General features: G+C 66.0%; 6 protein-coding genes and 1 long non-coding RNA gene across 13 annotated transcripts; 3 read left to right on the top strand and 4 right to left on the bottom strand.

The window, feature by feature from the left end:
• The first annotated feature begins 5,765 nt into the window (after positions 1–5,765).
• EGFL7 (EGF like domain multiple 7) lies at positions 5,766–14,417 on the top strand. 3 transcript variants are annotated; one of them, XM_080668202.1, is made up of 10 exons: positions 5,766–5,940; positions 7,261–7,351; positions 10,586–10,707; positions 10,815–10,931; positions 12,087–12,202; positions 12,354–12,449; positions 12,564–12,728; positions 13,263–13,327; positions 13,830–13,992; positions 14,145–14,417. In XM_080668202.1, exons 3-10 carry the CDS (start codon positions 10,628–10,630, stop codon positions 14,165–14,167), a joined length of 825 nt encoding a protein of 274 aa, XP_080524328.1. In that variant the 5' UTR covers positions 5,766–5,940; positions 7,261–7,351; positions 10,586–10,627; the 3' UTR covers positions 14,168–14,417. The 3 variants fall into 3 exon arrangements, with proteins under 3 accessions (XP_080524328.1, XP_080524329.1, XP_080524327.1); XM_080668203.1 differs by lacking the exons at positions 5,766–5,940; positions 7,261–7,351 and adding an exon at positions 8,243–8,306; XM_080668201.1 differs by lacking the exons at positions 5,766–5,940; positions 7,261–7,351 and adding an exon at positions 8,746–8,830.
• A 460-nt stretch (positions 14,418–14,877) lies between these two features.
• AGPAT2 (1-acylglycerol-3-phosphate O-acyltransferase 2) lies at positions 14,878–28,984 on the bottom strand. The gene is made up of 6 exons (XM_080669387.1): positions 28,567–28,984; positions 20,022–20,155; positions 18,195–18,370; positions 17,607–17,702; positions 16,364–16,436; positions 14,878–15,660 (listed from the first exon to the last, which is right to left on the bottom strand). The coding sequence occupies exons 1-6, from the start codon at positions 28,746–28,748 to the stop codon at positions 15,485–15,487; spliced, it is 837 nt and encodes a 278-aa protein (XP_080525513.1). The 5' UTR covers positions 28,749–28,984; the 3' UTR covers positions 14,878–15,484.
• A 17,491-nt stretch (positions 28,985–46,475) lies between these two features.
• DIPK1B (divergent protein kinase domain 1B) lies at positions 46,476–54,633 on the top strand. Of its 2 annotated transcripts, none has more exons than XM_080669475.1 (5): positions 46,476–46,733; positions 50,752–50,886; positions 52,453–52,560; positions 52,689–52,865; positions 53,426–54,633. In XM_080669475.1, the coding sequence occupies exons 1-5, from the start codon at positions 46,671–46,673 to the stop codon at positions 54,230–54,232; spliced, it is 1,290 nt and encodes a 429-aa protein (XP_080525601.1). In that variant the 5' UTR covers positions 46,476–46,670; the 3' UTR covers positions 54,233–54,633. The 2 variants fall into 2 exon arrangements, with proteins under 2 accessions (XP_080525601.1, XP_080525600.1); XM_080669474.1 differs by having other exon boundaries at positions 50,749–50,886.
• Positions 54,634–56,904: 2,271 nt separating this feature from the next.
• Positions 56,905–59,839, bottom strand: LOC308249203. Its single transcript, XR_013960692.1, has 4 exons — positions 59,665–59,839; positions 58,975–59,050; positions 57,796–57,870; positions 56,905–57,228 (listed from the first exon to the last, which is right to left on the bottom strand). It is a non-coding gene; the product is annotated as an uncharacterized lncRNA (long non-coding RNA).
• Positions 59,840–70,479: 10,640 nt separating this feature from the next.
• Positions 70,480–73,443, bottom strand: MRPS2 (mitochondrial ribosomal protein S2). Its single transcript, XM_080668226.1, has 4 exons — positions 73,354–73,443; positions 72,913–73,047; positions 72,386–72,515; positions 70,480–71,141 (listed from the first exon to the last, which is right to left on the bottom strand). Exons 1-4 carry the CDS (start codon positions 73,385–73,387, stop codon positions 70,508–70,510), a joined length of 933 nt encoding a protein of 310 aa, XP_080524352.1. The 5' UTR covers positions 73,388–73,443; the 3' UTR covers positions 70,480–70,507.
• A 628-nt stretch (positions 73,444–74,071) lies between these two features.
• Positions 74,072–76,518, top strand: PIERCE1 (piercer of microtubule wall 1). Its single transcript, XM_080668225.1, has 3 exons — positions 74,072–74,398; positions 75,398–75,479; positions 76,153–76,518. Exons 1-3 carry the CDS (start codon positions 74,193–74,195, stop codon positions 76,342–76,344), a joined length of 480 nt encoding a protein of 159 aa, XP_080524351.1. The 5' UTR covers positions 74,072–74,192; the 3' UTR covers positions 76,345–76,518.
• Positions 76,519–81,005: 4,487 nt separating this feature from the next.
• PPP1R26 (protein phosphatase 1 regulatory subunit 26) lies at positions 81,006–91,088 on the bottom strand. Of its 4 annotated transcripts, none has more exons than XM_080670125.1 (4): positions 90,670–91,088; positions 87,469–87,599; positions 85,004–85,144; positions 81,006–84,731 (listed from the first exon to the last, which is right to left on the bottom strand). In XM_080670125.1, the coding sequence occupies exon 4, from the start codon at positions 84,677–84,679 to the stop codon at positions 81,176–81,178; it is 3,504 nt and encodes a 1,167-aa protein (XP_080526251.1). In that variant the 5' UTR covers positions 84,680–84,731; positions 85,004–85,144; positions 87,469–87,599; positions 90,670–91,088; the 3' UTR covers positions 81,006–81,175. The 4 variants fall into 4 exon arrangements, with proteins under 4 accessions (XP_080526251.1, XP_080526250.1, XP_080526249.1 ...); XM_080670124.1 differs by lacking the exon at positions 90,670–91,088 and adding an exon at positions 90,213–90,431; XM_080670123.1 differs by lacking the exon at positions 90,670–91,088 and adding an exon at positions 90,224–90,431.
• Positions 91,089–103,093: the final 12,005 nt, after the last annotated feature.

Below are 103,093 nucleotides of genomic sequence, written 5' to 3'. Positions count from 1 at the left end.
TGATTTGGGATCAGGAAGAGAACCGAGACTAAATTCACGCGGGGCCAGAGCCGCCGGGAGGTCAGCCTCCCCCCTCCCCCCCTCCCGCCCTGACGCAGTTCCCCTTCCCCTCTGGGGGGCTCCTATTGTTCTCGCGCCCCCCCAACCTCCCCCCACACTCACTTCCTGTTTCCTGACCGAGAGGAAACAGAGATTTCTGTCCAGGCAGCGAATTCTTGTCCTTTCTCTGCGTTTTGAGGGTGTGAGGACATAAGGGCGATGACAGGAGCTTCGGCCCTGAGGACGGTGGGCGGGCAGGGCTGGAGGCACCGGGCCACCGCAGGGGCCGGGGCTGGGGCTCGCTCTGGACTTGAGGGGTCCCGCGCCCCTTGGAGAGTCGGGTGGGAGCTGCAGACCACGCCTCATCCCCCCCCGCCCCCCGCCACCGAAGGCCTGGGCACACACTTTCCACCAGGATGGAATTTAGGGACCCCCAGACCTTCCCCAGGGCTCCCCACACCTGCCACCCCCTGCCCTGCCACCTGGGGACACGGAGGCAGAGACCCAGGAGCTCACTGGGGCCCAGGGAGGGGCCCCCACACACCTCCTCGCAGCCCCCACTGACCGCCGGGGTGCTGGGGACAGGGGCCTGCCCGTCCCCCCCAGGCTGCCGCGCCCCTGCCCCCCTCCCCCCTCCGGCTGGGCGCTGCGGCTCTGGGCGGGCGATAACCCTCTCCGTGACCCTGGGAAGCCATTCCTCCTCCTAAATGGGTCAGACCGTGGGGTCACCCTCATGGGGCGGTGACAGGGGTCCACCAGCTTGCAGCCTCAGCCGGCCCGTCTGGTCATTCCCCCACCCCAAGGGCTCCCGAGGGCTTGGCCCCGCTCTCCCCTAGTGGGCAGGGAGGGGAGGGGACAGGATGGCCCAGCGGGGGCGGGAGCGGAGGGCTGCTGAGCCCTGGCCCCTCCGTGAGCCTCCCTCACCCCCATTCACGGGGACTTCCTTTTCTGTCCCGGGAGATAAAGTGTTTTTCCCACCTTAACGGCGGCCCCATCCGCCCAGCTTAGCAACTGCAGCTGGAGTGAGCGGGGCTTCCGTGCAGGGTGCCAGGGGGGAGGGCAGCCCCCTTCCTCAGCCCCCACACACGGGGGAGCTCCGGGGGGGGTCACAGCCTCTGTGGCCTGAGGGAGCCCGAGGGGGAGGGCCGGGCACTGGGGCGAGCCAGGGAGGGGTGGGGTGAGGGTGGGCTGGGGGACCCTCGAGGGTCCGGCCACAGCACCAGTGGGTCTCAGACTCAATTGTGGGGCTCTCCCTGCTGAGCAAGGCTCCTGCGGGAGTGGGCGGCCACCCGGATGCCCACCGCGTGGCCGCAGTCAGCACTTGGACCCCGGCCTGGCCAACAGCTTTGGGGACAGGCATTTCAGGGGGCCTGCTGGGAGTCGGGGACACGCTGGGCACCCCCAGCAGAAGTCACAGCCAGGACCCAGGCTCAGGTCTAGCAGGCGGCCTCTTTTCTCTGCACCCCCAGACGCGCTCGGGCCCTGGACCAGGGGTGGGGAACGTCCGGCCCGTGGGCCGTAGGAGGCCTGCGAAGCCATTCGGCCTGGCCCTGCCAAGGCGCTGGGGGAGTTACTGACGCGTGTGAGCGAATGCAGAGGCTAGTTCTTACGCTGGTCATCTGTGTGGCCCGAGATCGAGGGTGTAAACAGCCAAGTGGCCTTTGGCAGGAAAAAGGGGGCCGCCCCTGTCCGACCAGCTCAGTGCCCGCAGCTCACACTGCTCGGCTCAGCAAAGCCTGGGTCCGGCCCCGGCGGCTGCCCTGCTCCCCGAGGGCCCCAGCCCACCCTCACCCCCACCCGGTGCCTCCCATGAGCCTGTTCTCCCAGGAGGAAACCTGTGGTTCAAAAACTACAGAAGTGATAATGCGGCAGCCACTGCAGAATCATCAGAGTGGCTAACAGGATGAGACGGACAGTAGCAAGTGTTGGCGAGGGAGTGGGCGGTGGGCATGCCCACACGGCGGGGTGGGGGGGGCGACCTGGCGAGCTGCTGGGCGGCGCTAGCTCCACGCCTCTCCTGGGGCTCGCGTTCCTGCAGCGTCTTGTCTGCAGTGCCCGTTTGCAGCCCGCCTGGGTGGGGGCACCCGCCTGGGTGGGGACACCCATAGGGCTCCCACTGCCCCGTGTGCACCTGCAGGGGGTTGGCTTGGTCCCGCTGCAGGGCAGGCAGCAGCGAGCGAGACGAGCCCCTCTCCCCTCCGCGGAACCGGCGCTCGGGGCGCCAGGCGAGGGGTCAGACTTGGTCCCAGTGTGCTGGGGAGCCTCGGGGAAGCCATGGCAGGGGTGTCACCCTCCACAAGCTCCCTGACCCCTGGGCCGGCGGCCAGGGGCCCACCAAGCCACAGAGGACGCCATCCCGGCGGGGAGCGTGCCGGCCTGGACCAGGCTGTGCGGTGGCCAGAAGGACACGCTCTGGAGGCGGCCCCACGGGACCTGCTGGGAACCAGGGCGGCCAGAAGGCGCGTCCTGGGCCTCCCTGGGTGGCCCCGGGCAGGGAGGCCGGGGAGCGGAGGTGCAGGACTCCCGTGCCCGCTGACCACCTGGGCGTCCTCCCTGTGAGCCGTGGGTACGTGGGCGATTCTCAGCCCCAGGTCTCCGTGAGCGCTGAGGAGGGCGCCTGGCACGGGGCACTTCTAACGGAGGTGCCAGGCAGGCATGGGGGGCGGGCAGGAGAGGGGAGGGAAGGACCCCAGGCAGGCAGGACAGACCCCGTGCTCTCTACCAAACCTGTTCCCTTTGGGGCCTGGCCCCACTCAGGTGCAGGCAGCTCAGGGGGCCCCGGGGGCCGGTTCGGCGCACCTGGTGGGAAGCTGGGCCGGCCATCCTGTCCCTGCGCCCAGGCCCAGGCCCAGCGTGTGGGAGATCAACAGGAAGCTCATCTCCCGCTCCGCGCTCGCTCTTTCCTCCGCCGGCGGCTCACACACCGGCGTCCCGGGCCTCCCGCCGCCTGGAGGCCCACGCCGGCCTCTGCCGGGGGCTCGGTCCATCCTCTCCTGGGGCAGCAGAGGCCAGATGCTGGGCGGTGAGGGGGCCCAGGAGGGTCCCAGGAGGCCCCGAAGGCCCTGCTGACCCTGCCACACTCACCACGGGAGCAGCGCGCTGGGGGAAGGTAAGCAGCGCGACCCCCTCCAATCTCGGTGCCTCGACAGCCCGAGTGCTGAGCCCACCCGCCCCCCGGGTGCCCCTGAAGCTGGCGGGCTCCAGGCCAGCTCTCAGCCACCCAGTGTGGACAGCCTGGGCCCCCTGGAGGTCACTGACCCATCGCACCCGGTGGCCACCTCTTGCTGGGCCTGCGGGGCGGGCCAGGCTGTGCCCTGGGGACGTAGGCCTGGGATGGACTCCCTGCCGGCAGGCGGTGTGCTCCGTGCCATCAGAGTGGGGAGCGGGGGGGGGGGGGCCTGGCCTGCCCTGGACGAGCCCCTCCAGCCCAGAGCTCACGGTGAGCCCAGCATTCCAGTGCCGGGAGGCCCCACGGGTGCCAAGGGCCCTCCCTCGGCTCCAGGCCCCAGGGACTCTGCTGCATCTGAGGGTGCCAGACAGCGCCCACCTCTGCCCTCCCCGATCTCACCCCGCCCGGCACCCCTGCCCGTCCCCTGGACAGAGGCCCAGCCACCTCCTGCGCGTGCCCCTGAGGCTCGGGCCCTGAGAGTGGCCCCCAGGTGGGTTTTAGGCGACGGGGCAGGACGAGCTGGTGTGGGGGTGGTGGGGGGGAGAGGGGGGGCTGGGCCAAGGCCCTTCCTCGGATTGGTTCTGATCTCGGTCCTGGAGGGGCTGGGGTCAGGAGGGGCTCACGGAGCAGCGGGGACCCAGAACAAGGGGGCAGCAGGCGGGGCTGGCACCCAGGAGCCCGCACTGAGACTGACTCCACGGGACCCAGGACCCTGCCTCCTCCCCTCCCCGCGCCTGGCTTCACCCCGCAACCTGGGCGCCTTTCCAGAAAGTTCCCTAACGTGCCCCTGCTTTCGAGGGAGGGGCGACGCGTTACCCTGCCCACGTGTCTGGCGAGCTAGCTGCCCCGGGTCTCAGGCCGTCCCTGGCGGGGCCACGTCTGACGGGGGCACAGGAGGCCCTGGGGCGGCTGGGAAAGGCAGAGGGAAGGGCCGAGTCCTCCCCCTCTGGGCCTCAGTTTCCCCGTCTGTACACACAGGGGCTGGATCCAGCCAGGCCTGGTGTCTGCCGGTTCCTCTACCGGGGGGCTGGGGGCTGGGGGGTGTGGGCACCTCCTGGGAGGGGGGCAAAGCCCACTTGGCCCTGCTCTCTGGCGAGTACCGTCGGCAGGACACCCCAGCCTCTGGGCAAACGGGCCCTCGGGTGGCAGGGCACAGGGGCCCGGGCAAGCCAAAAGGGTGGCTGGAGTGTGGCCCCTGCGGGCGGGAGGGGAGAGAGGGGGGCGCCTGCAGCTCCAGCTCGGGGCGGGGGCACCTCAGCACGGAGGCCCCAGGCCCCTCACCCCTCAGACCAACAACACCCGAGTCCCAGGGGACCCGAGTCACACAGCCCTGGTGGCTGGTTCTCGCTCATCCCCTCGGACAGATGGGGAAACTGAGACCCACAGAGAAGCCCTGGGCCCCGCCGCCACGCACACCCTTCCGGCCTGAGGGGGCGGGAGCAGGTCCGTGCAGGCTGCGGAGACCCCTCCTGTCCTCGGCGTTCCGGTGGGGAATTTCCCGAACGGCTCCCGCCTCCCTCTTGGCCAGGACATCGGGGGTGGAGGGGCCGGAGGGGCCGGAGGGAGGTGCGGGCAAGCGGAGGGTTCAAGGCCAGGCTCAGCGCAGGGCCCCTGCCCAAGGCCCGCCATGCGCTGGCGTGGCCACATCTCCCAAGGCCCTTGGTCCACCGTGTGGCCAGGCAGGTCCCCAGCAGCTGCCCACTCCCTGGCCACCTGAGACCCAGCACTGCGGTCCCCGATGCTCGGCCTGCAGGCCCGGGGTCCCCTAATGAGGAGCCTGGGCCAGGCCTGGGGCTGGGCCCCCTCTGAGGAGGCCCCCTAAAGGCTCCTGCCTTCCTCCGCTCCCAGCCCTGCACCCCGCAGCCTGCTGGAGGCCGGGGCAGGGGAGCCAGGAGCCTGCTGGCACCCCCACAGGAGCAGGGGGCTGTCCACTCCAGGGGCACCCTCCCTGGGGGAGACAGCCCGATTCCTAGGGGAGGCCCTGCCTCCATGGCCACTCTGGGCTCCAGGGATCCCCAAACGGGCTGTTCTCAGACCACCAGCCTCCGGGCCCACCCCCGGGGCCTCTCCTGCCGGCTCCTCCCCCGGCTCCCACACACATGGGGGTGGTGGGGGGCTGCTACGTGCCCTGGGGGCGTCCAGAGTCACAGAGCCAAGGCGCCTTCTGTGGAGTCGCACTAATGTGGCTGGTGATCCCACAGCCTGGTGGACCCACGGCTCTGAGAAGGCCCCGCGCCAGCCACGTCCTCCCTCACAGGTGCGGCCAGCTGGGCCCAGGGTCACCGGCCACTGAGGTTGCCCAGGGCCCGCTCTCTGGCTGCTTCAGGGCTAGACCCGAGGCCCCGGGGGACCGGCCCGCCTCCCCTCCCTCCCGAAGCCCGAAGCGGGGCCAGGCCCCTCCCCCCGTGGCCCCCCACAGCCCCGGCCTCCTGTTTGTGCACCGACAGACCCTTATCAGCGGGGAACACACACAGGAAGTCCGGCCGGGAAGGGCCCATCCCAATCCCGACTGACTAGGGAGGGAGCATAAAAAGCCGCCCTTCCTCGCCCGGGAGGCGCCTCCGGCCCCAGCCGCTGTCCAGCATGCACGGCCCGGAGGGCGGCTGCGGCAGGCGGGCCCGCGGGCGGCCTCAGCAGGTGCCGCGGGGCGGCCGGCAAGGGCTGGGGTCCACCCCGGGCCCGCGGCGGCAGCGATGGTGGCCATGGCCCAGCGGGGGCCTGGGCAGCATCAGGTATGGCGGGAGAGGCCTTGAGGGGCAGGAAGCAGGCAGTTGGGGTGAGCACCCTGAGGCCCGCCGGGCCCCGCACCTGTGGCTGAGCTCGCTGCGCCCCGACTTTGCTCTCCGGTGCCATCTCGTTGTCCTCCCTGCTGTGCCGTCCCCACTGCACAGAGGACACTCGGGCCCCAGGCGAAGGGCGCCCACGGGTGGGTGGCGCTGAAGGAGCAGGTGGGGGCAGCCGGCTGCCCTCCTGGCCGCACCCTGCCTTCCAGAGAAGCCCCGCTTGCCTCACCCCTCCTCAGACCCCAAGGGTGGGCAAGCGCTCCCGGGGGAAGGACGGGAACCCCAAAGCCAAACCTGCAGCCGGGGTGAGGTGTGCAGGTTGGGGGCACGGAGCCCACTGGCCTGGCCTGGGGGTCCACAGGCAGAGGGACGGCCTGGTGCCGTGGGGTGTGGGCACTCTGTCTGCCCACCTTGGACCCTAGGGGAGGCCCTGGTTTCCCCCCCTCTGCCCCACCCAGAGCGGCCCAAGTCCCACCCAAAGCCCCGATCTGGGCCCTGGCCGCCGCAGCCTGGCGTCCCCACCAGCGGTCTGACTGGCCGAGGGCCGCCCTGTTCCAGATGGGGAAGCGGGGGGTGAGGCCGAGAGGACAGGCTGACCCAGGCAGGCCCTTCTGCTCAGGCAGGAGGTCAAAGGGTCAAGTGACCCACAGCTTCAGGGACAGGATGGGGGCAGGGGACAGGGCCGCCTAGGTCTAGCTCTTAACTCTTTCCTGCCTGTGGCTGGACGAGGGCCACCCTGATCGGATTTGGGGCGAGGAGACCTAAGGCCCAGAGTAGGGCTCCCAACAGCAGCTGTCCCTCCGGCCAGCTGCCAGGGGTGCTAGGCCCCCCTGCTCCAAGGCCGTAGCCCCTGAGGGGCAGGAAGGAGAGGCCTCTTTCTGGGGACTCCTGTCCAGCGATCTGGGTCCCCGCCTCCCGTCAGCTCCCAGGCACCAAAGGAGGCCCTAGCCAGGCGTCCCGCCGCTGCTGGCTCCACAGGACGACCCTCACCTCACCCGGGCTTTGCAGAGAAACGTTGGGCTGCCTGCACAGCCCGCTTCCATCCCGGGGACCTAGGGCAGGAGCCGACGGCCCATTCCACAGACGGGAAACCCCGCCGGCCTCCAGGGTCACTGTTTACGGGACTGACCGGCCGATCTGGGAGTCCCGTTCAGCTGGGGCCACCACGGGGTGGGGGGCGGAGGTCCCACAGTGGCTGCTGAGCTGACCCCTGTCCCCCTTCAGGGTGACCAAGGCTGTGCGCTCACCCACACTGTGTCTGCCCCGCAGACCCCAGTACAGGGGCGGCCTGGGCGGCCCCCGTCACGCGGGAGAGCAGCCGCCACCAGCGTCTGGGGCATGACGGAGCCCCCTTCGCCAGGTGAGTCCCGCAGCGAGCCCGGGGCTCTGGGCACGAGGGGGCGGGCTGAGCCTGGGGGTGTCCCTCAGCTGACCGGGGACAGGGCCGGCGGGCTCAAGTCCGAGGACAGAAATCGCGGAGGGGCAGGCCCGGGGCCTCGGCACAGGCATGACCAAAGCCATCCCAGTCCCCAGGGAGGCGCCCCCGCCTGGTGCCAGCTGTCCCTCCGTGGGCACGCCTGCTCCTGGCCACTCTGGCAAATGCGGAAATGCAGCCAAGGAGAGGGCCCCCGCCCTCCCCCCGCCCCCCGGAGTCCCCAGTGGTGGCATGGGGTTTGGGGGAGCTCCCGGGGCCTGAAGGGCACTCAGAGGTGGCCCGAGTGTCCTGAACAAAGGGGTGCTGACTCAGCACCCTGCAGGGGCTGAAGCTCGGTGTCACACGGGGACCCAGCCGTGACCTCGCGGGAATAAAGGGTCTCCGGGCCTTGGGGGTCATGTGAGCGCCCTCGGCTTAGCCTTAGCGAGGGACCTCGCCTCCGTGGTGCTGGCTGTCCCCTGCGGTGGGCGCTCAGCCTGGGGTGGGGGGGGGGGGGGAGGCGGGCCGGGGAGATGTCGCCGAGAGCCAGTGGCCAGTGTGGCCCCCACGCGGCCTCCAGGTGCCTGACCAGCGTCTCAGCCCCCGTGTCCCCGCAGCCACGCGCCCCGCGGCCGGGACTAGAGGGGCCGGGAGGGGCGGGGGCGCTCGGAGGCCGCTGTGCGTCAGGAGCCTCGGTTCCAGCTGACTCACTGCCCGGCGGGGGCACCGGCGCTGCGAGGCCTCAGTTTCCCCATCTGCACAATGGGGCTGGCGGGGGGCACGGAGCGCACCGCGGGGCGGGGCCGGGGCGGGCCAGGTGGGGCGGGGCCGGGGCGGGGCGGGGCCCCTCGGCGCAGTGGCGGCGGCGGCGGCGGCGGCGCGTGCGCGCCCGGATCGGGCGGTGAGTGCGGAGGGAGCGGGGCGCCGGGCCGGGGTGCGCGGGGGGGCCGCGGGGAGCGCCGAGGGCCGAGGGCGCTCGCCGCTTGGGCGGGGGTGGGGGAGGTCGGGGACATGGCTGCGTGCAACGCTGCGGGGCGAGGCGAGCGACGGCGGGGAGCCGAGAGGGGAGCGGGCGGGGGGCGCCGGGCGCTGACACCCGCCTGCAGCCGGCCCGGTCCGGCGGCTGGGTCTGCAGAATGGGCCCAGCGGCCGCGGGAACGGGCGCCCCCTGCTGGTGACGGGCGCCGGGCTGGGCCTCGCGGGGAGGGGTCGGGGGCGCCGCAGCCCTCAGCCCCCACCGGGGCCTCACAGGCCCCGCACCCCGAAGCCCAGGCGGTGGGTGTCACTCCACTGTCACCCCCACCCGCCGCGAAGCCGGCACAGGGAGGAGGCGGCGTGGGACGGCGGTGGAGACGCGCATCCCCAGTGGGTCCGTCTGGTCTCACTCCGCCTCCCTTGGACCCTGACATGCCGAGCGCCCCTCAGGTGCGAGGGGCGACCCAGGACCACCTCCCTGCGGGGAGCCAGGCCTCTTCCTCTGAGCCCCAGCCTCCCTTCCCGGTGGGGGCTCCGTGATGCGGGCCGGGCAGGCAGAAGGGCAGGCGGTGGGCAGGGCTCACGCTGACACTGGGGGGGACAGGACACTGTTGCTTAGGGACCCGGAGGCTTGGCCCCCCTGCCCTGCCTCCGGCCCAGCAGGGCTGCACCCCCAAAGGGGAATGAGGTTCTGCCAGCCCAGCACAGACTGGGAGCGCCTGCGCTTCCTCTGGCCCGGGGGCCGGATGACTTCAGAACCTGCCCGTTTCCTAAGCGCCCCTCGCTGGCCAGCCGGAGAAGCGGGGTAGCTGTCTGCTCCGAGGGCAGGACGTCTGGAGAGGAGCACAGGGTCTCTCGAACCCTGGCATGGCCCTGCCCTGCCCAGCCACTGTGCCTTCCCCGGCCTGCGCCCCAGTGCCACTGTCCCCACCAGCCTGCCCCCTCACAGCACTGCCCAGCCCCGCCCCGCAACTCCGAGAATCCCTGCTGCCCCCAGACTAAGTCCTGACACCCCCGCTGCCCCGCCCCTGGCCACAGAGAAGAGGGGGTACAGCAGGGACCCTCCCCCAGCTGCCTTTCCGCCCGCCCGGGTGGGCAAGAGTGAGGAGCGAGCACCCCCCCCGCCCCCCCCCCCCGCCCCCGTCACAGCCCGCTGGTGGGCGGGGCGGCCCGTAGCTGCTCACGTGGTCACCGTTTGCGGGACTGACCGCACAGCCAGGAGGGCCCAGACCCCGGGGGTGTCCTTGCCGAAGCAGCCGAGAAGGGTCCACCTGACTGACCACACACACACACACACACACACACACGCACGCACGCACACACGCGCACAGCAGCTGCTTTCTGGGCCTTTCCTGCTGGGGGCCTGCAGGGCCAGGGCAGCCGAGGGGCAGGGGGGACTCCGGCCCTTGGGGCCTTGGGTGGGCACCCGGAACACAGGAGCCAGGAGCTCCCCGGCTCCCAGGCCCTGGCTGCACAGATGCAGAGCCCCTCCCTGCCCCCAACTGTGCAGACCGCCCTCCAGGCCCCTGGCGAGTTGCAGACCATTAATTCCGGCGGCTTCTCACATTCCCAGGAGTCCACGCCGGGCCTCCTGGCTCCCGTCCCCAACAGGAGACCCAGGGCCTTAATCCACTGGCATGGGGGGGGTTGCTTCAGTCCCTGGCCCGGGTGCCCCGGGGCGCTGTCTGGGAGCCTGGAGGCTGTTTGCACAGTACTCCAGACTGGCATCCCCAGCATAGCAGTCCCCCTAAGTGCAGCCCCGCCCCCCTCTGAGGCCAGAGCATCTGCATGACCAGTGCCCACCCCGGGGTAGACTCCCACGCTGCCCGTGACGCTGAGGCCAGGAGGCCCAGGCCAGCTGGGCTGGGGTCCAGCTCTGCCCACTAACCCCCACCTGCGGGCTGAGATTGGGGTGCAGGTGCTCCCTGCCATGGCAAGGAAGCTGAGCCCTGCGGGGAGGGGCGCTGGCGTGCACCTGCCTCGGCGCCCTGTCCCGGAGCCTTGATCCTCCCTGCCCACCAGCCCGAGGCCTGCAGGGTCAGGTGCCTCGGGCCTCGAGCGAGGGCGCTGGCTTCCGGCTGCAGCGTCACCTGTGGGTCCGGGGGGCTGTGTGGCGGTGAGGGGCTTTGGGAAGGGATGGTCCCCACCAGGAGCCCGGGTGACGGGGAGTCTGCCCGGGACTCAGGGCGGTACCCTGTGCTGCAGGCCACCCCGAGGAGAAGGCCGTCCCGCCTGCAGGCGCGGGCCATGGGGGGCTGCCGGGAGCTGCTGCTGCTGTGGGCCCTGGTGCTGGCGGCGGGCGGCACGGAGCTGGTCTACAGGCCTGGGTGAGCACCCCCTCCCCGGGCAGCCCCCGCCCCAGGGTCTTGGGGTCCCAGAGCTGGGAGGGTCCCGGCTCTGAGAGCCCCCGGCTGACTCACGGCCCCCCTTCCAGCCGCCGGGTGTGTGCTGTTGGGGTTCCCCAGGGCCCCGTGACCGAGTCCTTCGTGCAGCGCGTGTACCAGCCCTTCCTCACCACCTGCGGCGGGCACCGAGTCTGCAGCACGTACCGGTGAGTGCCCGCCCGCCGGTGCGCCGGGACCAGGGAGGGCAGTTCACCCCGAGGGGGAAGCCGGGCCAGGGCAGCAGAAGGGCTCCCCGAGGCCACGCAGAGCCGGTGGCGGACTGATCTGCCTGACCGTGGGGCCTCGCTCACCTCTCCCCCCTCGTTTTTAGAGGGGTCCCCATCCTTTGTGCCTCCCTCCACGTTGGGGTGTTCATCCCACCCCCACCCTGGCACCACTGGCTTCAGGTTCTGTCCCTGGGGGGTGATGCCGCCTCCATTGCCCAGGTCCTGCCCTCAGGGTTCCTGTGGGCGCCCCTCTCTCCCTGACAGCCCCGTGGTCACCCCTGGAGGGCGTACCTGTCCCCACCAGGCCTCCCTGCGCTGTGGCCTGCGAGGGGCACGCATCCCCGTTCTCGGCGTTGGAGATGCGCCATAAAAACATCTCGTGTTCTGTCGGGGTCTCTGAGTCCCGGGGCCCTGAGCCCAGTGAGGGGCGTCCTGGCCCCTGGGCGCGGCTCGGTCCTCCCTCAGCTGCTGGCCGGGCCTGGGTGCCGAGGGCTCTGTACTTACAGCCCCGCTCCAGGCCTGGCTCAGAGGTTCCCGCACGGCGGTTTGGGCCGCACTGGGGCAGGGAGCACCCTCAGCAGATCGGGGAGACCAGCGGGTTCTGACCCGGCAACCCTCCGCTCGGGGCCTCATCCCCGCCCCTGCAATAGGGGGCGCCCCGCCCGGCGCCAGGCACAGCGGCTTCCTGCCGCCTGAGTCCCGCTCAGCCCCGCAGCACAGGGCGGGACATGGCTGTGTGGTGACCCTAACCCAGCCGTGGGCAAACTACGGCCCGCGGGCCGGATCCGGCCCGTTCGGCTGTTCTATCCGGCCCGCGGAGCCGAAAGAGCGGAGGGTTCTCTTGCTCTCCCCTCCGCTCCTTTACTTTGAATTTATATCAGTTCACACAAACACTCCATCCATGCTTTTGTTCCGGCCCTCCGGTCCAGGTTAAGAACCCGTGGTGGCCCTTGAGTCACAAAGTTTGCCCACCCCTGCCGCGGTCCCTGGGGAGAAGCAGCTCTGGGGACCCAGCGGTGGCCTTGTCCACTCGGGGAGACCATTGGTGTGGCTTCTGAGCTGCCTCCCTCCCCCCCCCCCCACCCCGTCCCCCAGAACCATCTACAAGACTGCCTACCGCCGCAGCCCCGGGCCGGCCCCCGCCAGGCCGCACTACGCCTGCTGTCCGGGCTGGAAGAGGACCCGCGGGCTCCCCGGGGCCTGTGGAGCAGGTGAGGCCGCCCACTGTCCCGGCCCCGCAGAGCACCTCCTCTGCTCTCAAACCCCGAGCCCCCCGCCTCTTTGCCCCCCGCCCCTTCCAGCTGCCACTCGCTCCGGGGCCCGGGGGACTCTCCTGAGTGACAGCCCCCCCCCCCCCCACAGCAATATGCCAGCCGCCGTGCCAAAACGGAGGGAGCTGTGTCCAGCCGGGACGCTGCCACTGCCCGGCTGGGTGGCAGGGAGGCAGCTGTCAGACAGGTGAGGCTGGTGCCCCCAGGGAGGGCCCTCGGGGTGGCCTCTGCCCGGCCTGTCTGGACCCCACCCCCCAGACCCCCAGGCTCAGGGCCCCTGCCTGACACCCCTTTCCCACAGACGTGGATGAGTGCAGCGCCGGAGGGGGCGGCTGTGCCCAGCGGTGTGTCAACACGGCGGGTAGCTACTGGTGCCAGTGTTGGGAGGGGCACAGCCCCTCTGCGGACAGGGCGCTCTGCCTGCCCAGGAGAGGGCCCCCCGGGGTGGCCCCAAACCCCACCCGAGGTAAATTCCCCACATGCCCCCCGCTTGCTGCTGCACTGGGGGGGGCCGGGCGGGAGGGGCCCAGCGGGCAGCCGGCCCTGGGCGGGAGGCCAGCTCCCTGGCCGGGGCAGAGGGGCTCGTGCTCAGGGGAAGGGCTGGCGGCGGGTGGTCTGGCCTCTGGGGGAGGGTTGCGGGGGGCATCTCAGCCAGAGAAGAGGAGGGCCCGCCGGCCCGTGTCCCTGCCGGCCGCCAGGAGACCGCACCTCGCTGGCGACGGGACATTATTACTTTTGGTACGCGCTGTGACACTTCAAACTCGTACCGTGAGTAATAATGCGCCGTCGGCAGCCCGGCACCAAGAGCGCGTCACGGACTCAGCGGGGACCCCTCAGCGCGGCGGGGACCTGCACCCAGGGGCTGGTGGGTGAGGCTGTGTCTGCCCAGGGCCACCCCCCAGACCTCCAGGCCGGCTCTGGGGGACAGTGGGAACCCCGATGAGGGGAGGGGCTCACCACACCTGGGCAGGGCCCCGCCTCAGCCCCCCCCTCTCCCCAGGAGTGCACAGGGAGGTGCAGGAGGAGGTGCAGAGGCTGCGGTCGCGGGTGGACGTGCTGGAGCAGGTGAGGCTGGCGGGGCTGGGGCTGGGGCTGGGGCTGGGGCAGCCCCCGTTGTCTGTCGGTTGTGTTCAGTGGGGAGGTTCCCCCAATACTGATAGCCCAGGGGGCCCCTGGGCCTGGGTTCCATGCCGGGCAGGGCAACGGGAGAGGACTGGGACCCCACAGGAGCGGCCGAGAGCTCGGCCCCATCCCTCAGGCCACAGAGAACCTGAACCCAGGTCCTGCTCACCCCGCCTTTGTCCCTGGGGGGCAGTGTCCTGTGGGCCTTCCCACACGGCCATCGGCCTGACCCCCCTGAGATGCTCCCGGCCTCAGGGACCTGGGCCCGGCTGTGCCCACGGGCCTCTGGCTCTCCTGGCGCAGTCGCTCCCCCTGGTGGACGCCCGGGGCCCTGCAGCTAGAGCTGCGGCTGGGCACAGCCGTTTCCCTAAGGCCTGTAGGCCAGAGCGGGTGAGGGGCTGGCCCTGGGCACCCGCCCTGACCCTGGCCTCCGCCCGCCCCGCAGAAGCTGCAGCTGGTGCTGGACCCCCTGCACAGCCTGGCCTCGCGGGCGCTGGACCACGGGCTCCGTGACCCCGGCAGCTTCCTGGCCCACTCCTTCCAGCAGCTGGACCGCATCGACTCCCTGAGCGAGCAGGTGTCCTTCCTGGAGGAGCAGCTGGGGTCCTGTGAGTGCCTGGGCCCCCCCTACTCCCCACAGCGCCCCCGGGAGCCTGAACTGCCCTGAGCGGGGCCGGTCCGTGCCCAGAGGCCAGAGGGTGGGGCAGGCAGGTGGTGGGAGCAGTGACCTCTGACCTCAGCCCCCACCCCTCCCCCACAGGTTCCTGCAAGAAGGAGCTGTGACAGGCCGACCTCCTCCCCAGCTCTGCACTGCACCCCTCTCCTGGGAGGACGCCCCACCTCTCCTCACGGGAGGAACGGGGCAGGGAGGGCCGAGGGGTCCTCCTGTGTGAATTCAGCCCCTGCACCCAGCAGGCCCGTGCCCAGGAGAGTGTGACGGAGCCTGGGGCCTTGGGGCCACTGACCCGGCAGCGTGTTAGCTGGGGAGCCCCCGCCCCCGACCTTTGTCAGAATAAAATGAGACTTGAAGAGCTGCCGTGTCTGTGGATGGATTGTGGGGGGCGGTCGCATGCTGGCCGGTGGGAGGGAAGGATGTGGCCACGGGGCATGGCCACGGGGCAGGGAGGGGCTTCAGCCCACTGGGCCCACCAAGGTGGGGTCTTGGTCCCCCTCTACAAGGGGCTGGAGCAGTGGCTTCTGGGAAAGTGACACAGGCCAGAGACGCTTCCTCCTGGTGACAAGGTGGCCCGCCCCTCGCCAGAGGCCAGAGAGCAATCTTCGGCCTCCTGCCCAGGGCCTGCCAGGCCTCGGGGCGCGCCGCTGTCCCCTTCACCCGTGGGCCCAGCCCTGGAAGGTCGGGGGGGTTGAAGGCGCCCGCCCCGGGCCCCGGGGAGGAGGCCTGCGGCCCGGGAGACCCCGTGCACCGCCGGCTGAGCCATCCTGTGGCCCTACGGCAGCCCTGCCCATCCTTGGAGTGACCACAGCGCACCAGGCACTTGCAAGAGTTCCATTTATAAAAACAACCCCGTGCGCCCCAGCTGGTGATTCGATGGTCAGCGTGCCGGCCCTCGGACGCAAGAGCCCCAGGTTCGGGTCCCAGTCCAGGGCAGGCACTTCCGTGACAGGCCGACTCGCAGCCCGGGTCGGGGCGTGTGGGGGTCAGGGGCGTGTGGGAGGCAACCAGTGGCCGTTTCTCTCTGTCACTCCCCCTCCCTTCCACTCTCTGAAAATCAATGGAAAGAAAATCCTGGGCGAGGATTAACCACAACAAAAAAGCCACGTGCAGTTCTGATTCAGTGTTCGCGCCCCGCGGCCGCCTCTCCCCCAGCCTGATGCAGGCGGGGGGGAGTCCGCGCAGGTCCTGTGTTGGGGCCCTGTCCTCAGAGTTGGGGCGGGGGGGGGGGGCCGGCGGACCCTGCAGGGACATCAGCAGCCTGGACCGGAGGCCAGGGACAGGAAGGGCCCCGGCTCCGGGGCCGAAGGAAAGCAGAGCCAGCCGCAGGACTGGGACGCGGGGGAGGCTGTTTGGCGGCCCAGGCGGGGCGGGACGGGGCCTCTGTCCGTTCTCCGCCCCCAGGCCCCGCCCGGCTGCCGGCGCGGTTACTGGGCTGGCTGGGCAGCCGGCTCCGAAGCGGCCCCGTTCTCCTGGCGGGTCTTGGACAGGCGCAGGAAGGCGGTGCGCATGGCGTGGTGGCAGGTGTCCATGAGCGCGGGGACGTCGTCGGCAGTGAGGCCGCTGGTGGGGATGGCGTCCAGGACCTCCACCTTGATGACGCCTGTGGGCGGGGCTGGCGTCAGCGGCCTGGGGGGCGGCCCATCGTCCCGGCGGCCCTGGCTCCCCGTGGCGGCCTCTCCTCGGCCCAGCGCCGGCTGAACCCTCCCCTGCAGCTCGGCCCTGCGACCCCCTCGTGGCTGGTTTGCAGCTACAGTAACTGACCCGGTCACCCTGGCTCCTGAGTGTACACCGGGGTGTGGGCAAGTGTGCCCCCCTCTCAGCACCACCCAGGCCCAGAGCTCCTCCCCCACAGAGGGTGCCCGTGCCCCCTCCCCCCCAGGCCGCCACCCACACTCCACTGCCATCCTCGGGGGCCACCCCCGCTGGCCTTCAAACCTTCCCACCGGGGGACCAGGTGCAGGGTCTGCAGGGAAGGGCAGAGGCCCCCAGCTCTGAGGCCCATGGCGTGGGGGTGCCTGGGAGGCTGCTGCCCTGGGGGTGGGGCCTGGCTCGGAAGCCCCCTCCGCCCGGAGCTGCCCACCCTGAGCCCAAACCACCTGCTGGGAGCCGCCCCCCCCCCCCCCCCCCGTTCCCTCACTGGGACATGGCCCACGACCACTCACCTCAGGCCCTACCAAGAAGACTCCGCCCTCCCTCCCCCTGTCCCTCCCCCACCTCCCCTGCCCCCAATGGTCACTGCGCGGTGGGTCTGGCCGACAGCCACCCGGCAGTGGGACCTGTACTCTGCAGGGCGCGGGCGCTACCTGAGGTGAAGAGCTTCTTCCTGGGGTTGTAGAAGGAGGAGAAGCTGGAGTACACCACGGGGACGACGGGCACCTGTGCGCAGGGAGACAAGCCTCCTGAGAAGGGCCAGATCCCCCCCTTTCCCCAGGGCGAGCTCCCGGGGGGCCTACCTTGCCACCTCGCCCGGGGGTTGCCCACAGCACCCATGGCTGGCAGGCACATACTCTGTCCCGCCTCAGCCCTGCCACACGCTGAACCCCGGGCCTGGGACACACTGTCTGGGCTGAGTGGCTCCGAGTGCCGTAAACTCATTCTGTACTCCTTCACCCACGTGTCGCCACCTCCAGGAAGCCTTCCTAGGTTGGCACATGTCCACCTGATTCAGATCTGTGTCCCCCACTGGGTCCTAAGATTTCCTAGCAGGGGCAGGGCCCTGACCACCCTCCCCAACTTCCCCCATCCCGGGAAGGTGGGGGGCAGCCCCAGCGGGGGAGGGGGCAGGGCCGGACGGTGCTCCTGGAAAGCGCCAGGATCGGTCCACTAGTGCCTGCAGCGGCGGAAGTGGCGCCTGGGCTAATCATTAACCCTGCGGTTGGAGAGCCCTAACCTTTCCCCGGGCACCGGCAGAGGTGGGGGAGGGGGAGGGCTGGGAACCCAGGGAGCCACAGTCTAGCAGGCCCCGGAGGGGAGGTGGAGGGCGACGACAGGAAATGATGCCCGTCCCCTGGCCGAGGCTGTGGCTGCCCCTGTCCCAGCACCACCACCCCCTTTCCCACAACCCCTCCCCCACGCCACCAGCTAAGGGAAGTGACATCAGGCCCAGGCACCTGGCCGGGTGCCCTCCACCTCCTGGCCAGGGGCCCACAGGCCCAGCGGGTGGGACAGCCTCGCTTGGACGGAGCTGGGATCACAGTCCAGGCTCGGCCCCCAGCCTGGGGCTCCGCCACCCCACCTGCCAGCGTCTGCACCCCCATGGCAGTAGCCGGCCGGAGGGGTGTTGGCAGGACAGGGGGTGGCTTTGCTCAGGGCCAGCACTAGGGGGCGCTAGAGGCCACCCATCACGGGTGGAAGATAGACAAACCGCCCCTCCCCGAAAAGGACCCTCCTCATCAGGGCAGGCCCAGGGGTGGAGGGTGGTAAGGCCCTGCCCCGGCCCAGGAGGAGGGTCCCCGAGCGCCAGAGGCTCCCGCCCAACCTGGCAGTCACCGCCAGGCCCAGCGCCGCACCCACCCCCGCTGCCCCGGGAGGGCGCCCCCTGCGCACCTGGGCCTGGACCGCCAGGTAGAAGGCACCTTTCTTAAAGGGCAGCAGGTCCCCGTTGTCGTTGCGCGTGCCCTCGGGGTAGATCCACACTTTGAGCTGCAGGAGAAAGGGGGCGGCTGTGGGAAGGGGGGGGCGGGGGAGAGGCCGTGCCCTCCCCTCCTGGGGAGCCCGCGGCTCGGTGGGGACCCCTAACAGCGCAGCCCTGCTCCCTGCCTTCCGGCGTGCAATTTGCAGACAGGCACCGATGCTGTGGGCTTTTGTTTGTGTATTTGCTTTTAATATATTTTCATCGATGTCAGAGAGGAAGGGAGAGGGAGAGAGAGAGAAACATCCATGATGATGAGAGAATCATGGAATCGGCTGCCTCCTGCACGGCCCCCCCACTGGGGATCGAGCCCGCCACCTGGGCCTGTGCCCTGAGCTCCTGGTTCACAGGTCAACCTGACGCTCAACCCCTGAGCCACGCCCGCCGGGGCTGCCGATGTGGTTTTTAGGCCCAACGGAGCTGCCCTGTGCGGCTGCTCCGACACCTGCCCTGTCCCGCCCGGAGCCTGACGCCCCTGCCCAGCGGGCCCAGGCCCCACTCACGTTCTCCCGGAGCATGAGCTCGCCCACGTCGGCCATCACGCTCATGGCGGTGCTGGAGCGCTGCCGGTTGATGAAGAAGACGCCCCCCAGGTACATGATCAAGCCCACGGGGCCCGTGAACAGCAGCTCCCGCTTGGCGATCTGCACGCAGCGCGGGGGCAGGATCTCCATGAGGCCTGTCACGTGGTCACCGGGGGGGGGGAGGGGGGTCAGCGCCTGGGGCCACCACCCCAAGGAGCAGGGAGCGGCCCTGCACCCGGACCACCCACAGGCTCGCCTAGAGTCTCCCCCGCCCGCCGGCCGGCCACGAGGGCTGGTCATCTAGCCGCCGCTGAGCCGGTCTCCTGCCTGGAAAGGGGGGTGTGGACAGGGCACCCGGCTGTCGGTGAGAGGCGGGCCAGTTGGAGGCCTGTGGCTGGAGGGAAGCGCGGGCCCCCTCACCTGCCAGCTCCTCTGGGCCCGCCTCCACCCCGTCTCCCGTGGGACCAGGCCTGCCTCTGCCCCGTCTCCCGTGGGACCAGGCCCCGGAGCCCCCGTCTCCCGTGGGACCAGGCCTGCCTCCGCCCCGTCTCCCGTGGGACCAGGCCCCGAAGCCCCCGTCTCCCGTGGGACCAGGCCCCGGAGCCCCCGTCTCCCGTGGGACCAGGCCCGCCTCCGCCCCGTCTCCCCGTGGGACCAGGCCCGCCTCCGCCCCGTCTCCCGTGGGACCAGGCCCGCCTCCGCCCCGTCTCCCCGTGGGACCAGGCCCGCCTCCGCCCCGTCTCCCGTGGGACCAGGCCCGCCTCCGCCCCGTCTCCCGTGGGACCAGGCCCGCCTCCGCCCCGTCTCCCGTGGGACCAGGCCCGCCTCCGCCCCGTCTCCCGTGGGACCAGGCCCGCCTCCGCCCCGTCTCCCGTGGGACCAGGCCCGCCTCCGCCCCGTCTCCCGTGGGACCAGGCCCGCCTCCGCCCCGTCTCCCGTGGGACCAGGCCCGCCTCCGCCCCGTCTCCCGTGGGACCAGGCCCGCCTCCGCCCCGTCTCCCGTGGGACCAGGCCCGCCTCCGCCCCGTCTCCCGTGGGACCAGGCCCGCCTCCGCCCCGTCTCCCGTGGGACCAGGCCCGCCTCCGCCCCGTCTCCCGTGGGACCAGGCCCGCCTCCGCCCCGTCTCCCGTGGGACCAGGCCCGCCTCCGCCCCGTCTCCCGTGGGACCAGGCCCGCCTCTGCCCCGTCTCCCGTGGGACCAGGCCCGCCTCTGCCCCCGTCTCCCGTGGGACCAGGCCCGCCTCTGCCCCCGTCTCCCGTGGGACCAGGCCCGCCTCCGCCCCGTCTCCCGTGGGACCAGGCCCGCCTCCGCCCCGTCTCCCGTGGGACCAGGCCCGCCTCTGCCCCCGTCTCCCGTGGGACCAGGCCCCGGAGCCCCCGTCTCCCGTGGGACCAGGCCCGCCTCCGCCCCGTCTCCCGTGGGACCAGGCCCCGGAGCCCCCGTCTCCCGTGGGACCAGGCCCGCCTCCGCCCCGTCTCCCGTGGGACCAGGCCCGCCTCTGCCCCGTCTCCCGTGGGACCAGGCCCGCCTCTGCCCCCGTCTCCCGTGGGACCAGGCCCGCCTCTGCCCCCGTCTCCCGTGGGACCAGGCCCGCCTCTGCCCCCGTCTCCCGTGGGACCAGGCCCGCCTCTGCCCCCGTCTCCCGTGGGACCAGGCCCGCCTCCGCCCCGTCTCCCGTGGGACCAGGCCCGCCTCCGCCCCGTCTCCCGTGGGACCAGGCCCGCCTCCGCCCCGTCTCCCGTGGGACCAGGCCCGCCTCCGCCCCGTCTCCCGTGGGACCAGGCCCCGGAGCCCCGGCGCCTACCCATCATGTCCAGGATGCTCTGGTGATTGGACACGATGACGCAGGGCCGGTCCTCCCACAGCCTCTCGCGTCCCTTCACGTCAAAGCGGAGGCCGTACAGGTACTTGAAGGTCCGGACGAACCAGCTGATGATGCTGAGAGGGGAGAGGGGAGACGGTGCCGGTGAGCGGAGGGCCGCTGGGTGGGGGACAGGAGACACGCGGGGACCCCCCACTCGCTCTCGCGGCTGGCTCCAGGGCCCGAGCGGCCTTTCCCTCCAGGGGGCCGTGGAGGGCTGCCCTGCCTCCTGCCATCGCGACCGGACAGGAGGGAGCCAGGCCGCGGGGGGCAGATGCCCCGCGAAGAGGGGTGCCCCGCTTCCCCAGCTGCATTCCAGGAGCCGCCCAGCCCTCGGCCTGCACCCGTTGCCCGCTGGAAGGGGGCTGCAGGGCCCGAGCCCCCCAGACAGGCTGGGTGTGGTTCTCAGCCACGTCACCCCACCCCGAGAGGTCCCTGTGCGCCTCGAGGCCAGGCCGCACACCCGCACCCTCCAGGGGCCGCGACCCGTCGGGGAGGTGACAGGCCCCCCCCAGAGAGTGCCACACCAGGAAGTGAGCGCTGGCACCGAGTGGGGGGCGTGTGAGCAGCTAAAGCTACTTCTGAATCCACGGGCAGCGCCCAGGCTCCGCCCCTCCCGCCGTGCCAGCCTCGGAGCAGGGCCAGGTCCTGCCCAGAGGAGACACGGCGGGAAGGTGGCCTCGCCGCGGTCACGGTCACGGTCACGGGGAGAGAAAGCCGTGGAGTCTATGCGTGCCCCTCCCAGCTGCCCCACCCGGGGCTTTCGCGCCCTCGTTGCCCGGGAGCTGTGGCTGGGGTGGCGGGCCGCGTGTGGGCACGCAGGGAGGAAGGGCAGCCTGGCGCCTTGCTCTGCGGGGACGCTGTGCTCACAGCTGGACGGGACAGGTGCCCTGCAGGGGGCAGCCCTCGGGTGAGCTGCGCTGCGGCTTCCTGCAGGGCTGAGTCCCTCCCACCCCGTCCCACTTCTCCCAGAACACCCCTGTGCCCGCGCCCGTGGCCCCGGGTCCTGCGGGAGGGAGGGGCTGCCCGCTGTACCCAGGTGTGCCCCCCCCCCCACCATCATCCTCTCCAGGACTTCCCAGCTTCCCAAACGGACGCCGTCCCCAGTAAACACCCACCCACCCTTCCCAGCCCCGCACCACTGCCCACTTCCTGTGGCTCTGACTCCTCCTGGAACCTCATCGGAGCGGGATCACAGGAGGGGCCTCCGTGTCTGACGGACAGACCCTCAACGGCGGCAGCGCCCACAGAACCACGTCCGTGGGGACGGCGGCACGTCTCATTGTCTGACGTTGCGGATGGGGAAACTGAGGCTCAGGGAAGGCGCAGCCGTTAGCCAGACTGGGCCATCCTCCTCAGAGCTGCCAGCCGCAGCCGGACCTGCCGCAGGCCCTGCTGGGAGAGCTGCCGGCCTGGGTCCCTCCGTTTTCTCACCCGCAAAAGGCAGCGTCTCGGGTCTCCGTGAGGCCCGGGGGGGGGGGGGGGGCGGAGGGGGCCAGGGAGGGGGGGCAAGGGGAGAACCAACAGGCAATTCACAGAGAAAACGTAAATGCCCGGCCCGCGTGCTCAGTGGCTGAGCATCAACCTATGAACCAGGAGGTCACGGCTCGATGCCCGGTCAGGGCACATGCCTGGGTTGAGGGTTCAATCCCCAGTGGGAGGCCGGGGGCGGGCATGCAGGAGGCAGCTGATCAGTGATTCTCTCTCCTCATTGACCTCTCTCTCTCTCTCCCTCTCCCTTCCTCTCTAAAATCAATAAAAACAGCCCTGGCCGGTGTGGCTCAATGGATAGAGCATCAGCCTGTGGACTGAAGGGTTCCAGGTTCGATTCCGGTCAAGGGCACAGGCCTGGGTTGCGGGCTTGATCCCCAGTGGGGGGCATGCAGGAGGCAGCCAATCAATGATTCTCTCTCATCATTGATGTTTCTATCTCCCTTTCCCTCTCCCTTCCTCTCTGAAATCAATAAAGTGTATTTTTTTAAAAAATTAAAATAAAATCAATAAAAACGTATTTTAACAAAACAAAACGCATTTGTCCAACACACATGGAAAAAGCCCCATCTCACCGGGAAGACGTGCCAGTGAAAACAAGAACGCCTCTCACCCCTCGACTGGCACAGAGAAGTGGTGGTGGCAGCGGCACGGGGTTGGGAAACGGCCTGGGGAGACGCTGGCAGAGCTGGGCATCAGCAGAAGCCTCGGGGGGCAGCTGGCAGCACCGCGGACGCCCTCAGGCCCCCCCTTCGCTCGCAGGAAGGCTGTCAAGCGCGGGCGGGAGGGCGGGACACCCAAGTGGGGTCTAGGTTAGGGGATCTGGAACCCCTGTCCCGGGAGGGGAGGGCGTGACTGTCACGAGGGTCCATCTCGCAGCCCCTGCGCCAGGGAAGCGACAGCAGCTCTGCATCTGCTCACAGCGGGGCTCCCGCCTGCGACCCTCTGGCTTCCCATGGCAGCTACCCCGCCCCCCAAATCAGGCCTGGGGGAAGGACCCATGGCAGCTACCCCGCCCCCCAAATCAGGCCTTGGGGAAGGACCCATGGCAGCTACCCTGCCCCCCAAATCAGGCCTGGGGGGAGGACGGCGCCCTTGGAAGTGGGATCGCCCGGCTGGCTTTGGTTTTTTCTTTTTAAAAGACTTGTGGTAAAATACACTCACACAACACCATTTTTCAGTGTCCAGTTCAATGACATTCGGTCTTCCTTTGTTCTGCCGCCAGCCCCCCATCCTCTCCCTCCAGGACTTCCTACTTCCCTTTTGTATTTCTTTCCGCGTCTAATGCAAGTTTTAAACTAGGGAAGATACTTTGTATCAGCCTCCCTCAGCAGGGACGGAGGGTCCGCTCCGCCTGCCCCCCAGCCTCTCTGCCCGCCCCAGCCTCTCTGCCAGTCCCCCAGCCTCTCTGCCCGCCCCCAGCCTCTACACACACCCCCAGCCTCTCTGCCCGCCCCCAGCCTCTCTGCCAGTCTCCCAGCCTCTCTGCCCGCCCCCAGCCTCTCTGCCCGCCCCCCAGCCTCTACACTCACCCCCAGCCTCTCTGCCCGCCCCCAGCCTCTACACACACCCCTAGCCTCTCTGCCCGCCCCCAGCCTCTCTGCCAGTCCCCCAGCCTCTCTGCCCGCCCCCAGCCTCTACACACACCCCCAGCCTCTCTGCCCGCCCCCAGCCTCTCTGCCAGTCTCCCAGCCTCTCTGCCCGCCCCCAGCCTCTCTGCCTGCCCCCCAGCCTCTCTGCCCGCCCCCCAGCCTCTACACTCACCCCCAGCCTCTCTGCCCGCCCCCAGCCTCTCTGCCAGTCCCCCAGCCTCTCTGCCCGCCCCCCAGCCTCTACACTCACCCCCAGCCTCTCTGCCCGTCCCCCAGCCTCTACACTCACCCCCAGCCTCTCTGCCCGCCCCCAGCCTCTCTGCCAGTCTCCCAGCCTCTACACCCACCCCCAGCCTCTGTTTGCCCCCCAGTCTCAGTCTGCCCCCCAGCCTCTCAGTCTGCCCCCAGCCTCTACACCCACCCCCAGCCTTTCTGCCCGCCCCCAGCCTCTCTGCCAGTCCCCCAGCCTCTCTGCCTGCCCCCAGCCTCTACACACACCCCCAGCCTCTCTGCCCGCCCCCAGACTCTCTGCCAGTCTCCCAGCCTCTCAGTCTGCCCCCAGCCTCTCAGTCTGCCCCCCAGCCTCTCTGCCTGCCCCCCAGCCTCTCAGTCTGCCCCCCAGCCTCTCAGTCTGCCCCCAGCCTCTCAGTCTGCCCCCCAGCCTCTCTGCCTGCCCCCCAGCCTCTCAGTCTGCCCCCAGCCTCTCAGTCTGCCCCCCAGCCTCTCAGTCTGCCCCCCAGCCTCTCAGTCTGCCCCCCAGCCTCTCTGCCCAGCCTGTGGCGCTACCAGGACCAGAGGCTCAGGGGGGACAGACAGGGGGCGGCCGGGAGCTGCAGGGGACGGGCCCCGGACAGCAGCCCTCGACCCCGCCCCGGGAACTGCCCTCTCACAGCTACAGAGCCGCCCCGCTGGCCCCCGGGAGCCGAGTGGGAAAGGCACGGCGTCCTCGGGGCGAGCCCTTCTCCAGGCCACATCCACGTGGGTGCCCGCTCCTCCCCCCCCCCCGTGTCCCCGTGTCCCCGGTTCCCTGTGGACCCATGGGGAGGGGCATGTTGTCATTTTAACAGCAGACATTTCCGAGTGCCCACCCACCCTGTGCCACCGGGCCCCGGGCAGAGAAAGCCAGGTGGCGGGGACAGCCCCTCGCTGACCTCTGCGGAACCCCTGCTGTGTGCCAAGGGCTCTCCCGAAGCGTCATTTGCTCGGACAGTAACCCCACAAGGCCCATGCACTCACCATACCCACCCTGCAGATGAGGAAGCTGAGGCTCAGCAGTGAGGTGACCTGCCCACGGTCCCACAGCAGGGAAGCCAGGATGGGCCAGAGCCCGCCTCTTAACCAGGGGGTGGGGTGGGGTCCAGTTCCCAACTGCAAGACTCCACGAGCTCCTCCGAGCCCCCCATCCCCCAACAGCAAGGCGGGGGGCTCTGCCTCTCTCCTAGCGGGAACCTCAAAGCACCCTGTCATCTAGGCTTCCCCGCCCCGGGCCTCACTGCCCCGCAGCCGAGCTGGCCTGGGACATGGCCACACAGCCCCGGCCCCTGCCCACGTCCTCCAGCCCCCAGCGCCATGACCCCGTGCCCCAAGGGAGGCCACAGGGGTGAAGCCAAGGTCGTCTGAAGTCCAAGCGCCCAGGAGATGGGTAGGGTGCCCAGCACATGGTTCTTCCTAGAAGCACTGCCCCGGGGGGTGACTGGGGTGGGCTCCCCGGGCAGGGCAGGCGGCCCCCAGAGCAGGCCCTTCCCAACTGCCTGGGGGGCAGCGGCTCCTCGAGGCCCCTTCCTGGGGGTTTTCAGGAGGCGCTGCTGCACCGCAGACCGGCGCCATGAACGTCACAAGCTCCTCTGGGGCCCCCGGGAGCCGGGAGCGGGCCGCCCGCAGCCTCCTGGGACGCCGGGGCCTTCCGGAGGGTCAGACAGACCCTTCTCACCAGCTGGGAACCCGGGCAGTGCACTCGACCTCCCTCAGTGCGTAGAGGGACTGAGCTCGCTGAGGCTGGGGACCCCAGGACAAGGGGGGCCCTGGGCGCTTCCAGACACGGACAATGCCCCCGGCAGAAAGAGCCCAAAGGAAATGGGAGCAGATTCCGCACCCACGGCCCGCCCCCCCCCCCCCCCCCGTCCCCAGCTGCCCCCCTTCCCCCGCCCTCCACTCGGGTGGCTGGGAGGCAGTTCAAGGCCAAGCCAGACTACCTGTGACCTTTGCCCTCGGCCTTCGTGGTTTTGGCCAAGGTGTGCCTGCCCTCGGCCAGCCCCCAGAGCCAGGGATGTGGTGGGGGCAGCCCCGCCAGGAGCCCCGGATCTGCTCAGGGGACGGGAGGCCCCCGTGTAGCCACCTGCCCGACTTGGGGTTGTTTTCCAACCAGTGTCATGTGAGCTGGGGCACCAGGAGGGGCCAAGAACCGGGGTGTGTGGGGGTGCAGAGGCCCAGGTGCTGAGAGGGGGTGTGCAGAGGGGAATCCGGGGAAGCCCTCCAGCCCGCGGTGAGGAGCATCTCGGGGTCTCGGGGGCTGCTGGGGGCTCCGGTCCCCAGGCCCAGGGGAGAGCTGGTCCCAGCAGAGCAAGGGTGGCCGTCCCCTCGCGGCCAGACACTCCCCACCCGGGCCACACAGGCTCCGGCAGCACTGGCTCAGGGGCTGGCCCCTCTGAGGTCACCCCGAAGCAGCGCCGACAAGCCCCCGGGCAGCGTGGCCCACCCCCCTCCTTGATGCTTTGCGTGGGCACAGCCTCCACAGCCTAGCCCTCACCGCCCGCCTCTCTGCAGCTCAGTGCCATGCCCCCGACCCCACCACACGGCTTCCCTGGCCTTCACCTTCTTCTCTGTCAAACGGGTGCGAAAGGACATCTGTCTCCCAGGACAAGGGAAGCGGCCGCGCACAGGCACCCCCAGCCTGAGGGGCCCTTGGTCTCAGCCCCATCACTGCTCCCAGCACCCTCAGAACTCAAGGCTAACCAGCAGCAGCCCCCCCTGGGGGCCCACGCAGAGCACACAGTGGGGCTCAGGACATGGCCGTTGGGGGGCAGCGAGCACAGAAAGGGCTGGGATTGGAGAGAACGGCACCCGGGGACTCAGAAACGAGAGGGGTGGAGGAGCCTGAGGCTCAGCGACCCCCCCCCCCACACACACACACACACACACACCTCCACCTCCTCCTCCTGGGCCTGGACCAGCCCCTAGAGCAGGGGTGGGCAAACTTTTTGACTCGAGGGCCACCATGGGTTCTTAAACTGGACCGGAGGGCCGGAACAAAAGCATGGATGGAGTGTGTGTGTGAACTGATATAAATTCAAAGTAAAGGAGCGGAGGGGAGAGCAAGAGAACCCTCCGCTCTTTCGGCTCCGCGGGCCGGATAGAACAGCCGAACGGGCCGGATCCGGCCCGCGGGCCGTAGTTTGCCCACGGCTGCCCTAGAGCGACACAGCACCTCCTCATCTCTCAGCCCCACAGCCACACCCCTCTGCAAACTCAGGTGCACCGTCCCCCGCCCTGCCATGGCTGGGAGCCATCACTGCGACCCGCCCCTGTGGGGTCTGGGGTACAGGCTGTGGGTTCCGGGCCCCCAGGCCCACCTTCTCCCTGGGGAGGGAGGGGCAGAGGGCTCCCGCCAAGCACCATCAGGGCCCCCAGGGTCCCGAGGAGGACACCCCGCTGCACAGAACCTCGGGTGAGGCTGGGGGCCCACGTGGGGCCCGGGGCTGAGGAAAGGCCAGCCAGGGTGGTGCTGAGGGCCTGCCAGGCCCAACCACCGCTCAGAAACTTTGGACTTGACCTCTTGACCCGGGACAGCAGCTCTGAAGTGCAGGTTACTCTTGACAGAGCCAGTGGGGCCTTTTAACAGACAAGGGAGCCGCTTAGCAAGAGGTCACCAGATGACACGGGGGGGGGGGGGGGGGGCGGAGGAAGAGGAGGGGGCGGCACCCACAGGACCTGCTGTCACTCTTGCTGGAAACCAGCTCTGAGCACAGCTCCCCTGCACCCCAGAGCCCCTTCTGCCTCTGAACCAGACAGGCCAGAGCCCTGGACCCGGCACCCCTCCTGACCTCCAGGGCCAGCACCCTGGGTGGCCAGCCCAGCACGGGACCCACTGTTTCCTGAAAACAGCCCCCGCCCTGCCCGCCCAGAGGACACTCGCCTGGGAAGACGGCGGCTGGACGGGCCTCCCCGGGCCTGGCTCCCTGGGCCGCTCCCTAAGACACTGCCTGGGCCATGGGGGCGGGGGGCATAGTCTCACTGAGCACCCCCACTTGGAGGCCCCCCCTTGGAGCCCTCTATCAGTCACTAATCCCTGAAGACGGGGCCTGGGACCCATGCAGCGAGGGCTGGTCTTGGTCCGGGACAAGGACAGAGATGGCAGAGGCCAGGACCCCTCACCCACTGCCCTGTGGCCACTGGGTGGTGGGGGGCACGGCCAGTGTCCCCACACAAGGTCACAGCCAAGAGGCTATTGCAAAACCCACAGAGCCATGTCAGAGCACCGCTTCAGACATGGGGTGAGCTTTGCACAGTGGCAGTGCCGAGCCAATGAAGGTTATCCGGGACGCGTTTATTGCTAATTGAAAAGAAAAAGAAATGGGGTGAAAGGGCAAGAGGGAGCCCCTCTCTGCAGCCCCGCCCCAGCCTTTGACCCGGAGAGGCCTTCGACTCCTGGATCAGCCTGCCAGAGGCCCCTCCACGCCCTGCCCTCACCCCAACGCCGCTCCTGGAGCCGGGACGGCTCCCAGAGGGAAATTCCAGCCGCCACCCCTTCCTTCCCCGGATTGAGGTTGGACCCCAAGGGCCAACCCTGCCGGCTCCCCCCAACCCCCCGTCACAGAGCCTCCCCCCTCCAGGACAGAGGAAGGACATGGGAGGAGGGACCTGCCCGGGAGCCGGGGACCAGGTGCCAGGTAGGCGGGAGAAGTGGTGCAGAGGGACGTCAGGTGCCCCAGCGCTCACGGCCCAGCAGGGGGCGGTGTGGCGCCGTCCCGGCCTCGGTTTCCCCGCGTGGCCCGGGCCCTTTCCTCTCGCAAAGCAGCTGCGCCACCCTCCGCCCGGCACCCCGGCACCCCGGCACCCCGCACCCAGCACGCCCTCGGCCGGGCGCAGGGACGCGGCGGCGCCGGAGGCCGAGACCTGTTTAAAGCCGTCAGTGCTGGCTCCCCGGCCGGGCCTCCCGGCAAGGACGCGGGGACATTGTGACGCCAAGTCCCGGGGACCCCGCCCTCCCCGGCCGCCTCCCGAGCCGCCTTCTCCCCTCGCGAGCGCCCAGAGCCCGGGAGCGGCGCGGGCGGGGCAGGAAGGAGGGAAAGGAGAGAAGAAAGTTGGGGAAGCGGAAGCCGGCGCGGCCCGGCGCTCCCCCGCCCTCCCCTCCCGGCCGGAGCTCCCGCCCGGCCCGGCCCGGCCCCCTCCCGGCCCGGCCCCCTTGCCTCATGTTCTTCACCGTCCGGCCGCCGTGGCGCAGCAGACAGACGGCGGCGGCCACGATGGAGATGGAGAAGCAGAGGGCGCAGTACAGGCTGATCTTGGCGTAGAAGCTGGCCGTGGGGCTCAGCTGCACCAGCAGCAGCAGCAGCAGCAGCGCCGCCGTCAGCCACGGCCAGAGCTCCATGGCGGGTGCGCGCTCGGCGGCGCCCTCGGGGCCCCGACGGCCTGGCCTCGGGCTCCCCGCCTCGGGCTCCCCGCCTGAGCTGCGGCCGCGGGCGCGAAGCCGACTCCTGGCTGCCGGCGGCTTGCCCTGGTCCCCGCCCCGCCCGCGCCCCTTATTGCGAGGACCGAGGGGCGGGGCGGCGCGGGGTGGGGAGAGGAAAGCGCCTAGGTGCGGCGCGCCCTCCCGCGGCTCCCCCCTCCGCCGCCAGCCCCTGGGCCCGGCCCCGCCCCCACCCGGCCCCCACCCGCGGGGCCCGGAGTCACCGGCCCCGCCCCGCGCCACTCCCCCTTTCCGCCGCCGGGTCACCTAGCCTCGGGCGCGCGTCCCACTCCCAGCCCCGGCGTCCTGGCGGCCGGGTCGCTGGACGCTGGCACCGCCCCCCACAGTCCGGGCCTCTCCGCCTGTCCCGGTGTCCCGGCCCCCAGGGCCCGGCCGCCCTCTGCCACCGTCGCCCCCGCGCCCAGACCACAGCTCCAAAGGCGGCCCCAGGAGGCGGCCGCCCTTGCCAGCCGGTGGCCACACAAATAGGCCCTTGGACGGCAGCCTGCCCCCCAGGTCCCCTCGAGCAGTTTCAGGGCGACCCAGCCAGCCTTTGGACGACCTCCCCTAAGGGTCCTGGGGGGGCGCGCCCCATGGAGGAGGGGGAGCAGCTGGAATGGGGCGTGTTTCTGGGCTGGGCGAGGGTGCCAGCACTGGGTGCCAGGAACAGTGTCACCCGGCTGCTCCTGGGGCCCGGCCAGTGGCAAATATCAGGCGACTGTGTCCACATAGCTCGGCCACCGGCCAGCGTGGCATGAGGACGGGCAGTTAGCCTGGCAGGCGGGCGGGCGGGCGGCGGCTGCGGGCCTCGGAGAGCAGACTGGAGTTTTGAGACCAAGTCGCCCCCCTCCCCCAGGGCCTGTCCACCTGCGGGGTTGTCCTGCGTTTGCGGGGTTTGGGACGCGCCCACCTCTGCGGGCGTTGGCACCGTACCCGCCTCTTCTTTCAAAGGCTGAGGTGCCCTGTGGCTGACATGAGTCACCGACACCCTCCTGAGAGGGGACTCTGGCCCTGGCAGGTGGGGCTTTCCTGCGGGGCTGAGGCCGCTCACAGGTGGCAGCTGTTCCCGGCCCCGGGGGCGGGGCCTGCTCGCGCACCTGCAGGCGCTTTGCAGTGAGCGCTCCCAGCGGCCATCTGGCCATCGTTTCCAGAGCCCACTTGTTGAAATCAGTCAGAGGAAGACAAGTATCACATGATCACACTCACATGTGGGATCTAAGTAACAAGATAAACGGACGAAGGAGTGGATCGGAGACATGGGAGCCCGGGCCAGTGGGGAGGGAGGGCGGTGGGAGATCATCAATGATAATCAACCAACCAAGGACCCTGTGCGCACATATGCGCGGCCTGTGGCCACAGACCAGGGTGGGGAGGGCCGGGGCGGGCGGGAGGGGTGGGGGGGGGAGGGGACAAATGTAATACTTTCAACAATGAAGAATTCTTTTTTTCTTTTTTTCTTTTTTTTTTTCAAAAAAAGCAAAAAAATAAAGAGACTGCTTGTCCCTCTTCCCACTGCTGAGACGATACTGCCGCCCCCCGGGAGGATCCCGGGGAATCCTGGGAGGACTTCCTGCTCCCGGCAGTGCTGGAGCGACACGGGTGGGTGCGGGTGGGTGCCCTGCAGCCAGTGGTCCTGCGGGGAGCCCGGCAGAGCCAGAGTACGGGCTGGCCAGGCAGGCTTCTCGCAGGAGGGGGAGCAGCACCTTAGGGTGGGACCAGGCCTCACCCACCCCGAAAGGGCTGCGCTACCCGGCCCGCCACCCTGCCCATCACTCCCTCCCTGCCTTTGCCCGCCTCACACTGTCCCCAGCACTTCCTAGATCCTCGTTGCACCTGTGTTTGTGTGTGTGTGGGGGGGGTGCTTGCTGTCCCCCCTCCCCTGGGAGGGCCACCCCATTGGGACCTGTCTGTTCTGTTCACTGGTGTATGACCAGCACTGAGACCCATCAATATGCCTGGCACATAATAGGTGCTCAATAAATGCTCCTCCAGAGCTCAATGCGCCCCCATTTTACAGATGGGAAACCGGGGCGCCCAGAGCTGACAATCACCAGACAGGAAGGGACGGGAGGAAGCTGACCCCATCGCTGCGTCCCACGCCCACGGGCCCGGGAAGGCTTCCTGGCCCCGGGCAAGCTGCCCCGTCCTCGTGCGCCCCGGGCTGTGGTTCTGGACAGCCTGTTGCATCCTCCGACGGGTGAGAGGCTGTTGCCCAATGCCACCTCCTTCCCAGTTCCATTCTCCCCGGGGGCCGTGTGGAAATAAAACGTCCACTTTTCCTCCGACAAGAAGGGAGGCGAGGCCTGGGCGGGGGGAGGCCGCGGAGGGGGTCGCAGGCCTGAAACCCTATTCGGTATTTGACTGTGCCGCTCCATTCGGGGGCGGGCACACTCCCTGTTTCTAGAACCTGAAGCCTGGGGCCTGGTGGAGACGCTGAGAGACGGCGTCTCTAACCTCCATGATTCTCAGCCAAGCAGGGCCTGGCCTGGGCTCTGCCCACTTTCCTCCCACCGCCCTGGGCAGGGGGCGCACCGTCCGGTCCGGCCCACCCTCTCAGGAAGCTGGGGATGGGTTGGGGGCTGAGTCAGCGCCACCCGCTGCCCCCCCCTCCGCCGGACATCAGCTGAGAGCCTCCTGGGCATGTGCTGGGAACCCGCCAGACTGGGCATCGGGTGACACAATCGAGGCTGGGCGAGCACCACCTCCCAGGCCCTTGGGAGTCCGAGGCCCAGGGGAGGGGACATGGGCACAGGGCACTCGGCTCTGCGCGGGGATTGGCCAGAGGCTGAGCAGTCCACCGCCTGTCCACCGCGCCGCCTCCTGGGGGCCGGGTAGGGCCGTGGGGTTGGTTGGGGTCTGGAGGGAGGGGCGGAGGCTCCCCATTCCTAGAAGCGATGTGTGACCTCCCGCCTGCCACGGGGCATCAGGGGCAGGGCCGGGTGCCCAGCCTTTGAAGTCCCCGACTTCCTTCAGTCTCCAGGTTACCCGATCGCACCTGAGCCCCAGTTTCCTCCTCGCCGGGATGAGAGGAGTCCCCCGTCCCCCGTCCCCCGTCCCCAAGGCCACACCTGACCGCCTCTCGCGTGTGCATGGAGCATGTGGGTCTGCTCCCTCAGGCCTTCTCCAGAGAAAGCGAGGCCAGGACGGAGGCCAGGAGGGGAGTGGGGCTCAGGTCCCAGAGAAGGAGGGTGCGGGCTGGGAAGCAGCTGATCAAACGGCCGGGGAGCCCCTGGGAGCCCCTGGGAGCCCCTGGGAGCCCCTGCTGCCTCGGGACCTCTAGGACGCTCACCTCCGGGGTGAAGGCTGGAGGGAGCTGGGCCTGGAGGCTGAAGGAGGCAGGGAGGCGGCTGGGGGAGCCGGGCCGGGGCCCTGGTGCTCCTGGCCTGGGGGCCAGCTCCTGAGGGGGAGCCCCCCCTCCACCTGTAAATAAAGCGCCTGTGAATCTTTCATGGGCTCGCGCTGCGTTTAAAGATAGATGAGGCGAGGCCTCCCGGGGGCTGGGGCCACACGCTCCCCAGGGAGGCAGGGAGGGGTGTTGGCGGGCACGCGGCTGGGAGCATGCGGCCCAGCTCAGGGGCCGAGGGGAGACCCCTGGGAGTGTGGTCGCATGGCTGGCTCCCAGGCTGGGCAGAGGCTGGCGAGGCCCCAGAGCCTGGCCATCATGGCCCCCCAGCATCCTGTGCTGACACTGGCAGGCACCCCAGCCTCAGATGGGGCCTCAGAGATGGCCCCGCCCAGCCCCCACTGCCAGGAAGGAACAGGAAGGAACAGAGGGGCCCAGGAGGTTGAGGGGCCCCCGAGGTCCCTGGCCAGCAGGATGGGGGGGGGGATTGGGGAGGGCGGAAAGACTGAGGTGAGGGCCTGAGCGCCCAGCACCAGACCCAGGGCCCTGACCAGCCTCTCCCCCCCGGGAATCTCAGCCCAGCCCTTCCGCTCTGGGCCTCAGTTTCCCTATCTGTGCCAAGGGACAGCAGCAGGGGCCCGGCGAGGTGAAAGGGACAGGCTGTGTGTGAGCGCCGCCGTCAGCAGCTCTGCCCCAGGCTGGCTGCCCTCGGCCACTCACCCCTGGTCCAGTTGGCGTCCGGACCAGTCAGCTGCCCCAGGGCTCCCCGGCCAGCCCGAGGCGCAGCCGGGCCTCTGCCTGCCCCGCCGGCCCCGGTGTGGGCTGCTGGCCGAGGGGCAGCCTCTCTGGGCCAAGGGGCCTCAGAGGTGCCCGCGCCCTGCTGTCCTGCCTTTCACCACTGGGCAGGCGGGGCAACACGCCCCCGGGCTGGGGTGTCCTCTCCGCTCTGAAGGCCGCAACCTGCCTCTGACCGGGGCGGGGGCGGGGCGGGGTCCGGGCTGACCAGCCTCCTTCACCCCCGCTCCCTGAGTTCGCTCGCTGCCCTGGAGAGCTCCAAGCCGCCCACTGTCCGCCCCCAGGACTGTGGCCGGACAGGAGGTCCTTCCCCTGGGCACTGCCCGTGGTGTCACACCCGGCAAACCCAGTCTGGGGACCCAGACTCGCCCGTCTAGGGAGCAGTGTCCCCTCTTGGTGAGACGAGGCAGAAGGTGGGAGGCCGGGCGCTGGGCTCTGCAGGGACGGGGCCGAGGCCTGCCCACCTGTGGCCGCGACCCCCCCTCCGGGCTGCCGGCTCCTGGCCACGTGGGAGGAAGGGACTCGGGGAGGCCAGGCCCTCACCGTGGGACCCGGACTTCACTTCCCCGGGTCCCCTTGGCAGCGGTGTGTCCTCAGTCCCAGAGCCACACTCCTGGGGGTGCCCGGGGGACCCACACAGGCCTTCCCGGGGTCGCCCTTCCTGCTCCAAGCCAGGTGGTGACTGAAGACACATCCAAACCTGAACAGAATTCTAATAAGAGTTTATTTGGGGCCCGGCTGGTGTGACTCAGTGGTTGAGGTCACGGTTCGATTCCTGGGTTGTGGGCTCGATCCCCCAGTGTGGTGGGTGCAGGAGGGAGCCGATCAATGATTCCCTCTCATCATTGATGTTTCTTTATATATATATATATAGCAAAAGTGGAGATTTATTGAAGAACAAGTACAGACCTCATCATTGATGTTTCTATATCTCTCTCTCCCTTCCTCTCTGACATCAATAAAATAAAATAAACATTTTTTAAAAATATATTTTATTGATTTTTCACAGAGAGGAAGGGAGAGGGATAGAGAGTCAGAAACATCGATGAGAGAGAAACATCGATCAGCTGCCTCCTGCACACCCCCCACTGGGATGTGCCCGCAACCAAGGTACATGCCCTTGACCGGAATCGAACCTGGGACCCTTCAGTCCCCAGGCCGACGCTCTGTCCACTGAGCCACACCGGCTAGGGCTAAAATAAACATTTTTAAAAAGGAAGGGACGTAAGGAAGGTGACGTGGAGGGGTCGGATTACAGGGCAGTGAACAAGATGCTGTGCCGGGTCGGGGTTACCCCTCACGGGGTGCTGTTTCCGGCACCCTCACCGAGGTGCACCGGAGCAATGCCCAGGGCCGGCTCAGCACATGCGCAGGCCCGGGCGTGGCCCGCGGTGAGCTGGGCCCCAGGAATGTGTGAGCATCAGCCTGCGAGCCTGCTTCCCACACAACCTGCCTGTCTGTCCACAACGTGAGTAAGACCAGGGAGCCCCCCCGGAGGCGCAGGGGCCGCGGGGGAGCCGCTGGCAGGAGCGGAGGGGCGCCCAGGACCACCGGGCACGGTGCCAACCACGCTGACTGCACCTGCCCCCCGCCCCCCGGAGAGGGCAGACCTGGCCCTCTGGCCCTTGACCTTCACCGCACCCTGCACACGGAGGTCTGGACAAATGAGTCCCACGTCACGGGGCGTGGGTGAGAGGTCAGCCGTGCCACCGTCAGCGCTCACCTGACTCAGTAGGGCAGGTGCGGCCTCCCGGGGGGGACCGTCCGGGCTAATTAGGCACTGAGCTAATGAGCGTGGAACGCGCTGGAGCTTCCGCTCCACCCAGAGCCCCGCTGGCTCACGCTGGCCCCAAGGAGGGGCCCCCCGTGTCCCCCAAACACAGCACAGGCCGCAGGGGGCGATGCCCACGGGGAGCTCTTTCAGCACAAATACGCCCGAGCACCTGGACACACTTGTCCTGAGAAATGTCAGTCGTATGTCCTCATGGAGGGTGAACCCCTTGGTTTTGGTCTGCGCGCCCCCCCCCCCCCCCCCGCTCCGCCCTCCCCGCGGACTAGGGCGAGAGCCCTGCGTTCACCAGGTTCTCTCCACCTGCGGCGGCTTGGACCGTGGGACCGGCTGGGCGGCACTGCCCTCTGGTGGACAGTCCCGGGAGGGAGGAAGCCGGGCAGTGGAGGAGGATGGGCGAGGGGCTCCCGGTTCCCTGACCCTCCTCTCCGCCCCCCTGGTGTTGGGAGGGGGGCTGGTGGGGGGAGGAGAAGCAACCACCTGATAATTAACCGGCCTCCCACGGCCGGCTGAGCACACTGGCCCCGCTGGACGCGGGCAGGGGCCCCGCGCGGTGCCGTCCTAGCCATCCGCCTGGAGGCCTGGAGCACCCGGGCTCTGCCCAGGCCACTGCGGGGTCCAAATGGCGCTTTTCTCCTCCTCTCTGTCCCACTTGAGCTTCAGTTTCCGCCTCCCGCATGGGGTCCGAGCCGACTAGCTCAGCGAGCAGGTCTCCGGGCCCGAGGCTGCCATGCCGTGGCCCCTGGAGGCTGTGGGTGTCTTTTTTTTTGTTTTGTTTTGTTTTGTTTTTTAAAAAATATATTTTATTGATATTTTACAGAGAGGAAGGGAGAGGGAGAGAGAGGTAGAAACATCGATGAGAGAGAAACATCGAGCAGCTGCCTCCTGCACACCTCCCACTGGGGATGTGCCCGCAACCAAGGCACATGCCCTTGACCGGAATCGAACCCGGGACCCTTCAGTCCGCAGGCCGACGCTCTATCCACTGAGCCAAACCGGTCAGGGCTGTGGGTGTTTTTTTAAAATGTGTTTTTATTGATTTCAGAGAGGAAGGGAGAAGGACAGAGAGAGAGAAACATCCGTGATGAGAGACAATCATGGATCAGCTGCCTCCTGCTCGCCCCCCACTGGGGATGGAGCCCACAACCCGGGCCTGTGCCTCGACTGGGAATCGAACCCTGACCTCCTGGTTCATAGGTCAAGGCTCAGCCACTGAGCCAGGCCGGCCGGGCCCTGGAGGCAGTTCCCACAGCATCGTGAGCGGGAAGCCCGCGTGGGTCCTGCATCCAGCCCAGCGAGACCGCAGGGTCCCCCCTGGTGCGCCCTGGGGAACTGCCTTCGGAGAGCACGGGGCCGCAGCCTCACGGGAGAGGGTTGCGGGCTCAGACCTGCCTGTGGTCCCCGCAGAGGAACCGGGGCCACGCCTGCAGGTAGGACCACCCTCCCTGAGCCCCTGCCCATCTGAACGCTGCAGACAGCTGGCCGCTTCCCTTTGCAGGGACCTGGGGGCGGCGGGAGGCGGGGGGAGAGGAACTCTCAGCGCGGCTGACACCCTCCCGTCACCGTCACTCTGCGGCTTGGACACGGGCGTGCAGGTGTGATGGCAGGGCTGGGTGACGCCCCTGAGACTCCCCAGACATCCACCCACCCCATGCTCAGCGTCCCTGTCATAGACTAGCCCCGTGACAACCATTCTTCCCCACCTGGCTCAGGGCGCCCCGACGTGCCCTGAGCGTCTCCCGGAGTGAGGTCACGCCAGCGCGTGGGGGCGTAGCCAGTCCTCCCTTCCTGCCCCCCCAGCTGCTCCCTCTGCCCGGGCGGAGGGGGCGGGGCAGGTGTCCTGACCAGGAGAAACCCTGCTGTCCCGAGGCCCAGCCTAAGGTCTCTGCCCGGACGCGCCCTGCCCGCTGCCGGGTCCCCAGGACCACACCCATCGCCCTGGTCATGGCTGCACCGCAGGGAGCCCCGGAGGGGCTGTCTGCTGTTCGGTGACCTCGGTGACCTCGGTGTTTAGGGCTCAGGTTTTGTTACTCCCCTTCCCACCCCAGCTCCAGAGTCCCCGTGAAGTTCTTGGGAAATGCTAAATGAATGAATGAATGAACGAATGAATGAATGAATGAATGAATGGATATCCAGGTTCCCATCCTCCTCAGGGCTGGCCTGTCCTGGGCCTGGAGCGTCGGTTGAGCTCACCGAACATTCTGGCCGCCTCTGGGCCAGGAGGGGAGCGTCCGGGGCCCCGGGGGCCTGGCCACCTCACAGTCTCCGGGACAGTCAGGTCTAGGAGGGAGACACCAGGGCGGGTCGGTGCGGGGCGTCCTAGGGGTACGCCAACGGCTGGAGCCCCAAAGTGCAGGGCTGCCCCCATGCCCCAAGACCACCTGGGTCTCAGAGGGCCAGCAGCGCCGTCACCACTCGCCCAGTGACGGGCCAGCATGGGACCTGCCGTCTGGCTCAGGCCTCTGTCTCGCCACAGGGAACGCCACCCCTCGCCCGTCAGTGCCCGGGAGTGCCGCCCCCCGCCAGCCTGGTGCACAGGCAGCATTCAGGGGAAGGGCACCCCCTCTCCCTGTCCCGTGTCCTCTCTGCCGCCTCCTCCCCCAACCCCCCTCCTCCCCCGCCCCTCCCCATAACCCCCCTCGCATCCCTCCCCTTCTTCCAGCCCCATCCTGACCCCCACTGGTCCGGCAGGAACTTCTCCGGAGGCAGAGGGACCGTGGCCTCAGCAGGGGCCGTGGCCAACGCTCTGGCTGTCCCTGCGCCTGGGCCTGCACGCTGAGCATTTGCGGGGTCACAGGTGTGTTCGTCGGCAGCACTGGCCCGGCCCGGCTGTGTGTGTGTGTGTGTGTGTGTGTGTGTGTGTGTGTGTGTGAGAGAGAGAGAGAGAGAGAGAGAGAGAGAGCTGGCTGTGTGCGTGTGTGTGTGTGTGTGTGAGAGAGAGAGAGAGAGCTGGCTGTGTGCATGTGTGTGTGTGTGTGTGTGTGTGTGAGAGAGAGAGAGAGAGAGAGAGAGAGAGAGAGAGAGAGCGTTGGCCGTGTGTGTGTGTGTGAGAGAGAGAGAGCTGGCCGTGTGTGTGTGTGTGTGTGTGTGTGTGTGTGTGAGAGAGAGAGAGAGAGCTGGCCGTGTGTGTGTGTGTGTGTGTGTGTGTGTGTGTGTGTGTGGGAGAGAGAGAGAGCTGGCCGTGTGTGTGTGTGTGTGTGTGTGTGTGTGTGTGTGTGTGTGGGAGAGAGAGAGAGCTGGCCGTGTGTGTGTGTGTGTGTGTGTGTGTGTGTGTGTGAGAGAGAGAGAGCTGGCCGTGTGTGTGTGTGTGTGTGTGTGTGTGTGTGTGTGTGTGTGAGAGAGAGAGCTGGCCGTGTGTGTGTGTGTGTGTGTGTGTGTGTGTGTGTGAGAGAGAGAGAGAGCTGGCCGTGTGTGTGTGTGTGTGTGTGTGTGTGTGTGAGAGAGAGAGAGCTGGCCGTGTGTGTGTGTGTGTGTGTGTGTGTGTGTGAGAGAGAGAGAGCTGGCCGTGTGTGTGTGTGTGTGTGTGTGTGTGTGTGTGTGAGAGAGAGAGAGAGAGAGAGAGAGAGAGCTGGCCGTGTGTGTGTGTGAATCCGTGTGTGTGGGTGCGTCTGTGTGCCTGTGTGTCTGAGTTCGCCCGTGCTGGGTGAGGACTCCAGCAGCAATTGGGCGCAGGCAGAGGCGGACTCCCTGGGCCGTGGCCCCAGGGGCTCGGGGTCCAGCGGAGACCCCGCCGCTGAGGGGGGGGGGGGGGTCCCGGTCCAGGGTGGAAGCCCAGCGTTCAGGTCAGAGGCCTCTGAGAGGATCATCTGAGCTGGGAGGCGGCGGGTGGGATTCCCGACAGAGGGCGCCGAGGCCAAGGCTCCGAGGCAGTGAGCGCAGGTGCATTCTGGGGCTGAAAGAAGGATGGGGCTGGGGGTCCCTGAGAAGGAGGCCCCACAGAGGCCGTGCCAGGAGGCGGGCAGGGGGCTCCCTCCCCAGGGCTCCTTCCCCTGGCACTGCCCCAGACTCCTCTGGGTCAGTGCTACTACAGGGGCGGCGGGGGGGGGGCTGCCCACACCAGTGTCCCCCAAACCTCCAGCCCCGGGGAGGCCGCGTCTCCCTCAACAACCCCCAGGCCTGGGCCCTGTGCAGGGTGCCGCCGAGCCGCGCCTGGGCAGTGTCTCCCCAGGAAGCTGTCCCGGCTTCGTGATTAAGGAATGGGACCCGGCGCGGCCAGGTCACCGCCGGCCTGTGTAGGGGACAGCCGTTTGCCAGCTCCCAGGGCCGCCGGGAAGTGACCGGTTCCATGGCCAGGCCCTTCGGGCAGCAGAAGCTGTGCGGCCCTCACCGGGCCCCAGGCCTGGGCCCTGCTAACGGGGAAGCATATCCCCCCAGGGCCGGGGTCCGCCCGCACCCCAGCGATGCCGCCCCCTGCCGGGACACCCCCTAAGAAGCCCAAGGTGTCGGGGGGAAGCAGGGGGACAAGTCTTCCTGAGCCGAAGGACAGCTCCTTGCTGTGGTGACGATTAGACGTTAGACAATCTCTCTCCATCCGCAGGGCCGGAGCCCAGCGTTTAAAACTCCGCTCAGGCCCTGACCAGTGTGGCTCAGCGGATAGAGCGTTGGCCTGCGGACTGAAGGGTCCCAGGTTCGATTCCGGTCAAGGGCATGTACCTTGGTTGCGGGCACATCCCCAGTGGGGAGTGTGCAGGAGGCGGCTGATCGATGTTTCTAGCTCTCTCTCCCTCTCCCTCCCCCTCTCTCTTCCTCTCTGTAAAAAAATCAATAAAATATATAAAATAAAAAATAAATAAATAAAAAATAAAACTCCGCTCAGAGCTGCGGGCCCCAGGAATCGGGCCGAGGACTCCAGTTCTACGGAGAAACACGATCAGAGAAAAGTGACCCCATTTACATAAAGGACACGCAGGTCCTCACGCATGTGCTGTGGGCTCTGTGTGACTGTGTGTCCAGGAATAACAACAAGGCCAAACCCTGGAAGGTCTGGGCAGCAGCGAGGACATCGGCGGGCGGCGAGGGCCCAGGAGGCTTCTGTGTGTTCTTGCCCATCAGGATCGTAGTCGGGTCATAGAACATCCACTTAACGATGTTGTTCAGAACACTTTCCTCGCCCCAAACCCTGCAAACAGTCGCTCCCCACCCTCCCCAGCCCCCGCAGCCTCTACTCTGACCTCTGTCTGTGGAGTTCTCTCTTCGGAACATTTTAAGTCCGGGGGAGCATAGCGTCGGCCTGCGGACTGAAAGGTCCCGGGTTCGATTCCGGTCAGGAGCATGTTCCTTTGTTGCGGGCACATCCCCAGTGCGAGGTGTGCAGGAGGCAGCTGATGGATGTTTCTCTCTCATCCATGTTTCTAGCTCTCTATCCCTCTCCCTTCCTCTCTGTAAAATATCAATAAAATATATTTTAAAAAATAAAAAATAAAAAATAATAAAAGGCTGGCGAGGTTACCGGGTGCGTGTTGCAGCATGTGTCGGAATTCCATTCCCTTTACGCCGAGTGCCGTCCCGCTGTGCGCACGGACCACACACCGAGGAACGTCCTGGGTGGCCACCCGCCTGGGTCTCCACCGTGAGGCTGAGACACCTCTGCACGGAGAATGCGGCTCGTGGGGCAGGGCTGGCTTAGGGAAGCTGTCCCAGCCGGCTCCCTGCTCAGCCCCTCCCCCCACCCCCTCCAGGGCTTCCACCCTCCAGGGAGTCCGAGCCTGCAGGAGGAGGCGTGGCGGCTGTGGCTAGGGCTAGGCCAGCCGAGGGCAAAGTACAGCCCGCGGGCCGGATCCGGCCTGTTCGGCCGTTCTATCCGGCCCGCGGAGCCGAAAGAGCGGAGGGTTCTCTTGCTCTCCCCTCCGCGCCTTCACCAGCAGCAGTGTTAACATGGCAACGTCGGGAAACACGGCCGCAGCTCCTTCTTCTGAGTGGGCGGATTTATATCCCCATTCAGTAGAAGGAACCACCTCTCAATCTTCCAGAGGCTCCTTGTAATGCCCGCGGACGCGTCCCCCGACATCACCCTGGGAATGCGGAGACACGTTATCGGGGTGATGGAGGGAGACACGCCCCTGGAGAGCACAGGATCAGAGCATTAGCTAAAAAGGAGACCAACAACACTGTTCCCACTGAAGTGGATGTTTTCAAGACCAAAAACCTTTCAACCCAGTCTACATTGCCATCTACATCTACGTCCCGGGCGTCATTTGGAAGTTGCACTAAAGAAAATGTTTAATTTACTGTTTACACATTTTGTTCTTTTCTCTTTGTTTTAGTTTTAAATTATTTTATTATATTTAAGTTTAATTTGAAAGGCTTTTGTACCTTTCCTTTGTTAGGCAATTTTATTTTGCCTTTGCCATCTTCAATAGAAGGTATGTTATTGTGCTATGATTCCTCCATTTTTTGAAGTTTCAAATTATAATCATTAGTGTTTACATTCTTGTGAAAATGTTTGAAATGAATAAAACTATTGAAATAAAAAAAAAAAGACCGTACCCTTTTATGTAATGATGTTTACTTTGAATTTATATTAGTTCACACAAACACTCCATCCATGCTTTTGTTCCGGCCCTCCGGTCCAGTTTAAGAACCCATGGTGGCCCTCGAGTCAAAAAGTTTGCCCACCCCTGGGCTAGGCCGTTGCGGACACAAATCGGGACCGTGGCTCACGTCCTGTTTTGGGCTTGTCCAGACCTCGGGGTGCTGACCTGCACATACTCACATTCACTGCACAGAACACAGGGTCCACGCGGGCCCACAGTCCGTGGCCGCTGCGCGCTCCGTTCCTCTGCCTGGAACTGCCTCCCTCCCCCTCCCCCATCCTTTGGGTCCAAATACAAATACCACCTTCCCCAGGCCTGGCCTGGGCCTGAGGCATCCCCACCACAGGTGGGGTCCCCATTCTTTCCTTTCCCCTTTTAAAAACAGAACAAAACCAATTTTTATTGATTTCAGAGAGAGGAAGGGAGAGGGAGAGAGAAACAGCAATGATGAGAGGGAATCATTGATTTGCTGCCTCCTGCACGCCCCCTACTGGGGATCTAGTCTGCAACCCAGGCACGTGCCCTGGCTTCGCAATCGAATCCTGACCTCCTGGTTCATAGGTCAACGCTCACCACCGAGCCACGCCTCCCTGAACACCTGTGTGCAGGGAACTGTGTGACCTCTGACCTCAGCCTAAAGGTCATCATGGTTGGGGTCCGTGGGCGGGGCGGTGTGTGGCAGGGCAATGTGCCCAGGGCCTCGTCTCCATTTCTCCGTTTCTCCTGCACATACGTGGGCCTGAGACTGAGGGCACCTGGACCCTGGAGGTTTCCTTGGACGGTGGTGGGACCCCACCTGTGGTGGGGATGCCTCAGGCCCAGGCCGGCCTGGGGAAGGTGGTATTTGCATTTGGACCCAAAGGATGGGGAGGGGGAGGGAGGCAGTTCCAGGCAGAGGAACGGAGCGCGCAGCGGCCACGGACTGTGGGCCCACGTGGACCCTGTGTTTTGCCCAGGAAAGACTAGTTTCCCGCCTGCTTTGCAGCGATCAGGTCATGTGACTAAGCTCTGGCCAATGGGGTGTGAGCAGCGGAGGCTGGCATTTCCAGGCCCTGTCTTTGCAGCAGAGTCAGCTCCCTCTCCCTTTGCTCTCCCCGCCGCTGGGCGCAGTGTGGGGGCGCTGCTGGGCGCAGTGTGGGGGCGCTGCTGGGCGCAGTGTGGGGGCGCTGCTGGGCGCAGTGTGGGGCGCTGCTGGGCGCAGTGTGGGGCGCTGCTGGGCGCAGTGTGGGGCGCTGCTGGGTGCAGTGTGGGGCAGTGTGGGGCGCTGCTGGGCGCAGTGTGGGGCGCTGCTGGGTGCAGTGTGGGGCAGTGTGGGGCGCTGCTGGGTGCAGTGTGGGGCAGAGTGGGGCGCTGCTGGGTGCAGTGTGGGGCAGTGTGGGGGCGCTGCTGGGCGCAGTGTGGGGGCGCTGCTGGGCGCAGTGTGGGGGCGCTGCTGGGCGCAGTGTGGGGGCGCTGCTGGGCGCAGTGTGGGGCGCTGCTGGGCGCAGTGTGGGGCGCTGCTGGGCGCAGTGTGGGGCGCTGCTGGGCGCAGTGTGGGGCGCTGCTGGGCGCAGTGTGGGGCGCTGCTGGGCGCAGTGTGGGGCGCTGCTGGGCGCAGTGTGGGGCAGTGTGGGGCGCTGCTGGGTGCAGTGTGGGGCGCTGCTGGGTGCAGTGTGGGGCAGTGTGGGGCGCTGCTGGGCGCAGTGTGGGGCGCTGCTGGGCGCAGTGTGGGGCGCTGCTGGGTGCAGTGTGGGGCGCTGCTGGGCGCAGTGTGGGGCAGTGTGGGGCGCTGCTGGGTGCAGTGTGGGGCGCTGCTGGGTGCAGTGTGGGGCGCTGCTGGGCGCAGTGTGGGGCAGTGTGGGGCGCTGCTGGGCGCAGTGTGGGGCGCTGCTGGGCGCAGTGTGGGGCGCTGCTGGGCGCAGTGTGGGGCGCTGCTGGGCGCAGTGTGGGGCGCTGCTGGGTGCAGTGTGGGGCAGTGTGGGGCGCTGCTGGGTGCAGTGTGGGGCAGAGTGGGGCGCTGCTGGGTGCAGTGTGGGGCAGTGTGGGGCGCTGCTGGGTGCAGTGTGGGGCAGTGTGGGGCGCAGTGTGGGGTGATGCTGGAGCAGGGGCTGCGCGCAGGGCCCGAGCGGCCGGGCGGAAGGACTTCCCAGTCCCACAGCCTTGGGAGGCTTACGCGCAGCTGCCTGGAGGAGAAACCCCGCTCCTCCCGGAGTCAGCCACTTGTTTTGGGGTCCCTTCCCTTGATGAAACCTGTCATATTTCCACGGACTTCTGGGCTGTCGTGAGGTGGACAGGCTGCCCAGATTCATGTCCTTCCAGAACCCTGGGGTGCGGGTAAAGAGTTCACGGCACAGCTGTTGACCCCGGCCGGCTCCCGGCGAGCTGACTGGATGGGATTGTGAGCGCCTCTCGGGGCTGTGGGCTGCACCCACGCCTTCTGCCGCCCTGGGCCGCTGTCTCCGGCCCCTGAGACTAAGCCTTCTGCCGCCCTGGGCCGCTGTCTCTGGCCCCTGAGACTAAGCCGTGGCCTGGGGCCTCTTTGACTGCAAAAGCCTCCCCATCATGGGCTGGGGTCCAGGAGTGGGTGGGGGGGGTGGGTGGGTGGGTGGGGGTGGGGGTGAGGGTGGGGGTGGGGGTGAGGGTGAGGGAGGGTGGGGGTGGGGTGGGGTGGGTGGGGTGGGTGGGGTGGGTGGGGTGGGTGGGGTGGGCCCACCCCCACCCCCACCCCCACCCCCACCCCCACCCTCCCTCACCCTCACCCCCACCCCCACCCTCCCTCACCCTCACCTTCCCCCACCCACCCTCACCTCCCCCCACCCACAGGCCCTGGGCTGATTCCCAACTCTCCCTCCTGAGCTTGCCCAGGCCCCCCCCCCACCACCTCCTGGCCTTTCCCTCCCCTGGGCCTTCCCGCCTCCCAGCCCCAGGCCTCCCTCCCCAGCCCCAGGCACCTTACCATCAGCTGCCTCCCTCGCACGTTTCCAGGCCCTTCCTTAACCTCCACAACTTGTTTCCTAAGCCCATTTCTGAATTACTCTTCCCACCTCTATGATTTATGCCCCTCTCCCCCCCCCCCCAAAAAAATAAAACGATTTCTGACACCCCATCCCCTCCTCCTGGTCCCCACGCCTCGGTCGGTCGGACAGCTTGTCCCCGAATGTGGCTGCCCAGAGGGGGGCCCTCTGTCAGGGTGGGCTGTCTGGAGGGGTGCTGTCCAGGTCTTTTTGGATGTTCAAGGTTCCCCCCGACCCTCCCGAGAAAAGGCCCTTCTTTCCCCCTTCCGGGCCCGCGGCCCTCTCCGGTGGGACCAGTGTGGCCTTGGGCCTGAGGATCACCGCCCCTCGGTTGAAGACAGGGGGTGTGGGCCACGTGATCCAAAGTGTGGGGGGTCATGGGTCTCCGTCAGAAAACCTTTGTGACCCCGGGTTCCGCCGAGACTTCTGAGCTGTCACACACACGCTGCACAGACTGTAGAGGAAAGGAATGAGGGCCCTCACCAAAACGAAGACCCTGAGCTCCAGGAAGGACTGAGCAGGGATCTGAAAAGAGCCCTGGAGGCACGGCTCAGCGGGTGGGGCGTCATCCCGGCCCCCCGAAAGGTTGCGGGTTCGATTCCCGTCAGGGCACAGGCCCGGGTTTTCAGGCTCCATCCCCAGGGCGGGGCGTGCGGGAGGCAGCTGATCCATGGTTCTCTCTCCTCATGGATGTTTCTCTCCCTCTCCCTCTCCCTTCCTCCCTGACATCAATGAAAAGAAACCGGCAGGGACAGCCCCCAGACCTGCAGAAAGAACACCTTTGCCAGTCACTGTGGGTGGGGACTGGCACCCAGCAGCCACAAAGCACCCTCCCAGCCCGGTAACCAGGAAGCAGACTGAAGGAAGGCAGAGAAACGGAACCCACACGTTGCCGAGAAGGTGTACAGGCCCAGCCGAGCCCCGGAAAGCCTGCCCAGCACCCAGCATCCAGCACCCTGGGCCGCACAGGCGGGGCGGCCGGAGTCCGCGGGCTGAGCGCGGCCAGGACCGGGCAGCTGGGCTCCCGCCCGGCCGGACAGGTGGGCGCCTTGCGCAGACACCACGGCCAAGGTGTCCCGCGGCTCCTCATCTGGGACCAAGTGGGACCCCCTCCAGGGTGAGGGGCCGAAGGAGCCCAGCGTCGGTGCCAAGGCCGCGGGGCAGGGCAGGGGGCTGGCTGCCCAGGGACAGGCCGGACGCCAGGGTCCTCGCGTCCCTCCACGGAGCCGGGGCTGCGGGGCTGCGGGTCTGCGGGGCGGGGAGAGGGGGCGTTGGCGGGGCGGGGAGCCGGCCCCTGACCCAGGCGGCTACCGGGGTGCGCGCCCACGGCTGCGCGGTGGAGGGTGCAGGGACGTGTCCTTTCAGGCCTGGAAGAAACGGGCAAACCGCCCCTCCACGCGGGGGTTGGCGCTGACCCCCGACCCCACTCGGGACCTCTCCCGACAGCTCCCGGCCCCGGCTTCCTGCCCCGCCGGACCCCAACGCAGGGGCCCCTGAAGGAGGCGGGGCTCATCCCGCCCCCTCTGCCGGCGCGGCGACCGCCCCGCGCATCACAGCCCCGCCCCCTCCGGGTGTGGGGGAGGCTCGGGGGCTGGGCCTGGGCGCCCTCCTCCTCGCCAGGGCTAGGGGCGCGCCGCGGGGGGCGTGGGCACCTCCACCCCGGACCGGCTCCCCTCTGCGGCGCCGCTCCCTCCTCTCCGTCCCCATTCCCTCCCCCGCGCCCCCGTCCCCTCCCTCTCCCGCGCGCCCCTGAGCATCCCCTCCCCCGCCCTCCTGCCCCCTCCCTCTCCCCGCGTCCCCTCCCCCGCCCTCCTGCCCCCTCCCTCTCCCCGCGTCCCCTCCCCCGCCCTCCTGCCCCCTCACTCTCCCCGCGTCCCCTCCCCCGCCCTCCTGCCCCCTCCCTCTCCCGCGCGCCCCTGAGAATCCCCTCCCCCGCCCTCCTGCCCCCTCCCTCTCCCCGCGTCCCCTCCCTCACCCTCCTGTCCCCTCCCTCTCCCCACGTCCCCTCCCCCGCCCCCCTGTCCCCTCCCTCGCCCTCCTGTCCCCTCCCTCTCCCCGCGTCCCCTCCCCCGCCCCCCTGCCCCCTCCCTCACCCTCCTGTCCCCTCCCTCTCCCCGCGTCCCCTCCCCCGCCCCCTGTCCCCTCCCTCGCCCTCCTGTCCCCCTCCCTCTCCCGCGCGCCCTTGAGCATCCCCTCCCCCGCCCCCTGCCCCCTCCCTCTCCCCCGCGTCCCCGAGCAGCGCCCCCCGCCCCCGGTCTCCACGGAGGAGCGCGCCCTCACGAGAACGCGGCGGGAGAGCGCGCGCGGCGGCGGCAGGAGCGCGGCCGTTGGGGACCGGCCCGCGGGGCTGAGGTGGAGCCGAGCCGGCCGCGCACCGCCCGGGCGCCCACCATGCGGCGGCTGCGGCGCCTGGCGCACCGGGTGCTCCTCCGCCCCTTCTCCCAGGGCCCGCAGGTAGGCGCGCCGCCCGCCTGGGTGCTGGGGCGGAGGCCGGGCGTGGGGTCCGGGCCGGGAGCGGAGTGGGAGGCGGGGGTCGGGCTCAGGACGCGGGGGAGTGGCCGCGGGAGGCCGGCCGGGCCGGGGTGGGCAGTGTTGCCGGGGCCGGCGGAGGGGCCCGCCCGTGCTGCGCGGTGCAGCCCCGCTCCTGGCGCTGGCGACGGCCCACCCCCCTGGGGCTGCGTGGACCTGCACCCCGCGGCCCAGAAACCACCCCCAACCGCTCCTGTCCTCCCAAAGACAAGGCTTGTTCTGTAGCCGAACACTCGGGGCCCAGAAATGCCCCAAGATGGACCTCCCCGACCTCCCCAGGCACCCCCAGCCAGCGGAGTTTAGGGTGTGCCTGACCCCAGGTTGACCTTGGCCAAGTCCTGTCCTCGCCAGGGCCCTCCGTCCCAGTCTGCAGGGGAGGCCCCGGCTGCCTTGGGCCCCGGCTGCGGGTGTGGAGGGGGGCTGTCACCTCTGCAGGGGGGACCGAGCCAGGCCCGTGGCAGAGCCGAGCCCTCCAGGCGCGTCTGTGAGCCATGCCTGCAGGTCAGCCCTGGCCCGAGCCTTTCGGGGTCCAGCAGGAGGCTGCCCGGGGTGGCCTCCTTGGCCCAGGGCCCGCTGTCCTTAGCTGCTCCGCTTTGGGGAGAACTGTGGGAGCCCCGGACCATGTGGGTTACATGTCTATGCCAGGTGCCCCCATGTCTGCCAGGGCCAGTGGGGAGCCAGGGGCCTGAGGCCCACCCCCCCCCACCATGCTCTGGCCCCAGCTCTGATGGAAGGGGCGGCCCAAACCCTGCAGAGTGGGTGGGGCACAGCGGCTGGAGGGGGAGGGACCCAGGGGGTCCCCCTGGTCTGAGCCCCGCTCTGCCCGCCCTCAGTGTCAGGGACACACTCCAAGCCTCCGGTTCCTGCCAGGGAAACCCCTCCTGGGTGGGTGGTGCGTGTGGGCAGCACCTGTGGGCAGTCATGGTGCTGGCCCTGTCCCCTGAGCACCCTCCACCCTCCCGTGGCTCCTGCACGGGAGTGAGGCCTGCCCCGCCCAGGGCTGCCTCGGGCAGGGCAGGAGGATGGGGTGAGGGGCTGCTCCCGGAGGAAGTGCCCACGGGAGACGAGGACCTGGGGTTCAGTCCTAGTTGGCCAGAGGGGTCAGTGCAGTGGAGGACCTGGAGGGCTGGGGTGGGGAGAGGGCTGTGCGCGGCCCTGCAGGCTCCTGCTCCTGCTCCTGCAATCGCTGTGACGCCAGGGCCCCCCTCCCCCCACACCCCCCCCCCCCGCATCCTCGGGTCCAGCCTGCCCTCCCCAGGACCCCAATGCTGAGAGCCCACCCAGGCCCCGCCCGGTGGGAAGTACACTGGCGGCCACAGCACCCCCAGCTGCCCCCCCTCTGCTTTCCTGTTTTTCCTTGTGAACAAATCCGACGGAAACAGGCACAGGGGCAGGGACCAGTGAGCCGAGGCCCAACCTCCTCACCCGCTCCAGGTCCCCCCCGCCCCTCCCCCCCGTCCCCGCTGCTCCTCAGTGGCCGCCAAGGCACCCAGGCTGCCCGCCCCCGCCGAGCCTGCGAGGCCCTCCCGCTGCAGCCCTCCTGGGAGGCCGCCGTGCCAGTGGGAGGCAGCGAGGACCTGCCTCTCCATCAAGAACCACGAACGCAGTTGTCCTGTGGGAGCTGGTGCCCCCACGTCTCAGGGCACCCCCAGCCCCCAGCTGACCAGGACCAGGACCAGGACTGACCAGGACCCAGGACCCAGGACCCAGGACCCAGGACCGACCAGGACCCAGGACTGACCAGGACCCAGGACCCAGGACTGACCAGGACCCAGGACCCAGGACTGACCAGGACCCAGGACCCAGGACTGACCAGGACCCAGGACCGACCAGGACCCAGGACCCAGGACTGACCAGGACCCAGGACCGACCAGGACCCAGGACCCAGGACTGACCAGGACCCAGGACTGACCAGGACCCAGGACCCAGAACCCAGGACCCAGGACCCAGGACCCAGGACCGACCAGGACCCAGGACCGACCAGGACCCAGGACCAGGACCGACCAGGATCCAGGACTGACCAGGACCAGGACCGACCAGGACCAGGACCGACCAGGACCAGGACCGACCAGGACCCAGGACTGACCAGGACCAGGACTGACCAGGACCAGGACTGACCAGGACCCAGGACCGACCAGGACCCAGGACTGACCAGGACCCAGGACCGACCAGGACCCAGGACTGACCAGGACCCAGGACTGACCAGGACCAGGACCGACCAGGACCAGGACCGACCAGGACCAGGACCGACCAGGACCCAGTGCTGGCAGGGGTGCCTCCTCTGAGGACGGCTGGCCTATCGATGATGCTTCTCTCTCGTGTTTCTCTCTCTATCCTTCTCCCTTCCTCTCTCTAAAAATCAATGGAAACATATTTTTTAAAAAAAAAGGAAAGAAAAACGTCATCAATAGGCTGCCCCCTGCACGCCCCCTACTGGGGATCGAGCCCACAACCCAGGCTGTGCCCCGATCAGGAATCGAACCAGTGACCTGGTTCACGGGTCAACGCCCAGCCACGGAGCCACAGGGCTGAGCTGTGCCTGGCTTCCTTCACGGGGCATCAGGGCTGCGCGGTCCAGCCGCGATGTGGCAGCGTCAGGTCCCCTGCGTTCTTTTTTTTCTTTTTAATATATTTTTATTGAGGGAGAAACCCAGATGGCGGCATAGGTAAACACCTAAACTGCTGCCTCGCACAACAATTTCAAAACTACAACTAAAAGACAGAACGGACACCATCCAGAACCACAGGAAAGCTGGCTGAGTGGAAATATTTTTATTGATTCTTCACAGAGAGGAAGGGAGAGGGACAGAGAGTTAGAAACATCGATGAGAGAGAAACATCGATCAGCTGCCTCCTGCACACCTCCTACTGGGGATGTGCCCGCAACCAAGGTACATGCCCCTGATCGGAATCGAACCTGGGACCCTTGAGTCCGCAGGCCGGCGCTCTATCCACTGAGCAACACCGGCCAGGGCTGGTCCCCTGCGTTCTGAGGCGAGCGATACCCCCCTGCCTGGAGAGGTCCCGTGGAGTCTGTCGGGTCTCCGGTCAGTGGCGCTGGTTGCGCCCCAGTTTGGCTGTTGGGAAGACGCTGCTGTGAACGTGGGTGTGTGAGACCGTGTCTCCAAGGCTCGGGGCCCACTGTGCGGCCGGGGCCCTGCCCTCTGCCCCAGCGGCCTCCAAGGCCCGGGCTCCCTGCTGGCCCGGGTCCAGCGGGAACTCTCCCCCCGTTGGCGGCCAGCGTGCCTGCCTGGCGTTCTCCAGCCCGCCCTCGTCAGAGGTTCCTAGGAAATGAGGGCAAGACAGAAGGGAAATGTGTGAAAAAGATCTTTACTCGGCAAAATGAAGAGCTGACTCCCCTGTGTCCCCCATTTTGAAACTGATTTTTTACCTGCCCGTGTATTTATTTAAAAAATGTTTTTATTGCCTGGCCGTGGTGGCTCAGCGGCTGGACGTCGACCTGTGAACCTGGAGGTCAGAGTTCGATGCCCGGTCAGGGCACAGGCCCGGGGTGCGGGCTTGATTCCCATTAGGGGGCGTGCAGGAGGCAGCCAATCAGTGATTCTCATCATTGTTGTTTCGATCTGTCCCTCTCCCTTCCTGCCTCCTACACACCCCCTACTGGGGATCAGGCCCGCACCCCAGGCATGTGCCCTGACCGGGCATCGAACCGTGACCTCCAGGTTCACAGATCGACGTTCAACCACTGAGCCACGCTGGCTGGGCTGCCCATGTATTTACAGTGAAAGTCTGGGCACCTGCCCGCACCTCCACGTGGGTGAAGTGAGGGGGTATGAAGATGGGGGGAGACCCCTGAGCATCCCTGGGCCCCGCAGTTTTTGATGCTGGAGCAGGGCGGGCCCATGAGAAGGCTGGGGTCTGTGAGGGGGGGGGTGACACCCCCCAAATGTGGCGCTTCCTCCTGTGTTCCCTCCCACAGCAGGGCCGGCTCCCAGGCCTCAGGGTCAAGTACGTCTTTCTGGTCTGGCTGGGCGTCTTCGCGGGCAGCTGGCTGGCGTACGTGAACTACGCGTCCTACGCGGAACTCTGCCGCGGGCATGTGTGCCAGGCGGTCATCGTAAGTGTCCCCGTGGGCTGGGCGTGGGCTCCGCCCCTCCCCGTGCGGCCTGGGCAGGCCAGGCAGGGACCCGCCTTCCTCTGAGGCCCTGAGGTGGGTTTAGGGGGGACCCTCCGGCTGGCGGAGGAGGAGGTGGGGTGGCTGGAGGAGGGCGGGGCTGGGGAGGCCCGGCACGCACCCCGGAGAGCACGCCGGTGCCAGGATGGACAGATGGGCGAACTCCAGAGGTTTGGGAGGGAGGCTGGAGCCGGCAGATGCTGGTGACCTTGAGGGCCCAGCCGGCTCAGAGGCTCCACGGCTTGTCCAGGCCCCCTCACCGTTCCTCCCTTCCCCAGGTGGGGCCAGCAGCCCAGACGGAAGGGCTGTTTAGCAGGAACGATGGGCTGGGAGGGCAGGCAGGAAGGAGGACCTGGAACCCACCGAGGGCTGGCAAGGGGACCCGCCCAGGCGGAGTTGGGTTTTGTTACTTTAAAGATCACCCGATGTAAATAAATAGCTTTTCTGTGAGTGCTCGTTCCCCTCACTGCCCTGGACCCGGCCCCCAGCCGTCCAGACCGCCCCTGGCAGCCTGGGCCTGCCCCTGCCTCCTGCACAGAGCACTCTGGTTCAGGGTCACTGCTGCCGGAGGCCTCAGGGATCGGGCCTGGAGGACACCCCGCCCGCCGCAGCCTCCCTCCGTGGGTGCCCCGCCCGTCCGCCGCCCACGGTCCCTGGTGGCCACCCCGGGGTTTGAGGCAGAGCAGACCCCTTGGGGTGGGGCCTCCCTCCAGGTGGGGGATGGCGGGTGCGGTTTGGGTTTTTCTGTCTTCCCTCCCCAGCCGGGGCTGCCACGGCCGACGCCTCCCTCCCGCGGAGCCCAGGCCTGGTTTTGTCCCGTCCTCCCTCCTCCCTGCGTGGGTGGCTGGGTGGCGCTGGGCTCCCTTGCCTCTGCCTCCTCCGGCCCTGGCTGGCCGGGCCTGGGCTCCATGGCAACCGAGGGCACCTCAGAATCCACTCCGGGAGCTCGCTGCAGAGGGATGAGCCGGCTCGGCTCCCTCACCTCCCCTCCCGTCCAGGGCCTGCTACTCCGGAGCCGACAGGATCGCTGCTGAGAGCTCCCCCGTGCCTGTGGCTGAGGCGTGGCGGGGGTTGGAGGGGCTGCAGGGGACAGACAGTCCAGAGAGGCGCTGGGGGAGCCTGCTGCCCGGCCGGCTGGGGGCTCTAACTGGGCACCTGGACAGCGTGAGGGTGCCTGTCACTGCCGCCCAGCAGCAGCTGAGCCAGGAGAAGCCGGGCGTCTCCGGGACGGAGGGATGGTGGCGGGGACAGATGCCAGTTCTGAGAGCGCAGTGAGCTGGGCAGGCGCCCGCGTGTGGCCGGAGGCTGCCCGGCTCCCGGCGGCAGCACTGGGGCCCCTCTGAGGAGTGTGTGGCCTAGGAGCCAGGGGCCACTGGCAGACGTGATGAGGGTGTCGGCCACCACCCAGGGGTACAGCATGTAAAGGAGGGGGGGCGGGGCTCGGGTGGCCGGGGTTGGAGCCCCTGAGCCCCGTCTCCCAGGCCACTTCCCGGCGTGTCCTCCTCCTAGTGTGACCAGTACCACAAGGGCATCATCTCGGGCTCCCTGTGCCAGGACCTGTGCCAGCTGCACAAGGTGGAGTGGAGGGCCTGCCTGTCCTCTGTCCCCGGCCAGCAGGTGAGCCCAGGGGAGCCAGGCCAGGGCCGGGCCAGGAGGCCGCCCCCCGCGGGTCTGGGGGCCTGGCTCAGAGGCCCGGGTGCAGCGGGAGAGGGACTTCTACGTGGGCACCCCTGTGCCCCATCCAGGTGTACAGCGGGCTCTGGCAGGGCAAGGAGGTGACCATCAAGTGTGGCATCGAGGAGAGCCGGAGCGCCAAGGCCGGGTCGGATGCGGCGCCCCGGCGGGAGCTGGTGCTGTTCGACAAGCCCACCCGGGGCACCTCCATCAAAGAGTTCCGGGAGATGACCCTCAGCTTTCTCAAGGTCAGGCGGCTCTCGTGGGGGCTGCGTCCAGGTCATGCCCAGGGACGTGTGCACAGAGCGGGAGGCGGGCCCGGTGGGGGCCTTACGGGCTGGTCAGGCTTCTGGCTGGGCCCCAGCTCCAAGCATCAGGATTGCCCCCGAGGCAGGGAGCACCCTGCTCCCAGGGTGTCCGTAGGGAGAGCCGGGAAGCTGGGTGTGCAAGGGAGGTGGGGTCAGAGCCGATGAGAAGCGACTGGCCCCGCCCAGCAGGCTCTCACCTCCATGCCGAGGTGCCCACCCCCAGGCCCCTGAGCCCTGGTGGAGACACGGGGACACAGTCCTCAGAGCAGCTCCAAGAGAGATGCCGGTGGGTGGGTAGTCAGGGTGGGCTTCCAGGAGGCGGCAGTTGGAGGCTGGGCTCCTCGAAGCTGTTGGATGTGCTGGGTCCCGGGTGCAGGCCACCCAGCCAGCACCCGGGCACCTGAGGGCCTGGCACCCACACCAAGGCCGGCGTCCTGCCGCCTTAGCCACACCCTGGCTCTGAACCGCTGTCCCCCTTTCGTTCGGTCCCCAAACTTCAGGCAAACCTGGGAGACCTGCCCTCCCTGCCCGCGCTGGTCGGGCAGGTCCTGCTCCTGGCCGACTTCAACAAGGACAGCCGGGTGTCGCTGGCCGAGGCCAAGTCGGTGTGGGCCCTGCTGCAGCGCAACGAGTTCCTGCTGCTGCTGTCGCTGCAGGACAAGGAGCACGCGGCCCGGCTGCTGGGCTTCTGCGGGGACCTGTACGTCACCGAGGGCGTCCCGCCGGGCTCCTGGCACGGCGCGGCGCCCCTGCTGCGCCCGCTGCTGCCCCCCGCCCTGCACCACGCCCTGCAGCAGTGGCTGGGGCCCCCGTGGCCCTGGCGCGCCAAGGTGGCCATCGGCCTGCTGGAGTTCGTGGAGGAGCTGTTCCACGGCGCCTACGGGACCTTCTACATGTGCGAGACCACGCTGGCCAACGTGGGCTACACGGCCACCTACGACTTCCGGATGGCCGACCTGCAGCAGGTGGCGCCCGAGGCCGCCGTGCGCCGCTTCCTGCGTGGCCGCCGCTGCGAGCACAGCACCGACTGCACCTACGGGCGCGACTGCAGGGCGCCCTGCGACCAGCTCCTGCGGCAGTGCAAGGGCGACCTCCTGCAGCCCAACCTGGCCAAGGTGTGCGAGCTGCTGCGGGACTACCTGCTGCCCGGCGCGCCCCGCGAGCTGCGCACGGAGCTGGGCCGGCAGCTGCGCACCTGCACCACGCTCAGCGGCCTGGCCAGCCAGGTGGAGGCGCACCACTCGCTGGTGCTGAGCCACCTCAAGACGCTGCTGTGGAAGACCATCTCCAACACCAAGTACTCCTGACGGGCGCCGCCCGCCCGAGCGGGGCTCCAGCCAGGACCGCCCACCGGGGTCCTGTCCCCCCTCCCAGGGCTTCAGCCGCCCTTGCCCTGAGCCGCCGCCCTCCTCGCCTGTCACGGGACAAAGGCGAGGCTGCGGGGGCTGGGCCGGGCTGCTGTGTGCAGCCCAGTGGCTCCTGTGACCGGCGGGGTGGGGGGGGGGGGGGGGTTGGGGGGGTCCCCTCACCGTTCCTCCCTTCCCCGGGTGGGGCCAGCAGCCCAGACGGAAGGGCTGTTTAGCAGGAACGATGGGCTGGGAGGGCAGGCAGGAAGGAGGACCTGGAACCCACCGAGGGCTGGCAAGGGGACGGAGTTGGGTTTTGTTACTTTAAAGATCACCCGATGTAAATAAATAGCTTTTCTGTGAGTGCTCGTTCCCCTCACTGCCCTGGACCCGGCCCCCAGCCGTCCAGACCGCCCCTGGCAGCCTGGGCCTGCCCTTGCCTCCTGCACAGAGCACTCTGGTTCAGGGTCACTGCTGCCGGAGGCCTCGGGGGCGGCCTGAGTCTGCCTGGCCCCACTCCTAGGGCCAGCCCTGGGTAGTTATCTGGGATGAGGGGGTGACTGCCTGGCCCCACTCCTAGGGCCAGCCCTGGGTAGTTATCTGGGATGAGGGGGTGACTGCCTGGTGTAATGGAGCGCGTCCCCCGGAGATAGACCACCGAGACCAATTGGATCAAACAGGGAAAAAGTTTATTGCAGATTCGAATCTGGGCCCCGCCGTAGCTGACGCAGCAGCAGGCAAGTGCCGTGGCGAGAGCGCCGTTGAAAGGGGCAGTCCCTTATACCCCTTCCCTCTACAACTGTTGGTCTGGCATTCCGATTGGCCCCTTTAAATGACCCGCAAATTTGGGACCCCTTTGTCTTGGGCTCTTCCTAATATGGGTTGCTGGTGCAGTGAGGAAGCTCTACACCGGACCCCTCCCTATATGGGTTGGTCGTCGCAGGGACAGCTCTGTAATGCCTCTGGCATGCAGGGGAGCAGTGGTCAGGTAGAAACTATTTCCTTTGTTGAAGGGACTCAGTGCCTGTGAGGGGTGACCTTTCCAAATAGCTGTTTAAAAAATTTTTCTACTCTGACTTCAGACCCCAGGGCTTAGTCCCTTCCTGCCCTCCACACCTGGCCCCACTCCTAGGGCCAGCCCTGGGTAGTTATCTGGGATGAGGGGGTGACTGCCTGGCCCCACTCCTAGGGCCAGCCCTGGGTAGTTATCTGGGATGAGGGGTGATGGGATGCTGGAGGCGGGCCTTCCTGGTCGGTTCCTGCCCCCACCTGGATGGAGGGGCCGGCCCGGCTAACCCTCCCCCTCAGTAACTATTTATTCCACGTGGATCCCATTGGGGTGGAGTCCACCGTGTAGGGCTGGGCTCTGGGCTGAGGCTCCGCCTGCCTTAACATGTGGGGCCACTTAGGTGTGGAATTTTAAAAATATTAATATATTTTTATTGATCTCAGAGAGGGAGATAGAAACGTCAACGAGAATCATTGGTCCCCCCCCAACTGGGGATCAAGCCTGCAACCTGGGTATATGTCTGGACGGGGACGCTAGCCTTGGCCTCCTGGTTCACAGGTCGACACCAACCACTGAGCCACGCTGGCCGGGCTCGACGTGGATGTTCTCCAATGGACGATGGGAAATGTTGGTTTTCCAAGTTTTGAAAAAAAGCCAAACCTCGTACCTAGAAGTGTCCTACTATTTGAGTGACCTCTCGCGGTCCCGTGTCCGTCATCATGTTTAGGGTGAGAACACATCCCCAGTGACACAGGGACCCTCTGGCGACGCTAGGATGCTGGGGGAGCTCCTCGGAGCAGAGCAGCCAGGCCGGCACAGGGACAAGTGGGACTGCTTGACAAGTGCCCTCCTCTTCCACACGGATCAATCCGGGGCAAGGAGCAGAGAGGGTGTGCAGCCGTGGGGGCTTCTGGGAAAGACCCTCCACCACGGATGCTGCAGTGAGCCACTCCCAGACACTGCTGCGGTCAGAGGAAGGATGCTCGCCCAGCCAGGTTCCCAAGCGCAGCAGTGTCCCCACCCCCAGCGCCACCAAGGACAGTGTCCATCAGGCCAGGAAGCGGCACAGGGCTAGGCAGGAGGGGACAGGCTTTGAGGACGCCCAGAGAACCTTCTCCGGGGCAGCCCCGATGCTTTGGTGCCTTTAGTCTGGAAGGACCTGGCCTGAGGGTCAGCCTCTCAGGCCCCAACATTGCAGCGCCCTGGCCACCCAGAACCGATGAGCGGCATGGCGGCCAACTGGCCCCTCGGGACCCGCAAGGCACAGGGCGCGAAGGGGCAGCGGTCAGGGTTCTGTGAAGCCCCGCGGCCCTCCCACGACCCACCCACTGCGTGAACCCACCTCGCTAGCAAGCCTGCCTGGTGTGACACGTACTGTGAGGGCCACGTGACTGTCCCATACCCCCACCGGCGTGGACACGGGGGCAGCCTGTCCTTCACAGGCACGAGGTGACGTTTCACTTAAAAGTGGCCACGATCACATGGCCACTCAGTGGCCCTCTCCTACGGAGACCGTCACACAGGGCAGTTTAAAGAAACATGGGACGTTCCTAAAACTGCTCGAGAGAACCACCACCACTCCGGGGGGGGGGGGGGTCTCCTTCGTTCACTGGATCAGCCCGCAGTCAGTAAACAAAGGCGGTTTCCTTTATTGAAGAAGGTGGGCCCACGTGTGAACTGCAGGGTCACCCAGCACCGCGCCCCTCGTAACATGTGAACGAGCGCCATGTTCGCCAAGGCCTCCCCCAGCAGCAGCGGCGGTGGCGGCAGCAGCCACCTTCCACCCCAGGACGGCCACCTTCCACCCCAGCACTGGCACCAACGACTCCGCCGGAGAGGCTGCGGCCAGCAGCACACGTGCATCTGCTGTGATGGGAGCCAGGCAGCCTGTTCCCGTGCTCCGCTCTCCTGACCCGAGGCCGGCGGGTTGGTCCAGCAGGAGCCCCATCTGTAGAAAGAAAACCAGCCGGTTCTGAGGACCCCACAGCGCGCCCGTGCTGGACCGTCACCCTCAGCTCACCGAGCCCCTCCCCCCACTTCCTGCCATCTCCCAGAAGCACCAGGAGTGCTGTGGCAGGCAGCCCCTGCCCCCATCCGGGTCACACGGCTTTGGGGGGGGGGGGCAGGTGCTGTGAGGACTCGGCCTCCTGCCAGCAGCCAGAGCTTGCATCTCAGAAATCAGCGGCCGGGCCACTCCTGACCCAGCGACGGTCAGGTGACGAGGCCTCGCTCTCCTAAAGGACCGAGCTCCTGGGCAACCTGTCCTCAGCCAGCAGGCACTGACACCACGCAGGCAGGTGAGCAAGGCCTGTGACAGCGACAGCCTCGCCAGCAAAGGGAGCTCGGCCTCCAGAGGTCAAGGGTCATCACTGCCAGCCCCCCCAACACTGCCAGCCAACCAAGCCCTCCCTCCCCACAGGGCCACCTGCGTGCCCCCCCATGTGCGCTGCTTGGAGGGCCACACAGCTCACCTCCCACAGGGAAACACTTGAGGAAACGAGATAGAGGGTCTCACCAGACTTGAACAGGTGGTTCTCGCGTTGAGTGCGTGGCCCCGTCTTGTCCGGCTGCCACAGCACCGAGCTCTCAGCTGCAAAGGAACAAGGACAGCGGGTTACACCTGCCACCCCAGCAGGGCTACCTACAGCCCCCCTCCCTGGTGCCCTGGCTGCGACGATCATTTTTGCAATAACCATCGGCCCACTGAGGGGATCCACGTGGCGCCCGATGCTGGGAGCGAACCTCTGGCACCCCCACCCCGCCCCTCCCGCTCCATACAGTGCTCTGCTTGCCTCGGTCTCTAGTGGGCGCTCATGTACCAGGTGGATCCGACTGTCCACCCAGGGCCAGGGAGCGCCCAGCCGCCCAGGCCTATGAACCTCCAGGCAGGAGCCCCATGCGGTCAGCCCCACTGCGTTTGCCACGGCATCTGCACCCACCCCACCCACCAGCCTTGTCCAGAGGGAAAGGAAGAGCAGAGCTGAGGGTCCCGCCCGCGGTCCCCACGTGTAAGCCTGGGCACAGGTCCCACGGCCGCGCACACGGACCCCAAACGCCAGCCGGCCGCCGTGCCGGGCATGTCAGGCCACAAACCATTCTCAGTGCCCACTGTTCTGAGCACTGAGCGTAGAAATAGCCGCTTCCTCTGCGCCCTGGCGTCACAGGTGCAGCACGGCAGCCACGTCTGTGGTGCCGGCAGGTCCAGCACCCGCAGGGCAGCCACCGCCCCCCCGCCCTCCCCTCTTCTCACTGGCACCTTTCTGACCCCAGATGGGCACCCAAAGTGGAAAGCCAGGACCTGGACCGTCCATTCTGGCCCCTGGCTCAGTGTCTGAAGGGCCCTCCTTACAGATCGCTGCACCCCCTCGCTCAGACACCGGAAGCGAGTCCTCAGGACCCCAGGCCTCACTCGCTGGAGGTCCCCCTGGCCTGTGGCACCGTCTCCAAACTCCAGCAGGATTGCTGGCGCATTGGGCGCACAGCCACAGGTTTGCTTTAAGAGGCAGAGCAGCTGCCCACGAATACCCTGCAACCCTCACACCCTGTTACCCTCACACCCGCTAAGACTGAATCATCGGATGGCTAGCTGACACCACCACCCCCACGCCCGAAAAGGAAGATTTTGCTGCCATTTTTCATCCACGTGGCAGTAAGCAATGCCCAGACCTTCACCCAGCAGCCCAAGCCTACTCACCTTCCCCCCTCGGCCCTGCGCCGGCTCCTACCTCCTGCTGTCAGATGCATGCCTGCCGCGAGATCGGGGGCCAAGCCTAGGAGAACGGAGGAGCTGTTATCTGACGGGCCGGGTCGCCTGCCCACCCCAGCAGCCCAGAGCAGCGTCGAGTGTCAGGCTATCAACCATCCAGGCGCCCACGGCCAGGACGCTGGGCGTAGGCGAGCCTCTCTCCTCTCTGCCACCTCATGACTCAGGCGGGACACGGCAGCCTCACCTGCAACGCCTCTAGGGGCAGCCTCACCCCGCCCGCGCCCCGCAGGCACCCAGACCTCACACAGCAGGGGCTGCATTTGCAAGCTGCACCTGGGGACCCCCCCCTGCTCCACCGCTGACCTGTCGGCTCACCCCGGGCCCCAGGACGCCCTCCCGGAGCTCAGCCTCCAGCAGGCAAGCTCCCTGGAGAGGTGACTGAAGGTCACACGCAGTGGGAGCGGATGGAAAAGACAAGGGGGCACTCGGCCTGGGACCCGCCGGACAGCAGGTGACCCGGGCTCCAGGCCACCGCGCCAGCCACACCCACCGCCCTTCGGAAACGGCCCGGGGCGCCATCCCCCTTCCAAAGTAGGGCGCCATCCCCATTCCAAAGTAAGAACACGTGGCCCAAGGCAGAGGGCGTCCTCCGGGCCCCAGCCCGCCGCGCGGACGCACCGGGGGCGACGGCTCCATTACCGTCCCCGCCTCCTCTCCACGGGGCGCGCCGCCCGGAGGCTCCAAATCCGCGGGCAGCTCGGCGGGCGGGTGCAGCCGGAGCCACGGACCTCGGGGCCGCGCGGAGCCGCCATGGACCCAGCCGTCTCGGCCGCTCACACCGCCCGGAAAGAGCGCGAGAGAGCGAGCCGCGCCTTTTATAGCGCGTACGGCGTCCCGCGAGGTCCAAGCCGCGCCCACCCCCTTCCCGTCGCCGCAGCGCCCCCTAGCGGACCCTCCCGTTCCCGCCCCGCAGGCCGGGACACCCACCCTCCAGCCGGCGATTCGGTTCGGATAGTTGAGGTTGCAGGGCTCCGGAGGGTGCGACCCTGCAAAACGGGGTTCCGGGTGTGGACGAAAGGGGCCACATGCTGACCTGACAGCTCAGGGGAGGCCTGCATGACAGTCTTGCAGACTCAGACACCTAAAGTCACCACAAAGGATGGTCTGAAATTAAACTTTAAACGCAGTGACGGTGGGCTGTTACATCCCAGGCCGGTATCTTCCCGGACAAAGATCAACTTGGATCTTTACTGAGCCCGTTTGCCTTTTGCCTCTAAGATAACACATCTGTGAGACGTCTGGGTCACTTGTAACTCCCCTTTTTCTGGAGCCCCTGGGGCGCAACCAAATGTGCTGGGCGCCAGGACAGAGACCACAGATTCCTTCATTATCATGTTCACTGTCCCTGCACCCACCTAAGTATGTGTCCATCATTTCACTTTTTATCCAATCCCAGGGGTTTCCTCCACTTTGCTTTCTCCCACCTCCTTAATCCATCCCCAGTGGATTTCATGTCACCCACCTCTGTCCCGCCTTCGATGGCAATGTATAAATACAGATGTAACCGCCATTCTCCGGAGCATCATCTCAACTCCTTGAGGTTCTGCTTCCCGGGGGCATATGTCGACAGTTTGGCTCAAATAAACTCACAGCAATTCTTTACAGGTTTCAATGGTTTTTTACGTTAACACGGGGAACCTGCCTCCCGTGGGTGGCGGACGCGGGAGTCGGCCAGCCTGTGTGGAGCACCTGGAGCAGCGCTCGCACTCCACGGTGTCCAGCGTGGGCACTGCCCAGCCGTGCGTGATGGCCCTGAGCTGGGGCCCCTCTTGTTCGCTGCGGAAAAGAGGCGCCGAGGAGAATCCGACAGGACTCTCGGTGACAGCGAGTCTGTCCGGAGGCAGAGTGGGAGGGGAGGTGCCGGGTGCACCCAGACCTGCCTCCTGGGCCGGCCATTGGGGCCGAAGTCTGGGCAGCCACATTAGCCACCTGGCCCTGGGGATCCCCTGCGGTGCCCAGTCCCTGGGTAGGGGGTGCCCTCCCCGGGGAACTGCGGTGCAGAGACTGAAGGGACCTGACTTGTCGGGGACACACGGGCTGGCTGGTTGGGGAAAGGACTTCCTTCCCACCCGCCGGCCTGGAGGAAGCTGCGTCCCAGCGGGAGGGACCAGAGGGGAAGCTGGAGACGTTTCTAGAACTCTGCAGAGGGACCCCGGGCCCTCCCATGACTCGCCCAGGCTGTACGCTCTTGTCCTGTCCCCGCCCCGCTCCGGGCTCCCAGCAGCTGGCCATCCTGGTGACTTGGGTGCCGGTGGCCGGCTGGGTGGGAGCCTGGGGCTCCTTGCTCTCTCTCGTCCTGCTGGGACCAGAGGGCTCGGACAGAGGCGGGACACCCCCTTTTTGAGCAGCTCCCGGGCAGCACAGCGGCGTCCCCTGGCCCGTCACACCCAGGAGCTCAGCGAGGGAGGGCGGGAGGGGCACCTCGGAGCCAGGGTTCGGGTCGTTCCTGTGGGCCTCACCGCACCTTTGAACTTGGCTAATATCGCGCAGTCGACGTGCTGCCGATCCCGGCCAGGTGCCTGCGTGACCTCACCATGAGCCACACGTGTGTACCTTCCTCCACCAGCGAGGGGCCCGTGTGGAAACCAGCTGTGCCAGGGCGTGGCCCCGGGTAGGAAGGGAGCGCGCTGGCGGGGACACGCGGGTTCTCAGGTTCGGGGACCTCGGTGCGGGCGACACCATTCCGGGCTACGGCCCATCTGACTGCTTCGCCCCTCTTCCCCGGTGAGCATAGTCAAGGCCACAGTCTCCACTGAGGACATCAGAATTGGGGGGGTTTTTGCCCCAAATGAATGCTCATGTGCAGTGCCCCCAGGCGGCAGGAACATCCGCGTCCTTGTCCCGTGACCTCCGACGCGAGGAGAGGACACATCGCTAACGTGGGGGGCCGGCCCTGCCTCTAAGAGTCCATCTGTCTGGGTTCTGGGTCTTTCTGTCCCACCGGGTTTTGGGGAGAGAGGACTAGGGAGGCTGGGGAAGCAGGGGTCCCCCAGGGTCTCGGGGTCTCTCATTCCCAAAGCAACCCCCACGGGAGGGTGGAGACCTGGCCGAGGCGGGCCCGCCATCCCCGCACCCCGCTGCCCTGCCTCAGTTTCCCAACCGTCCCCCGAGGGTTGCATATGGAACAGCTTCAGCCCAGCTCAGCGCGGACACGGGCGGGGTGTGGGGGGGCCACGGTGTCCGGACAGGTCCCAGCCTCGGGCTGACGAGGGGGCACAGTCCTCCCTGGCCACGTGCAAGTCCCAGCGTGGAGGGCAGGGCCTCCCAGCACCGTGATAGCCAACAGCTGTGCTTGTCAGCTTGACCCTGTGGTCCCTACACGTGGCCCCACGTGCCTGAGACTCCGTGGTCGGCAAACCGCGGCTCGCGAGCCACATGTGGCTCTTTGGCCCCTTGAGTGTGGCTCTTCCACAAAATACCACGGCCTGGGCGAGTCTATGTTGAAGAAGTGGCGTTAGAAGAAGTTTAGGTTTAAAAAATGTGGCTCTCCAAAGAAATTTCCATCGTTGTGCTGTTGGTATTTGGCTCTGTGGACTCATGAGTTTGCCGACCACTGGGCCGCCCCTGAGAGATACAGGCTGCGGGTAAACAAAGCTTGAGCAGGTGCATGCAGTTGAGGAGGATGGAAACGCAGAGAAGGCTGTCCACATCCTGACCCGCCCTCGCGGCCTCGTGGCACCTGCTGTAAAAGAAAGACGCGGCTTGTGGTCCGTGGCGCTGGCTCTCCGTCAGGACGGCGTCCCACCCAGCCCCAGCTTCATTCTCTCGTCTGTCTTTTCTCACCCGTCACCGCCCCCCCCCAGGGTCACCGAACCTGGCTGAGCTGGTGGCACATAGGGCGCCTGGGGCTGAGGATGCCATGGCCGGGCCGGCTCGCCAAACCAGGGCTCCCCACGCGGCGGGGAGACGCAGGGGCCTCTCTCGTGGACACGGGGGGAGAGGGGGACCCAGGCGGATCCCACGGGAGACAATTAGGCGTGGCCCGCAGTTGGGCGCCCACGTGACCCCGCCTCACTGCGCACATGTGCCATCCCAACGGCGTCTCCCCCCACCCCTCTTGGCAACACAGCTACGGCGCCCCCCAAACAGGCTGGTCCCCAGTGTCCCAGTCCAGGCTACATGCTCTGTACCCCCTCATCCGCGGGGGCGTTTGGAGGGTCCTGGATCCTGGGGCCTCGTCCTGTGCACCGTGAGGTGGAGGACGGAGTGTGGGGTGACTGCTGTCCCCGGAACTCTGGGCCCTGGCGTCGCGGCTGTGCGTGTGCGAAGGCGTGTCCGCGTCTCCACGTCGCCAGGGCTGGGAGCGACTGACCTGGGAGCCCGAGGGAGCCGCCTCCTTCCCCGGTGAGCTGGCTCCATGGGGGGGGACGGGGGGCGCGTCTCTGTGCCTGGCCCATTGTCCTGGCGCCCTGCCTGCTGCATCCCGGGGACATGGCGCCGCTCGAAGACCAGCTGGACTCCGTGACCTCCGCCGTGGGCCAGGGACCCTGTGGCGAGCTGCCCTGCAGGTGAGAGCTGACCCAGGTCACCACAGGGGCACCGTGGGCCGCCACTGTTCCCGCCCCTCCCCCCGGGCACCTGTGGCAGACGCCCACCTGTGTCCCTCCTGCTGTGCTGACTGGTGGCGTGTGCACACCTGTGTCCCTCCTGTGATGACTGGTGGCGTGTGCACACCTGTGTCCCTCCTGCTGTGCTGACTGGTGGCGTGTGCACACCTGTGTCCCTCCTGCTGTGCTGACTGGTGGCGTGTGCACACCTGTGTCCCTCCTGCTGTGATGACTGGTGGCGTGTGCATACCTGTGTCCCTGCTGTGATGACTGGTGGTGTGTGCACAGCTGTGTCCCTCCTGCTGTGATGACCTGGTGGCGTGTGCACACCTGTGTCCCTCCTGCTGTGCTGACTGGTGGCGTGTGCACACCTGTGTCCCTCCTGCTGTGATGACTGGTGGCGTGTGCACAGCTGTGTCCCTCCTGTGATGACTGGTGGCGTGTGCACACCTGTGTCCCTGCTGTGATGACTGGTGGCGTGTGCACAGCTGTGTCCCTCCTGTGATGACTGGTGGCATGTGCACACCTGTGTCCCTGCTGTGCTGACTGGTGGCGTGTGCACACCTGTGTCCCTTCTGCTGTGATGACTGGTGGCGTGTGCACACCTGTGTCCCTGCTGTGATGACTGGTGGCGTGTGCACACCTGTGTCCCTGCTGTGATGACTGGTGGCGTGTGCACACCTGTGTCCCTGCTGTGATGACTGGTGGCGTGTGCACACCTGTGTCCCTGCTGTGATGACTGGTGGCGTGTGCACACCTGTGTCCCTCCTGCTGTGATGACTGGTGGCGTGTGCACACCTGTGTCCCTGCTGTGATGACTGGTGGCGTGTGCACACCTGTGTCCCTGCTGTGATGACTGGTGGCGTGTGCACACCTGTGTCCCTCCTGCTGTGATGACTGGTGGCGTGTGCACACCTGTGTCCCTGCTGTGATGACTGGTGGCGTGTGCACAGCTGTGTCCCTCCTGTGATGACTGGTGGCGTGTGCACACCTGTGTCCCTGCTGTGATGACTGGTGGCGTGTGCACACCTGTGTCCCTGCTGTGATGACTGGTGGCGTGTGCACACCTGTGTCCCTGCTGTGATGACTGGTGGCGTGTGCACACCTGTGTCCCTTCTGCTGTGATGACTGGTGGCGTGTGCACACCTGTGTCCCTTCTGCTGTGATGACCTGGTTGGGGGCGCACACCTGTAGTTCGTTGCAAGCTCCTCCCCAGCCCCAGGGGACAGGGGGTTCGGAGGCCGCTTTCTGTCCTGCAGTTCGGTGGGTCGGCGGGTAAGAGGGCTTTGAGGGGTCAGGGCTGGTGCAGGAGGCACCTGACTGATGTTTCTCTCTCTTCCCTCTCCCTAAAAATCGATGGAAAAATATACCCCAGTGAGGATTAGCTAAAGCAATGGTCGGCAAACCGCGGCTCTGTGGACTGAGTTGGCCGACCGCTGGGCTAGACTAAATGTTACCGTGTAGCTGGAAGCTGTGAGGATTAGGCAATTGTGGCATACTGTGTGCAAAGAAGTAGAGGGTAGCATATGACAGTGGTCGGCAAACTCAGTCCACAGAGCGGCAAACCACGGCTCGTGAGCCGCATGTGGCTCGCGAGCCGCGGTTTGATGACCACTGAACTAAAGAAACGAAACACCGCATGGAAACCCCATGTGGAAAGTCGGTACCCGTCGCTTTGCCTGAGGGTCACTCGTGGGGCACGGGGCACTTCCCGCTGAGCGTGTCGTATCGGGGTGACCAGCCCGTTTTGGGCGGGGGAGGGGTCTCTCGGGCTCCGGTGGAAAGGGCCCGGGATCACAGGCCGGAGGAGCTCCGACAGCTGCTGGCCTGCAGGCGCACATGCGTCCCCAGCTGTGGCGGGGGGTGCCCGCATTTCCCCTTACGCTGGGGAATGTGGGAGCCCATCACGGAGCAGCGCCCCCGGCCCCTGCGCGCCCACTGCCACGTGCATCCTCCTCGTCACCACGGCGCCGCGGGACCTCGCACACGGTCCTCGGTCTCTCGGGAGGACGTGCTCCTGGGGGGGCCTGACTGGTGCCCCGCGAGCCACCTCAGAGGCCGTTCAGTCCCAGTCCCGTTTGTTACTCTGGGTAATCACGCCAGAGGGCATTTCCCATTGGGATTTAGAGAGAGTGGAAGGGCGGAGGGAGAGACACACAGAGAGAAACATCCATTGGTTGCCTCCCGAACAGGCTGGTCACAGCTGGGGATGGAGTCTGCAACCCGGGCCTGTGCCCTTGACCGGGAACCGAACCTGCGTCCTTCAGTCTGCAGTCTGCGGGCCCACACTCTGTCCACCGAGCCAAACTGGCTAGGGCTCAAATCCTATTTTTTAAAAATATATTTTATTGGTTTTTTACAGAGAGGAAGGGAGAGGGATAGAGAGTTAGAAACATCGATGAGAGAGAAGCATCGATCAGCTGCCTCCTGCACACCTCCTACTGGGGATGTGCCCGCAACCAAGATACATGCCCTTGACCGGAATCGAACCTGGGACCTTTCAGTCCGCAGGCCGATGCTCTATCCACCGAGCCAAACTGGCTGGGGCTCAAATCCTATTTTTTTAAAAATATGTTCTTATTGATTTTTATAGAGAGGGGAGGGAGAGGGACAGAGAGGGAGAAACATCGATGGGAGAGAAACATCATTGACCAGCTGCCTCCTACACGCCCCATTCTGGGGATCGAGCCCACAACCCGGGCCTGTGCCCAGACTGGGAATCGAACCCTGACCTCTGGCTCACAGGTCGACTACACCACGCCGGCCGGGCCAGACGGGACATCCTCGGCAGGCCTCCCTGCTACGGAGCCGCGTTCTGTGAGCACTGGGGGGGTTATTTGCTGAGGCCTCGTGCACCCGCTTTTCTGTGGCCGGAGGCGGGTGCTGACCGTGTGGCCGGCTGGCCTCTCGAGGGAGCTTTCTGTCCTGCGGTTTGGCGGGTACAGGTAAGAGGGCTTTGAGGGGTCGTTCGTGTGTCCCGTCGGGCAGGGTCAACCCAGGCTTTGCCCAGAGCCCTTGGGCAGTGCCCACGGGGCCCAGTGTGCTGTGCCCGCGCTGGGTGGGCGGCCGTGGCGCCGGGGACCCTCTGGCTCCGCGTTTCCGAGGCCCATAGGTCCCGGCGATGCTGCAGGGGCAGGGACTTAGTGTCAGAGCGTGTTCGCCAGGGGCCTCCGGAGGAATGACTGGCGGGATACACGTGTGTGTGTGTGTGTGTGTACATGCATGTAAAGCAGAGAGCGCAGAGATGGATTTCAACCTGTTGGCTCCTGTGATCCCTGGGCCGGCACGTCCACAACCAGCAGCCAGGGGAGTGCGGGCAGGGGTCTCCAGCAGGTGCTCGCCTCCGCTGGCCCTGGTCCCCTCTCCGCCTGAGCTGGCGAGGCCCGCCACGCTGCCCACACCTGCAGACTCATTCCCGCCACACGCCGATGGCAGCCAGCCCGGCGAAACCATCCCGTGTCACCACACGTGTCCTTGAGCCACATTTAATGTTCGGGACGCGGTGCGGCCGTCCCGTGGATGACCCAAAGCACACCCTGTCCGGAGGAGGCTGCGGCCCGGCGGCGCTCACGCCCTCTGGCGCCTGTAGCTCAGGCACTTGTGTGACCTTAGCCGTTGTTGATGCCTCTCAGGGTGTGCGCTCGGAGATGAGAAGGTCAGGGGGGAAGAAGGAAGTTCAGTCTCACACATGTGCACACACACACACACGCGTGCGCACATGGCCACAGTTTGGGAAGACGCAGGAGGGGGCCCTGGGGTGCGGCCTCGGAGGGCAGGGCTGGCCCGGGTTTGGAAAGGCGGCCGCGGCGGGCGGTGAACGCTTGTCCTCTCGCAGCGCCAGCACCCGCTCGGCCACAGCTCCGCTAGCAGTGCCCTCGGGGCCAGATCCAGCACCAGGTTTGGAGTTGGCGCCATCTCTGGCCCAAGCCCAACAGCTAGACGTAGTGCCAGCAGCAGGGTTGGCACCAACTCCAGGGCCAGGTCCTGAGCCGGACACGCCCGCACCACCAGCTGGAACACAGCAGCAGCTCCAGGACCGGCTCCAGCCCCGACTGCAGAGACGGCCCGGCTCCAGGCAGCACCGGCTCCAGCGTCTGAATCAGACCCAGCCGCATCCCAGGGTCTCCGACAACGACAAGGGCAGGAAGGGCGGGAGCTGCTTCAGCACCACCCAGGCGCTCGCAGTCAGCCGGGAGCCAGTGTCAGCACGGAGCTCGCCTGAGCACCAGCCCCGGGGCCAGAGGAGGCGAGAGGGCCACTCCAGAGCGAGGGCCACTCCAGAGCGAGCGCCACTCCAAAGCGAGGGCCACTCCAGAGCGAGGGCCACTCCAGAGTGAGGGCCACTCCAAAGCGAGGGCCACTCCAGAGCGAGCGCCACGGGCAGCCCACAGCCACCAGCTCCCGCACCAGCACAAGCGCTGGGGAGGTTTCCGGAGCCCCCACTCCGGGGTCAGAGCCCGTCACGGCCCCAGCGTCAGAACCTCCGCTGGAGCCCGCGCCGGCTCCACAGCCAGGTCCCTCACGGGTCCTGGCACCAGCTGCCCAGCAGCCCCAGTGTGTGGGATGAATGGACTCCCACTGGCACCTCACAGCTATCCAAGTGGGCCTGGGCCCCCCGGCCTGCCCCCAGGGCCCTGCGCTGGCACTCGGGGAGGGGACCCCCAGATCGAAGCCGGAACCTCTACGCAAGTGGGAACTGCTTCACCCCAGGGCACAGGGCGACGAGAGCTGCTTGGGGCGGCCAAGTCGGAACCAGCACAGCCCTGGCAGCACCCCCCTCACGACAGCCCTGGGAGGTGGTCCTCTAGCGCCACCTTCACATGAGCAACCGAGGCTCAGAGAGGGCAAGCGGCATTCCCAAGTCACACAGCAGCGCCCGTGCTGCGGGGGTCCCGGACCTGCTGGGTGGTGGCGACAGCTACGTGGGCGACAGGAAGACGGTGACAGAGGAGAGGTTGCTGCTCTCAAAGGCGGCACCGGGTACCCTGCCAGCTCCCTGACGGGTCCGCACTGCCCGTCCCCCTGGCGGGCTCACCGGGCAGGGGCTCCTGGTCGCAGGGACCGCTTGGGGAGGGACAGCTGGTGTCGGAAGGGCGCAGAGCCACTGGTGTCCGCGTCTGGAAGGGCGAGGGGCCGTGAAGACTCACCGACGTGAAAAGGAGTCTGGCCTTGCCCAAGGCTGCGGCCCGGTGGCGGGGATGGAGGGAGGAGGGTCCCCGTCTCCATGGTGGGGACCGTGGCCACTCGGGTGGCAAAGCCCTGGGCCGGACCTGGGTGAGGCTGTCCAGGCTCACTGGGGGGGCCGGGCTCCTGCCCTCGCCCACTGTGGCCCCCAATGCCCAGCCCAGCGCTCGGGCCCTTGCTCTGGTGGCTCCGGTCCCCCTGCACCCAGCCAGTCAGGTCTAGGGGGCATGCCAGGCGCCGTGCAGCAGGAGAGGGATTGGGGGGGCAGGCCGGCCTCTCCTGGGCTCTCTTGGGGTTCATCTCCAGGGTGGCACACTTGGAGATCCCCTCTTGCTGGGCTCAATGCCCCCTTTTGCCTGAGCCCCTGGGGGGCCCCCCCGAAGCGGCTGCTGATGGCGAGGCCCTGGCCGGCCGCGGCTCTGCCCTGCGCCTTCCCCCTCGCCCTCACTCAGCCCTCGCCACCCCGGCTCAGGGGCACCCATCCGGTCTCCCACCTGGAACCCACGCAAACTCCTGTACCCGGTGGCCTTCAGGGGACACAGGACGGCAGGGGCCAGGCGGGCCCTCCCCGTGGTCCCCACAGGGTGTGGAGCGGGGTCCTTGGCGTTGACCCCCCCCATGCTGCTCCCGCCACCAGCCCTTTGGTCAGCCCACACCTTCCTTCCGGGTCTCTGACGTCTTGCCCAGGCTGGGCGAGTCCGGAGCTGGTGGACACTCTCCCTAAGGGTGGCCAACCCTCTGCCCCTCCGTCGGGGTCGGGGACTCTTCAGCCAGCAGACCTGGTGCTCAGATGCCCAGCATCGGGTCCCCCGTCCCTCTCGGGTCCCCAGCTCAGCTCGGGGAAGCGTCACCTGCCTGCACAGCTGCGTTCATTTCCGGCTTGCTAATTAGTGACCGTCACTCCTGGCTTCCACGGCACTGGCTTCTTGCGCCTCCCCAACCACAGCCGTTCCCCGTCCCCCAGCCCTGAGGAGGTGGAGGGACACCGGGGACTCGCCTTCCTGTCCCCCATGTGCTCTGTGGGGCCCGGGCTGGCCGAGGGGGGCATGGTGCAGCTGTGGGCTACCCTGTCCCAGACCCTGCTGCTCGCTCCCCGGCAGACAGGCAGCACCTGGGGTAGGCGCTGAGCCCGAGGAGGCAGGCAGGACAGAGGGCCCCACTCAGCCCAGGGACAAGTGTGGCCAGAGGGCCCGTCCCGACCTCTGGGGAGGGGCTTGGCCTGTGGGTGTGTCAGGAGGGCCTGAGCCCAGCACGGACGTGGCCCGAGGGCAGGTGCCCATCATCCTGCCCGAGCGACACATCCATGTGCCTGCCTGTCGCCTCAAAGCCCCAGGACCCGAGGGCAGGGACCTTGGTGATCCCTGGGGTATCGGGTGGCACCTGGTAAGTGCCACACCGACGCCTGTCCACGGACCACGCTGCTGAACGCCGGGCTCCCGGCCTCGCCCTGCCGGACCCGAGCTTGTTCCGTCGGGATCCGCTGTCTGCCCGCCCAGCGGGGGACTCGCCTGCAACCTCACGTGACCAAACAGCCCAGCTGGGGTGAGAACCTCACACAAAGGACCCACCTCGGGGCGGAAGCCGATTCCGGGACAAGCGTGCTTCCCGCGGGTCCCTGCCGGCCTGGCCCTCCCCGGGCCGCGGGAGGCGCTGCCCCGACGGCCGAGCACAGCGGGCCCGCCAGGCCGGGGCGACTCGAACTCGGGACCGACCAGGCTCGGCTGCTGCTTTTATTTAGGAGGAGGGTGGGCCTGTCCCAGCGGAGGCCCCGCGTCCAGCGAGGCCCGAGTCCCCGGGAGGGAAGGGTCGGCGGGACCCTGGCCCTCGGCCCCCTCCTGGCCCTGCAGCCGGTACAGGGCCTCGACCTGCCGGCGCTTGTCCTTGGCCCGGCTGATGACGGTGTGGAACAGCCGGCAGAAGAGCTGCACCGCCGGGGGCGAGTCGTCGTTGCCGGGGACCGGGTAGGTGACGAGGCACGGGTTGCAGTTGGTGTCCACGACGCCCACGGTGGGGATGTTCATCTTGGCCGCGTCCCGCACGGCCACGTGGGGCTCGAACACGTTGTTGAGCGTGTGCAGGAAGATGATGAGGTCGGGCAGGCGGGCGCCGGGGCCCAGCAGGAGCGGTGCGTTGGTCAGCAGGCCGCCCTTGAAGTAGCGGGTGTGGGCGTACTCGCCACAGTCCCGGGCCGTGCTCTCGATGAGGTGGGAGAACTGCCGGCGGCGGCTCACAAACAGGATGATGCCCTTGCGGTAGGCCATGTGGGCCGTGAAGTTCAAGGCCAGCTGCAGGTGCGCGGCCGTCTGCTCCAGGTCGATGATGTCCTGGTCCAGGCGGCTCCCGAAGATGTAGGGCTCCATGAACCTGCGGAGACACCCCCCCACCACCGGAGGTGAGCAGGGCCCCCCCGTCCTGCAGGGCACCCCTCCCAGTGACGACACAGGAGGGAGCACCCTTCCCGGGCGTGATGGCTGGGCAAGGCCACTTCCAAGTGGCGGGCAAGTGGCTTGGCTGGGAACCTGCCCCTCGTCCCCTGGGGACCTGCCCCTCGTCCCCTGGAGACCCTAACAGCTCATCCTCCTTGGCCGCCTGGACGTTTAAACAACAGCGTGCCCTGCTCCCTGCCGCTCACGTCACAGCCACTTCTGCCATTATTGTTCTTTTTATTGATCTCAGAGAGGAAGGGAGAGAGAGAGAGAGACACCAATGATGAGAGAATCATGGATCGGCTGCCTCCTGCGCGCCCCACACTGGGGATGGAGCCTGCAACCCGGGCCTGTGCCTGACCGGGAACTGAACTGTGATCTCCTGGTTCATAGGTCATCGCTCAACCACTGAGCCACGCCGGCCGGGCGGTCATTATTGTTCTTGAGGCTTTATGACCGAGGTCCTTCTGGGGCCGGGCAGAGGGGCCAGCAGACCAAGGAGGGGCCCAGGCTGCAGTGTGAGGGGTCGGGACAGGAGCCAGCCAGGCCTGGGAGGGAGCCCCGAGGGCAGAGGGCCAGTCGGCAGGACAGATGGCACCCCTCAACACGGGACTTGCCGTCCCGCCCTCACCTCCACTTCTGCTCACGCCCACCTGGCTCTGTCCGTTCCTCTCTACACTCTGCCCAAGGCCCGCAGGCCCCGTCTCACCCTCGCCCCCGAGACTGCTCAGCAGCTCCACTGTGCAGCCCGCCCTCCTGCTCTCCCTGCCCGCCCGGCCCCCTCCTCTCGGGCCCAGAGTGCTCCCTCCCAGCACCCACGTGACAGTGCCCTGGGGTGTCACCCTTCACGGTACCCAAGCTCCTGAGGTCCCCAGGCCTCCCTGGTTCTGGGCATCCTGGTATGGGCCACCGACACTGTGCTCTGCCCCCCCTTACCCCACCTCCAACCCCAAACCCTGGACCCCAGCTCTGCCCCCCACCTCACATCCACGCTGTTCCAGCTCTCCTGCCCCAGGGAGTCAGCCCGTGGCACCCCCTTTGGATAAAAGCCGAGTCTGAGGACACCCCCGGCCTCTCCTGGGGCGCAGGGTTCCCATCTGAAGAGGAAGGGGTTGGACTCAAGCTGGCACGTGACCCTGCGCCCAGGGCCCGGGGCAGAGGGCCCCCCAGCTCCACGCCCACCTGTGCCGACAGCCGGCTTTGTGTCCCAGGTGCACGCGGGCATCAAAGAGGCTCCTCACGGAGAACAGCTCCTTGACGTTGAAGAAGTCCGAGTGCTTGAGGGGCTCGCTGAGGACCCGGTCCTGGAGGTCTGGCGGGGGACAGGGTGCTGGGTCTCGCCCTGCCGCGCCCACGGCCCGGTGGGGAGGCCGGAGCCCCGCGAGGCGCAGGGCCACAGGGTCCCCTCCGGAGGCTGGTGCCGACCATGGCTGTGCTCCGGGTCCCTCCCAGAGCCGCAGAGACCGCCCCCGAGGGAGCCGAGCCGGCCTCGCCCCGTCCTCAGGGGTGGGTGGGGGGGCACTAAGGACAGTCCAGGGCCCACCACCGAGCCCGTGGGGCTGCGGGGGATGGGCCGCCCCTTCTCCTCCCGGGACTCGGACCCTCCAGGGTTGCACAACTAAAACCAGCGGAACTCGGAGGACTCCTGGCGGCAACCGATTTCAACCCAAACTGGGGAGGCCCGCGCCCCCTCCCGGTCAGCCCCAGACCTGCATGGCCGCTGCTGCCCGGGGGGTCGCTCACGGCGGCGGCCGCGGCACTTCCCAGCGTCCTGCCGCTCGGCCGGGCTGGCCCTGGGGTCGCCGCCCGGAGGACGTGCAGCCGGAGCGGCCGGGGCCACGCACCTGCGGAGAGAGCGGGGTGCGGATTCGCGGCGCGGCCTCCCGGGCCCCTCCCACCCCAAGTCTCCACGCGGCGGCCGTGAGGGCGGGGGCGGGGGTCCCCGGGAAGCGAGCGGGGGGGGGGGCGGGTGTCTCCGGTAAGCGAGGACGCGGGGCGGCGGTCCATGGGAGGCGGGCGGCGGACGAGGGCCCCCGGGAGGCGAGCAGGCGGGCGGGGGTCCTGGGGAGGCGATCCCGCAGGGCGGAGCGGGGCCAGGGCTCCTGGGAGGGGGCCGTGCAGGTGGGGGCGGGGGTCCCGGGCGCGCTCACCCGCGCTCAGCAGCCGGGGCAAGGCGGGCGCCATGGTGCGGAGGAGGCGAGCGCGGTGCCAGAGCGGCCTCCTCTTCCGCCGCGGCCCGCGCGCCCGCCGCCCCGCCGCCTGCAGGCCCGGAGGGGCCACTGCACCTCCGCGCCGCGCTCCCCAGGCGTCCCCGCCTCCTTCCGAGTGCGCGTCCCCTCGCGCCATCCGCTTTCCCCGGGACCCGCCGGCGCCTGGGGCGGCTCTGCGCGCGCGCCCCCTGCACGTGCCCGCCGGGCCAGGGGACTGTCAGGTCCGGGAGGTCTCACCAGCCTCTTCCCCCACAACCGCTTTAGTTCTTAAATACCACTTGGTTCTGGAGGGTTCCACAATGTCAGGCAGATCTGGAGCCGAAATGTAGGCTCCGGGCACTGTGGGGCACGACCTCGCGGGGTCCGGGAGCGCCCCCGTGCGCGGGGAGCGTGGGCCCCTGCGGGCAGAGGGCCTGGCGGAGCTGGAACCCCCGCGGGTGGCTGCTTTCCCGCCATTTGGGGCAAGGTCGGGCGGTCCCGCGCGCGATGACAGCCCGCCCGGCCCGCATCCCGGGCCCCCGGCACTGCAACCCCAGGAAGTGAGGTTTTGTTATCCCGGCCTGCAAGGGCCCTACGTGCTCGCCCCGAACGTTCTAGACCTCGAACTTCAGCCCCTCCGGCCAGCAGAGGCGCGGCGCCTTTAAGGACCCGATCTATCCAATCAGGTGACCAAGCCGTCGCTTAGCAACGGGACGCCGCGCGACTCTGGCGGCGCGGGCTGCGGGGAGGCTGTGCCTGGCCTTTCTTTTCTTCCCCGTGGAGCTCCCGCGGACGGCGGGATGTCCAAGGAGAACCCCGGAGAGTGCGCGGAGCCTGCGGAGTGCGCGGGGCCTGCGGAGTGCGCGGGGCCTGCGGAGTGCGCGGGGCCCGTGGAGTGCGCGGAGCTCGCCCCCCAGGCCGCCATGGAGAAAACCAGCGACTACTACCGCGTGGATGAGGACCTGCCGGCGAGGTTCAACCACCCGGCGTGCTTCCGGGGCTACAGGTGAGGGCCCCAGGTAGGGTCCACCTGGCAAACGCAGGAGAGAGAGAGGCCGCCTTTCCAGCGGGCGGTCCTGCGTCCGCTCAGAGAGTCCTGCTTGCGGGAGCCCCAGGTCCCCAGCCCGCCTGGCACCTCCGTCAAGAGTGCGGTCAGCTCTTCACCCGGTGAACTGCCAAGTGCTGCCCAGAGCTTTAGACACGCACCAGTGGGTCCAGCCGCCGCGGGGGATTGATCCCGCAGGAGTCGCGAAGCCCAGTTCTGAGGCCGGGGTTGGGGTTGGGGGTGGGGGAGAAGCCTCCACGCCTCTCCGGACTGCGAGGAGCCTGGAAAGTGTGAACCTGGCCCCGCGTCCACCGGCTAGGCTAGCGGAGTGGGTGGCCTGCGGCTGTTTCAGTGCATGGCAAACGCTACCTCCCGCTGGGCAGGGAGGCGAAGGTGTGCGCACCTTCCCGCCCTCAGCCCCTCCACAAGCCCCGAGTCAGATCTGTTATCCTCCTCCTCCCCTTCCGGGGGAGAGGTCTGGGAGGGTGGGAAGATCTCGGGGTGCCCGGGACCTCGCAGTGTGGGGCCCACAGCCCACCGTCAGACTGCCCTGTTCGTAGAGTTGGTACCAGGGACTGCAGGCATCTTCTCAGGAGGCTGGGGAGTGGAAAGACCCCCCCCCCGGGGGGGGCAGGGTCTGGAGGCTGAGCCACACACAGCTCCAGGCCTACCCCCCACCCAGGAAACGACCCCGTGTGCCCGGCCGATGGGTGCTGAGGCCCGGCGCTTGTCCCTGGGAAATTCTCTCGGGCTTTTCTCTGCGAAGGGCAGGGGCAGAGGTGAGCAGAGGGGCCAGGAGGCCGAGCCTGCACACCCCGGGAGCCCACCTTCGGGGCTGCATCTCCACCCTGGGGCATTTCCAACAAGGCTCCCTCAAATCAGACCGTGAAGGCTGTGTGGCTCGGGCAGGATTCTAACGAATGAATGCACGGAAAATAGAGGGGGTTTGTCACCTGCCAGGAGGACCAAGGAGCCCGTCTCGGTGTACAGGACCAGTAACCAGGCCTACGGGAGCAGGGCACCCACCGTGCACGAGATGCCAGTAAGCAGGGAAGAGACTGGGGAGGGTGGGCGTCTCCAGAAGAGACCGGAACCCTGGATTTCTCAAAGGGCCTCACACCTCGGGGGAGGGCTGGGAGCGCCCAGAGCTCCAGGCGGCAAAGTGGGAGGCACCGGAGCTGCTGCGGGGGGCCGGGGGGGGGGGGAATGAAGCGACTCGCCCTGAGATCTGGCGGTGAAATCGCTCAAGGGTGCAAAGTGCATGTGCACTCGTCCATGGTACCCGAGGGACCAGCCCCATTCACACACACGCACACACACACACACACATGCGCACGCGTGCACGGAGGCTGTCAGTTCTGAGTCAAACACAGAATGGTCCAATAACTGGCCTGGTGGCACAGTTTGTAAACCAGGAACTGGGGGCGGCGTGGGGCGGGACCCCCAAGTCAGGGCTCATAGCCACACGCAGGCGCCGAGCTGACCCTTCCCTCCGTGTGACGGACGGTGGGAGGAGGCACCACTGGTCATTGTCCCGGACGGCGGGCGTGACCTGGGACAGCCGGGGGGCAGCTAGGCCTTCCTGCCGCTCACTGGCCTCGCTGCTTCCTAAGAACAGAGACGTTTTCTTACGAATTCTTTTTCTCCCCAAAAATGTCTATTGATGAACCAGTAAGAGTGTCCCATGCACCGCTGTGTTCCCTTTGCGCTTCCAGAAAGCATTTTATGCATATTCAAATAGCTTCTCCAGACAACTGGCGGCGGCTGGAATGTTCCGGAACACTTCTTTCAACGTCCACGTGGAGAGGAGCGCCGTGTCGGGCGCCGACAACTGCATCACCTCCTACAACCGGCTGAACTTCCACCCCAGCTACAACGTCCGCCGGCCCTCCATCTGCAACGACTGAGGCTGGCGGCCGAGCGCCCTCCGCCCGCGGGTGGCAGCCCGGCGGGGCCGGCACCGAGCTCGCTGCTGTCCCCCAACACGTCTTTCCTGTGTGATGGCCCCCTTTCCCGTCCCACAGCTGAGGTGGGGAGGGGGCCGCTGCCTTGTCTTTGCATTAAAATGTTGCCACATCCTGAGTCCCCGACTCACCTGGGATCGAGGGGCCGGTCGGCGGGTGTCGGGGGGCCCACGCGTCGCCCCCGATGCGTCCCCGTGTCTCTGTTGCGGAGCCTCGTTCCTGCTCACGGTGGTCAGCTGGGCGCGGGGTGGGGGGGTCCCCTGCCCGGGCGCTGGGCCAGGGAGGCGCTGCAGAATCCTCCGGAAAGCGCCAGGCAGGCGGGCCGTGTCGGTCCCTGAGCCCCAGAGGACAGACTCGGGGTCCCGGCCAACACCCTCCGGCCACGAGGAAGCCGGGCGGGCGGCCCCATCAACGAGACACGGCGGGAGTGCGCCCGTGGCAGGTGGCGGGCAGGGGCCCACGGGGGAGTTCTTGCCTTCGTGTTCATTCAAACTGTCCGATAGAAAGTGAAAAAAAAATACACCCCCAAAACCAAGCAGGCGGGGAGTAACGCTTTCCTCAGGAGGGGGAGCGGCTGCAGTAGTGGGTTATCATCTGCGTGGCCAGTCCTCAGCCCGGGGTCCCGGACCTGGGGGTCCTCCATGAAGGACCCCCCCACCTTCAGGAGATGCGCCCGTTACCTGGGGAACCACACAGGAGCAGCCACGGCCGCAGACCACCCACCGCGCCTTCTTCACGGGACTTTCACCTGAAGAGAGTTGACTCGCAACTGGATTTGGGAGGAAATTGACCCGCAGTTTATTTCATGGAGACCTTGGGTGATGGGCACCCGAAGCAAGCATCCTGGCAACACCCTCCGTGTCGTTTGGGGTGAGTACGGTTTCCGGAGAAAGCCAGCACATTGAATAAGAAGATGCAGGCCTGAGCCCTGGCCCGCCTGGCTCGGTGGTGGGAACGGCGGCCACGCAGCGAAGGGTCGCGGGCTCGATTCCCGATCCAATTCGAGGGCACGTACCTGGGCTGCCGCTTCGACCCCGAGGGGCCCCGTGTGGGAGGCGGCCAATCGACGCGCCTCTCACATGGATCTCTCCCCCTCCCCCTCCCTTCCACTCTCTGAAAATCAATGGGAAAAACAGAAATATCTCCGGGCGAGGTTTAACAGAGAAAAGAAATACAAAGAGCTCCTGAAGCCAGGACCCTCGCTGAGCCGGGACCCCAGGGTGACCCCAGGCGTCCCGCTGGGGCTCAGTTCTGACCTCCCTTCGTTCAAACACCGAAGTACGGAGATGTCGTCCGTGTTTAGTCTCTGATGAAGTGAGCAAAGGGGAAGGCCTCCCACCCAAGTGTCTAAACCAGCCGTGGGCAAACGACGGCCCGCGGGCCGGATCCGGCTGTTCTATCCGGTTCTCTTGCTCTCCCCTCCGCTCCTTTACTTTGAATTTATATTAGTTCACACAAACACTCCATCCATGCTTTTGTTCCGGCCCTCCGGTCCAGTTTAAGAACCCATGGTGACCCTCAAGTCAAAAAGTTTGCCCACCCCTGGCTCAGCAGAAAGAACGAGTCCTTCCTTGGCCACTGAGCGAGAGGTGGCGGCCTGGCGGAGGGTGTGGCGGCCTGGGGGAGGGTGGGTCAGACTGGCACAAACAGCCTCTCCTTGTGCCTCAGAAGCGGCGAGGCCGGGGCCCCTGTGACAACGAGGCGGCTGCCCGGGGAGACCCCTTACCCGGCCAGAACCCCCATTCTCAGCGCGGCTCCAGGCCCCGGCTGGTCTCGCTCGCTGATGCCCGCTGATGGAGAGGCAAGAGCCCCCACACACCGCTTCGAGGAGTGAGCGTGGGCAGTGCCCGGGCACCGTGGTCAAGCAGAGGTTTCTTTCTCCTTTTTTTAAAAAATAGGTTTTTAACTTTTTAGAGCGAGAGGAAGGGGGGGAGAGGGAGAGAGAGAGAGAGAAACATTGACCGGCTGCCTCCTGCATGCCTCCTACTGGGGATGGAGCCCACCACCTGGGCATGTGCCCTGACCGGGAATCGAACCGGTGACCTCTTTTTTTTTAAATTTTTTAAAAAAATATATTTTATTGATTTTTTTTTACAGAGAGGAAGGGAGAGGGATAGTTAGAAACATCGACGAGAGAGAGAAACATCGATCAGCTGCCTCCTGCACACTCCCCACTGGGGATGTGCCCGCAACCAAGGTACGTGCCCTTGACCGGAATCGAACCCGGGACCCTTGAGTCCGCAGGCCGACGCTCTAGCCGCTGAGCCACACCGGCTAGTAACTGGTGACCTCTCGGTGCACGGAGTGACGCTCAACCAACCGAGCCACAACCAGCCTGGGCGGGCGGCCAAGGTTCCTTAAAGGAAAAGACTGAGGAGCCGCACGCCCTTAAAGGGAGCCACAGTCAGCCCTGGCTCTGCTCTCAGTGGTGGGAGGGTCAGCCCCACACCCAAGGGCTCAGGTTTGATTCCTGGTCACGGGCACACAGGCACCTGGGCCGGGGTTTGTGCCCTGGCCCTGGTCAGGGTGAGTGCAGGAGGCGACCAGTCAACGTGTCTCTTTCATATCATATCGATGTTTTTCTCTCTCTCTCCCTTCCTCCCTCTCTCTCTGAAAAACAATGGGAAAAAAAGAGCCTCAGGTGAGGATTAACAACAAAATAAGTGAGCTGTATTTTCCTAAAAAAAAAAAAAAAGAGGATGCCAAGCTCACCGACAGCGTCACCCGGTGAAAGCTGGCACAGCGGGCACAGAAGGGCTTTAGTTGCTCGTGGCCAGTAACTGCCGTTTCTAACAGCTGCTACGGAGTAGCAGCGGCCTGGACTCTGTGACTTCCGCTAAGTGGCAGAAGTGTCCCAAGGGAGGGGAACCCCTTTGTGCACGCGCTGCTCCCCCAAACTCGGTCGCTGTCTGCAGCTCTGGCTCCACGTCTGCGTTCTGGCGCCACCGGCCCCGGCGCCGTTCCTCCCCGTCCACCTGCCGCCTACAGTTTGCAGAGGGCTTTGGCGCTGTCCCTTCCTCTGACCCCCACACCGGGGGCAAGTCTTACTCCTGCCCCCCATTTCCCGATGGGAAGCTTAGGGCCCAAAGGTGGCGGCCCCGGGGCCCGAGCCGCCTTGGGGATGTGCCGGGAGGGGCGGGGTCCCGGCGTTGGACCCACCTCCTGGCCCTAACTCCCTGCCCATTCGCCCGGAGCGGAGGGGCTCCGCCGACAGGTCCAGGGACGTTTCTGTCTCTTTGGCGTATTTTCAAACCGGAATCTGGGTCCCGAGGGGGAAGAGTTAGACCCACTGGGCGGACTGGGTGCTCCCAGAACTCGCCCGTGTGGGTGACCGCACAGCGTGGCCGAGGAGAAACAAAAACACCCTTCGGACCGCAGACCGCGTTCATTCCCACGTGTAAATCCAACCGGAACAACCACAGACAGGGCGGTCGAAACGTGGGGTGACTGGAACAGGGGGGCGACAGCAGCCCGCCCCCCAGGGTGCTGGATGGGGTATCCACGGCTCCAGGAAACCACGCTCTGCCCACCAGCTTCATCATCTCCCCTCCCCTCCCCTCCCCTCGGAGAGCAAACCCCGAAGGGGGAGGCTTTGTGGCTCTGGGCTAATCCACTCCATTTAGCTGCTGGGTTTGCTTCAAACCAGTAACTTCTTACTCTCGAAGCTCCTTTTCATCGGTGCTTCCGTATATTTCTTCGGTGACCTTTTGTCTTTCAATTCCAGTCAGTCAGGGTAAGAGGTTTCAAACATACTGTGACAGATCAACGCTGAAAACAGCACCGGAATGGCCAGCACGCCCAACGCCACGCCGTGGGCCTGGCTGTGCGTTGCAGGCCGGGAGGGTTGGATTTGCCCTGCTTCACCCTCTGACGGCCCCTTTAATTAACCCTGGGCGGGCGGGGGATCAAGGTGACAATACCTTTGTTGTTTTTTTAAAAAAATGTGTCTTTTAAAAAATTTGACTTCCGAGAGAAGTGAGAGGGAGAGAGAGAGATTAACATGGATGACGAGAGAATCATTGATCGGCTGCTTCCTGCACGCCCCGCACTGGGGATCGAGCCCACAACTGGGGCACGTGCCCTGACCGGGAATCGAACCCTGACCTCCTGGGTTGTGATTCGATGCTCGGCCCCTGAGCCGCGCCGGCCGGGCACTTGGGACCTCATCATGCTTTGGACACGGACGCTAAGCGCACGGCCGCCTGCCCTGCAGGGCCCGGCTGGGAACGAGGGCAGGGGCTCCGTGCGCAGAGCCGTTTACCGAGCCGCTGCCCGTGCCCACGGAACAGCACTGGACGGGCGACGACACGGGCCCGCGTGCCGGGTCCTCGCTGGCGTTTGTGCTTAGCCGCTGGCCGGTCGGAGGCTGCGGCCGCAGAGCTCGGGGGACGTGCTCAGCCTCCCGGCCCAGGGTCCCCCTCTAACCAGCCGTGTCCAGGAACCTCCGGACGGAGACCTCAGGGCTCGGGGGTGCTCCGGGGGCTGCGAGGGCGTGCTGAAAGCACGGGACCACCGCCGGGGACGCCCTACAAAACCCAACAGCTCCGGTTTCCAAAAATAGTTTTTACAGCACTTTAAATAATTTACAAAAAAAGCTACAAAAATCATATTTACCAGGACACACGTGTTAAATAGGGGCATCGCTTCCCGTCAGTGTACATATGTACAGGGCGGTCCCGGTGGCCCGTCCCCCTACCCAGCGTCGCCGTGTGCACGCACAGGTCCACGCGCACATCCACGCGCGGCCCTGCCACGCTGGCGCCAGGACGCCTGCTCACAGCTGGAGGACTTTGCCCTTGGCCACGGGGCTGCCATCCTCCACGGAGGTGTCGCTCAGCTCGCTGGTGTCGCTGCCCCAGGCCTCCCGGTCCTTGTCTCTGTGCGCCCGCCGTCTGTACCGCAGGTCTAACACGTCCTCGTCGGAGCCCGAGTTTCTGCCGCCGCGGGAGCCGAGCGCCCTCCTCCGGGGCCAGGTCCGGGCCTCCTTCCCGAGCAGGCGCGAGCGTCCGAACCGGCCCGTGTGGCCGGCGGGGGCCTCCCTGAAGGCCGAGAAGGCCGGGCCCTGCAGGGGCAGGCTTAGGCCGGGGCTGAAGAGCCCGGCGGCCGGGGCCCCCCAGGAGGCGCTGCTTCCAAAGTGGAACAGCTGCGTGGGGAGCAGCGGGGAGAAGCCTGCGAAGGGCAGGCCCTTCCTGGGGTCCGTGGCGAGGCCGGCGGTGCCCCGGACCTGGCCCTCCGGCCCCCTCTCCCTCTCGCTCCCCAGGGCCCCCTTCCATGCCACGTCCCTGCCTTCTGAGCTCAGCGCCCACGTGCTCTGGAGTGGGCTCTGGTGGGCGAAATCGCCCCACGGGAGGGCGAGGCCGGCCTGGGGGCCCCCCTCCCTGTCGGCTCCCGGGCTCCGAGTCGGGGCGCTCCGGCTCTGAGAGGTGGCGGGCAAGGCCCCCCCGGGACTTCGCGCCCGGGCATCAGCCTCTGCCACGCTGGACGCCCCGCGTGGGCTCTGGTCCCTGTGGGGATGAAGGCTTCTCCTGCCCGCGGGGGACCCTCTGGCCGACAAGGTCCCGCTGCTGCTCCGGGGGGGCGCTGGCTGGCTTCTGGGCGGAGCAGCGGGGAGGCAGGCCGGCTCCGTGCGGGGGCCGCCCCGGAGCCCCGCGGTTGGCTGAGGGGTCCCCCTGCCCCTCTGGCTCCGCGTGCACATGCCCGGCTGTGGGGCCGGGGCCGGGGCCGCCCCCTTCCGGCACAGTGGCTCTGGCCTGGGCCCGCCCCCCGGAGCCCCTCCCGGAGTTTCCGAGCCGCTCTCCGTCTCCTTGGCCTTTTCGGCCAAAAACTTGCGAATCTCCAGCTCGATGCTGTCGTCGCTGTCCACGGAGCTGCTGTCATCAGACCGCAGGCCGGGGCTGGCGGCGGAGCCGGGGCGGTGGCAGGCCTCGGCCTCGCCGGGGAATGGACTCGGCCCCGACGGGAGGGCCTGGGGCGGGTCTGCGGGGCCTGGCCTGGCGCTCTCGGTGCTGGGGCTGCAGAAGCCGCGGGAAGGTCTCGCGGGCGGGCCCGCCCAGCTGTCCCTTTTGGACTTGGAGAGGCAGCTTTTCAGCACGGCCGGGCTTCTGTCCCGGCCGCCTCTCCGGGGGCCGCCCTGCGGACCCAGGGCCCGCGCCTCGGCGCTGCCGAACCTGACCTTCTTCCGGCCCCCGGCGCGGGGCTCCCTCCAGCGCCTCCGGAGCCTCCGCTTGGACCGCAGCAGGTCCTTGATGGCCGTGTCCAGGTCCTCGTCGCTGTCCAGCGAGCTGCTCTTGTCCTCGGAGCTCTCCTTCCTGTCCACGCTCCGGGCCTCGACCGCCTTCCCGGGGCCCGGCGACACCCCGCCCCTCGCGTCCGCGGCTCCGTGTTCACCCCCCGGCCCGGCCGTCCTGCAGGGAGGGCACTGCCCCCTGGCCTCGCCGTCCCTCCCAGGGGCCTCGCCGGCCTTGCCGGGGCCAGCGTCCGGGGCGCCCTCCTTCACCGCCTCTCTCGTTTTCTTGGGTGTCAGCGACCGCACGGCGCCACCGCCCGCCCTGCGTTTCCTTCTGCAGCTCAGCGGAGGCTCCGGTGTTTTAGAGACGGGGGCCTTGGGGTCACCGGCCTGCCCGGGGGGGCCCGGCAGGGGGCTGTGTGTGGACGGCGGGCAGGTGTCCCCTCTGGCCAGCAAAGTCCCCGACTGTGCCTTCAGCGCCAAAAAGTTCCGGATCTCCTGCTCGATGCTGTCGTCACTGTCCACAGAGCTGCTGTCGCCGTCAGAGCGGGAAGGCACGGCGGGGGGACAGGGGAGCGGGCTGGCGGCCGGGGGCCTGGCCCCGCCCTCCCCGGGGGCCGGCAGGATGGCTTTGGAGATGTCCAGGATCGCCTCGGCGCACATCAGCTCGGCGGAGGTGTCGGCGCGGCACGAGGCGCCGTCCGCAAACCGGCTCCTGGCCGCTGTGTTTCCCGGGGCGGCGGGGGCTTTGGGTTCCTTTGGTGGCTTGGAGGGGTGGTCGGGGTCCAGGCCGCCGGGACCCAGGCCCACAGCCTTCGAGGCCACTGGCTTCTTGCCCGGCGTCTTCCTGGGGGTGTCGGGCAAGGTGCTTTTCGTGGCGTGGCTGGCGCCGTGGGCAGGAGGGATGGGCTGCTCCCCGGGCGGGGTTTTCTGGGGCGGGTCCCCGCTCGCCTCCTTCCTCTTCTCTCGCTGGTACCGCTGGATGGCCTCCTCGATGCCGTCGTCGCTGCTGGAGTCGGCCGCCGCGCGCACGGGGTCCGGGCCGGTGCTCCTGACGCCCTGTCCCCTCCGCCCGGGGCCCGGGTTCCTCCTGACCCGGCCCTTTCCCGGGGCGTCCGCAGGGCGGCAGGCGGCGGCCGGCCTGGGGGGTGCGGGCTTCAGGCCGCCCACGCTCTCCGGCTCGGCGGTGACCTTGGACCGGAGGCTCCTGGGTTGCACGGCTGCCGGGGCCAACCGGGGAGGATTCTGGGAAACAAACTCCTTACAGGCTCCGGCCGCGTCCTGCCGGGGCGCCTTGCCCACCGGCTCTTTGCCGGGCCTGAGTGCGGGGGCGGCCAGGTTGTCGCTAGCGCCGGGCTTTCGGTCCGCCGGCCGGTCGCCGTGCGGGGCCTCGTGCTGCCTCTTCTCGCTCAGGAATCGCTCGATCTCCGCCTGGATGCCCTGCTCGAAGGAGTCCTCGCTGCTGACGCTGCCCGGGGAGGCGGAGCCCGGGGCCTGGCCGGCTCCCATGCGGCCACCGGCTCCCACGCGGCCACCGGGGATGCCTCCCGAGCCAGGGGCCCGCTTTGGGGGACCCAGGGTAGTTGGGGCGCTGTTCGGAGGCGGCTCCGGTTGGCACTGAGGGTCCCGGGTGGCGGCTGCGGGCTGGCCGGCCCCGCTCTTGGCCTTCAGGTACTCCTGGATGGCCTCCTCGATGCCCCGGTCCACAGAGTCGTCACTGTCCGAGTCCCGCCCCGAGGGGCCGGGGTCCGAGGCTGCCTCCTTCCTCGTGGGGTCCAAGTGGGCAGCAAGCCCGCAGGCGGGGTGGGTGGCGGCCGGCTGGGCGTGGCGGCCCCTGTGGCCTCGGTGCAGGGCGCGCTCCTGGCTCCGGCCCCGCGCTGTCCGGTCGCCCCGAAGCGAGCTGATGATCATCTGCACCCGGGCGCTCACCGCCGCGCCGGCCGCGCCCTCCGGCTCCGAGAGGCGGCCAGGAAACCTACAGCTCCCCGGCGGCCCGCAGGCCTCCCACGCGGACTGGAGAGGGAGCACAGGAGGCGCGTTCATGAGGAACATCCTAGCGACCGGGTGGCACACAGGGGCCAGCCTGTCTGCCGCGCGTCACATCCTGCGGGGAAGAGAGCACGTGGGTGAGACGCACTGCGGGAGGGAGAGTGCCGGTGGCCGCTGGTCAGCGGTCAGCGGGGGCCTTTGGGCTGCGTGGCCTCAGCGTCCCGGGCTGTGCAGGGCGGGCTGCCGGGAGGGCTCAGGAGGGGAAACGCGTCTCCGCCAGCCGCCCGCCCAGAAGCGCCCACGTGAACGCGCACGTGTCTGCCCTTTCCCGTCCCTGCGCCCACATGGCACCTGCACCTTCTCTGAGAGAGAGCAGGCTTCTCGTACCTCCAGAGGCTGCCCAGGGGCCCAGGCGACGAAGGCCGCACACCCTTCTCTGCAGGTTCGAGGGCAGGAGGGCTCGGACCCTAGCGGGTGAGCAGGAGGGACCCCGGGGGCCGGTTCATTCTTGACGGGAGCCGCGAGCCCCTGAGAGAGAACGTTATAAGAGGTGAGCAACTCAGCAATCACTTCCCCAAACATCTTTAAAGAGTCACTTTTTATCTAAAAACGAGTGGCCCGGTGCACGAATTTGTGCACATTGAAAGGAAATTAATTAGAAGAAATGTTTTAATCCCGCTGTTCGCCCTTTCTCTGTAATAGAAGTGTCAACCAAATTCATGATGGACAATGACAGATCGAAACACACACATGTGATGGGCGCCGGTGAGAGCTTTATATGTACTGCACATGTGCGAGCCAACTTAGCCTTTTATAGATAGAGAACAAACTTGCTTAATTAGACCCACTTTCTGTTTTAGCTACACTTTTTCCAGCCCAGTGAAGCACCCAAACTTCTCTTTCAGGTCATTGTCAGCAACACAGCAGTAATAGCAACACGAAGCAGATTGTGATTGTAGGTCACGCAGGGAGAGCAAAGGGTGAAATATTTATTTATTTATTTATTTATTTATTTATTTTTAAATAGCTGTTTATTAAGCCAATTTTTTTTTAAATATATTTTATTGATATTTTACAGAGAGGAAGGGAGAGGGATGGAGAGTCAGAAACATCGATGAGAGAGAAACATTGATCAGCTGCCTCCTGCACACCCCCCATGGGGGATGTGCCCACAACCAAGGTACATGCCCTTGACCGGAATCGAACCCGGGACCCTTCAGTCCACAGGCCGACGCTCTATCCACTGAGCCACACCGGTTTCGGCAAAGGGTGAAATATTTGACTGCAGCAGTGTCTGACTGTATTCTGTGCAGTGAGAAAACCTGAAGCCATTGTCAAGGTCCACCATTTCTTACTTCTTTTCAGTCGGGTCAAGTTTCTAAGCTTTCTAAATCTCCGTTTTCCAGCTAATGACAAGAAAATGGGATTCCACCGAGTCTCCTATCTCCCTACTCCAGGACTTCTGTGAGGGTCAAATGAGATGAGGCAGGGAAAACGCTTCCCAGACATTTGGTTAAAGTGTGAAATGTGTGCACCTGGCTATAAAGCAGGTCCTGTTCCTGGGCTGAAGAAACTCCAAGGGGGCTAGTCGCTAGGGAAAGGAAGCTGGTGGCGTTTTGCGCCGTGGGGTCTCGGCAGCGACGGCTGCGATTTGGTGGCTGTCGCTCAGGGTGGTGGCGGAGCCTGTGTCCCATTTGGGAAAAGCCAAGTGTTGCTCTGTGGTGCCAGGTCTGCGTTGCAATTTCTCTGTAAATGGCCAGTGCGGCCCTAACCGGTGTGGCTCAGTGGATAGAGCGTCGGCCTGCGGACTCAAGGGTCCCGAGTTCAATTCCGGTCAACGGCATGTACCTTGGTTGCGGGCACATCCCCAGTGGGGGGTGTGCAGGAGGCAGCTGATCCATGTTTCTCTCATGGATGTTTCTGACTCTCTATCCCTCTCCCTTCCTCTGTGTAAAAAATCAATAAAATATATTTAAAAAAAAAAAGGCCAGTGCGCGTCACGGGGGCAGCTCCTGCGTTGAGTGTCTGCCCCCTGGTGGTCAGTGTGCATCATAGTGACCGGACAGACGGTTGGACTCTTAGCATATTAGCCTTTTATATAGAGATGTCAAAGGTAGCCCAGATGCTGTGGCTCAGGGGTTGAGCGTCGACCTATGAACCAGGAGGTCACAGTTCGATTCCTGGTCAGGGCACAGGCCTGTGTTGTGGGCTTGATCCCCAGTGGGGGGCGTGCAGGAGGCGGCCGATCCATGATTCTCTCTCATCATTGGTGTTTCTTTCTTTCTTTTTTTTTTTTTTAAATATATTTTATTGAATTTTTACAAAGAGGAAGGGAGAGGGATAGAGAGTCAGAAACATCGATGAGAGAGAAACATCGATCAGCTGACTCTTGCACACCCCCCACTGGGGATGTGCCCACAACCAAGGTACATGCCCTTGACCAGAATCGAACCTGAGACCCTTGAGTCCGCAGGCCGACGCCCTATCCCAGGAGTCCTCAAACTTTTTAAACAGGGGCCAGTTCACTGTCCCTCAGACCGTGGGAGGGCCGGACTATAGTTTAAAAAAAAAACTATGAACAAATTCCTATGTGTACTGCGGGCCTGGGACGCGTCGGCTGCTAAGCAGGACCGGCAGCGGCGCCCGGCGGGCCGGATCAATGTCCTCGGCGGGCCGCATGTGGCCCGCGGGCCGTAGTTTGAGGACCCCTGCTCTATCCACTGAGCCAAACTGGTTAGGGCTCATCATTGGTGTTTCTATTTCCCTCTCCCTCTCTGAAATAAAAAAACAACAACACATAAACACACACACACAAACCAGGAAACTACAGTGTCAGGAATTCTTGCCCTTACTTGGAACTCTCTTCAAGTCCAGGTTCGGAGTCTGGATAAAGCGGCCAATGTTGGCGCGTCGCGGGCCTGACGTCTCCATCGCCCCACCTGCCCGCGTGGGGTCCTTTCCCACGTGTGAGAGAGACTTTGCGCTGCCAGGATAGAGAGAGGCAGAGACACTGAGTTCACGGGCTGATCATATATGTCTATCTTTATGGAAAGAAACACAGCACCAATTTAAGGGCCCAAATTAAATTTTGGAAGAATTTGCCCTGCGGCCAAATAAGAGTTCATCACAACTAGTTTACAACGCCCTGGGCAGAGTCGGGCACCGGGACGGTGGTAGACGCAGGTGACCCCAGCCCCCAGCCCTGGCACCCACGCCCTTGCCCTCACGTCCCAGCCGCAGGGCAGTGGGCACCAGCGGTGGAGGGGCCGGGTGTGAAGAGCGCGATGGAGAACACTAACCCTTAAGCACCCTGTCAAAGCGGGCCCCGCGGGCAGGCCGCAGTGGTTTCCACACCAGGAGGCAAAGCCGGGAGAACCAGGGCCGGTGCTGACGGTGCTGACCGAGTGGAAGGCGCCTGGCTGGCTGGAGAGCTTGGACTCCAGCAAACGGGGGACACCTGCCCCGTGCAAGATCCAGGTTAAAACATTCAGGGGCATCTCCAGCAACAGCCTGTGGCTTTAAAGCAACTGCCCGAGGGAACCTCTCAGGAGAACTTCCTAGATCACACTGCCCCTGCACCTCGAGAGCCCGGGCCAGGTCAGAGCTGGCTCCGGGGACACCCAGCCGGACCCCAAAGCCGCACGCTGCCGGAACTGGAAAGTGGTGACGGGCCCTGGGCATCCTCTCAGGCTGGACACCCTCCTTCGGGCGGAGAACACCTAGCGCGTATCTTGCACAGCCTGGCTCCCTGCACCTAATGCCCCACACATCCCCTAATGCCCCACACGTCCCCTAATGCCCCACACGTCCCCTAATGCCCCATACGTCCCCTAATGCCCCCATACATTCCCTAATGTCCCCATACGTCACCTAATACCCCCATACGTCCCCTAATGCCCCCATACGTCCCCTAATGCCCCCATACGTCCCCTAATGCCCCACACGTCCCCTAATGCCCCACACGTCCCCTAATGCCCCATACGTCCCCTAATGCCCCATACGTCCCCTAATGCCCCCATACGTCCCCTAACGCCCCATACGTCCCCTAACGCCCCATACGTCCCCTAACGGCCCCACACGTCCCCTAACGGCCCCACACGTCCCCTAACGCCCCCACACGTCCCCTAACGCCCCACACGTCCCCTAACGCCCCACACGTCCCCTAACGCCCCCACACGTCCCCTAACGGCCCCACACGTCCCCTAACGGCCCCACACGTCCCCTAATGCCCCCACACGTCCCCTAATGCCCCACACGTCCCCTAATGCCCTCATACATTCCCTAATGCCCCATATATCCCCTAATGCCCCCACACATCCCCTAATGCCCCCACACATCCCCTGATGCCCCCACACATCCCCTGATGCCCCATACATCCCCTGGTGCCCCCATAATCCCCTGATGCCCCCATACATCCCCTGATGCCCCCATACTTCCCCTGATGCCCCCATACTTCCCCTAATGCCCCCATACTTCCCCTAATGCCACCATACTTCTCCTAATGCCCCCCCACATCCCCCAATGCCCCACACTTCCCCCAATGCCCCCATACTTCCCCCAATACATCCCCCAATGCCCCCCATACATCCCCTAATGCCCCCATACATCCCCTAATGCCCCATACATCCCCTAATGCCCCCTACACATCCCCTAATGCCCCCTACACATCCCCTAATGCCCCCCACACTTCCCCTAATGCCCCCCATACATCCCCTAATGCCCCCCATACATCCCCTAATGCCCCACACATCCCCTAATGCCCCCACACATCCCCTAATGCCCCACACATCCCCTAATGCCCCACACATATCCCCTAATGCCCCTCACATCCCCTAATGCCCCCATACATCCCCTAATGCCCCCACACATCCCCTAATGCCCCCACACATCCCCTGATGCCCCCACACATCCCCTAATACACCCATACACCCCCTAATGCCCCATACTTCCTCTAATGCCCCTATACTTCCCCTAATGCCCCCATACATCCCCCAATGACCCCATACATCCCCCAATGCCCCCCATACATCCCCTATGCCCCATACATCCCCTAATGTCCCACACACATCCTCTAATGCCCCCATACATCACCCAAAGTGGTCCAGCTCCTGGTGCCTGTGTGGGGGGGGGGGCGTCCCCTGGGGTTAGAGTGGAGGGCCCAGCAGGCCAACCGGAGGTGGGAGGTGGGCGCGTGGGCCAGATAGGAGGCCAGACCTCACAATCCTGCAGCTCGTCCCCGGAGCAAAGCTGCAGGGCCACGCGGTGCCTGGGGTCCGAGGCAGGGTGAGGCCCTCGCAGCTGACCCCGCCGTGCCCTCTCACCCCGAGCACGGGGCTCCCTTCTTGGGGGCGCTGATGCCCGCACTGCCTCTGCTGGGGCCGCAACCAGGTCCTCAGCCACGTGGGGGTGAGCACCCGCAGGGGAGGGGCGCCCCCACCCGGGTTGCTTCTGGGTCCAGGGGCCGGCGGGGCGCCAGTGACCCTCCCGGAAGCTGCGCCAGACGCCACTGCCCTTCCGCGGGGGTCGGGGGGATCCTCGGCCGCGCTCCGAGGGTGGGGGCGCCGGGCGGGCCGGAAGCTGCCCCACGGGCCCTCACCTGCGCCTCACCTGGTGCGCCCCGCCAGCTTCCAGGACCGTGGGACACGCAGGGGCCCGGCGACGCGGAGGCGGGGCCAGGGGCGGCCTCGGGGGCCGCGACACCCGCCCGGGGCGGTACCAGCCCCCCGCGCCCGGCGATCGCGCCTCCGCCCCGCGCGCCCTCCCCGGGGGCCCGGCGCCGCCGTCCGCTGCCTGCCCGCCGCCCTCCGCCCGGCCCCTCGCCGCCACCCCCCACCCAGCGCCGGCCGGTCCGGCCCGCGTCCCGGGGGAGGAGCGGCGCGCGGGGGGCGCGCGGGGCCGCGGGGTCCCGGCGCCCCGCCCCTCGGCCGCGCGGAGGGGGCTGGGCCGCCTGCTCCCGGGCGCCGCTCCCCTCCACCCCCGCCCGGAGTCCGGGCCGCGCGGAGGGCGGGGCGCGCGGGGCGGGGCGACCCCCGGTGCCCCCTCCCCGGACCTACCGGCGGCGGCTGGCGCTGCGGCCGCGCTCCGGAAGCCGTGCCCGCTGGCTGGGCATCATGGGAATGGCACGGCCGAGTTCCGGGGGAGGCGCGCGGCCCGGCCGGACCCCCGCCCGGCGAGCGCGCGCCCACCTGCCGGCCGCTGCGGAGCCGGGGACGCCCCGCCTCCCTGACTCGGACGGGGTCCCCGCCGTGTCCTGGCGCCGCGGGTGAATTAATTGTTGGTGTGACCCGCACACCCCTGCGGAGGCGGGGACCCCCGGGGGTTGTGGACCGCCCTGCCCTCGACCACTCGGTGCTGGGAGTCGGGGAAGGCCCGCCCTCCCCTGCACCCCGAGGTGGGAGTGCAGGCTGGGAGGTGGGGCGCGGGCGGCGCGCTGGCGGCTACTTGATTCTGGAGGTCGAGGCTGGGATTGTGTCCCTAGGAGCCCCTGCAAGTCCAGTGTCCCCCGGGCGCCGGCCCCGAGCCTGCACCTCCTCCCTCCCTGGGTGAGCTCCCCGCACGGAGCAAGCAGAGCCGGGCTCCCAGCCCTGGAAGCAGCCGGTCCCTCTGCCCGCCCCCCAGGGGCCCTCAGCTGCGCGCTGCAGGGCCAGCTCCATCCAGGCAGCTGCCCAGGCCTCCAGCCGCCTTGGCCTCGGGGTCATGGCCCAGGAAGCCAGGCCGGCAGGGTTCCAGACCGTGTTTCCCAGAAGCTTCCCGCAGTCACTCAGGAACTGGCCATGGGGCCCAGCCGGTGTGGCTCAGTGGTCGAGCTTCCACCTACGAATCAGGAGGTCACATGCGGGGGGGGGGGGGGGGGAGGGTGTTTGCCGGCTCCATCCCCAGTGCGGGGTGTGCAGGAGGCAGCCGATCAAAGATTCTCATCATTGGTGTTTCTATCTCTCCCTTCCTCTCTGAAACCAATAAAGAATAAATGGAAGGGAGGGAGGGAGGGAGGGAGGACTGGCCACAGGGCCTCTGAGCGTGTGGCGGCGCTGGAGGAGGGAGTGGGGGGAACTGGTGACTGGCCCCCATGGGTGCTGGGCCTGGGGCCACCCCCCACCCCTCCTGTCCTGCTCACCTGGCCTGATGGGGAGAGGGAGGGGACCCACGGGTTCTGTCACGGGGCGGGAGGCTTGGACGCCTTCCCAGTTTTATTTCTCAAACAATCCAGAGATCTTCGCCCACGGCCTACGGCGTCGCGGGTGCCTCTCAGGGTGCCAGGGCCGTGGGTGCAAGGGGCAGGACAGGAGGAAGATAGCCGCGTCACCTGTCTGTCCGTCTGTCCATCCCTGCCGCTGCCTCTGCGGCCGACACAGAGGATGTGTGGGTAAACCGGGCGTCCGTTTCCTGCCTTGAAAACGCCAGCGTTTGGTACAATGAAAACCAGCGGCTTTTCCCTGGGCCCGGGGAGGGGGTCCTTCTAGTCTCCGGCGGTCCGGGAACTGTGGCGGCCAAGTGTCAAGAAACCCGTGAAAACATGGTTTTAAGGCTGTGGTGAACTTTTTTTTTTCTTCTTTTTTCTCTTTTTTAGAAACATCGATGAGAGAGAAACATCCATGAGCTGCCTCCTGCACGCCCCCCCACTGGGGATGTGCCCGCAACCACGGTACATGCCCTTGACCGGAATCGAACCTGGGACCCCTCAGTCCGCAGGCCGACGCTCTATCCACTGAGCCAAACCGGTCAGGGCGCGGTGAACTGTTTTAATATACAATGTTTTCTCATTACAGGAGTCACATTCTATTCGTCCGGGCCTATGCTTAGGTTTCGGGCTTGATCCCCAGTAGGGGGCGTGCAGGAGGCAGCCGGTGGATGTTCTGCTCACTGGTGTTCCTCTTTTCCCCATCCCTTCCTCTCTGTAAACATCAATTAAAAAAATAAGGAGGAAAAAAAAAAAAGAATAAAAACAAACAAAAAATAAAAAAAAACAACAAACAAAAAAATGAGTAATATTCATTATCCAAGATTTGGGAAAATGTACCTAATGAATTGCTAATAACCTGGAAATACAGACTATTCAGGGGTCCTCAAACTTTTTAAACGGGGGGGCCAGTTCCCTGTCCCTCAGACCGTCGGAGGGCCGGACTATAGTTTAAAAAAAAAACTATGAACAAATTCCTATGCGCACTGCGGGCCTGGGACGCGTCGGCTGCTAAGCAGGACAGGCAGCGGCACCCGGCGGGCTGGATCCATGTCCTCGGCGGGCCGCATGTGGCCCGCGGGCCGTAGTTTGAGGACCCCTGAAATATGTTCACGTGTGCTTCCTCGGTTAGGTGTTGCAGGTGACCTTTGATGACACGTCACCTGAGTGTGCCCTCAGGGTAAGTGCTTAGGAAAGCCACCTGGGGCCAAAGTCTAGGATGCATTTTGCCAAAATGCGGCCCAGACCCCCTCCTCCCCCGCCCGGGCCTCTGGGAGGGTGAGTGGCCTGAACTGGCTGGGCCCTTCCCTTTCTGGCAGCCTCCCCGGCAAAACAGCCTTTTCACCCCGTGCTTTTTTATTTATTTTTTGTTAGTCCTCGCCCGAGGACATCTTTTTCCAGTGATTTTTAGAGAGAGTGGAGGGGAGGGAGGGAGGGAGGGGGAGAGAGAGAGGAACACCTACCTGAGAGAGGCACATCCATTGGTTGCCTCCCACACGTGCCGGGGATTGAACCTGCAGCCCAGGTGCGTGCCCTTGACCTGGAATTGAACCTGAGACCCTTCGGGGGCCTGGGCTGATCCCCTAACCAGGGGGCCAGGCCGGCCAGGGCTCATCACTCCGCTTTTAAATCCTCCGGCCGCTGGTGACCCGTCCGCCTTTGCCTCTCGTCATTGGCCACTTGGGAACTTGCCTGCCCGTGTGCTGTGTGTTCCCTTTTCTGCCTTTTCTCGGGTGTGACTTCTCCTCGCCCCAGAGCTTTCTCCGCTGGGGCTGTCAGGGCAGCTCCACCGTGTCCTGGTGCGCTCACCATTATTTTCAGTTTCTCGTTTTTCTTTCCACTGGGGGTTTAGCTTTTCTTTCTTTTACTGTTAGAAAATTAGTCTTGTCTTCTTTTTTTTTTTTTAAATATATTTTATTGATATTTTACAGAGAGGAAGGGAGAGGGATAGAGAGAAACATCGATGGGAGAGAAACATCGATCAGCTGCCTCCTGCACACCTCCCACTGGGGATGTGCCCGCAACCAAGGTACATGCCCTTGACCGGAATTGAACCCGGGACCCTTCCGTCCGCAGGCCGACGCTCTATCCACTGAGCCACACCAGCCAAGGAAGTCTTGTCTTCTTTATTTTTTATTTATTTTTAGCGGTGCCAGAGAGGAAGGGAAAGGGAGAGAGAGAGATGGAAATATCAATGATGAGAGAGCCTCGTTGATCAGCTGCCTCCTGCATTCCCATTGAGAATGGAGCCCGCACCCCAGGCAGGTGCCCTTGCCTGGAATCAAACCCGGGGCCCTTCCGTCCGCAGGCCGACTCTATCCACTGAGCCACACCGGCTTGGGTAGGGTTTAGCTTTTCGCTTGTGTTCTTTGCGATGTGCAAGTTTTATTTTTTTTTAAATATATTTTATTGATTTTTTTTACAGAGAGGAAGAGAGAGGGAGAGAGAGTTAGAAACATCGATGAGAGAGAAACATCGATCAGCTGCCTCCTGCACACTCCCCACTGGGGATGTGCCCGCAACCAAGGTACATGCCCTTGACCGGAATCGAACCCGGGACCCTTCAGTCCGCAGGCCGACGCTCTATCCACTGAGCAACACCGGCCAGGGTAGGGTTTAGCTCTTTGCTTGTGTCCTTTGCGATGTGCACGTTTTAAACCTGTCATGGAGCCACATCTGTCAGGTTTCCTTCCACGGTTTCTGGCTTTGGGGCGAGGATTTCACACGTGTTCACCGGTGTAACGGCTATGTTTCAAAATAGGGGAAGGGCTGGGCCGTGTTCCTTTAAGGCAGGCGTTCTCAAAGTACGGCCCGCGGGCCACATGCGGCCCGCCGAGGACATGGATCCGGCCTGCCGGGTGCCGCTGCCTGTCCTGCTTAGCAGCCGACGCGTCCCCGGCCCGCAGTGCGCATAGGAATTTGTTCATAGTTTTTTTTTTTAAACGATAGTCCGGCCCTCCAACTGTCTGAGGGACAGTGAACTGGCCCCCTGTTTAAAAAGTTTGAGGACCCCTACTTTAAGGAGCTGGTGATGCTCACAGTGGAAGACAACCAATGGCAGCTGGCTCCTGTTGGGACATCCTGGTGGGGACAGTGGGGGCGTGGGGGGTGGGCAGGTGGCCGCTGCCTGGCCCGGGGCGGGGGGTGGGGGGGGACACGGGCTCCGGGTCCTGCCTGGGCTGAGCAGCGCGGCTGGGATTGGGGACTGTCTCTGGGTGTGGCCTAGGCAGGGGCCGCCCGGAGAAGTGTCACTGTTCTCTTTACACCATTTCAGTTTACAAAGCCCTGAGCGCCCTGACCGGTGTGGCTCAGTGGACAGAGCGTCGGCCTGCGGACGGAAGGGTCCCAGGTTCGATTCCGGTCAAGGGCATGTACCTTGGTTGCGGGCGCATCCCCAGTGGGAGGTGTGCAGGAGGCAGCTGATCGCTGTTTCTGACTCTCTATCCCTCTCCCCCTCTGTAAAAAAATCAATAAAACATGTTAATTAAAAAAATAAATAAATAACCCTGAGCGTGCTTTTCATATATAAAAAGCATCTGAGGGGATGCAGGAAGGTTAATGCATGCAAATGTGTCCAATGCATATTCCATCCAGAGCCAGGTCCCAGGAGCCGCCGACTAAATTCCCTCTTTGGAATTTCCATTTCTGCCCAAGTTTTAAAACCTCTTCCCTCAGAAGGGACTTTTCCTAGCGTTATCCAGCTTTATTTCTTTTCTTTTCTTTTTAAAAATATATTTGATTGATTTTTTACAGAGAGGAGGGGAGAGGGATAGAGGGTTAGAAACATTGATGAGAAACATCCATCAGCTGCCTCCTGCACACCTCCCACTGGGGATGTGCCCGCAACCAAGGCACATGCCCTTGACCGGAATCGAACCCGGGACCCTTCCGTCCGCAGGCCGGCGCTCTATCCACTGAGCCACACCGGTTAGGGCTGGCTTTATTTCTTAGTGCCAGGTTCTTAGGATTCTCCTGGCATGAATCCCAGCCAGTCTGTTACTCAGCGTTTCTGGGCGCATCGTAAGGTCACGTCACAGAAGCTCGCATCCTGCCCTACAGGAGAAACCAAACCTGAGAGAGAGAGGGGTTTGGGAGCATGACCAACACACACCCAGGACACGTGACCTCGGTGTCTTCCAGAGAGCAGGGTGGGCCGGCCGGCGTGGCTCAGTGGTTGAGCGTCGACCTATGAACCAGGAGGTCAGGGTTCGAATCCCGGTCAGGTGACTTCAAGGTTAAGCCTTGAACAATAGTCTGGCTTCTTCGGGTCCCTGGCCGTCAGCGGGGTCAGGGCCCAGGGCCACGGGGCACAGTCCCCACCTCCACCCAGGAAACACCCAGGCGAGCGTGGGGGCCGGAGCAGCCTGTGGGGACCGTGGAGAGGAGGAGAGAAGGTGGGTGCCCGGGGATGGGGGGCGGAGCTGGGGAGGTGACGGTAAAGGAGTGGGTTTCCCTGTGGAGTGACGTGTTCTAAGCGGGTCTGTGGTGATGGTTACACTTCTGGCAAACATCCTAAAAGCTAGTGAACTGTGCTCTTTGATTGATTGATTGATTGATTGATTGATCTCCACCTGAGGATATTTTCCATTGATTTTTAGAGACAGTGGGAGACAGAGGGAGAGACAGAGAGAAACATCCATGTGAGAAACACATCCATGGGTTGCCTCCTGCACGTGCCCCAACCAGGGCCCGGGCCGGGGAGGAGCCAGCAACCGAGGTCCGTGCCCTTGACCGGAATCGAACCCGGGACCCTTTGGTCCGCAGGCCGACGCTCTATCCACTGAACCACACCGGCCAGGGCAGATTATGCACTTTCAATGGGGGAGTTTGCCGGGTTTGAACGATCCCACAATGAAGCCATGAGTAATGGGCAGGTGACCAGGGGTGGCGCATGTCGGCCACAGACAGAAAAGGCTCCCTGCCCCTGACAGCCGGGCGCCGGCAGGTGCGAGGGGTGGGCTGCTGACCGGCAGGCACCTGCCAGGGGCCTGGGCAGGGCTGGGCAAGGAGCTCCCACAGACCCTCCCTGGCACCCGGCGAGGTGCCCGCTGAGGAGGCGGCGGGTGGCAGGTGGCGTGGCTGGTGCTCGCTGAGGAGCAGAGCTGGGGAGCCGAGGGGGTGGGCTCCTCCCTGAGGACCAGGCACCGTGGGCGCGGGCGGAGGCTGTGGTCCCACTGGCACAGCCCTGGGCCCGGGGCTGCTCCCCCAGGAACACCGGTCCTGCGTGATGTCCTGGCGGCCCGTGCTCAGCCTGACACCGTGAGCGGCCTGAGGACACCTGCTCTCCGGGACCTCCTGGGATTCCTCTTCAAATCTGAGAAAATTAAATCCAGGTGGACAGCGTGGCCGTGCCCCGCAGGGTCTCCCTCAGGTCCCAGGGCGTCTCCACAGTGGGCATCCCTCTGGGGCGGTTTAGCCTCCAATCTGTTTGAATCTTTGCGTTGCTTTTCTCGAGTGATGAAGTACAGGCTTCGTACGGGACGTTGGAGGCAGACCATCTACAACGAGGAAGTTTAACACCGACCACCGGCCGGCTGGTGTGGCTCAGTGGTTGAGCATCAACCTATGAACCAGGAGGTTACTGTTTGATTCCTGGTCAGGGCACAGGCCCAGGTTGTGGACTCGATCCCTAGGAGGGGTGTGCAGGAGGCAGCCGATCAGTGATTCTCTCTCACCATGGATGTTTCTATCCCTCCCTCCTTTTCTGAAATCGATAAAGACATCTATCTATCTATCTATCTATCTATCTATCTATCTATCTATCTATCTAAAAGGTTAATATGCTAAGTGTCTGTCCAGGTAATGACGTCACGTAGCAACGCCCGGCTTCCTCTCCCTAGCGACTAGCCTCCTTGCCGTTTCTCCAGCCCGGGAACAGGACCTGCTGTATAGCCAGGTGCACACATTTCACACTTTAACCAAATGTCTGGGAAGCGTTTTCCCTGCCTCATCTCATTTGACCCTCACAGAAGTCCTGGAGTAGGGAGATAGGAGACTTGGTGGAATCCTATTTTCTTTTCACCAGCCGGAAAACGGAGATTTAGAAAGCTTAGTTGACCCGACTGAAAAGAAGTAAGAAATGGTGGATCTTGAAAGTGACTTCAGGCTTTCTCACTGCGCAGAATACAGTCAGACACGGCTGCAGTCAAATATTTTATCCTTTGCTCTCCCTGCGTGATCTACAATCACAATCTGCTTCGTGTTGATATTACTGCTGTGTTGCTGACAATGACCTGGAAGAGAAGTTGGGGTGCTTCACTGGCTGGAAAAAGTGTAGCTAAATCAGAAAACAGGTCTAATTAAGCAGGTTTGTTCTCTATCTATAAAAGGCTAAGTTGACTCACGCATGTGCGGTACATATAAAGCTCTCACCGGTGCCAATCGCACGGGTATGTTTCAATATGTCATTGTCGATCGTGAATTTGGTTGACACTTCTATTACAGAGAAAGGGCGAACTGCGATATTAAAATAATTCTCCAAATTAATTTCCTTTCAATGTGCATGAATCCGTGCACCGGCCACTAGGATATATATATATATATATATATATATATATATATATATATATATACACACACACACACATATACACACACACGTGTGTGCCCTATGTGTATATGTATGTGTCCTATGTGTATATGTATGTACCCTATGTGTATATGTATGTGCCCTATGTGCACATGTATGTGCCCTATGTGTACATGTATGTGCCCACGGTGGGCACGGGTTTCTAATCTCTGCGTACTCCCCGGAGGCCTGGACTTTTCTGAGGGAACGTGTTGCCTGTCTGCTTCAAATATTGAAGGTTTGAAGAAAAGACAAGGTCCCTCTGGAGACTCGGCTCAGGGTGTTTTCCCGGCTGAAGACAGCCATCCTTTTCCTGAGGAGATGGTCGGCGGCATCTGGCTTTAGGGGTGTCTTTTCAGCACGTCCGCTCCAAAGCAGAGCCCACACGGTGGAGGCTTCTTCGGTTAGAGACCCTTCAAACAGACCTCCATAGGGTTCAGCCAGGACACCTCTCGCTCGGTTTCCCCGGGAGCACGGCCCGACGTCTCTCCGTCTCTCCGTCGCTGCTGCTCAGCGTCCTGCTTGTTCGTGTAGCGCCTCGAGGGAAGAGGGGCCCTTCTTTCTGCGACTTCACAGCAGACAAGGGTGCCGGCCGTCCCTCCCGCAGAAGCTCAGGGTCCAGGGCCCGGCTCGCCGGGACGGCCCGCGTGATGGGAGGAAGGGCCAGGAGAAGGCGGGGAACGGGCACCAGCGCCCCAGGGCCACGCAGGGCCCCCCACTTCAGAAGCCAGAGTCAAACCCTGCGTCTTCGGATGGGGCCCTCCCGCCCGCAGGCCCCCTCCCTCTCGGAGGCAGGAAATCCCCCCACAGGCACTCCTCCCACCTGCCTGGGGCGAGGCAGCAGACATCAGGAAGGACAGAGCTGGCCCAATTGGGGACCTGGGGGCGCTGATGGTCAGGAGGGAGGAGGCTGGTGGTCAGAGGGAGGAGGCTGATGGTCAGGAGGGAGGAGGCTGGTGGTCAGAGGGAGGAGGCTGATGGTCAGGAGGGAGGAGGCTGGTGGTCAGAGGGAGGAGGCTGATGGTCAGAGGGAGGAGGCTGATGGTCAGGAGGGAGGAGGCTGGTGGTCAGAGGGAGGAGGCTGATGGTCAGGAGGGAGGAGGCTGGTGGTCAGGAGGGAGGAGGCTGGTGGTCAGGAGGGAGGAGGCTGATGGTCAGAGGGAGGAGGCTGGTGGTCAGAGGGAGGAGGTTGATGGTCAGGAGGGAGGAGGCTGGTGGTCAGAGGGAGGAGGCTGGTGGTCAGGAGGGAGGAGGCTGATGGTCAGAGGGAGGAGGCTGATGGTCAGAGGGAGGAGGCTGGTGGTCAGAGGGAGGAGGTTGATGGTCAGGAGGGAGGAGGCTGGTGGTCAGAGGGAGGAGGCTGGTGGTCAGAGGGAGGAGGCTGATGGTCAGGAGGGAGGAGGCTGGTGGTCAGAGGGAGGAGGCTGGTGGTCAGAGGGAGGAGGCTGGTGGTCAGGAGGGAGGAGGCTGATGGTCAGGAGGGAGGAGGCTGGTGGTCAGATGGAGGAGGCTGATGGTCAGGAGGGAGGAGGCTGGTGGTCAGAGGGAGGAGGCTGGTGGTCAGAGGGAGGAGGCTGATGGTCAGGAGGGAGGAGGCTGATGATCAGGAGGGAGGAGGCTGGTGGTCAGGAGGGAGGAGGCTGGTGGTCAGGAGGGAGGAGGCTGGTGGTCAGAGGGAGGAGGCTGATGGTCAGGAGGGAGGAGGCTGATGATCAGGAGGGAGGAGGCTGGTGGTCAGGAGGGAGGAGGCTGGTGGTCAGAGGGAGGAGGCTGATGGTCAGAGGGAGGAGGCTGATGGTCAGAGGGAGGAGGCTGATGATCAGGAGGGAGGAGGCTGATGGTCAGAGGGAGGAGGCTGGTGGTCAGAGGGAGGAGGCTGGTGGTCAGAGGGAGGAGGCTGGTGGTCAGGAGGGAGGAGGCTGATGGTCAGGAGGGAGGAGGCTGGTGGTCAGGAGGGAGGAGGCTGATGGTCAGAGGGAGGAGGCTGATGGTCAGGAGGGAGGAGGCTGGTGGTCAGGAGGGAGGAGGCTGGTGGTCAGGAGGGAGGAGGCTGATGGTCAGAGGGAGGAGGCTGATGGTCAGAGGGAGGAGGCTGGTGGTCAGAGGGAGGAGGGTGATGGTCAGAGGGAGGAGGCTGATAGAGGGAGGAGGCTGGTGGTCAGAGGGAGGAGGCTGATGGTCAGAGGGAGGAGGCTGATGGTCAGAGGGAGGAGGCTGGTGGTCAGAGGGAGGAGGCTGATGGTCAGAGGGAGGAGGCTGGTGGTCAGAGGGAGGAGGGTGATGGTCAGAGGGAGGAGGCTGATGGTCAGAGGGAGGAGGCTGGTGGTCAGAGGGAGGAGGCTGGTGGTCAGAGGGAGGAGGCTGGTGGTCAGAGGGAGGAGGCTGGAGCTCACGGGCAGACAGCTGCCCACGCGTAGGAAGTGTCCACGGCGCGGTGTCCTGGGCGAGACGGTCAAGTGACTGCGAAGGCCGCCCGCGGGGACCTGGGAACGGTCTCTCCCGCCAGCTCCGAAGGGTGGCCGGCTGGTGCTCTGTTGATCGGAGTTTGTCCTGATACCCTGTGTCTCTCTCATCCCCCCCCCGCCCCCTTCTCTCCCTCTCAAACCAGTCAATAGCCCTGGCGGGTGGCAGAGTGGTTAGAGCGTCAGCCGGAGCACCAACGGCCCCAGGTTTGAGTTCCGGTCCAAGGCAGGTGCCTGCTTGCAGGTTCAATCCCAGACCCCCAGTGGGGAGAGTGTGGGAGGCAACCAATCAACGTGTCCCTCTCACATCAGTCTCTCTCTCTCTCTCTCTCTCTCTCTCTCTCTCTCTCTCTCTCTCTCTCGTGCTCTGCAAGTCGGTGGCTCCTGCCTGCTGGTCGCAGCATCCTGGGAGGTGGCCGTGTCTGCCCGGCCCCAGGACACACCACCCAGTGCCCGTGACACTGCCCAGCGCCCACCCTGCGGGCGGGCCCTCCAGGGACAGGGAGCGGGTCCGGCCGGGCAGAGTCACACGGGAGTTTCGTGTACAGGCGTTATCGGGGGGAGCTCCTGGCACACCCCCGCTCCCCCGCACTCCCCCGCGGTCAGGGCTGGTGCAGGGCCCTCGGAGAGTTAATTGGCTTAAATGTTCGAACCCGAAGGCACTGTGGAAGAACCAGGAGGCCGGGGGTGGGGGTCGGGGGGAGGGCAGAGTCCAGCCTCCATCTCTCCCTTCCCAAGTGGAGGAGGCCGAGCTCGGCCGGGAGATGGGAGGCGGGGCGACGGGAGGGCTCAGTCGGGGTGCCGGCGCCTCCAGAGCCTGCCTTGGCCCCCCCGCCCTGTGCCCCCCTCCCGCTCTCCAGCTTCGGAGCAGGAGCTACAGGTGCTCTGGAGCCGCAGCTCTTCATCTCAGCGCCAGCAGCTCCGTCTGCCTCAGGAGGTCAGGGGGCCGCCTCCAAAAGCAGCGCTGGGCGTGCAGGGCGGTCGGGCGGTCGGCCGGTCGCCTGGGGTTGCAGCACCTCACAGGCCAGCAGGGGGGAGGGGCGCGAGACAGCGCAGGAGGTCCTGAAACCCAGTGTGCGTGCACATGCACGGGTGTGTGTGTGTGTGTGCATGTGTGCATGGTGTGTACATCTGTGCACGTGTGCACGCACTCATAAGGAAGTAGAAACGACCAAGTTGACTGTAGTGTTTCCTGTGTGTGCATGTGTGCGTATGCATGGATGTGTGTGTGCATGTGCATTTGTGTGTGTACAGGCGTGGGTATGTACGTGTGCATGCCAGTGTGTGCACACACGTGTGCATGATGAGCGTGTGTGTGTGTGTGTGTGTGTGTGTGTGTGTGTACAGGTGTGCATGTGGGTGCCCATCCGCACATGTGACACGCCCTGAAGAGGGAGACTTTCCATTCGGGTCGCTGACGTGGGACGATGTCAGCGCGGACCCCGGCGGCCATGCCTCCCCTCCCCTGGCCGCATGGGGAGGCGCACCTGCAGGGGGAGGCTGCAGGGGGAGGCAGGGCCCAGGCTGAGCCGCCTGCGGCGCCGGGACCCGCAGGGTGAGCCGGGGAGCTGGCTCGGGTCAGGTGTCCGCCCTGCTGACGGGAGCTCTGACCAGGAGACTTTCCTGCGGGTCCCCCGCCCCTCGCACATGGCTGTTCCAGGTCATCGCGGGTCAGCGCACGTTTGCAGACCAGAAAGCCATGGCAGCACCTGTTCCTGTGCACACGCCCCCTCGCCCCCAGGGCCGAGGTCAACAGCCACACCTGCCTCCTGCTCCCGGGGCGGGGGATCAGGACTCCGGCCGTGCCCTGGGCAGCTTGGCCTCTTCCGTGGGTGCTGCTGTGCTGTGGTGGCGGGGACCCCAGGGGGACCAGCGGCCACGGAGGACAGCTGGCTCAGCCGCAGCTGCTGACCAGAGCCTGCACGCGTCCCCCGCATGCGGCTCCTGCACGCGGCTCCTGCACGTGAGACTCCCGCACGTGAGACTCCTGCACGGGGCTCCTGCACGTGAGACTCCTGCACGGGGCTCCTGCACGTGAGACTCCTGCACGTGAGACTCCTGCACGCGGCTCCTGCACGTGAGACTCCTGCACGTGAGACTCCTGCACGTGAGACTCCTGCACGGGGCTCCTGCACGTGAGACTCCTGCACGTGAGACTCCTGCACGTGAGACTCCTGCACGTGAGACTCCTGCACGCGGCTCCTGCACGCGGCTCCTGCACGTGAGACTCCTGCACGTGTGACTCCTGCACGTGTGACTCCTGCACGTGA

Source organism: Plecotus auritus (assembly GCF_963455305.1).
Source record: "Plecotus auritus genome assembly, chromosome: 5".
NCBI lineage: Eukaryota > Metazoa > Chordata > Mammalia > Chiroptera > Vespertilionidae > Plecotus > Plecotus auritus.
This window is presented reverse-complemented; position numbering and strand designations above follow the sequence as displayed.

Bases quoted from the DNA above. Each gene is read 5' to 3' on its own strand.
- EGFL7 (XM_080668201.1), top strand. The intron at 12,203-12,353 runs GTGAGGCCGCCC...CCCCCCCCACAG, and splicing joins CCCCGGGGCCTGTGGAGCAG to CAATATGCCAGCCGCCGTGC. The intron at 13,993-14,144 runs GTGAGTGCCTGG...CCTCCCCCACAG, and splicing joins GGAGGAGCAGCTGGGGTCCT to GTTCCTGCAAGAAGGAGCTG.
- AGPAT2 (XM_080669387.1), bottom strand. From the start codon at position 28,748: ATGGAGCTCTGGCCGTGGCTGACGGCGGCGCTGCTGCTGCTGCTGCTG. The intron at 20,156-28,566 runs GCAAGGGGGCCG...CTCCCCTCTCAG, and splicing joins CGGACGGTGAAGAACATGAG to CATCATCAGCTGGTTCGTCC. The intron at 17,703-18,194 runs GTGAGTGGGGCC...TTTCTCCTGCAG, and splicing joins AGCTCATGCTCCGGGAGAAC to CTCAAAGTGTGGATCTACCC.
- DIPK1B (XM_080669474.1), top strand. From the start codon at position 46,671: ATGCGGCGGCTGCGGCGCCTGGCGCACCGGGTGCTCCTCCGCCCCTTC. The intron at 46,734-50,748 runs GTAGGCGCGCCG...TCCCTCCCACAG, and splicing joins CCTTCTCCCAGGGCCCGCAG to CAGGGCCGGCTCCCAGGCCT. The intron at 50,887-52,452 runs GTAAGTGTCCCC...TCCTCCTCCTAG, and splicing joins ATGTGTGCCAGGCGGTCATC to TGTGACCAGTACCACAAGGG.
- MRPS2 (XM_080668226.1), bottom strand. From the start codon at position 73,387: ATGGCGCCCGCCTTGCCCCGGCTGCTGAGCGCGG. The intron at 72,516-72,912 runs GTCTGGGGCTGA...GTCCCCCGCCAG, and splicing joins GGGCAGCAGCGGCCATGCAG to ACCTCCAGGACCGGGTCCTC. The intron at 71,142-72,385 runs GTGGGCGTGGAG...GTGTCTCCGCAG, and splicing joins AAAGCCGGCTGTCGGCACAG to GTTCATGGAGCCCTACATCT.
- PIERCE1 (XM_080668225.1), top strand. From the start codon at position 74,193: ATGTCCAAGGAGAACCCCGGAGAGTGCGCGGAGCCTGCGGAGTGCGCG. The intron at 74,399-75,397 runs GTGAGGGCCCCA...GTCACCTGCCAG, and splicing joins GCGTGCTTCCGGGGCTACAG to GAGGACCAAGGAGCCCGTCT. The intron at 75,480-76,152 runs GTAAGCAGGGAA...TTGCGCTTCCAG, and splicing joins CCACCGTGCACGAGATGCCA to AAAGCATTTTATGCATATTC.
- PPP1R26 (XM_080670125.1), bottom strand. From the start codon at position 84,679: ATGTTCCTCATGAACGCGCCTCCTGTGCTCCCTCTCCAGTCCGCGTGG.